Source organism: Schistocerca piceifrons, chromosome 7 (genome assembly GCF_021461385.2).
Source record: "Schistocerca piceifrons isolate TAMUIC-IGC-003096 chromosome 7, iqSchPice1.1, whole genome shotgun sequence".
Taxonomy (NCBI): Eukaryota; Metazoa; Arthropoda; class Insecta; order Orthoptera; family Acrididae; genus Schistocerca; species Schistocerca piceifrons.
In genome coordinates this window covers 521,738,821-521,882,999 of record NC_060144.1, presented here as the reverse complement: position 1 = coordinate 521,882,999, position 144,179 = coordinate 521,738,821, and the positions used below count along the sequence as shown (strand labels likewise).

Below are 144,179 nucleotides of genomic sequence, written 5' to 3'. Positions count from 1 at the left end.
ATTTGGAACTCTTGGTCATCCTGTTGTTCATGTGCCAATTCTGAAAATTTAACAGGGCTCACTATGCTTCTGACAATTGAGACAGTCAGCCACTATATTATCAATGCCGAAAATGTGTCTTAAATACGTACTAAACTGGCTCGTAAACTCCGCATGGTTGAACTGGTGGGGAGAGCAGTTGATGTTATTCCTATGGAATGCAAAGATCACTGGTTTGTGATCCATGTGTGTCGGGCATTTCCTCGCTTCTGTTTGTGGACAGAGGTATTTCACTGCCTCATACATGGCTAGGAGTTTGCATTCGAATGCACTCCACTTACACTGAGATGGCGACGATTTGCGCGAGAAATATGTAAGTGGTTGCCACGAATCTTCTGACCTCTGGTCGCAGTACGATGCTGAAAGCCGTTTGCGTCACATTTACCAATAATGCGTCCAGCGAGCAGTGCTGCATTTCTATGCTGTGTTTCATGGCCTTGAAAGCAGAGCACATTGTTTCGATCCACTGCTCTGGAGCGCCATCTCGAATCTTGGGGCTAGAAAGTGCTGCATTCAATGGCCCTCACAGTTCCACTGTGCAAGATGAATGTCGGTGGTAACAGGCCTGTGTAATTCCTTGACTGTCATTGGTTGTGGCATCTGCAAGGTTGCTTTGATCTCCTCAGTTGGGGGTGGGGAGCCTCTAAATGAAATGCGGTGGCCTAGGAATGTAACCTCATGCTGTCCACACACACACACACTTGGCCACATTCAAGACCATGCCAAATTGCTCTGGACACGTAAATATTTCTTGTAGATGCTAATGATGTTGCTCCCTGTTGGCTGAAAACAACACGTGTGTGTCGCCCAAGCATGTGAAGCAAAATGGCAGTCCTCGTAGAACAGAGTCAACAAACCTCTGTCAGGTCTGTGCAAAAAGTCCTAATGGAGTGATTATCGCTGTCTTGGCAATATCATCTTCTGCTATAGGTATGGGTGTGTTAGTCAGGCCAAAATACTGAATATTGTTGCGCCATTTAGCGCATAATTATTGTCATTAGCGCATAATTATTGTCATCCACTAAAGGTACAGGATATTGATCTGGCATGGTTCTTGCGTTGAGTGCACAGTGGTCATCGTAAGGGTACTATGCTCCTCCTCTCTTCAGAACAAGGTGCAGTGCTGACAACCATGGGGTACTTGATGGCCTGATTATGCCTTCCTTAACCATCACATTTAATTACACTTTAGCAGTGGTTAAACAAACTGGTGCCAATTTCTTCAGTCTGCAGGACACTGCTGTACCATCAGTGGTTTCTATATGGTTTACCGTGTTATGTGCCATGTGCATATATGCACCTGGTCAAGATCGAATATTGCCCCAGCAGTGCAGTGCACTCCTCGTCACACACCTCTATTAGCTTGGCACTATGCACAAATGTGCCATGGTGAAAACCTGCTAAAGTGGGTTTGGTAGTACTGTCCACCAGTTTGATGTTTGCTACATATGGCAAAAGATGGTAATGTGCAAGATCCGCTCCTATTATCCATTCCATAATGTTGGCGACAATAAAGTCCCATGCAAATGGACAGCATAGTCACAAATTTAACTCTACCCACTGCATTCCATACGTAGAGATGGACGAGTTGCCACGTGGGATTAGCCAAGCGGTCTAAGGCGCTGCAGTCATGGACTGTGCGGCTGGTCCCGGTGGAGGTTTGAGTCCTCCCCTTGGGCATGGGTGTGTGTGTTTGTCCTTATGATAATTTAGGTTAAGTAGTGTGTAAGCTTAGGGACTGATGACCTTAGCAGTTAAGTCCCATAAGGTTTCACACACATTTGAACTTTTTTTTTTTTTTTTTTTGATGGACGAGTTGTTTGCAGCAGATAAACGAAATGTAGTCGGCGGTTTATTAAATACTTCTGACTGGATCTCCTGTCACCAACAGGCACCATGACTTTATTGAGCAGTCAGTTGCACCTACTATCAGCTGCTACTAGCATTTGGGTGTGGACACAATGCTGTACATTTATATGTGTGGTCACCAAAAAACAGCGGTGCCAACATATACGGTGTTCCATGTTAACGACACAGCATTGGTTGATGACTGGCTTCTGTATCTCCAGTGATTACATCCTCTACCATTCCAAGTGGACTGATCTGAGTGCACAGTGTGTCTACTTTCGCCGCCAGTGAGGCGAATTTCGTGCACGCGACATTTGGTGCCACTGTGACACTACCGCATGACACTGTTACTGTTCTAACCTGTGTGGGTGGAACAGCCTCTTTACTCTGATCCGCTAGCTCTGCCACTAAGTCCAACAACATTTCTGTCTGTGATGCCATAATCACTTTGACTTGCAGAGGTAATGGGCTGATCCACAGGGTGCATAGCAAGTTGTCAGGGTCGGTAACTCCATCACGTTTTCTCAGCATATAACACAGATACTGTGACAGCTTGCAGTCACCGATGTTTTCTTGCATCAATAACCGTCTGATCCACTCATTGTGCTATCTGGATTAATTTCGATTTGAGCTTTCTACGTGAATTTTCATGCAGCAGGGCAGTGATCATGTATTGTACCCTGCAGCGCAGCGATGGTCAAGTTGGACCACGATGAGGCCGAATATTGTCAGGTCGGCCATAATTCCTGTGTAGCTAAAACTGGCTTCAACTCAAACAAATCATAAGATCGCGTTGTTCGGCCACAACGGAGGTAAACGGACCGCTAGTCTAGACACCGTTAGCATGCCAGTATTTTGCATGATATTTAAATTCCATAGTAGTCACTCAACATTTATCTTCAGTCCGGATCATGTTGTCAGGATTAGCACAATCAAAGCTAACCAACCTTTGCTTCATGTGAACAACCTGAGTCTGGAGGTTCCACATAACGAAGTCCTTTATTTCGACAACAGTGCCTCCTGAACCGATTGGACACGTGGTCAATGTCTAAGTTGGATATGAATCTGAATGTTTAACTATCATGTGAAACGTTCTGAACAACATATAGCTCAGGAAGATGTGAAACAGAAAAATGTTCATTGACACTGTCTGCCTGAGAGACTGGAAGAATATCCAAACACGAAACAAACAAAATCATATGAAAGTTCACACTTCAAAGAATAAACAATACAACGCATTTTATGAAATACAGCGCCCCTAGCTGTTGGCGCGGAAATTGTTAACACGCTCTCTCTCTCTCTCTCTCTCTCTCTCTTTCTCTCTCTCTCTCTCTCTCACACACAACACACACACACACACACACACACACACACACACACACACACACACACACAATAATGCACCACTGAACACAAGAACATCATTGGTTGGCGCGAACTTCGTAGCAGACGCTACGTGAGAATGGTCGCAGATGCATACAAAAGCATGTCTGGCACTGACTTTGACGCAGTGTTTACAGAGGAAGAAGACGAAAACAAGACACTGGTCCAGGGAATGGATTAAAATAAAAGAAAGATGTACGCACCAGAACCTGTTAAAGGAATTTTTACTTGCGGAACCTGATGATTACATCAACTTTTTGCGACTACACAGTCAAACAGGATAAGTTACTAAAAACTTGGCTGGAGTTAGTTCATCCTTACATTGAAACGAAGACAAGTATATTTCCACTTGGTACCCTATGAAAGTTCATTTAAATTCCACAGAGTGGGAACAATACAGTCCACACTGTGCATAGAATAACTGGAGAACTTAGATTTTTTTATATGCACTCCAGTTTGATGTGCATAGAACACTGATTTCTTATTAACTTCTCCCTGCGTAATTCATGGCTGCGAAAGATGCGAAACCGCTACCATTTTGTTTTTAACCTTGATCATAGCTTTGAAAAATCATGATACAATGAGATAAATTGTAATACGACTATTTTTCAGTTAGCAAATGTGGCAAAACATTGACACAAACGACGTCTGCCATCTTATCAGACTCACCGCCTGTCAAATTTTCTCGCAAACACGATCTATGCTCCCCTAGCACGTCAAAAACCACCATACATGATCTAAAGGCCCAATTACACAATGTGCGTAACCCGTACACCTATACACCAGCGCCCCAAGTGTGCCTGTCTGTAATTACAGGCCGGTTCACGTAGACCTATTACGCCATCTACGTGGGATATACCCGGCACACACTCGCAGTAGACAGTGATAACGCGCAAAACGCAAACAGAACTGTCTCACCTCTTGTAAAATCGTTCGTTCTACCACGCGAAACATGAGGAGGATCTTGTGACATATTGGAACGTGATTCACTCAAAATTATTTGTCCGACTCAGGGTTCCTATTTAATAAGAAATTGTTTTTATCATTATTTCTTAAGTAATTGTTATTTTCTTATGTATGTCTGAATTACAGACTCAACAGTTAGTTTTATATTATGTCACTTGGTTACGTACGTATACGCTATATGATCAAAAGTATCCGGACACACCCAAAAACATAAGTTTTTCATATTAGAGGCATTGTGCTGCCAACAACTGCCAGGTACTCCATATCAGCGACCTGAGTAGTCATTAGACATCGTGAGAGGGCAGAATAAGGCACTCCATGGAACTCACGGACTTCGAATGTGGTGACCTGATTGGGTGTCATTTGTGTCATACGCCTGTACGCGATATTTCCCCTCTCCTAAACATCCCTAGGTCCACTGGTTCCGATGTGATAGTGAAGTGGAAAAGTGAAGGGACACGTACAGCACAAAAGCGAACAGGCCAACATTGTCTGTTGGCTGACAGAGACCGCCGGCAGTTGAAGAGGGTCATACTGTGTAATAGGCAGACATCTATCCAGACCATCACACAGGAATTCCAAAGTGCACCAGGATCCATTGCAAGTACTATGACAATTAGGCAGGAGGTGAGAAAACTTGGATTTCGTGGTCGAGTGGCTGCTCATAAGTCACACATCATGCTAGTAAATGCCAAACGACGCCTTGCTTGGTGTAAGGCGCTTAATCATTGGACGATTGAGCAGTGGAAAAATGTTGTGTGGAGTGGCGAATCACAGTACACAATGTGACAATCCGATGGCAGGGTGTGGGTACGGTGAATGCCCGGTGAACGTCATCTGCCAGCGTATGTAGTGCCAACAGTAAAATTCGGAGGTGGTGGTGTTATGGCGTCATCGTGTTTTTCATGAAGGGGGCTTGCATCCTCAGTTGTTTTGCGCGGCACTATCACAGCACAGGCCTACATTGATGTTTTTAGCACCTTCTTCTTTCCCACTGTTGAAGAGCAATTCGCGGATGGCGATTGCATCTTTCAACACGATCGAGCACCTGTTCATAATACACGGCCTGTGTCGGAGTGGCTACACGACAATAACATCCCTGTAATGGACTGGCCTGCACAGAGTCCTGACCTGAATCCTATAGAACACCTTTGGGATGTTTTGGAACGCCGACTTCGTGTCTAGCCTCACCAACCGACATCGATACCTCTCCTAAGTGCAGCGCTCCGTGAAGAATGGGCTGCCATTCCCCAAGAAACTTTCCAGCACCTGATTGAACGCACACCTGCGAGAGTGGAAGCTGTCATCAAGGCTAAGGGTGGGCCAGCACCATATTGAATTCCAGCTTTACAGATGGAGGGCGCCACGAACTTGTAAGTCATTTCAGCCAGGTGTCCAGATACTTTTGATTACCTAGTGTCTGTATTTATACAGCATTTTGCACATGGAGGACCAACTTGTTTTTGGAGCTATTGCCCTGGCAGTGGCAGTATATCTTCGGATTATGGCAGAACGAAGACGAAAACAAAAAGCCACACGTTGTCGAGTTCGACCCTGGCTGAAAAGACGGGATGGAGGCTAGGATTATATTCACTGCTTATGACAGAACTGATGCTCGAAGATACGCACGAATTTCGGAGCTTTGTGAGGATGGACATGGCCTGTTTCGAGAAGCTTCTGTCTATGACAAAGATGGAATTAGCAAGTGTGACACATTCGCGAGGGAGGCAATCTCAAATTCTCGAAAGTAAAAATTAAATCATACATTATAAGTTTTGTGATCATACCAGCCTAGATCACGAATAAAATATCGGTAAATGCCCTGTTATGTTTCAGGCTGGTTGTAACATTACGTTTCCTGGCTACTGGGGAATCTTTTAAGAGCCTGGCTTTTAGCCACAGAATACCACAGCCCACCGTTTCAAAAGTTGTTGTGCACTGCAATTTACAACACTTTAAAGGACCAATACTTAGGGCCAAACTGCATGGACTTTCTCCCCTATCACTGCCAGTTTCTCTTTTCTGGCATGCTGAAATAAAGCAAGAGATGCAATCAAATCAGACATGAACTTTCGTAAGCCAAGATATTACGGGACAAATCGTAAAATCACCGTATAAAGTTATATGCGATAGCTGACGTACCTTTGATACAGCAGGTCATACATACACCTTTCCTCGCTGTACGCCTGAATTAAGGCGCTTAACGCCTCTTTGCTCCATTTCATTTCTAGAATACGAAGCAATCAATAGAAAAAATGCTTTCACAAACAACTGGTATAAAGGAGTGTGCTGAGAGAAAAAAAAAATCTGCATTTATGAAACCTACTTATAGAAAAAAAAATGCGGAAAATACCCAACACGAAAATCTGAAATTAGCCATTAGCCGCGTATCAATACACAAACAACAACCAGAAAGCACTGTGGTACACCCTCTTGCGCATGCGAGACTCATCGCTGCCTACTGTACATGCGCTAATTGATGACAGTTTAGAAATGCTCTCTATTCCGGCGCGCGGATTACGAGTCGGCTAATTTTCGCAGTTTCTTCTGTTCTACCGCTAGATGGCTGCCGCGAAAGACTAGCACTATTCGCGGCGGATCATCGTGTTAGCACCCACTTAATATTTGGCAAGTATAGGAAGTTTGCCAAACCCTTTGATCGTTTACGGGGTCTCCATGGGCCTATTACGCACAAGATAAATCGAGAGTGCGATAAAGAAAGAAAAAAAAATGCAGATCTCCAGTTCTCCCACGGACGATGTAGGATAATATGTTCCCATGTTGTGGTATTTTAATGAACTGTCATTAGGGGTCCAAGCAGACATACTTGTCTTCTTTTCAATACGAGGTGAAGTGACTCAAAACAAGTTTTTAATAACTTGTTCTGTTTGTTTCACTGTCTATCCACAGAAAGCTGATAACATCAGCTTCTTAGTAACAATTCCTTTAGCTGATTTTCATGTGTGTGTTTCTCTCATTTTAAGCCATTCCCTGGACCAACGTCTTTTTTTTCTTCTTCTTTAGTCACGGTGTCAAAGTTAATATTAGAATAATCCACCTGCATTTTTAGTCATTCCCACTAGTGCCAAAATAAAGCATACACTAAAGTGGCTGCTTCAAAAGCAACGTAAAACTGACAAATTTTGCTGATACCTGTACGAGCTTGTATGACATATCCGTGGCTACATAAAAGCTAATTTGACAAACAAGTTAGCTCTTTTACAAGGACCTTGGTGAGTTATTAAAAATTTCATTGTCATTAAAAGAAACTTGGTGTGATAATAAAGTTCTATAAAGTAAAATTTTCTTAGGGGATCTCCGTGGGTAAATCTCTCATTTTAAGCCATTTATGGCCCAGCGTCTTGTTTTCTTCTTCTGCTTTAAACACTGTGCCAAAGTCAATGCAAAAACTGTTTTGTCTTACATTCTCACTACTGTCAAAATACTCACAAAGATGAAGAGCATTAGTTTCAAAGCGACGTCAAACTGACAGACTTTCTTTGTATGTGTATGGGCTTCTTTCGCAGAACTGTAGCTGTAGTGGGCGTAGAATTCTGTGGCCAGTAGTTGCGCAGACAGCAGCGCATGCATGGGGAGAGCGGTTGTGGTGGGGGTTACGGGTAGGCGCTGTAGGGAAATGACGAGTGCTGGAGGGGAAATGCCATTCTAAACTGAAGCCTACAGTCACATTTCCGGTAAATGTGAAGTGGGGAACCTCCAAACCCACACTTGCATGGTGGCCATTCACCTCTGCTTTGGTTGGTATATAAAAAGAAATTTGCCAAAAATGTAGGAAAGTATTTTCGCCTGGCTTGTTAACCATTTGTAACAATCAGAGAAGCATCATGGGTGGCAGAATTCGAGTAAAACCTACATATTTCTCTGACTGCCATGTTAAAATTTTCTTCTTCTGTCAAAACACAGTGGATTTTGCAGTTTCACCTCCGTCACATGTTGTACAGGCGCAGTCGAAAAAGAATTCTGAGACAGTGGTCAGTTAAGTGAGGAACTGAGGGAAATTAAAGTCTGTAGCTTATTAAAAAGCTCATTTTCTGTACAGAATAAACATTTAATGTCTTCACTTATGTTGTTCCAAAACCGATAGCATTTCTGGTTACACCAGCACTCGATATCCCTTAAAAACTACATTCTTGTATCGAAGACGTCTGTAGTTAGTGGAGTAACACGGTACATAATGAATACATAATAACCATATGGCAAAATACTCTCCACTTTGTATGCTATCATTCGCCAAAATCTCATTTCGATATCCCAAGCTGTTTATAAAATATTAATAATGTTGTGGATATTTCACTCTGGCTTTATCACTGGAATGGCGCGATCGCAAATGAGTGTGCTACGGCAGATCAGTTTTCTCGAGACTGGTGACATTTAGAGGCCTCCACATAACTCTAAAGAAAAGTTCAATATGTTAGCTAAATTTCATACGCTGCAGCATGTTATGTAATATGCACCAAACGCAAAATCAGAGCGCCCTCTATTTTTCATTGCAAACTTTTTCGAATTTTGCGCAGTGTCTTACTTCCATATAAATATTACAATAACTATCACCATTAACAACATCATAATGAACGAGACATATAAAGCCACAAGTAAAGCAAAAATGATTTGTTTTACCGAATAGTTTCTGTAAAATCGCTTGAGACAGATTGCAGGGCGTGCGCCTCGATCCTGTCATCACCGACCAGCTGAAAGGTTTCAGACGCTGTCGACCTCCGCTTCCGAACAAACAAATGAACTCGCCCAGTGCTTTGGATGAGAACTGGTCACTATGCATCGGCCACAATATCCCGTGCGGACTGTATAGCTGTGGGCGAGTTCGACAAATAAGTCTGCTTGTTTATAGGGGCCTTTAACTGGCGTCATTGAGGTATTTATTTCTTTCCGTCTTTATTGTGTGTGAACTAGATCAGTAAGAAACAAAATCCGCCGCCATAACATGAGTGAGAGCGTCAAGAACAAGTTAACTTCGGATGTCAGCAGATGATGTCATCGACCTCCGATATCGCCATTGTCAAACCTTTCTTCTCGAGAATCTTTGAAGGTGACAGTCTGTTCTGTTGAACATCTGTGTGAATGCCATTTGAAATATATTTTGAAACGTTTTGCCGTTTCATTCTACCGTTTTGTCTGAATCAGCCTAAGAAGGGGCTCCTACACATTGCACACGAAAACGCTGGCATTTGATGCAATAACAACAAAACATTTTCTTTTATTTTTCCTTCCCAGGCCTGCAATAGTCAACTAGAGAATTGCATTTAGATAAACTGCTGTCTCGAGGCCAAAAAAATTGTCAAAGTTCCTTCCTTGTTGTAATCAACTGAAATTATTTGCGTTAATGTCCACCTGCTTAGCTGGGTGGTAACGTGCTCGCCTCCTGTGCAAGCGGGCCTGTGTTCGGTTCCCAGCCGGGTCGGAGATTTTCTCTTCTCGGGGACTGGGTGTTGTGTTGTCCTCATCATCGTTAAATCCTCATCACTGGTGCGCAAGTCGCCCAATGTGGCGTCGACTGAAATAAGACTTGCACTCGGCGGCCGAACTTCCCAAGATGGGGCCTCCCAGCCAACAATGCCATACGCTCATTTCATTTCATTTGTGTTAATTGAAGATGTGTTTGCACGTACATTTTTCCCAAGCATACACCTCTACCAGACTTGCATTGAGTCACTAAATGTGTGTGGTCTTGCCTGAATAAGCAACATCGTGCTACTCCTACTCAAGTTGCAATGGCACTTTAAGGCTGAGCATCCCATCAAGAGTGACCCCTATGCAATGTGGACTTCTGTTATGCTTCAGTCTTTTCCCTTAGATTTACTGGTATTTCCTTGTTGGCGAGTTGGTTGTTAAGATGGGAACTGGTGACATCTGTTTTGGCAGCACTCAGTTGTAACCTCCAGTTATTTGGCAACAATTTGTAGTTCTCCAGTCAAGGCAGACTCAAGACTGCCCAGGTCTCTGTGACTCACAGCAAGAGCTCAATCGTTAGCTTCTTCAGATTTCCTGGTGCATGTCTACAATAAACAGAAGAGAGACTAGCACTGATCCTTGTGGAAGACCATTATTAAGCTTCATTAGAGGGCTCAGCTTATCCCCCATTAAACTTGGAAAATCCTATTGCTTAAGATAGCACTGATTAGGTTTCAAATTTTAAGACACAAAGTGATGCATGAAAGTATGAATATTACCTCTTGCCTCCACCCTCCATCATACGACACTGACTGTTCTTTTGCTGTTTTGAAATTGAGCTTCAATAAAAACTGTCAGTGAGAGGAGCTGGTTGGTGCATATGAGGTTTGGGCGAAATCCTGCCTGTTCAACAGGTAGGTTTTGAAAAATTTTGTAGTTGATTCTATTATACAGTATTCTTTCCAAAAGTTTATATACTGTGTTATGTAAGGCAATGGGTTAGCAGCTTTGCAGTTTAATTCTTTTAAGATGGCTATGATTTTTGCTCTTTTCATATCATGGGGTTTGTTATCAGTTTGGAGAATATCAGTAAAGAACTTGGCTAGCCAGTTTTCTACATAATTCCCACTGTGAATATGGGATTCTGAATAGATGCTATCAAACCACATGCCTCCCTGCTTTCATTTCTTTGAGAGCTGTCAATATTTCCTTAGTGACAAATGGTCTAGTCTCACACAGACTTACAGGCTAGTTTGAGTGCCTTCCATTTGTTTTTTACCTTAATAGTAGATCACAATTCATCTGTGGGTTTTTGGTGTGTCATCATGAACTTGACTGGTGCATGATTGTATGTATTTTTTTATGCACCATAGCACACTCACTACTCTTAACGTAACTTTGACTAAGATTCTGTGCATAGTCCATTAAGTTTGTCACATGGAAACAGCTTGTTTCTTGCATCAGCATGACTGCTGTCCTCATTCAATCTACATAGGTACAGCCACCAGTGCTATGTCTCTATCATGTCACACCATTTGGTAAAGTACTATAAAATTCCCAAATATGTGACTGTTGTCAAAAACAGATCAATGACTCCCGATGATCAGGCCATAAAAACCTTTCCCCAGATTGTCACTTGTTTGCTGTGCATCGATTTCAATTGAGGTTACTTATGACAATGAGAAACAAATACATACATATATAAATGCAAACCTCTACTGTTTTCAAACACTATAATGTCCCACATAAACCTATTACACACATTCATACCCACAATTTAACCATTATTTGTGAATGTAATAACCAACATGTAACTAAAGTTTTAATTTATTATTTAAATAACCCTATTTATATGAGCAATCCGAGTAATGATCATGCCTCTAGGCACCAGTCTTCACTCCAGATGCCATCGACACACACACACAAATAAAGAAACTTCTTAAGATTAATTGCAACTGACAATTGTATGCAAGATGAACCTATATATTTTCACCCACATAAATGTTTCCTTCCTTGAATAATCACATGTCAACACGGCATCTGATTTGTCGGCCACTTTAGTGAATGATGTGCGGGCTGTCGACCGCATTTTACTTTTTATCTGCCTAAGCAATATGGCAAAGGCCATTTAATTTTTAGTTTTGGACCCCCGTTTCTGTATGGTGTCTTTTTTTTTAACCCTTTTTCCACATGCCTGTTTTTACCTATTTCCTCATCTGTCAAGTGGGACTGACGTATAGTCGTTTAACTCCTCTCTGTGTTTGAGTTCTATAGTTCTGACTTGGGCGTGTATGACCCCAGTTGTTTTTTGCACCCTAAAGGAAAACAAAACAATAAATTCTCATTTCCCATATTCCTATTTCCTTCACACATATATATTCTCACAATTAAATGAACATCCCCCAAAATTCTTACAGCTACGTACATCACAATAGACATGCACATACATGGATTCACACAGAATTATTCATTTCACTCCTACTTTCATTTTCTCTCATACAATCTGAACCACCCACTCCATTCCAGCTGGTCACATAATCACACAACACACATTTATATAATTGCACACAATAAAAAAACCCAAAATACTTAAAACTACACTGGATTGTGGCCAAATAACCATTATTATGTTCATTCTCTGAAAATACCATCACTTCACCACCTATCAATTCCCTTTTTCAAATCTTACACTCTTTCTGTCATCACTGTCAATCAGTCTGCCTTACATAGATGCATACACAAATACCGTAAATGTCCCCAAATTACTTTCAGTTAACAAATGTTAATACTAATAAAACTGAACACACTTGTGTGTACAAACCAAAACCAATCTCCTTCAACTTCTCACTTACACATATGACAACATGGAAAAATTCTATAAGTCTTGTGGTAAAATTAATTCTTATTTCCCATATGCTTCCCCCCCCTATCACCACACCTCATACACACGCACAAATTCTTCATCTGCTATCAACCCACATGTGTGTTCCATTTCCACACATCATTTTCATATGTTGTTGTTGTTGATGTGGTCTTCAGTCTAGAGATTGGTTTGATGCAGCTCTCGATGCTGCTCTATCCTGTGGAAGCTTTTCATCTCCAAGTAACTACTGCAACCTATGTCCTTCTGAATCTGCTTAGTGTGTCCATCTCTTTGTCTCCCTCCATGATTTTCACCCTCCACACTTCCCTCCGATCCGAAATTGGTGATACCTTGATGCCTCAGAATGTGTCCCACCAACCGAAGGGTCTTCTAGAGAAGTTGTGCCACAAATTCCTCTTCTCCCTAATACTACTCCGTACTTCCTGATTAGTTACGTGACTACCCATCTAATCTTCAGCACTGTTCTGTAGCACCACATTTTGAAAGCTTCTATTCCCTTCTTGTCTGAACTATTTATCATACATGTTACACTTCCATACACGGCTACATTCCATACAAATACTTTAAGAAATGACTTCCTGAGAGTTAAATCTATACTCGATGTTAACAGATTTCTCATCTTTAAAAACGCTTTCCTGGCCATTGCCATTTTAGATTTTATATCCTCTCTACTTCGACCATCATCAGTTATTTTGCTGTTCACATAGCAAAACTCTTCTGCTACTTTTAAGTGTCTCATTTCCTAATATAATTCTCTCAGTATCACATGATTTAATTCAACTACATTCCAGTATCCTCATTTGGCTTTTGTTGATATTCATCTTATATCCTTGTTTCAAGATCTTGCCCATTCTGTTTAACTGCTCTTCCAGGTCCTTTGATGTCTCTGACAGAATTACAATGTCATCGACAAACCTCAAAGTTTTTATTTCTTCTCCATGGATTTTAATTCCTACTCCAAATTTTTCTTTTATTTCCTTTGATGCTTGCTCAACATACAGATTGAATAACATTGGGAATAGGCTACAACCCTGTCTCACTCCCATTTCAACCACTGCTCGACTCTTATAACGGTCATCTGGTTTTTGTACAAACTGTAAATACCCTTTCGCTCCCTATATTTCACCCCCGTCACCATTAGAGTTTGAAAGAGAGAATTCCAGTCAACATTGTCAAAAGTTTTTGTTAGTCTACAAATGCCAGATGTGTAGGTTTTCCTTTCCTTAATCTATCTTCTAAGATAAATCGTATGGTCAGTAGTGTCTTGCATGTTCGAAGATTTCTACAGAATCCAAACTGATCTTCTCCGAGGTCAGCTTCTGCCAGTTTTTCCATTCGTCTGTAAAGAATTTATGTTAGTATTTTGCAGCAGTGAATTTTTAAACTGATAATTTGGTAATTTTCACACCCGTCAACACGTTCCTTCTTTGGGATCGAAATTACGGTATTCTTCTTGAAATCTGAGGGCATTTCGCCTGTCTCACGCCTCTTGCGCACCAGATCGTAGAGTTTTGTCATGGCTGGCTCTCCCAAAGCTATCAGTAGTTCTGACAGGATGCTGTTTACTGCCAGGGTCTTGTTTCAACTTAGGTCTTTCAGTGCTCTGTCAAATTGTTCATATAGTATATCTCCCATTTCATATTCTTCTATGTCCTCTTCAATTTCCATAATATTTGCCCTCAAGTACATCGCCCTTGTATAGACCTTCTGTATACTCCTTCCACCTTTCTGCTTTCCCTTCTTTGCTTAGAACTGGGTTTCCATTTGAGCCCTTGATATTCATACAAGTGGTTCTCTTTTCTCAAAAGGTCTCTTTAATTTTCCTGTAGGCAGTATCCATGTTACCCCTAGTGATCTATGCTTCTACATCCTTACATTTGTCCTCTAGCCATTCCTACTTAGCCATTTTGCACTTCCCGTCAGTCTCATTTTTGGATGTTTGTACTCCTTTCCACCCGCTTCATTTACTGCATTTTTATATTTTCTCCTTTTGTCAATTAAATTCAATATCTCTTCTGTTACCCAAGGATTTCTACTAGTCCTTGTCTTTTTACCTACTTGATCCTCTGCTGCCTTTACTATTTCATCTCTCAAAGCTACCCATTCTTCTTCTACTGTCTTTCTTTCCCCCGTTCTTGTCAGTCGTTCCCTAATGCTCTCTCTGAAGCTCTCTACAATCTCTGATTATTTCAGTTTATCCAGGTCTCCCTGAATTCCTACCCTTTTGCTGTTTCTTCAGTTTAAATCTACAGTTCATAGCCAATAAATGTTGGTCAGAGTCCACATCTGCCCCTGGAAATGTCTTACAATTTAAAACCTGTTTCCTAAATCTCTGTATTACCATTATGTAATCAATCTGAAACCTTCTTGTGTTCCAGGTCTCTTCCACGTATACAACCTTCTTTCATGATTCTTAAACCAAGTGTTAGCTATAATTAAGTTTTGCTCTGTGCAAAATTCTACCATGCGGCTTCCTCTTTCATTCCTAACCCCAAGTCTACATTCATGTACTACTTTTCCTACTATCGAATTCCAGTCTCCCATGACTATTAAATTTTCGTCTCCGTTAACTATTTGAATAATTTCTTTTATTTCATCATACATTTCTTCAATTTCTTCATCATCTGCGAAGCTAGTTGGCATATAAACTTGTACTACTGTGGTAGGTGTGCGCTTCGTATCTATCGTGGCTACAATTATGCATTCACTAAGCTGTTTGTAGTAGCTCATCTGCACTCCAGTTTTTTTATTCATTATTAAAACTACTCCTGCATTACCCCTATTTCATTTTGTATTTATAACCCTGTATTCACCTGACCAGAAGTCTTGTTCCTCCTGCCACTGAACTTCACTAATTCCCACTATATCTAACTTTAACCTATCCATTTCCTTTTCAAATTTTGTAACCTACTTGCCCGATTCAGCGTTCTGACATTCTACGCTCCGATCCGTAGAATGCCAGCTTTGTTTCTCATGATAACTACGTCCTCCTGAGTAGTACCTGCCCGGAGATCCGAATGGGGGACTATTTTACCTCCGGAATATTTTCCCAAGAGGCCATCATCATCATTTAACCATACAGTAAAGTTGTACGCCCTTGGTAAAAATTATGGTTGTAGTTTCCCCTTACTTTCAGCCGATCGCAGTACCAGCACAGCAAAGCTGTTTTCGTCAATGTTGCAAGGCCAGCTCAGTCAGTCATTCAGACTGTTGTCCCTGCAACTACTGAAAAGGCTGCTGTCCCTCTTCACGAAGCACACATTTGTCTGGCCTCTCAACAGATACCCCTCCATTGTGGCTGCACCTACGGTATTGCTATCTGTATTGCTGAGCCATGCAAGCCTCCCCACCGACAACAAGGTCTATGTTTCATGGAGGGGGGGGGGGGGGGGGGGGGGGGGGAATTTTCATACTATTTGTGCATATTGTATCATACAATCTCCATAATAACTCAACTACACTGAATGAAAACTCCCCAAAACACATTTACACAGCAAATGACAAACAAATACAGACTTCAACACAACCATTACCTTTCTTTCTTCTGTTGCTTTTCAAACTACTGTGCTTCTGCCATATCTATCTGAAAGACTTGTGCTTCCACTTGTACCTAAGGGAAGATTACATCTGTAGTCATGTCATCACTTTAGTTCTATTCAACCATTCATATTTACTAACAATAATCTCAACATATTCCATTTTAAGGAAATACAACATATCGTTACAATTCACTGCCATTCCATTAGTACACAGGCTAGTTTCATTTATAACTGAAATTGTGTTTTTAGATAACTGTTTTATGCCACAAATCGGAACTGCAGGGACAGAGTAAAGTTCATGGCTTAATTCTTCATGACCCTGCAGTACCCATCTAGTCAGCTGACATTCTTACAACATTATAATGCCAGATTTTCACATTAAATACATATGAATAAATTGGGATAGTAAGGTATATTATTCATGCTATTGTCTTTTAGTGTAGATGTGGAAAACTCATTGCTTTGGTACTCAGGACATATCCTACTCAATGCATTGTTTATAATAATTACTTTGTTTTTTAAAGTACAAAATACATTCTAAGAAGGAAAAAAAAAAAAAAAAAAAAAGAATGCACCACAAATGAAACGTCTAAATGGGAGGAGATCAGTAGATGTGATGTACATGTACAGAGAAACAAATGGTCATAACTTCAAAAAATTCAGTTGATTTATTCAAGAGAAAGAGCTTTGAGCAAGTTAATAACATGTTGGTCCACCTCTGGTGCTTATGCAAACAGATACTCAGCTTTGTATTGATTGATATAGTTGTTGATATCCTCCTGAGAGATATTGTGCAAAATTCTGTACAACGGGAGCATCAGATTGTCAAAATCCTGAGCTGGTTGAAGGGCTTTGGCCATAATGTTCCAAACATTCTCAGTTGGGGAGAGATCCGGAGACTTTGCTGGCCAAGGTAGCATTCAGCAAGCACGAAGACGAGCAGTAGAGACTCTCACCGTGCGCATGCGGACATTATCTTGCTGAAACGTAAGCCCAGGATGGCTTGGTATGAAGGGCAACAAAACAGGGTGTAGCATACCGTTAATGTACCATTGTGATGTAAGGATGCTGTGGATGACAATAAAAGGGGTACTGCTATGAAAATGAAATGAAATGATACCTCAGACCACCACTACTGGTTGTCAGGCTGTGCGGCAGGTTGGTATTCCACTGCTGTCTGGGGCACCTTCAGACAAGTCTTTGCTGGCTGGTCACTGACACATTATTCGAAGCGGGACGCATCAATAAAGACGATTCTATTCCAGTGAATGAGATTCCAGGCCATCATATCAGCATGACCTCAAAGAAATTATTAATCATTCCAAAGGCATTACACGAGAGGCGCTTAGTTAAAGTTTTCAAACCGAATTTAACATGACAGGGAAAAAAAGAAGTACACAGATAGTTGTGTGAAGCACAGGCTACAGTAGGAGGTTAGTGGAAGTTAAAGCATAGAAATAAAACCCTCTCCCCTCAAATAGCTGAAATTCCTGTCATCTATCAATCACATTGCAGTGCTGGCTTACCATGTCTACAATGAATATGCGTGATGTCACTGTACAATGCTCTGCTGCAACTGCTACAGCCGGCTGGTGCAGGGCGCGGGCTGTTGTGGCCATTGTTAGAAGCACTCATCTTCTCAGACATGATTGCAAGAAATTTATCTCAGTCCTAAGATATGATAAATCAAACTCTGGCACCTTGGCATGAAGCTGACATGAAAATCTCTTATCCAACTCGTGACAGTCCTGAGAGTAGTGCCTAAGGCAAATTCTCCACGAGTCTCCCTATTGAAAAAATCCTCACTTCCGTTCAAGTCTCAGTGACTCTGATCGGTGCTTTTTTTTTTCAGCAAATCACCAAAAAGGCCTAATGATGCCTCCAATGAGGGGGACTGGAATTGAGTCCAGTGTCTTCAGGTGACAATTAAAATGACTCAACAAAATTCAGAAATGTGTTTTTGCACCTGGGAAAGGCCTGAAACCACGTTCTCATGGCAGGGCAAATTTTCTGGGATTTTTTGTGAAGTGGAAATTTTCTCAGGTGTAGCTGTGGCAATACACCAGCATTTTGGAGTGTTGTCCAGGAGCAAGACAAAATGGTAGTTTCTGCAAGTGGTCACTCAAACACCCTGGGACAGGTTAGGAACTCAAGAGCCTTCAGCCTCTCCATATTCCTAAGCCTTCTGTCCTGTAATGTCTGAGCTAGACATTCAGTCCACCTGACCAGCAGAATGATTTTGTCCTGCCTGAGCCCCAGATTAGGCTGGCATGGCCAACTTGTGTTTACTTCTGATGGTGAAATCTGTTTCTGGATTGCCATTACTGTGCTTGGCCAATGGGCTGATTCTTACCAAATTTTCAGGTTCCCATGAGCCAAAAGCAACAAGGTACAAAATGTCTTGTAGATTCAAGTAATGGCAGATTTCCCAGAACAGAAATGAAATTGCACTGCTGCCCCCGATCACTCATGTAGCACAAAAAAATTTGATAATGGAGGCAAAATACTGTCTGAATTGAAAGGGAGTATGAAGGTCTTAGGCAAGTCATATGCAAATCATTATTTAAATAGGAATAAAAATGTGAGAGGATGACCTGGCACAGGCCGACATCTCATCACAAGCTTGTTGTGGCCTCATGTGCTGTACGATGGCTTTGGCTTACCTGTGTGGCCTGGCAACTGTTCTCCAACTTGCCAGCCACATATCACATAATTAAACCTTCTGTTCCTTGACCAATATCTGTATATGACCAACTGTTTGTAACATTTTGAAGACCAGCAACAAAAATGATAGAATGAGGGTGTTACCACGCAACACATTGCACAGTTGAGAATTCTGAAGTAAAAGAATATTCTTGAATGGTTTCCAGCAATACCTCACCCAATAACAAGGATGTGTTGCTGACGTGTGCACCTAGCTCTGTAGCAAGCACTGAGCATGTAAAAATGTCATAGAAAAACATAAACAAAGTCACAAATATTTAACAGTTTGGGGCAGTAAAGAACAAGTACTTACGGAAGCTTCACCCTGAGTTTATAAGGAAGCTACTTTATGGCTCAAAACTGCCATACAGGGATGGTGGTGTTATGCAAATCAGATGTTATTTCTCACAAAATATAATTATATTAACTTCCACATATATAATACAATCACAATCATTGTATTTTACTTCCATCAACGTATCCTCCTCCGGATTTAATGACTGCCTCACAAACTTGAGGCATATGGTCAATCAGATTTTGTAGGTATCGTGAATCTATATAATTCCACACATCCTTAACAATATTCCAGAAATGTTCCTTGCTGTATATATTAACTTCCATGATACATCTGTCCACTTCATCCCAGACCATTTCAATGGGTTTACAGTCAGGGCTTTGGGATGGCTATACCATATCATTAAGTACTTTTGTTTTTTCTTTGATGCAATGTAGTTTGTACAGTATGCCGACTGATGTTTTGGGCCATTATCCTGTTGTAAGGTGAACCCTTTCCCTATTAAGCGCAAACCACTTTGTACTGCATGATACTGAAGTATGCGGTGGTACTGCTTCTGATCCATACATTGTTCTATTTTCACAATGTCACCAACTCCATCTCCGGCAAAACATCCCCAAATCATAACAGAACCTCCACCGTGTTTCACACTAGGTAGAACACACTGCTGGGCTACCCTTTCCCCTACAAATATTCTCCTTCTGGTTCCAAAAATCTAGAACTTCAATTCACCAGTGAATAACACTTTCGTCCCTTCTTCCGATATCCAATTACGATGTTTTCTAACCTATTCAAGTCTCTTCTGTTTATTTATGGGCCTTAGAACAGGTATTCTTGCTGTGACACATCCTTTCAAACCAGCTCCAGTCAGTGTCCTTTTTTACTGTTGCAATAGATATTGTTGTCATGTTCATTTCTACCAATTCTGCACGAATTTCTGTTTTGAATCTATTACTCTTACTGATAATTCTGGTATATTTATCATCACTTTTAGTTGTTTTACAAGGTCGTCCTGGTTGGGGCATGTCCTTACTGCTACCTGTTGTCTTCTGGTGGTCAAGGGTGTATTGCACTCCCCCTATAGACAAACTACACTGTTTCGCAATTTGGTGAATAGATAAACCTGCTTGGGTAAATGCTACACTTCAATGCCACGAAGGAACTGACGTGCAGGAGTCACATGTTATGTATCGTAGCAATGCTTGCCGTTTGCTGCGGGCATCACATCACTACAGGGAACAACACAGGTGCACCATATGCGACATCCGTCGGCAAATACGTAAACAAACATATCAGATAGGTACATAACTTTTATGTACGTAACATTGTTGGATACTATTGTATCTGAATGACCACAAACAAAAATCATGACGTGTACAACTGTTGTACTTTTCCTTTGCGTCCTCAATTGTACCCATGATATTAGACCTTATCTACAGAGAACTAGATGACTTTTATTGGGCGAATTGAAATTAATGAGAGGATGTGTAGTTCAGGAGAAAAAGCAAAACAGTACACCAAAGAAACAATACAGCAAAATTTAGTGAAATAAAAATTAGACCCATGTTCCCATCTAAAATTAGGAAAGACCATCATGACTCTGTAAAGCAGAAGTTCATATGAGATGAATAATCTCTCTCCAGCAATACAGTACGAAGTTGTGGCCATATAATATGTAATGTTATTAGTCAATTATGTCATACATTATTAATTCAGGGTGCTTTCACAGACAGATTAAAATATGCCATTGTTAGGTAGCTCTGTATCTATAAGAAGAGAGACTTCACAGGTGTCACTAATATCCTGTGTCACTCCTTGCATCATTATCTAAAATTTTTGAGAAGGTAATGTATTCCATGGTTGCCATTCAACTGTGCACTAACAGTTTGAATTTCAAGAGGGCCACACTGTTGCGTCAGCTATTTATACATTTATTGAGCATGTAATAAAATCTCTAAATGATAAATTGTCACCAGCTGGGATACTTGTGACTAATCAAAGGCATCAGACTGTGTCAAGCATAATATTCTATTAACAATGAAAATTACTGGATGGAATAATATTTGAAATAAACCACACACCTATAATTGACTGATGAGTGGTGCATAGAAACACACAAAAGACAATACTATTTACATTAGTTTTTGAGCTCTTGCTCTGTCTCTAGAAAAACTACACACATACAACCACACAGAAACCCAAACGTTCTCATCCACCATTGTAAAGAGGTGGACTGTTGGTTACCAACTATTTTGAGACCAGTTGCTTGTTTGATGGAGGTGTGGAGGGGGTAGGGAACAATGGACAAGGCAAGAATGGGGCAGCAGGGTAGTGTGAGGCAGGTCTTTCAGCAAATGATTTAGCAGCTGCATGACAAGTTAGAAGGAGTTCAGAGAGTAGGGCATACAAAACGTCAAGAGAGGAAAGGAGGGGAGAAGAGAGGAAAGGAGGTGAAGATGGAGTTAAAGAGGGACACAAGGAGGGAAGAGAGAAATGGGGATGAGTGGAAAATGAGAGGGGGGGAGAGGGAAGGGAAGAGGGAGGGAGGGAAGGAGGGAGGGAGGAAGAGAGAGAGAGAGAGAGAGAGAGAGAGAGAGAGAGAGAGAGGGCATGGTGGTGAAGGTTGAGTGGGGGAGAAGGCTATATGCAATCTGGACAGGGAATGACTAGTATGGACAGAGAGAATGGAAAAGTTAAGGTATTGCAGTGGGAAAAAGGTTAGCAGAGGTTAGCTGTTGAAACTATTAGTGCTGTGTGACTTGTGACGTGCAGCATGTTCGGCAACTGGATGATGAAGTTTACAGTTGGCCCCAGTTTTGCAGTGACCATTCATGCGAGTAGACAGTTGATATTCAAATAACTTACGGGAATGCAGCCGAGTGATGTCATCAACAACTGCCAATATTTCGACAGGAGCAACCCTGCCATTTTCAACACTGCAGCAAGTGTGAATTTGAAACCTCAGTTTTCAGAGAAACTCTATAAAGACCCCCCCCCCCCCCCCACACACACACACTGCAAACACTAGCACCATCAAGCACCATCACAAACCAAATATGACCAATGTCAGAAGTTATCAATAGTGAAATTAAAAATCAACAGGTGAGATAGCATAAACTCTGTCCCTCTGTTTTTTGGCAAGTGAGAGAGCAGGATTCCATGCAGAATTTAAACAGAAACCACCATCTCTATTCATATTGTAACTTTCTAATTTCATTTCAACAGCTTCCTTAATAACACTATCCCAATAGCTGGAAGTGCACATCAGGATCTCAATGTTGTTATATTCCATATGATGACCAGTGCCAAGACAATGTTCTGAATGGCGGATTTGCTCGGCTGTGTGCTGCTTACACTCAGTACACCAGTCCTCCACAGTCCTGATAGTCTGACCAATGTACGAGATGCTGCAACTGCAAAGAATACAATAAACACCCACCTTACAAAAACCAAGATCATTTTTATGGACTAAAAGAACCCTGATCTTAGATGGTGGTCAAAAAACATATTCCACATCATATTTCTGCAAAATACAACAAATCCTGTTCAAAATGCTCCCTGAACCAGGCAAAAAGGCCATAGATTTTGGTGACACCTCAGTATTATCACCACTCATTCGGTGCAACACAGTCTAATCTGTCTTTCACTACAATCATTCTGACAAAAAGTGGCTTTGAGATGGGCTAACTTGGCTGACAGACTCTCTGGGTGTGAGATGACAGGGGTCCTATGAACAAAGGTATGAAGTATCCCTTCATGTTGAGTGGGATGATGACAACTGTCAGCCTGCAGGTACAAGTTAGTGTGAGTAGGCTTCCCATAAACAGCATGTCCCAATGTACTATTCACGTTCCTCCTGACCAACACATCAAGGAAGGGAAGGCAGCCATCTTGTTCCACCTCGATCGTGAAATGAATATTTGAGTGGAATGAATTCAGGTGTTTTAAAAGGTCGTTAACATTCTCACTGCATTAGGCCAAACAACAAAAGTATTGTCTCCATGTCTGAAAAAAAACATGCAGGTTTCAAAGCCACTGACTCCAAGGCACATTCGTTGAAATCATCCATAAACAAATTGGAAATAATAGGTGACAACGGGGATAAGAATAATTTCTGATTTTGGGGATACAGAAGTCAGTAAGCTAACATACTTTATGTATTTTCATTATTCACAAATGAAATTTGTTATCAACTGTTCACTGAGTTTGAGAGTAACAGATATATCACAATATAACACAAAGAAAATTTGCCTTTTACTGAATTTAACTTTGGCAGAGAAAGTAATGAATGTGCAGCTATAAAACTCTTTGAAAATCTACCCATGGAAATAAAATGTCTAAGAGATGACAGAAGTGTTTTCAAATGTAGATTAAAGATATTTCCCCTTAATAACTCCTTCTATAACCTCAAGGAATTAATGAATAGAAAAATGGTTCATTTTCACAGAAAAAATCTTTGGATGGCCAGTATGTAGCCATACAAATATTTTTTCCATTTATATATGTTTGTTCCATTGGCATGTTCCACATCACAACATTTATCATGAATATGATGTCTGGAGGAAGTAAATGCTAACTAATTCCTATTTTTTACTACTGACTTATATACTATTTCATATGGTGCACTTTTCACAGTTACATGTAGAAAACCCTAAGCACAGGCACATACAAGAGACTCAGATAGCAAAGAATAATAACAATGGCATGAGCTGATGAGACAGGTTATTTCCTTGTGTTTTCAAAATCATACTGTCCTCTTTTTTGTTATTTTCACAGGAAATTGCACTGAATGTGATGAAGATGACAAGTGAATCATCACTGGCTATCCTGCAAGACAAAGTGAAACCTACTATCAAGTTTAAATTGCAGTGTCTACATCCGACACTCATCTCACATTTACTGGTTAACTTTCTTCTGTATTACTAGTAAGATTAAGTCCTCTGTACACAGCATACAAGTGCAACACATTATTAAGACTAGTAATTCTATTGTTTTTTGTATATCACGGTACACCCATAACAGTTTCAGATACTTCCAGAAGAGCTCGAGGACCGAGAACGGTCAAATTTAAAGGGAGAAAGGAGAGGGAGGGAGGAGAGACCATTTGAAATGAGGCTTACAGTATACATTAGCAAAAGGTAAATCATATTCTTGGAATTATCTTTCATAACAAAGTGCAACTGTCCACAAAAATGTTAGAAAAAATAACTTTAAAGAATTGTGCAAGATTTTTTTTATAAAGTTTTGGAAAACATTAAGCCACTCTCACCAAAGTGCTCTTTATATGGCCTGATAAAAAGATAGCTTGTACAGCAACTGAGACATCAAAAATTTATTTCCTGGAAAAATATGCACTAAAATATATTCAACAACAGTGGTATGTGACATTGCTATTTGTTGAAAGATAGGTGAAGTGTACTTATATTTAGGCACTGTAACACATGGTACATAAATAACTCAGAACATTACACACAGTCTGCAATGAGGAACTATATGCTACCCCCACTCATTCTATTACCAGCCAAATATTAGTCTTTAATAATACTTCTACCTCCAGATTCAAACTGACTGCCTCTGAGGTGAGCATCTCTACAGAAAAATGCACTAGCAACCTTGCTACAAGGCAAGATTTTCTCATAACTGAAGGGAACCAACAAGGAATGGATAGGGTACTTGATTCAGCTGCTGATAGTGGCAGTCTGTGGTACAGGTAAGGGGGAGATTGAGTCAATAATTAAATCACTGAAGACTAATGACTCTCAAGGATATGATGGAGAGCTTAGCACAATATTAAAGTACAGTGTGTCCCAAGAAGAATGACCCGATTTTAAACAGAATTATTTATAAGGCCGAAGCGCTTAACACCAACAAGTTGCATACTAAATTACTCAGAAAAGACAGAAGTTTATAAAAATCCATCATAAATGTTCAATATGTCCTCCATTGGCTGCACGGATGACATCTGTTTGATAGCCAAATTCATCCCAAACTGAGCTTAAGGTGTCTTCTGTCACTGAAGCTACAGCAGCTGATATTCTGGTTTTTAGTTCATCAATGTCGTGAGGTAAGGGAGGAACGTAAATACATAGTTTAACATATTCCCACAGGAAGAAATCACATGGTGTTAAGTCAGAGGGCCTAGGAGGCCAAGAGTGTAAAGCCTGGTCTCGTGGTCCTGTATGCCCTACCCAACGATGAGGCACGTTGCCATTGAGGAAACTGCGCACGTTGTTGTGCCAGTGCAGTGGTGCTCCATTTGCTGATAGATGAAATTGTCAGGGTCAAGTTGTGAGAATAACCAGTTCCATAGCATTGCAAGACATGATTGTCCTGTTACGGTTTATTTCTCAAAAAAGTAGGTTCCATAAACTTTGCTTTACAAAACAGCACAAAAAAATTCACTTTTGATGAATCACATTCATGTTCAATTGTTTCATGAGGATTTTCGAGTCACCATATCGCACATTATGACAGTAAACCTTACCGCTAATATGGAAAGTTGCCTCATTGCTGAATAACAACCGCAACATAAAAGTGTCATCTTCCATGTCCTCCACAATAGCATTGCTAAAGTCCACTCGCTTCACTTTATCAGTATCTCGAAGAGTTTGTACCAGTTGTAATCAGTATGGTTTGAGGGCTAAATGACTCCGTAACACACGCCACACCATCACATGCAGTAACGCAAGATCTCGGCTAGCACGACGCATAGACTTGCGGAGGCTCCACTGAAATGCTCGTCGGTGGATTTGTTCCACTGTTTGTTCAGGAACATGTGGCTGGCCAGGACTTTTGCCTTTACAGAGGCACCCTGTTTCTTCAAACTGTTTATACCACCATCGAATGTTCTTTGGTGATGGTGGTTTAGCACAAAATTGAATATGAAACGCCCGCTGAACTGCGATCACTGATTGAGTATGACTAAATTCAATAACATAATACACCTTCTGTTGCGTGGAGACCATATTGCACGAGACTGGCTGCACGCTCCAGGTCAGCGCTCTTAGCGAAATCTAGTGGACTTTTTCTGAAACTGTAGACCATGCCGATTACATCTAGCACTGTTTCAATAACCTAATAACATTTAGTGCTGTTTCAATTACCTAATGACATTTGTCTCAATATTATTACAAGTTAAAATTGGGTCACTCGTTTTGGGACACCCTGTATTGTGCTGCACATGTTAGCCCTGTATTTAGCCATATTTGTAATTTTTCCTTTAGGAATGGTCAGTTTCCTGAATGATTAAAGTACTCAGTAGCAAGTCCACTTTATAAAAAGGGAGAATGGGATAAGTAGACAATTTTAGACCTATTTCTATGCCATCAGTGTTTGCTAAAGTTATTGAAAAGGTTGTGTATATAAGGATAATTGATCATTTTATATCACACGATTGCACAGTTCGGCTTTACAAGTTGTTTAATAACTGAAAATGCTATATTCTCTTTTCTCTGTGAGGTACCGGATGGGTTAAACAAAAGGTTTCAAATGCTAGGTATATTTTTTATTTAACTATGGCATTTTATTGTGTTGATCACAAAATATTGGTCCAAAAGTTGGACCCTTACAGAATACGGGGAGTAGCTCACAATTGGTTCACCTCTTACTTTAGCAACAGACAGCATTCACAATGTTGAGAATGGCTGTGATGTGAGGTCTGAGTGGGATACGGTGAAGTGGGGATGCCCCAGGGATCAGTGTTGGGGAAACTCCTGTTTCTTATTTATGTAAATGATATGCCCTCTAGTATTACGGGTAACTCTAAAATATTTCTGTTTGCAGATGATACTAGCTTGGTAGTAAAGGATGTTGAGTGCAACATTGGCTCAGTTTCAATTAGTGTAGATCATGACCTAAGTTCAAGGCTTGTAGAAAAGAAACTAACATTAAATAACAGTAAGATTCAGCTTTTACAGTTTCTAACAAACAACTGAACAAAACCTGACGTTTCAATTTCACAGAATGGGCATATGATCAGTGAGACTGAACAGATCAAACTTCTAGGTGTTTAGATAGATAGTAAACTGTTATGGAAAACCCACATTCAGGATCATGTTCAAAGACTTAATGTTGCCAGTTTTACTATTCAAACGGTATCTGAAGTGAGTGATCATTCAACATGAAAATTAGTCTACTTTGGTTATTTTCAATCGCTTATGTCATATTGTATTATATTTTGGGATAACTGTTCCCATTCTAAAAGGATATTTTTGACTCAGAAACAGGCGGTTCGGGCAATAAATGGTGTAAGTTCTCGAATCTCTTGTCGACCCCTGTTTCACTAGCCTGGGTATTCTGACATTGGCCTCTCTCTCTCTCTCTCTCTTTACATTTGTAAAGGCCTTTACAAATTTCTGCTTGTGTCTGTGTATGTGCAGATGGATATGTGTGTGTGTGTGTGTGTGTGTGTGTGTGTGTGTGTGTGTGCGCGCGCGTGTATACCTGTCCTTTTTTCCCCCTAAGGTAAGTCCTTCCACTCCCGGGATTGGAATGACTCCTTACCCTCTTCCTTAAAACCCACTTCCTTTCGTGATTCCCTCTCCTTCCCTCTTTCCTGACGAAGCAACCGTTGGTTGCGAAAGCTTGAATTTTGTGTGTATGTTTGTGTTTGTTTGTGTGTCTATCGACATGCCAGCGCTTTTGTTTGGTAAGTCACATCATCTTTGTTTATATTACTGTCATTTCTTGCTAACAATATCAGCTTATTCCCAAGAATAAGCAGGTTTCACTTAGTTAATACTCAGCAGAAATCAAACCTGTGGATCAGACTTCCTTTAACTCTTGTGCAGAAAGGTGTTCATCAGTATACTGCTGCATCCATTTTCATAAGCTACCACTTGAATTCAAAAATCTCAGCAGTAATCCAAGCACTTTCAAATCAAAACTGAAGAGTTTCCTCATGGCTAACTCCTCCTATTCTGCTGAGACATTCCTTGAAAAATTTAGCTGATTCTTGTTGCATTGTTGATTGTGTTTACTTAAACTTATAGATTGACTTTTTTGGGTTCATAAACATTTTATTTTTATCTGTTATTACTTTTATGTTGTAATTTCATGTACTGACACATTCCATGACCTCAGAGATTTGCTCCTCAATTTGGTCCTACAGAATGTGACATGTAAACAAATAAATATATAACGACAATGACAATAGTATTAATAATGGCACCAGTAATGAATGGCCTGTGGCATTGAAGCTCTTTTCTTATTTTAAAATGATTGTTATTGTGATAATAATATGAATTTCAGTGAACAATATCTTCAGTTACTGCATTATTCTACTGTTACACAGTAAAGCAATTGTAAGTTTATCTCTCAGTTGTCACTGCCACTATACCTTTGAATCCTTCATACAGCAATCCCTGTGATCAAAAATGAATTATTCAAATACTGCATCACAAGAAATTGAAAACACAGTTGAATTTGTTTTCTGTATTAATCAATAAATGTGCATTTTACAAATGAAAAGTTATCAGGCAGCACACGAATTTAGCAGTCTCAATGTCTTTTCTTGCAAGTCTTAGCCTGGCTGCAAATGAACAGCAATCCAGAGATTGTAAGTGGAATGTTCCAATTATTTTTAATATCACATGTTGTGTTGTGCACAAACATGTCATTTGTTAGGCACATGAATATTAAATTAAGTGTGATTAGTTAAAGGAAGCAACAAAAATTAACAAAACAGCTCATTAATGTAAAAAATATTTACAACAGTGTCTTTAAATGTGCACTGTGCTTCAGCCTTGTTTCAAGCAATCCCACCATTAATAGAATGTTTCCAATATATTACAGTTCTTCATCCAGATCATAATTTTCCTCTGGGAAATCTCCGACTGTAACATGTACTGGTTTCACAAATCCTCCATACTTTGGCTGGCATTCGAAATACCTCTTGCCATTCACACTAGAAAGAAAGGAATCTTACATTAAATTATCCTTTTAAAAATCAGTATAATTACTGTCAGACCTATGTGCTAAACTTATACATCTGTGGAAGTTAATTCAATGTCAAAGGATGCAAATAACACAGTTAATCTAGTAGGAAATGGAAATCAAGTTAGACCACGTGAATTACTGCAATTCTGAAGTAGAAACTTGTGCCTTGGTTATGCAGTATAAGCTATGCAAAGACTGCATCAAACAATGGAAGGAGTAAATACTGTCACTCACTACACAGTATAGCTAAAGCACTCAATGGTAAATAAGTCACATAAACAAGACTGTATCTGTATGTTGACTAAGCGTTTGGACAATGTCCAGCCTTCACACACACAACACATACACACGTGTTACCTCCAAGAAATTATGTAGCTCCATGGAGTTACATTTTCTAAAAGATTAGCTATGAATTCAATTTTGTTTAGGTGCCTGTCTACAGCTCAGCAACAAAGTGAGTGGTTACCTCTAGTTATTCCGTTGAATGTATGTCAACTACAACTTTCCAGCATTGTATTATAGAGTGTATCAACAGTACTGAGCTGTACACATGCTGCTGACAAAAAGGAATGCCACAACACAAAGCAGCAGAAGCTGGACATAAAGTATGTACAATGTGACTGTTATTTCCATGGGCATAGTGCAATAATCACGATTAAAAACTCTGGAAACAGCACTCTGAAGAGAAACAAATGAGTGTAGCTGTCCCAGTATCCAAAATAGAAAACTTTTTTTTGTCTAAATCTAAAACTGCTCACCTGAGGAAAATTCATATATGTACAGAAGACTCTCAACTATTCAGCTAGGGTCTATCCTGCCTTTGTCCTACCCGGCTTGCTTAATTAATATCATGATAATACTTCACTGTGATAAAATGAGAATTAGTTTATTTTATGTACTGTACTTTTCCAAAGCTTTAGCAAGCAGGCACCAGCTACATTTCAAAATCTTTTATACATCTCTTTTGCTTCTACCACATCTGAAATCACAACTATACCTTATTGTTAATAGTGAACAAGTTACCGTAACCACTCTTCAACAAATGATACTTAGAAGCTCTCTTCCACTGATCACAAACACTGATGAAGAGACACTGAGAGGAGCTCTGCTGGCAACCCTGCATTCTTCATCAGATGTCAAAAGTGTGTGCATTGATAAATAATTATTTTGTGCAGTCCTTTGTGTTTTAATTACAGAGTCCAAAGTGGATGATAAAGAAAAACTTGTATTGACTATGGACCAGAAACTACGTGCTGTAATGTGACTGGATTCCGGAGTAGCAGCCAAAACTATTGCTTCGGAGTTAGGGTTGTAAAAGGTTCTGCTGGAGATTGGAAGAAAAATTAAGCAGAAACTGAAAAGTGGCGTGCTCCCCAGGCTAGTGGAAGTGGAATAAAAGTAAGGAAGACAATGCTGAAAGGTAAACATAAAGAACCTGAGAAAGCTACTGACCATACAGCAAAGATGCTGAGTTGCAGATAGGCACAACAAGACTTGTCACAAAATGAGCTTTCAGCCAACAAGGTCTTTGTCGAACACACACACACACACACACACACACACACACACACACACACACACACACACACACACACACAAATGCAACTCACACACACAAATGCATCTCACACATACAGTCTGGCAGTTGAAGCCAGACTAAGAGCAGCAGCACATGATGAGAGAGGCAACCGGAAGGGGGTTATGAGGAGGCTGCAGTGGGGAGGGGAAGGGATATCAGCATAGGGGTGGAGGATGGTAAAGTGCTGCTAGTGGGAGCGTGCAGGGGCGACGTGGAGAGAGGGTAGGGCAGCTTGGTGCACTCAGATGGTTAGATGGATAGCAGGGGGGAGAGGAGGTAGTGGAAAAGGAGATAAGTAAAGAGCTGGGTGTGTTGGTGGAATAGAGGGTATTCTAGTGCTGAAATGGGAACAGGGAACTGACTAGCTGTGTAAGGACAATGACTAAAGAAGATTGAGAGACCAGGAGGGTTATGGGAACATAGGATACATTGCAGAATTCAGAAAAGCCAGTATTGGTGGCAAGGATCCAGACGGCACAGGCTCTGAAGGAGTCATTGAATTGAATACTGATCCCAACGTTATAATACTACCTGCTGATAAAGCCTCCATCACTGTTATTTAGAACTGCAAATACTACCTGGCAGAATGACTCCACCAGCTGTCAGATTCATCCACCTACAAACCCTGCCACAGTGGCCCCATTCCAGAAATTCAGCAGTATCTACAGTCCCTTAGGCCAATCCCTGAACCTCTCCCCAGAGTCCGTCTCTCTCCTCACCCCTACAACTCCCTGCATTCCTACCTTCTACATGCTTCCTAAAGTCAACCACCCACAATTCCCCATTGTGGCCAATTGCTGTGTCCCCACTGAGAAAATCTCTGGTCTCATAGACCAACACCTTCAGCCTATTACCTGCAATCTACCCTCCTACCTAAAAGAGACCAACATTTCCTCCACCAACTCTCCATGGTTCCTGTTCCTTTACCATACGGTGCCCTGCTCATCACTATTGATGTCACCTACCTCTACACTAACATCCCTAATGCCCATGGCCTTACCATTATTGAACACAACCTTTCCCAATGCCCGACAGATTCCAAACCAACAACCTCCTTCCTACTTGCCATGAGCAACTATACGCTCACCCACAATTACATTCCTTTGAAGGCATTACCTACAAACAAATCTGGGGTATGGCTATGGGCACAAGCATGGCACCACCCTATGCCACCCTGTTCATGGACCATTTACAGGAATCCTTATTACACACCTAGAATCCTAAACCACTCACCTGGTTCAGATTAAATGATGACATCTTCGTGATCTGGATCAAGAGTGACGACACCCTATCCACATACCCCCATAACCTCAACACCTTCTCTCCCATTTGCTTCACCTGGTCTTGTATTGTATTGTATTGAACTGGGGACCTAGAAACGACGGAGAGGCTTTGTCCCCGCCATGGCCCTCAGTGGTTCAAAACCCTGCAACAGGCTACAGCAGTCCACTCACCCCACACCAAACCCAGACGAGTGTAACCCTAAATGTTTGCATGGTAGAGTAATTATGGTGTGCGTATACGTGGAGACATATGAGGAATGTTTTTTAAGTAAGTACCGTTTTGAAATTTAAAAAAGACGTGCTAAGATATCTAAATAATTTTATTTTTGCATGAAAGCCTGTACCTTAATCTACTTTTCTACAGAATTTCTGTCAATATTGATGCACTTGTCATAACGTTGTACCAGTTTTTGAATACCCTCATCATAGAAGACTGCTGCCTGACTTGTTAACCACTGCATCACCACTGCTTTGACTTCGTCATCGTCTTGAAGATGCTGACTGCCCAGGTGTTTCTTCAAGTGCAGGAACAGATGGTAGTCATTTGGTGCAAGATCGGGGCTGTACGGAGGATGATCTAGAGTTTCCCATCGAAAAGATGTGATGAGATCTTTGGTCTGATTCGCCACATGCGAATGGGCATTGTCTTGCAGCAAAACGATGTCCTTGCTCAACTTCCATGGACTGTTGCTTTGATTCTGGTGCGACTTAGGCCACCCATGTTTCATCGCGCGTAACAATTTGCCTTAAGAAATCATCACCGTCGTCGTGGTACCGCTCAAGGAAAGTCAATGCACTGTCTAAACAGTTGGTTTTGTGCACATCCATCAACATTTTCAGTACCCAACGTGCACACAATTTTCGGTAATTCAAGTGCTCGGTCACACTGCCATACAAAACACTACAAGAAATATTAGGAAAGTCATCCAGCAAGGAAGAAATTGTGAAGCGTCTGTTTTCTCTCACCTTATCGTGCACTTCCTGCACCAAACTTTCATTAACGACCGAAGGACACCCACTCCGTTGTTCATCATGCACATTTGTGTGGCCATCTTTAAATGCTCTCACCCACTTTCTAACCATTCCATCACTCATAATGTTTTCTCCGTAAACTGCACAGATCTCACGATGAATATCGACCGCTTTTAGGCCTTTAGCACTAGGAAATCTTATAACAGCCCGTACTTCACAGTCGGTGGGACTCTCGATTATCGGAGGCATCTTAAACACTCAGTTCACAACATAAACAAGGAAGAATCAGACTATAATGGCGTCAGTGTGTAGATTAAGGTACAGGTCTTCATGTAAAAATAAAATTATTGAGATATCTTAGCATGTCTTTTTTCAATTTCAAAATGGCACTTACTTAAAAAACACACCTCATGTTGTACTGAGGCAGAATAAGGTGAACCAGCCCACATTCGCCGAGGCAGATGGAAAACCGCCTTAAAAACCATCTACAGACTGGCTGGCACACTGGACCTCGACACTAATCTGCCATTCAGATTAGTGCTAGGAACTGTCACACCTTCCCACCTGCAAAGCAGTGCGTGAGACTGCACAGCTAACCGGGTGGGCACTCACGTCTGGTCTTACTCAATCCAACAAGCCACCTTCCCCAATTTTGACCTCCACCTCAAAGATGGCTACATCAGTATCTCTGTCCATATCAAACCTACCACCACCAACAATTCCTCTACTTCAACAGCTGCCACCCATTCCACACCGAGAAGTTCCTTCGATACAATCTAGCCACCCATGGCCATCGCATCTGCAGTGTCGAGCAGTCCCCTTTCGAAACATACCGAGTGTCTAAATGAGGCCTTTACGGACCATAATTATCCTCCCAACTTTGTATAAAAACAAATCTCCCATACTTGATCACCCACCACCTCCCAAAGTCCCACTTGCCACCTGTGAACTCCTGGCCACTGACGCCATATGATCATTTCCATTTTTTTCCCAAAGTCCCGCTGTCCAGCCACAGAGCAGCATGAATGGCCACTGACAAGCTGTGGTCAAGAAACAACTGGACCACCCTGTTGCTAAGTGCGCTTCCCAACATGACATTCTTCATTTCAATGACTGCTTCACAGCCTGTGCTATCTGGATCCTTCCTTTTCTGAATTGCACAAGTGGGAACTCTCCCTGCAATTTATTGTACATTTCGTAACCCTCCTGGCCTCTCAATCTTCACTGGTCATTGTCCTTACCATCCATCTAGTCCCTTTCCTGTTCCCATTTCAGCACTACACAGCCCTCTATTCCATCAGCACATCCAGTCTCTTTATTTCTTACCTTTTCCACTACCCACCCTCTATCCTCTGCCCTCCATATGACCTCCTGACTGCACCTAGCTGCCCTACTCTCTCTCCACCTCGACCCTGCACGCTCCCACTAGCAGTACTTTACAGTCACCCACCCCTACCCTGCTATCCCTCCCCCTCTCTGACCCAGCCTCCTCCTTACCCCCATCCAATTGCCTCTCCCTTCATGCACTGCAACCCATAGTCTGGCTTCAACTGCTGGAAGCTGTGGTCATCTATGTGTGACGCGTGTGTGTGTGTGTGTGTGTGTGTGTGTGTGTGTTCAACAAAGGCATTGTCGGCGGAAACCTCATTTTGTGACAGTCTTTTTGTTATGCCTATCTGCAACTCAGCATCGCCGCTATATGGTGAGTAGCAACTATCCTTTTTGTAATATTGTTAAATTCCATTCTGGATTTTCCATGGTTTGAAGTTGAGGAAGTTTGAGATGGTGCCAATAGGAAAGTGTAGTGATGCTTCTCTCTCGCTAGAAAGGCAAAAAATGAACAGTTCTTTGTTTAGAGAATGTGAAAAGCGTGTGATGAAGGGTATTCTGTGTAACAAATGAAACTACTGCTTACACGAAAGGTGTGTGAAAGTAAATCTAAAATTCATCAGCGATGATTTTCCGTGGACATGTCACGGTTGTTTATGTGACGAAACGGCCAATCTTGTAAGTGCAGTTGATACAAAAAATGAAACTATAAAGTGACACTGAGGTATTAAAAACCGAACTTTCGACCATCAAGAAAGAAAAAGATACATTAATACAAGAAAAGAAGTCCTGTGTGTGCAAAAACCATCAAACGGAAAAGCAAGAAGATCGCGAAAATATGAGTGAACGATCGGTCTTTAAAAACAACATCATTTCAACTGTTCCCATTGATGTCTCAGTAAACTCTGTAAGCTAAATACTGGAAGATAAATATAAATGGAAGGTGGTGACATACAGCACTAAGAATGTAAACAGTGAAGCTGCTAAATTGCCCATAGCTACAGAAAAAGACCTCCAAGTTACTGGTATAGTGACAGAGGATTTTCAAGTGTTTTGTGTGTACAGATCACCATGTGGCAATATTAGCATCTTTCTGAAAAAAATTGCTAGCTTACCGAGAATGAATATGAAGAGAAACCTTATTATATGTGGAGACTTCAACATTGACTCAACATGTACTCTCCTACATATGTATGCAGTGTTTAAAAACAAGGAGAAGGCTGTAGACGTGGATTTAGAGGCTGATGGAACAAGGCTGGAAGAAGTAGAATCTGCTAGATTCTTAGGTATTCTTGGGGATAATGAACTGAAATGGAAAAAACATATTAATAATGTCTGTAAGAAAATGAGCTCTGTCATATTCTTAATGATGCAGCTATCACAGTATTCAAACAAGAACCTTCTGTGTACAGTGTATCATGGACTTTGAACCATACTTACAGTATGGAGTGACTGTGTGGGGAAACTCAGACAAACAAGAGCAATTAGGACCATTTTAAGAAGAAAGACCTCTGAAACGTGCAGAAGCTGTTTCAAGTACCTTAACTTTTTCATTGTTGTATATATACAAAACAATAATGTACATCACAAAAGGTAGTGACGACTGGATTACAAATGCTAGTGTACACACCCACAATACAAGAAGGAAGAATGAAGTATGGAGCACATCCCACTGAGTGGCAATGCTAGAAAAAGGACCCCAGCACTCTGGTATCAGACTATTAAGAAGTCTGCTTAAAAACCTGCAAGATAGTGTACTTGACAATGACTTTCCAAAGAAACTTAAAGACAATCTCATTGAAAAAGAGTTTTACAATGTTGCAGAATACTTATGCCATTAAATTTGTATATATTGTTATTCATTATCAATTATGTAAAAATGTAAGCTAAAGGGGTAGAAAAATAAGTGATAATGAATGTTACTACTTTGACACGTCCTATATTACAGGTACATTTACTGTACACAATGTAATCTTACAGGATCAAATAAAATTCAATTCAATTCAATTTTTGTGACATGAACATTTAGGAGGAAAACGTTTGTCCATTTACTGAGCTGATGTTGCAGGAAAAAGCATTGTAATTTCTGTGGCAAATAGAAACAGAAGATTTAGAACTTACTGCGAGTGATGGATAGTTGGATCAGTGGAAAAAATGATCTGATATTCACTTGATTGCCATTACTGGAGAGGTTTTATCTGCTGATAAAGAGGCTGTGCCAATGCTTAAAGACTTTCTTTCAAACTTAATTGATGAGGAGGGAATTTTTTGTGAACCGTAATACAATTGCGATGTGAGTGGTTTAAATTACAAGATGCTCCCTACAGAAAAGCTTTGTTCAAAACAGTAAGCTGTGCCACGTGTATACAAGAAAAGTAAAGAACAAGTTACCATATGTACTGCCTTGCAATAATGCAAATGGCTACTTCAAACCTAGACTTTCATTGCAAGCGAGATCATGGAAGCCTACATCTACAGCTACATCCATACTACGCAACCCACCTGACGGTGTGTGGTGGAGGGTACCTTGAGTACCTCTATCGGTTCTCCCTTCTATTCCAGTCTCGCTTATTGTTCGTGGAAAGAAGGATTGTCAGTATGCCTCTGTGTGGGCTCTAATCTCTCTGATTTTATCCTCATGGTCTCTTCATGAGATATACGTAAGGGGGAGCAATATACTGCTTGACTCCTCGGTGAAGGTATCTTCTCGAAACTTCAACAAAAGTCCGTACCGAGCTACTGAGCATCTCTCCTGCAAAGTCTTCCACTGGAGTTTATCTATCATCTCCGTAACGCTTTCGCGACTACTAAATGATCCTGTAACGAAGTGCGCTGCTCTCCATTGGATCTTCTCTATCTCTTCTATCAATCCTATCTTCTTCTCTATCTCTTCTATCAATCCTATCTGGTACCGATCCCACACTGCTGAGCAGTATTCAAGCAGTGGGTGAACAAGCACACTGTAACCTACTTCCTTTGTTTTCGGATTGCATTTCCTTAGGATTCTGCCAATGAATCACAGTCTGGCATCTGCTTTACCGACGATCAACTTTATATGATCATTCCATTTTATATCACTCCTAATGCCTACTCCCAGATAATTATGGAATTAACTGCTTCCAGTTGCTGACCTGCTATATTGTAGCTAAATGATAAGGGATCTTTCTTTCTATGTATTTGCAGCACATTACACTTGTCTACATTGAGATTCAATTCCCATTCCCTGCACCATGCATCAATTCGCTGCAGATCCTCCAGCATTTCAGTACAATTTTCCATTGTTACAACCTCTTGATATACCACAGCATCATCCGCAAAAAGCCTCAGTGAACTTCCGATGTCATCCACAAGGTCATTTATGTATATTGTGAATATCAACGGTCCTACGTCACTCCCCTGCGGCACACCTGAAATCACTCTTACTTCGGAAGACTTCTCTCCATTGAGAATGACATGCTGCGTTCTGCTATCTAGGAACTCTTCAATCCAATCACACAATTAGTCTGATAGTCCATATGCTCTTACTTTGTTCATTAAACAACTGTAGGGAACTGTATCGAACGCCCTGCGGGAGTCAAGAAACATGGCATCTACCTGGGAACCCGTGTCTATGGCTGTCTGAGTCTCGTGGACGAATAGCGCTAGATGGGTTTCACACGATCGTCTTTTTCGAAACCCATGATGATTCCTACAGAGTAGATTTCTAGTCTCCAGAAAAGTCTTTATACTCAAACATAATATGTGTTCCAAAATTCTACAACTGATAGATGTTAGAGATATAGGTCTATAGTTCTGCACATCTGTTTGACGTCCCTTCTTGAAAACGGGTATGATGTGTGCCCTTTTCCAATCCTTTGGAACGCTACGCTCTTCTAGAGACCTACGGTACACCACTGCAACAAGGGGGGCAAGTTCCTTCGCGTACTCTGCGTAAAATCGAAATGGTATCCCATCAGGTCCAGTGGCCTTTCCTCTTTTGAGCGATTTTAGTTGTTTCTCTATCCCTCTGTCGTCTATTTTGATATCTACCATTTCGTCATCTGTGCGACAATCTAGAGAAGGTGGTGGTGGTGGTGGTTAGAGTTTAATGTCCCGTCGACAACGAGGTCATTAGAGACGGAGCGCAAGCTCGGGTTAGGGAAGGATTGGGAAGGAAATCGGCCGTGCCCTTTCAAAGGAACCATCCTGGCATTTGCCTGAAACGATTTAGGGGAATCACGGAAAACCTAAATCAGGGTGGCTGGAGACGGGATTGAACCGTCGTCCTCCCGAATGCGAGTCCAGTGTGCTAACCACTGCGCCACCTCGCTCGGTCTAGAGAAGGAACTACAGTGCAGTCTTCCTCTGTGAAACAGCTTTGGAAAAAGACATTTAGTATTTCGGCCTTCAGTCTGTCATCCTCTGTTTCAATACCATTTTGGTCACAGAGTGTCTGGACATTTTGTTTTGATCCACCTACTGCTTTGACATAAGACAAAAATTTCTTAGGATTTTTTGCCAAGTCAGTACATAGAACTTTACTTTCGAATTCATTGAACGCCTCTCACATAGCCCTCCTCACACTACATTTCGCTTCGCATAATTTTTGTTTGTCTGCAAGGCTTTGGCTATGTTTATGTTTGCTGTGAAGTTCCCTTTGCTTCCGCAGCAGTTTTCTAACTTCGTTGTTGTACCATGGTGGCTCTTTTCCATCTCTTACGATCTTGCTTGGCACATACTCATCTAACGCATATTGTATGATGACTTCAAAAGCCTGAAAATCAGTAACCACTTCCCTTGCATTAAACTCAAAAGAAAGCATCGACAAATTCAGAAAACGTTAAAATCTGGTTCCAAAATAAATTCTTACTAGTTATAGAGAAATATCTGAAAGACAATTTATAGAAGAAAGCTCTGCTGCTTCTTGATAATGCACCTTCACGTACTGCCAGTGATGAACTCACAAATGGAGATACAAGAGCATTACTTTTACCACCAAATGTGACTGTTCTTTGTCAGCCAATGGACCAGGGGATCCTTGAAATGCTAAAGAAGAAATATCACCACCATCTTCTCAGTTTGTTGATAGCAGTGAATGGTGATAATGAAGACTGCGTACTCATTCTCAAGAGGACTAACTTGCGAGATATCTTCAGGTGGTTGGCTGAAGCATGGGAAAAGATTCTAAACATATCAGTTGTAAGGTCTTGGAAAATTCTTTTACACCATGAAAGTGGATACTTTAATTTTGAATCCAAGTGTTAAACTGAAGTCAAAGATGGAAACAATGAGATTGTTTCATTGCTCAAAAATGTACCGGTCTGTCAGGATGTCGATACAGAGGGTGTCACAAAATGGATGGCAAATAATGAAGTTGATGAACTAACAGACAATGATATTGTGAAAATGGTGATGCATTGGGAAGTCACAGAAGAGGAAGATGCAAATTTGTAGATGACAGGAGAAATTTCATCCCACATTCGGAAGGATTCAAGGCAACTGAGGCAATGCTGCAGCAGGTTTGTGAGCAGGAGGAAGCAATGCCAGATGATATCATCTGTTTGTGTAAGCAGAGGGATACTGCAGCACATAAGAGGGCTACAGGAGGAAAACAGTCATCTATCAAAGACTTTTTATAAAATCTCAAATCTGTAAGTTTCATATATTTTTATTAGGCCAGGATTTTCACATGCGTGTAATCACACGTTCATGCATTACAATGCATATGATTTTATGTTTTGTGTAATAATTTTTTTGGGCACAGCATGTACATGACAAACCGTTATAACTAGCATGTAATACATAAGAAGTCAGAAAATAATGATAAAATAGGGTTTTGGTATTAAAAATGGTGCTTTCAATGGTACAGCTGGAGTCACAAGAGAGAATTTATAGGAGTGTGACCTATCCATTTTTTTTATAACCGACTTGACCACGCACTACAATAGGCCAGATAGTCGTGTGTGTGTTTTGAGGCGTAGCGCCGTATACCAATCCTGCCTTGGAGGCGGTGAAGTGGAAGATGTGTCTCAGAGCTGGATAGTGACAAATAGTGATGCGAGACTGGATGCGCACATAGTTTATGTATCAGCCAATAGAGGACAATATTGGATACGGGACTGATTTAGTTTCGACTGTGCCCACTAGAGTGCACTAAAGTAATAGAATGTTTTTCATAAACTGTTCTAGTATTTTCATAAAGTGTTATTATGGCTTTTTGTGTATGTAAAATGTTATAAATGTGCTTTAGCAGTATGAATGATGTGTGAGTGTGGTTTAAGGTTAATATGAAGATAATAGTTTAACGTGTTATGTAGTGGTGTTTAGTGTGGGAACATTTCGAAGAAGTATGGATGTGGACAAAGGAGATTTTTGTAGAATAGATTTGTAAAGTAAGTTTATGGTAAAAAGAAAGTTAATTCAGGTATAAATAACAATAGTAAATAACTTTATGCATGAACAAAACTTCAGCATATTAGATAGTTATGTCGGTAAAAAGTGCAGTCATTAGGTTTATTATTTTGCGATTGGATATTGATGAAAAGCACAGACTGATGTGGGAGAATGTTGTTTTGCTATTGGCTGTTGAGTAAACTGACCAATGGTAAAGCAGTATTCTTCGCGCACCTTTCTCTGCTGGTAGAGAAGACTTCTAGTATTCTCTCTAGTATTCTAGAGAGGAGTCGGAGCCTAGCCATGAAACAGTTCGGACGTGTGTAGTAGTAGTTCCGATGGAAATGATAAGTTGCCGGATCTAGCACTGTTTCATACATCAAAAGTGAGGTAAAGTGATGGCATAATTATTCCGATGGGTGTGTAGAAATTTCGGAATTTTTAAGTGAATTTTGTGATGAGACAAGACATAAATTCTGCGTGGCATATTGAGCAGGTCAGTGGCTAAAAACTGTGACTGCATTAGGTACCGTCAGACTTAATATTTGGCGAACATTCTCAATCAAAAACAATCCGTATTTTTGTAGCTATTACGTTTTCAGGAAATGCAACACCATAAACTTGCTAACGTGAGTGAAAGGGATTGTGAGTGACTTTGTTATGACTAGCACGGGCTTGGCAGTGATACTTGTTCACTTAAGTTTCAGAATATACTAATTAAGGACAAAATTTCCAACCTTTCATTTCATGTGAAAACTTTCTCCCGAAACACAGATTAGTAACTTTAATTGCAGCCTGGTTCACGTCGAAGTACAGTAGGTTTCGCTTGGCTTCCCTACTGATGGTATGCTGAGACAATGTTCACAGGTAGGTGCAGATTCGTCGTAAAGGGACGGAAGGAACCGCATCGCCACAGTTTGTGTGTGTGTGTGTGTGTGTGTGTGTGTGTGTGTGTGTGTGTGTGTGTGTGTCTTATGACCGTTTCAGAGATCACTGTATCATCTGTGTGCTTTTTGATAACAACTCAATGTGCACAAATCAAATATGGAAGGGGACTCTCAACTGAACTCTACAGGCAACCATTCATAATTTTGTTACCTTTAACTATTTTTTTTTATCACAATGCCTAAACTATTTAAATGTAAGTTAAGCTTCTCAACAGAATATGTTCATGTTACATGACAAAATTAAATAAAGTGGAACATCTATACAGGGCATTCAAAAATTCAGTGCCCAAACCAACAGGTCTGATACAGGAGACAAAAACAAATATATGTCATAAAGTAACCATATGCCTGAAAGCCATATTGCTTGAGCACTGAGCAAGCATATATAATACAACAGTGGTTTCAAAAAGGTCTCGGAACAGAACAGAAAAAAAGGACTTACATCACTGAAACTTTTTTTATTTTTAAATGTAGTCTAATTGTAGATTAATGCACTTGATCCAACGATGTTTCAGTGCCTTCATCCCATCTCGAAAATGAGTTTCCTGGAGGCCTGCAAAATAGTTGTCAACTCCGGCTATAAATTCTTCCTTTGAAATGAATCTTCGTCCACCAAGAAAAACTTTCAGTTTTGGGAAGAGATGGAAGTCTGACAGACCCATACCAGGTGAATAAGGCAGGTGTGGCAACAATTCATACCGTAGTTCGTGTAATTTTGCCATGGCGACGGCACAAGTGTTTCTGATCCAGCGTCAGGAGTCGCAGCACCCACCTTGCAGATAATTTTTTCATTTCTAATTCTTCAGTTAAAATGTGATATACCCTTTCAGATGACATCTGTCAAGAATGAGCAATTTCACACACTTTCAATCGACGATCCGCCACAAACATTTTGTGCATTTTTGCAATGATTTCTGGAGTTGTGAAACATCTTGGCTGACCACTGTGCAGATCATCATCTAAGCTCTCATGACCAAATTTACATTCATCTGCCCACTAGGAAACAGTTGAATATGAAGGAACAGAGTCCCCCAGTGCATTCTGGAAATTGGCATGAATGTCATTTACTTTCATACCTTTCTTTACAAAGTACTTAATCATTCCAGAATGAGATTTTCACTCTGCAGCGGAGTGTGCGCTGATATGAAACTTCCTGGCAGATTAAAACTGTGTGCCCGACCGAGACTCGAACTCGGGACCTTTGCCTTTCGCGGGCAAGTGCTCTACCATCTGAGCTACCGAAGCACGACTCACGCCCGGTACTCACAGCTTCACTTCTGCCAGTATCTCGTCTCCTACCTTCCAAACTTTACAGAAGCTCTCCTGCGAACCTTGCAGAACTAGCACTCCTGAAAGAAAGGATATAGCGGAGACATGGCTTAGCCACAGCCTGGGGGATGTTTCCAGAATGAGATTTTCACTCTGCAGCGGAGTGTAAAAGCAGCATCATAAAATTGAATAAACTGGAACATGTACAGAATGGAACACTGACTTTCAATCTGCAGGTTACCAGAAAATAACTGTTTCCAAGGAACTATTCAGTTATAGTTTTGTTAATTCCTGGCATAGCCATGGAGGAGACACGTGATCTAAAAAGTTTTTATGAAGGAAAAAACATTAACAAAATCTTTTAATAGTCAAGGTCGCAGCTGCATAAGTTTAACTGATTACTAGTTTCAGCTGATTATCTAGTCATCTTCAAATAGCGCACATCTAGTGCGTTTGTAACATCAGACAAAGCCACAATATCACATACTAGAGACAGAACACAATCTATGTAGGTAAAATATAAGGTGTCCAAGACCTTTCTTACAAGACCACATTGATACACAATATTACAAATACAATCCTGTCAACAACAAACAGTACGTGGCCCATTCAGGAATGTTTCCAGACTCAATGGGTCACATACTGTATATTGTTGTCAAGCTACAGCTGCAAAGAGATTATATACATATTATTGTATATCAATGTCATCTTCTAAAGAGGGTCTTGCACACCAAATGTTTTACCTACATTATTCTATTGTGTTCCATCTCTTGCATGAGAAATTACTGGACGCAGATGTGGCTTTGTGTTATGTTACAGACAGACATTACATGTGCTTGAGCTGGAGGTGGCCATATAATCAACTGAAATATACACTGAAGAGCCAAAGAAACTGGTACATGTGCCTAATATTGTGTAAGGCCCCTGCAACCACGCAGAAGTACCGCAACACAACGCGGCATGGGCTCAATTGATGTCTGAAGTAGTGTTGGAGGGAATTGACACCATGAATCCTTAAGGGCTGCCCATAAATCGGAGCGAGTACGAAGAGTGGAGATCTCTTCTGAACAGCATGTTGAAAGGCATCCCACATATGCTCAATAACGTTCATGTCTGGGGAGCTTGGTGGCCAGCAGAAGTGTTTAAACTCAGAAGAGTATTCCTGGAGCCACTCTGTACCAATTCTGGATGCGTGAAAAGTCGCATTGTCCTGCTGGAACTGCCGAAGTCTGTCAGAACTCACAATGGACACGAATGAATGCAGGTGGTTGCCATAGAAATTTGAAAGAGGGTGTGTTCAGTGTAGACTGTATGTTATGGTTTCACTGGGGCGAATGTAGCGGTGAGGAAACAAGCGTAGAAAATGAGGCTCTTCCATGACAGTGTAGGTTATGTACAAAGGACAGAAAATACGCTGAACAGGAGGCAAAAATTTGTGCCCTTAAGGCTGAATTAGAAAATGCGAACTTGGAATTATGTAGGTTAAGGGAGGAAAAAGAGACTGGGGACTGGGAAAAGGTAGCAAGCAAAGGGCAAAAAAGGGAAACACTTGAAAAAACTCCAGAAATTAAATTAGTAAATCAGTTTGGCTTGCTATCTGAAGTGGAGGAAGGGCCTCATCAAGATGTTGTTGAAAGTAGGTTGAAGCAGAATATTAGCTTAAAGAAATCAAGACAGGTCAGAATGAGATTTTCACTCTGCAGCGGAGTGTGCGCTGATATGAAACTTCCTGGCAGATTAAAACTGTGTGCCCGACCGAGACTCGAACTCGGGACCTTTGCCTTTCGCGGGCAAGTGCTCTACCATCTGAGCTACCGAAGCACGACTCATGCCCGGTACTCACAGCTTTACTTCTGCCAGTACCTCGTCTCCTACCTTCCAAACTTTACAGAAGCTCAGATGGTAGAGCACTTGCCCGCGAAAGGCAAAGGTCCCGAGTTCGAGTCTCGGTCAGGCACACAGTTTTAATCTGCCAGGAAGTTTCAAGACAGGTCAGTATCAAACCAGAATAGGAAAAGAAGAATTCTGCTTATAGGCAGCAGTCATGGGAGGGGTGTGGGCCTACAGCTTCAGGAGAAATTAGGTGCAGGGCACCAGGTCACAAGTTTTGTGAAACCAAGTGCCAGCCTTAGCCAGGTGACAGAAAATTTAGGTCAGCTATGCAGGGACTTTGAGAAGAAAGATCAGGTAATTATAACTGGGGAGCAGGAAACAGCCTGGCTATGAATCCAAGATACAGTATTAGGAGTGACCTGGATAAAATAGGAGCAGAAACTGAGCACATAAATGTGGGGTTTGAGGAGGTCTCTCAGTGCCATGATCAGCCCTGGATAAACACTGCTGTAAGGCATGTTAACACTGAGCTGAACAGGATGTTCCAGACACCGGCAAAATCTCACATAAATGTTGTTCCAGTAAATACTATTGGTAGGTGGGGATACACTACACATGGCCTGCACCTGAAAAGGATGGGGGAAAATAAAATAGCTTCTCTATTAGCAGAAACTGTAAGGGGGTGCACAGTCACACAAGGCGTGATCCCTGTGGTTAATGGGTCCAGGTAGACAGGTTTTTTAGGTTAAAACCAAAGTCCAGACAGATGACAATCAAGATAAATAGAATAAAAGAAACTTCATGTACAGTAAATAGGGGTAAAGCTAAGGGCAGTATCAACTTATCTCATTAAAATATCAGGGGAATAAAAAATAAAGTAGATGAGCAATTAGTGTGTTTAGATGAGCTCACAAATAAGAATGAGATTGATATACTCTGTCTGTCTGAACACCATGTAACTGTGGGCATGGATAGTGTCAGTATAAGTGGGTATAATTTAGCATCTTACACTTGTAGATCTAGGATGAATAAAGGAGGAGTTGCCATTTTCATAAAACAGCACTTTGAGGTATGTTCATGTGAACTTCAGCTAGATAATGTAGTATTGATATTAGGAACAGTGTACAGGTCCCTATTAGGAAACTGGGAGCTGTTCATAAAAAAGTTTGACTCCCTATTATGCTGTCTGTCAGACAAAAAGAAGAAATTATTAATCTGTGGTGATTTCAATGTAAACTTTCTAAGTAATTCTGGTGTTATTAACAACACATAAATTAGAAGATCTTTTTCCGGCTGCAACGATGTCAGAGATTTGATGCTTATTCACAATACCCTCGTGAAATGGTTGTATGGGACAATCCCCACTTCGTCACTACATCGGAGGTGCTGTGGCCTGTCGCTCATGCGCTGACTATAACACGACATTCAAACACACTCAAGTCTTGAATAACCTGCTATTGTAGTAGCAGTAACCAATGTAACAAAAGCACCAGACACTTGTCTTACATAGGTGTTGGTGACCACAGGGCCATAATCTGCATGTTTATGTATCTCTGTATTTGAATACGCATACATATACCAGTTTATTTGGTACTTCAGCGAGAGAGAGAGAGAGAGCGAGAGAGAGAGAGAGGAAGGGAGGGAGTGTGTATATATATCTTTAACTTCATGTATTGGAATAAGCATAAGGAATTATTTCTAGTGAATATGTTCCATATAATTGTAAATTAAAGCAATTAAGTTTAATTAAAAAGATGAGAAGCAAAATATTTATGAGAAGTTCACATCAAAACTTATCCCAGTATTAACAGAATACAGCATTGTTTTCTTTCCAGATAATGTACCTTTTCATAAAGCGCTGGTAAAGAATGCACGAAATTCTCAGAATGGAGGCATAAAATCTCAGCTAGTAAAAAGTAGCATAGCTTCTTAATCTGGTATGGCTAAATTATCATTACGATAAAGCTAAAATTCTGCATTCTGGCCCGAAACAGTCCAATTGACCTGGCTGCACTCTTTGTCATCCTCTGCCAGTGACATCATTGGATGCAGTATGGAGGGTATATGGTCAGCATACAACTCTCTTGGTCGATGTTTGGTTTCTCGACCTTGGATCGATTATAATCAGTTGAGTAGCTCCTCAGTTGGATCTCAAGGGTGAGTTCACCCCATCCACTCTTCCCATCAAGGAAAAATCCCTGGCAGTACCAGGAATTAAACCTAGGTTCTCCGCATGACAGTAAGTCGTGCTGATCACTCGGACGACTAAATTAGGATTACTACTTGGTAACTTTCTAAGGAGGAAAAGCTTCCTGCGTTGTGACTACCTCCATGTCATGTATGACATGTGATCAAAAAGTAATGGAAATTTTTGTGTTTTTTCAAGGATCTTCATTTATTCATCAACACCAACTTCATTCTTTTCAAAGTAATCCCCCTCTCATACAATACTCTTGTGCCAGCACTTTTTCCAATCTTAGAAGCACTTTTGGAAATCACTTTTCAGTATAGTGTTCAGTTCGTTCAGTGATTTTGTTTTTATCTCTCAGTGGTGGCAAAACAACATACTTTCTTGTTCCCTTCAGACACTGGAATTGAAAGAAGTCACAGGGGCCCATGTCTGGCACATACAGTGGCTGAGGCCACATAACACCTTCTCTCTCTCTCTCTCTCTCTCTCTCTCTCTCTCTCTCTCCCCCTGACACACACACACACACACACACACACACACACACACACACACACACACTCCCCCTCCTTTTTTTTTGGCCAAAAAGTCATGAACAAGTATCGAGGTGTGGGCAGGAGCATTGTCATGATGCAACTTCCAGGAGTGGTTTTGCCACAATTCTGGTTGTTTTCTTCAGACTGCTTCATGCAAATAGTGCGTAACTTCCAGGTAGTACTCCTAACGGACCGTACGACAATATGGGTGGAACTCATGATGCGCTATCCCATTGTGACTTACGAATACTGTGAGAAGAATCTTGACATGTGATCGAACTTGTCGAATTCTTTTTAGTCTTGGCTCTTCAAGCAGTTTCCATTGGAAAATGTAAACTTTCACGACTGGAATTGAGCCAGGATATGAATCGGACGTTTAACAAAGCTACGAGCCCCCTTGAAAATGTCCTCCACAGTGGGGGCGAAACGTCGGGTTTTAAAATGGGATCGTTTCGACCAGGGCATAATAGCCCAGAATATTTTATTAATTGTGAGTTTCCATTAGGACGATTGGGTCTTGGTTTCGACGTCACATCCATATACCCACGTTTTGTCACTGTTATAACCTTCTTTAGAAGTTCTGGATCATTGTTGTCATCATTTTGCAATTCCTAAACGATGTCTACATGATGACATTTTTGGTCGAAATTCAACAATTTTGGGACACACTTTGCTGCTACATGTTTCATGCAAAACATCCAAAAGTTGTTTGGCATGAACCAAAGGATATTCCAACATCAGCAACCTCTCCAATGGTGATTTGGTGATTTTTCAGAAACATTTTCTTTACTTCTTCCACATTTTCGTCAGTAACTGATGTGGTAGGATATCCAAGGCAGTTGTCGTCCTCAACGTCATCTCAGCAGTGTTTGAAACATTTATACCACTTATAAACTCTTGCCTTACTCATAACTGATTTGCCAAAAGCCACAGTCAACGTTTAAAATGTGGTGCTGCACGTTACTCCATTTTTCAAGTGAAATTTAATGCAAATTCTTTGATCCATCTTTCGTAAAAGTAAAAATTCACTGAGCAGTCAAAAACACAAAAAACCCTTTCGACTGTCAACAATGAACTAAATATTCAAAACAGCTGAAAATGCAAACATACATCAGGAACATGTGAACCAACAACATAAAAAATTTTTTTTTGAATATCGGATGTAAAAGTTAGTGAAATTATAAAAGTTCCCATTACCTTCTGATCACATCTCACATATGTGTATCCAACAGAGGTGACGTAAGGAGCAGTGAGGAGCAGCAAACCTATCAAAGATAGCAGGAAATTCCTGAGGAGTGTAATAATTTACTTCTGAGTTATTGTAAACCACACTTTTTTATTAACTGTTTTCTTCTTGGTCTCCAGTATTACACAGTTTTCTTTCTTATTTAGTCTTCTCTTCAGAGGAGAGATAATAAAAGATCCTACATGGTTCTCCAATTTCCATTTGCCTTATCCACCCAGACCCCCTCTGTCCCCCACACAATTTGGCTCATCTGGCTACTATGCAGATGTGAATGGATCAAAGGGGAAACTGGAGTCATGAAAAAATTATCATTGGAAATTACTCACCTGCCATCATTTTTGCCAAGTGGTTCATCATACTTGACACCGATCCACCAGCCATCCTTAAAGTCAACCTGACCTGTCCAAAATAAAAAATATGACAATTACACTTTTCTTCACGACAGCTACTGTTAGAATGCTTGATGAATGGGAAATCTGCTTTACATTCACAGAATGTTTGCTCCAAGTAGCACCTCAAGATGGAGACAGAACATTCACTGCTACATCAGGCATCCACTCCACATTGCATTGACTTATGATTGTGTTAAGCAAAAAATGTCTGCTGTGGTCTTTTTACGAAGAACTGATCCCACAAGTAAAGAGTTTGTTTTGGAAACAGACATTCCACAGCTATCCTTTGTTTTTGTTTTATTTTATTTATTTAATCTATCTTTCTATCGGTCACAGTTTGACTAAGGCTTGGCTGCTGGCAGGAATGACTGCTTGACAATAGAGTTGCAACCCCTAAACAAGTTGCAAATACAGAAAAGTAAATAAATAAATAGAATTATCATCAATGCAATTTAGTTTGGCCGTGCCAACAGATAATGCTGGATTGCAGCCTAACAGCTTGGCTGACTCCAGGAATGACTGCTTGGGGACAGGACTGTGATCCCAAAATCTGGCACAGAGAACCAAATATAAATAAATAAAATAAAAACTGTAACTAACTTTCAGCTCATGTTTGAAAAAGTATGGGAAACTAAAAAGATACCAGAAGACTGGAAAGTGGCATCATCCATCCCTTGCACAAGAAAGGTGACAAGCAAAATGTAAATAACTACAGAGGTATATCTTTGTTGCGAGTGAGTTATAAAATATTGTCAACAATACTGCTAAACAAGGAAGAAGCAACACTAGATAGCCATTTGGGGGAATATCAGAATGGATTTAGAAAGGGCAGATCTCGCTCAGAACAGATTTTCAACCTAAAGTTCATAATTCATTACAGACTTACAAACTCCAAAGATATAGTTGTAACATTTATAGATTTTAAAAAGGCATTTGACTCAGTTGATGGGGAAACATTAGATAAAGTGATCAGAGAATTTGGCATCAAATTTAAATTAGCAAACCTTATTTGTGAAACACTCACAGACACCAAATCAAAAGTAAGGTTTCGGTGTGAAATATCGAAGGCATTCAACATAAAAACAGGTATAAGGCAACTGTGTACTAGAGAAAATAGTAAGAGCATGGAAACAAAAACTAAAAGAACAGAAGCCATCACCAATCAGACTGGGAACTAAAAACAAAGGTATTGATATTCACTGTTTAGCATTTGCGGATGATTTTGCCATTCTTTCTGAAAACCTAACAAGTGCTGGAATACAAATCAATCTCTTAGAAGAAACAGCCAAAGAAGCAGGTTTAAGAATATCTGTAGAAGAAACAAAATTTATGACAAATATAAAAAATGCTCTGGAATCCCACACAGCAAATATTGGCCAGATAAAGAGGGTAAATAAATTTAAATATTTGGGAGAAATTATCCAAGAAAATGGTTTAGAAAAATTTGCTGTAGAAGAAAGAGTACAAAAAATGGAGAGAGCTTATGGAAAACAAGGAGTGTTTGCAACAAAAGATGTATGTCTAAAAATTTGAAGATACAGCACTACAGCACATAGTAAAACCAGAATGTCCTTATGCAAGTGAATGTATAGTACTGAACGATAAACTACACAAACTTGAAGTTCTAGAAAGAAAAATCATTCAAAAAATACTCAGGACACTAAAAAATACCGGGACATGGACATTAAGAAGCAATGAAGAAGTTTATTGCACCACAGAAAACATAAATGAAACATTACGAAAGAGGCGACTGCTCTCTCTCTTTTTTTGTTTTTTGACACTTATACAGAATGAACAGCAACAGGTTAACCAAACAGATTTTTAAATATCTTTTGGACAAGAAGTCAACAATAGCCTGGATTCAAAAAGTTAAGAAAGATCTGGAAAGAAACAACATAAGTGAAAAAGATGCAACAGAAAGAGATTTTCAAGAGGAAAGTTTAAAAAATGGAAGGATTCCAAGGAAAGAGGGAGAAGAAGACATGGTCAAAATGGTCCAAAGAGAGAAAAAGGATACATGGTGAAAAGATGAAAGAATATTGGAAGAAAAAAACAACAACAAAGAAGGAAGCATCGAAATTGGTGTGCGGTTCTTAGATGACCCAAACGAAGAAAGAAAGAAAAAAATTAAAAACAGACTTAGCTGTGGAATGTCTAGTTATGAAATAAATGCTTTATCAACTATGGACCAGCCATAAAAATTTCCCTTGAAAATAATAGAGAAGATCAGGTTCTGATGGACATTGAAGTGCAGTTATTAATATTCAAAATATAATACATAACAGGACATCTGATACATGCAGAATTACTACCATGCACAAGATGGGAGGGGGCACCTCAATTCTGAACAATACACATTATAGTGCATTTCATACAATAATTATGCAATATGGAATACTACAGTCACTGCTTTATAAACTTCCAGCATGCTGGAATAGCTGTGGGTCAGCAACTTTGGTTAATCATCAGTACAACGAAAAACCGCTCCAAAGATGCAAATTTTACTTTTTTTATTCACTTGATGACTAGTTTCAGGGCGAGACACATTTTAAAATCATCTTAACATAGTAAAAAATGGTATTTACAAAGATGTGAAAACCATGTCAAAAATGTATGCGTTGTAACTTCAATGCAAATTTTTGACATGGTTTTCATATCTTTGGAAACATCATTTTTGTCCGCGTTACAATGATTTGAAAATGGGTCTTGGCCAGAAACTAGTCACTAAGTGAACAAAAAAAGTAAAATTTGCAACTTTCGATTGGTTTTTTGTTGTACTAACCATTCATTTGTTGTCAGATCAAATATTACATTCAAATGACAGTATAATGTTTAAATACCAATTATAATTATCTTATTCTCCTTTGACAGTACTATAATATGCAGTTAATTAAATGTGAATGAAGAAATGCGAAACAACAAATCAGGAAATGAGTGTGGAAATCAACAACCAGTGCCTTTATACCAAAGCTCTGGAATCTGACACAGTACAGATTGTGCAGTGCAGTACCTAGTTTTTCTAAGCAACAAATGCAATTTTTTCCATACCTGCATACATCACGGTGCCCCTGCGCTTTGGGTTGCCTGGAACACTGACCTCACAACGGCTACCCACAGTCGCTGCTTTAGCTAAACGTTCATTTTCCTCTTCCTCACGCCGCCTTTCTTCCTCACGTCTTTTCATTTCCTCTTCATTGTACTTACCAAGTTTGTTAGACTCTAGGAAAGCTTTCACCGTGCCTGTAAATGCAGACAAGAAGCAAGATTGTGAATCATTACAATGATCTCTTCCATGCAGCTGCAACAGCACTCTTCTTTTATCAGAACAGTTGCACTTCAGATGGATTTGTTGTATAGATGTGATAAAGATTCAATTGTAATATTATTTTGGCACTTGTCAACTACCATAACAGGTAACTGAGAGTCATATAACATTTATTTAGTCTAAAACATACAGGGTACAGGAAACGAGATTACTCGAGTCTGCAATCACCGAAAAATATACCCCTAGTCATCTATCGTAGATTGTGCTGTAAGACTGTGTATCTGGCCATTATTAACTATCAGCAGGTGAAATTTCAAGTACCTGTTAAATGACACCCTCTGCTTCACACTCACAGCAGGTGGCTCTGTCTCAGCCTGAGGTCTGAGTGAACTATCCCTCCTTTCCAACCCTGCTTCCTCAGACCATCCCTCATTCCTCCCAACTGAAGGAAATAGATATAGTTTTTTCTAGCTTTTAATGCTTCTTTCAGCAAGTACTTGGAACTCTATATCCTGAACGTCAATATGGCCAGTGATCTAAACATCTTTAATATATTTTTACTGGAAAGCACTGTCAATTTCTTGCAGTAGCATGCGAGGTACCTGGAAGATCATGTTGCATCTTGCATTGGTAATAAACTAAATTGCTACAATGATTATATCAAAGGGAAAACTGACTTGAGAAAACTGTGATACTATAAGGAGGCAGCATGGCAGGCCAGTATCGCTCACAGACAGATATAAAAGTACAAAAGAACCATTTGTTTCTTCCTCAAAGGGATGGATTAGAAATGGTTAGAAATTATGGGCAAATCACTCAGATTCAAGGATGAAAGGGATTCAGAACAAAGGATGGGAGGAATTTACCTCTTCTTCTTCTTCTTCTTCTTCTTCTTCTTCTACTTCTTCTTCTTCTCCTCGTAACACAATACATTTTTAAAGACAATCTTATGATTCTGTTGCACAGAAGGTCACTTTTCTATGAATATTAAGAACCAAAGAGTTTTCACCGGAAATTTACAGAAAAAGTTAATTAGATGAAAACACAAATTTTGCTAATTTACAAGGAAACAGCATAACTAGCCAGTACTTACATTGTGTGTCCTTGTACATCTACATCTACAAAACCACAAGCCATCTTACAGGATGTAGCAAAAGGTACTTCTGGTACCTATACCTTTTCCCCCACATACCAGTTCCATTCACAAATGGTGTATGCGAAGAATGATTGGCAGTAAAGCACCATATGAGGTCTAATTTCCCCTATTTCTCAACGTGGTGATTTCGTGAAACATATTTGGGTGGAAGTAATGTACTTCTCGACTATTCTTTGTATGTACATTCCCGAAATTTCAATGGTAAACCTCTCCCTGATGCAGAATACCTCTCTTGAAGCGTCTGCCACTGGAGTTCGTCGAGCATTCCATAATGCTCGTGACAACCAAACAATACCTTGATATGATGCACACCTGTTTTTGGATCTTCTGTATCACTTCTATTAATCCTTCTTGGTAAGGGTCCCAGACAACGCATAATACTCAAGCATATAGCAAACAAGCGTTTAGTAAAGCGTTTCTCTCATGGATAAATAACATTTCCTTAAGATTCTCGTAATGCATCTCAGTCTGGTATCTGCTTTTCTTACTATTTGTTTTATGTGGGCATTCCACTTAAGGTCGCTCCGGGTGGTTACTCCTAGGTATTTTATGGTAGTTACTGTTTTCAGTGGTTTGTCACCATAGTATAAATGAACAGTAGAAGACTTCTTCATCAATTTATGCACAATATGTTCCATTTATTTACACCCAAGGTCAACTGTTAGTCTTTGTATAAAACAGCTGGTCCTCAGCAGGTCATCTACAACTACATCTACATCTATATTCTGCAAGCCACCTAACAGTGTGTGATGGAGGGTACCTTGAGTACCTCTATCGGTTCTCCCTTCTATTCCAGTCTATCGGTTCTCCCTTCTATTCCAGTCTCGTTTTGTTCGTGGAAAGAAAGATTGTTGGTATGCCTCTGTGTGGGCTCTAATCTCTCTGGTTTTACCCTCATGGTCTCTTCATGAGATTTATGTAGGAGGGAGCAATATACTGCTTGACTCGTCAGTGAAGGTATGTTCTCAAAACTTTAACAAAAGCCCGTACCAAGCTACTGAGCATCTCTCTTGCAGAGTCTTCCACTGGAGTCTCTCTATCATCTCTGTAACACTTTCAAGATTACTACATGATCCTGTAATGAAGTGCACTGCTCTCCGTTGGATCTTCTCTATCTCTTCTATCAACTCTATCTGGCACGAATCCCACACCAGTGAGCAGCATTCGAGCAGTGGGCGATCAAGTGTACTGTAACCTACTTCCTTTGTTTTCGGACTGCTTTTCCTTAGGATTCTACCAATGAATCTCAGTCTGGCATCTACTTTATCGGCAATCAATTTTATATGGTAATTCCATTTTAGATCGCTCCTAATGCCTACTCCCAGATAATTTATGGAATTAACTGCTTCCAGTTGCTGATCTACTATATTGTAGCTAAATGATAAAGGATCTTTCTTTCCATGTATTCGCAGCACATTACACTTGTCTACATTGAGATTCAATTGCCATTCCCTGCACCATGCATCAATTTGTGGCAGATCCTCCTGCATTTCAGTACAATTTTCCATTGTTACAACCTTTCGATATACTACAGCATCATCCGCAAAAAGCCTCAGTGAACTTCCGATGTCATCCACAACCACAAGGTCATTTATGTATATTGTGAATAGCAACGGTCCTACGACACTCCCCTGCGGCACACCTGAAATCACTCTTACTTCGGAAGACTTCTCGCCACTGAGAATGACATGCTGCGTTCTGTTATCTAGGAACTCTTCAATCCAATCACACAATTGGTCTGAAAGTCCATATGCTCTTACTTTGTTCATTAAACGACTGTGGGGAACTGTATAAAACGTCTTGTAGAAGTCAAGAAACATGGCATCTACCTGGGAACCCGTGTCTATGGTCCTCCGAGTCTCGTGGACGAATATCGCGAGCTGGGTTTCTCACGATCGTCTTTTTCAAAACCCATGATGATTCCTACAAAGTAGATTTCTAGTCTCCAGGAAAGTCATTATACTCAAACATAATACGTGTTCCAAAATTCTACAACTGATCGACATTAGAGATATAGGTCTATAGTTCTGCACATCTGTTCGACGTCCCTGCTTGAAAACGGGGATGACCTGTGCCCTTTTCCAATCTTTTGGAACGCTACGCTCTTCTAGAGACCTACGGTACACCACTGCAACAAGGGGGGCAAGTTCCTCCGCGTACTCTGTGTAAAATCGAACTGGTATCCCATCAGGTCCAGTGGCCTTTCCTCTTTTGAGCGATTTTAATTGTTTTTCTATCCCTCTGTCATCTATTTCAATATCTACCATTTTGTCATCTGTGCGACAATCTAGAGAAGGAACTACAGTGCAGTCTTCTTATGTGAAACAGCTTTGGAAAAAGACATTTAGTATTTCGGCCTTTAGTCTGTCATCCTCTGTTTCAGTACCATTTTGGTCACAGAGTGTCTGGACATTTTGTTTTGATCCACCTACCTCTTTGACAAAAGACCAAAATTTATTAGGATTTTCTGCCAAGTCTGTACATAGAACTTTACCTTTGAATTCACTGAACGTCTCTCACATAGCCCTCCTCACACGACATTTCGCTTCTTGTAATTTTTGTTTGTCTGCAAGGCTTTGGCTATGTTTACGTTTGCTGTGAAGTTCCCTTTGCTCGGTTGTTGTACCACGGTGGCTCTTTTCCATCTCATACGATCTGCTTGGCACATACTCATCTAGTACATATTGTATGATGGTTATGAACTTTGTCCACTGATCCTCAACACTATCTGTACTTGAGATAAAATTGTTGTGTTGAGCCGTCAAGTGCTCCGAAATCTGCTTTTTGTCACTTTTGCTAAACAGAAAAATCTTCCTACATTTTTTTTATATTTCTATTTACAGCTGAAATCATCAATGCTGTAACCGTTTTGTGATTGCCGATTCCCTGTTCTGCGTTAACTGTTTCAAACAGTTCGGGTCTGTTTGTCACCAGAAGGTCTAGTATGTTATCGCCATGAGTCGGTTCTCTATTTAACTGCTCAAGGTAGTTTTCAGATAATGCACTTAAAAAAATGTCACTGGATTCTTTGTCCCTGCCACTCGTTATAAACCTTTGAGTCTCCCAGTCTATATCTCCATCTTCAGGCCACGAGTGGCCCACCGGTACCAGCCGACCACCGTGTCATCCTTGGTGGAGGATGCGGAGAGGAGGAGCGTGGGGTGAGCACACCGCTCTCCCAGCCGTAAAATGGTATTCTTGACGAAAGCCGCTACTATTCGGTCGAGTAGCTCCTCAATTGGCATCACGAGACTGAGTGCACCCCGAAAAATGGCAACAGCACATGGTGGCCTGGATGGACACCCATCCTATGCCACTAAAGGGCTCTGAGCTGTAATGTGTAACATGGCAGTGTGTAATGTAATTATGTCAGTGTGTGAGAAACAGCGTTCTGCGATCAAGTTATGAATTCGAAGAGTTCATCCACACTTCACCAGTGCTGTGACATCTACAACAATCTGATACCTCGGGTTCATTTACATTGATCCTACACGCAGACCCAATGTGGCCCCATCTGATTTTCATCTGTTTTCAAAACTTAAAGAACTCCACTGAGGACTTCACTTTGATAGTGATGCAGTTGGTGCAAGCAGAGGTGAGGTGGTGGTTCCACCAACAAAGTCAAACATTCTACAGTGACAGTGTCAAGAAACTGGTCTCTCGTTGGGAGAAATGTATTTGTCACTAGGGTGACTACGTTGAAAAATAAATATGTAGACATGTAAAATAAAGATATAGAATTAATAACATTTGTTTTATTTAAAAAGCTTTAACAATTTTCACACAAAATTTGGAACCATTACTTTTCAGCAGGCCCAAGCACTTTTTGTGCAAGAGTTAATTTCTTATAAAAGTTCATCCATGTAATTATAAAACTTTTTTTTTGCCTCCATCTGGCCTTGTGTACACAAAAACAGCAAATGTTTTTAAACTTGGAAGTTCAACGATAGAAAGTTCTGCATTTTTTCACTGGCTAGATTATTATATTCAGTTACACTGTTGCATTCAATCTTTTCTCTTACATAGTCCCAGCTACTTTGATATTTTCCTACAAGACATGCTTTAAGTGTGAGGTGTGTGTTCTCTAACATGTTTTGATTAAGCCAGTGGTTAGTAAAGCGTAGGCCAAAAATGTCATTCAGATCATTTAACATCATTTCCATTTCATCTTAAAATTAGGTACAGGAAACATACGAAGGGTGTTTAATAAACAATGTACACAATTTTTTTCTCAGTGCCTGTTGAAAAAATGCAGAATGTGTTGTGGGACATTGTGGAATATTTCCACTTCAGCCTCTATAGTTTCATGAAATTTCTGTTCCCGGTGGCGCTATATGTCGCCTTCAAAGTGGCGTTTGTAACTGGGGTGTGTTCCAAGCAGACAGCTATCGTGGAGTTTCTTTTGGTGGAAAACCAGAGCATTGCAGATGTTCACAGGCACTTGCACAATGCCTACGGAGGCCTGGCAGTGAGCATTGGATGGGGTGTCTGTCATCACAGCAACAAAGTTGTGCAAACCTGTCCAATTTCCGAAGTGCCCACTGGCAGCACACAGCTGTGACTCCTGCAATGTTGGAACATGTGGACACACTCATTCAAGATGACCAATAGATCACAATCAAACACCTTGCTGCTCAACTGGATTTCTGTGCTGGTAGTGCTGACACACTCGTCCACCAGTTGGGGTATTCAAAGATCTGTTGCCTGCCGGTTTCCTCACCGCCTAACAGAAGACTATAAAGACGAATGAAGGACCATACGTGTACGATTGCTTGTGCATTACGAGGCTGATTGTGACAATCTTTTGTCGCACTTCATCACCAGTGATGGAACACTGGTTCATAATTTTGAACTGGAAACAAAATGGCAATCCAAGGAATGGCATTGCACCACCCCTCATTTGAAGAAAAAGTTCAAAACCTCACTCTCAGCCAGCAAAGACATGGCAGCAGTCTTCTAGGCCTCTGAAGGAGTTATTCAGTTTGATGTCCTGCCACATGGTGCAACAATCAACTCTGAAGTGCTGCCCCCAGGAAAATGAAGAAACGAGTTCAGCACGTTCGTTGCCACAAAAATCCAAACGAACTTCTCCTTCTCCATGAAAACACAAGCCCTTACACAAGTCTGTGCACCCAAAAGGAGCTCAAGAAACTTCACTGGACTATTTCTCCTCATCCACCCCACAGACTGGATCTCGCAGCACCCAACTTCCAACTGTTTGGCCAAATGAAGCATGCGAACAGTACGTGGATGAGGAGGGGGTTACTGATGCAGTAAGGCATTGCCTCCTATGTCGACCAGTAGAGTGGTACCACGCAGGCAAACAGGTCCTCCCAGTAAGGTAGCGTAAGGCTGTCGCACTGAATGGAGATTATATCGAAAAACAAGGTTTTGTAGCTAAAAGAGTGGGTAATAATATGGTGTATTAGAATCTTCGACAAAACCAACCTGCTTTCAGGAAAAAAGTATTACATTACTTACTGAATACCTCTCGTATTATTTCTTACTTGACCATGTGCCTCACTTGTTGCGCTAGTGTCCTTGGTGGAAGAAACTCGTAATTATTTCTAGGGATTCGATTCTTGGTGTCTCATTTTTGGTTTGTTGGTTCACTAGATGTGGGATTCCGTCATTATTCTATTGATATATTTCCAATTTCTTCTTTATTGCAGTTCTTTTCACCCATCTATCTATCAATGACTGCCTTATTTCTGTATTTGTTGGTCTGAAATTAAGATGGGGAGGTGTGTTGCTGTTTATTTTTTTTTTCTTTTTTCCTTGTTCCTGCTCACATACTGGTTGACAACAGTCTGTTTTTGTTCAGCACTTTCACCTCAAGACAATTACCTTTTATCTGTTCTTTCACTTCAAGACAGTCATTTTTAGCAGCTGTTTCACACCAGGACAGGAGGGTTTTTTTTACCAGTTTGTCTGTCTGTGTATGTTTTTTAAATGTATTTGGTTTTCCTATTTTTGTCATGTGTATGAAAGGGGCAAATTATTGCAAATATGAATCTCTCCCTGTATGTTTCAATGTGTAGACCATGAGCTGCATATCTGTTCTTTTTTGTTTGGTTTTTTTTTCCCCTCCAGTCATTCAATTTTGAAATTCACAGACAGTCTTATGTACACCTGTAACAGTCTTGATTTTTTTTGTATCATGTAGTGATTCACAGACTTCACTTTTCCATTCAAGCACTGGACATATTAAGAGGTAATGGATGAATTATTTTGTTCACTTTGTGCAGTAGTTTCAGTATGCATTCTGGAGAAGCCATCATGTTCCTCTGAAATTCTGCCAGAGGTTTTAGTGTCGTTTGAGCCACAATAATGATTAATGTACCGTTTGCTGAGATGTCCTCAGTTAACGTCTCTGCATTTTACACTGCTTTTTTGATTGGTGCACCAGATTTTATGAAATTGTGCACAATGAAATGATTATCTAATTTGTCCTGTAGCAATTTATCATAGTTTCTTCTTGACTACCACCTATGGTAAGAACTTTATCTTGATGATTATTTGATGTCAATGCACTACACTTCTGTTTTCCAATATTCAGCCAACTGTTGGAGTTGATTTGCCCTTGCCTTCCTCCAACCTTCAAAATGTATAAAAAGCAGTATGCTACGTGATACAATCTGATAATATAACTACATCCATTGTTGATAAAAGCTCCCTGAATTAGATGATTTGTATTGCAGTTTGGAACTAGACACTGTACAAGGACACACAGCATACCTGAGCAGCTAATGCATCTGGAATTTAGTATGTGTACAAATCATGGGTTACAATTCTAAAGGTAAAATACATTGCTCATTAATACAACTGCAAAACCATGACTGAATCACAAGAACAGAATAAAATGTGTACTGTACACGATTAATTGTAATACAAATAAAGAACTGAAGTTTCAAACTAATGAAACATAACATTAGCAGAAAAAAATCATAATTATTTACCTGGCCTCTTGGCATACTCTTCTGGAGGTAATTCAAATTTTTCAACTTTCGATAGATCTTCAAATTCAGTCTGCAATTCAAATTTGTCAATAACCTGCAAAATAAACACACTGTTATCAACTATCTGAGAATGAAGATTTAAATTTCTGTTACCAACACATTTTTCTGAAAGCTAATTATAATGAGAAGGTACTGCTTTGATGGCGGAGCTATGTTCTTACAAACAGGGTAAGGCTTAGGCTGTACTACTCTGTTCAGTCAATGGGTTCTAAGTAAATACTCACTTTGTCAGAAAAGTTCCAGGATAGGTTGTTTTATTTCTTAGTTTGCAGTAATAAAAAGGACCAAATGTTTTTATGTGATCTGGTGTGTACGTGTCCTTGAAGTGATGTTGGTCATATTTCCATCCAAACTCACTAAATTGCTTAGCAACGTACTGTTTGGGTTGTTGATGGAATAGTTGTGGGATAAAATGGATGCTGATTGTGAGCAAAGTGTAAACACAGCTCAGGAAACCTGCTAGTGAAACATGGACAATGATTAAGCAAGAATATGTAGATGAGGCACTTTCAAGAAGTCGTGTTTTCAAGTGGCGCAAAAGGTTTTGTGAAGGCAGAGATTCAGAGCAAGGTGCCAGAGCTATACAACACAACACAATATTGTAGTGCCTGTGTTACTCTGAATCACAATGCTATGTTCCTTCAGGCATGCATGCATGTCCAAGGAAATGGCACTGCGACAACTGCAGCCATTATGAAATACATGAAATGCATTTTAATGTACGGAAAGTTCTGGTTGAGAATTATGAATTATTTAGGAATAAAGAAAATGACTCACCGAAAGGCAGAAACACTACATTGTCAATAGGTATGATTATATGATAGCGGAACAAACACTGGTAGCAGTTACTTCTGTAAAATATCTGGGAGTATGCGTGCGGAACGATTTGAAGCGGAATGATCATATAAAATTAATTGTTGGTAAGGCGGGTACCAGGTTGAGATTCATTGGGAGAGTCCTTAGAAAATGTAGTCCATCAACAAAGGAGGTGGCTTACAAAACACTCGTTCGACCTATACTTGAGTATTGCTCATGTGTGTGGGATCCATACCAGATCGGGTTGACGGAGGAGATAGAGAAGATCCGAAGAAGAGCGGCACATTTCGTCGCAGGGTTATCTGGTAACCGTGATAGCGTTACGGAGATGTTTAACAAACTCAAGTGGCAGACTCTGCAAGAGAGGCGCTCTGCATCGCGGTGTAGCTTGCTCGCCAGGTTTCGAGAGGGTGCGTTTCTGGATGAGGTATCGAATATATTGCTTCCCCCTACTTATACCTCCCAAGGAGATCACGAATGTAAAATTTAGAGAGATTAGAGTGCGCACGGAGGCTTTCAGACACGGAGGCTTCCTTCCCACGAACCATACGCGACTGGAACAGGAAAGGGAGGTAATGACAGTGGCCTGTAAAGTGCCCTCTGCCACACACCGTTGGGTGGCTTGCGGAGTATAAATGTAGATGTAGATGTAGAATGGAAAGTACAGAGATTTGCTAGTTTTAGGAATGACCTCCTTTTTTTTCAAGCTTGTAGGAAAAACATGCACACAAACACACACAACTCACTCACATGCACACACCTGTCTCTCTACATTGTGCTCTGTTGACTGCCAGCTCTTTCCTAGACTACAGTGAGTGTACTGTGATCAGGTGGGGGTGCAGCGTGGAGTAGGGTGAGGATGGAGAGGGGTGGGAGGCAGGTAGGGGGTTGGGGGAAGCATCTAGCAGCTCGTGGGAGAGTGAGGAGCCATCTGTGAGCTAGCTAGGGGTGCAGATAGAGGGGGCAGTGGCAAGATGGCTAGGCACGCAATTTCGTACACTAGAGCGTGAGATAGTAACAAACAACTAGCTGACACAAAATGGGCAGGGTACTGGCGCAGGGGATGGTGTGCACACACGCAAGCACTCACAACGCATGAACATGAACACACACACACACACACACACACACACACACACACACAATTGGGTAGGGGTGGAGGACAGCAAATTACTTTAGGTTTAGGGCAGGGAGGTTACGGGAGTGAGGGATTCGCTGTAAGGATAGCTCCCGTCTACGTAGCTCAGGAAAGCTGGTGGTGGTGGGGAGGATGCAGATGGCATGGGTTGCAAAGCATGTTGTGCTCTGCTGCATGTTGTGCCACTGGGTGGTCCACCTCGTCTTTGGCAACAGTTTTGCAGTGGACATTCATTGTAATTGACAGCTGGTTGGTTGTCATACCAACGTAAAATGCTGTACAGTGGTTGCAACAAGATCGACCACCCAGTGGCACAACGTGCAGCAGGGCACAATCTTTTGTTTGTGTACCTATCGACGATGCAGCACTTCTCCCTTTCGGTGAGTCATTTCCGTTATTCCTAAATAATTCGTAGCTTAATAAATCACCTGAACCAAGGGTCATTCCTGTCAAATCTTCACATTAGTGAGAGGTAAAGACTGGGGAAAGGAAGATTCCAAAAATTCAAGGTCCAACCATTTTCGATCTCATGGCCTTTTGATTTCCAGGCATGCACCTTATTTCTTAGACCACCAAACGTACTTGCTGAAAATAGAGTATGTAATGATCCCCTGTAAGCATATCTTTAACACTCTATTTGCAATAAAATTAAGAGGAGAATATGTAGTGAGGTCAGATTTAGAAAAAAGAATAAATACAAATAAAAAAAGAATAAATACAACTCACATGCAAACGCATTCCATCTTCAATGGGGAAAGATCCCAGTATAGCAGTATCATCCTCCAATTTCGACACAAGTGTGTCTTCCTTGTTATATAGTTCTATTTTCATAGTTGCTGCACTTCCACCTGTCAGTAATTCAAGTTTGTCCTGCAACAGAGAAAAACATGGATCTCCTTTAGGAACACGTGTCATTCAAGTTTAGCACTAATGATTAAAAATTAAATTGCCAATGGCACTTAAGTTCTTCTCCAGAGTGTAGAAAAGCCATTCCACAGTTAACAGTCATGACTTCTGTGATAATGGCTGAAGCATTAAGAATTTCTTCGCGGATTTTCTGTGGCTCAATGATCCAAAGGTTTACTGGAAGATTACAAAGGTACAGGTTCAAGGCTCTAACCTTGGTTGGGCCTTTTTTTCTGGTATTTCATGTGATTTCATTTCTGACAAAGAAAGTTCATATTACACTGTGGCAACAACATGCCGCTTCCAGTAACACTGTGACTAGAAAAGCACTGTGTTATTCAAAACAAACTACACATCAAAAATTGATTGTTTTTTGTTCACTATGTTTTACATTCATTAACAGTGTTTTTAACAAAATGAACCTTCATGGTACTTCGTATAAGTCTAAAATTATTTTGAATAAAAAAATTGGTCCATGTAACATTATTGACAAGGTGTAATTTTGCATATGACAACCTATAATAAATTGCTCAAACTCAACCATGCCAGACATAGTAAAGACTAGTTACCTGCAGCTGTGCTCACTTACAGTAATTTTGTTGTTATGAGTGATGGTGAATAAGTAAGATGTTGTACTTGCAATAATATCAGCTGCCCTCAAATGTCTGCCTGTTTTAGTAAGCACAGCAACCGATGTGCACCCTCCGCCCCTCCCCTGCCACTCCACTGCCCCCCCATGCTTGACTAAGTGGCATGCGCAACGTCACTGCCGAGCTGTGAGTGTCAAGGAGCATGGGCAGTAGCACACATGAATGGATTGCACTACTGAAGTAATATACATCATACAATGTGGACATTATGTAACAAATTTAATAATTTTTAATGCAGTTTATGTTCATTTTTAAGTAGTCCTTGTTCTTCCTCAGGAAGTAAGATGTCTTTATACTGAATTTCATCAAAATCAGTTCAACAGTTTAGTCATGAAAACATAAAAGATAGAGTTAAATAATTTTAGTATGTAAGTATGGACTGAACATGCTGAGGATTATATAAGCATTGTATTCATTACGTGTAATTGTATTATAAGGTGTACAACTTTGCTTCGGTCGTTTTTTCCCCCAATATTTGAAGCTTTAATGAAACAATTTGGTTACACATGTATCATTCAAAGTATTTTCCATCGCTGGCCACTACTTTCTCCCATCTTTTGGGTAGGGTACGAATCCCACATCGAAAAAATTCTTTTGAAGCGATCCACGAATTGATCCAATTTGTGACTTCTTCATGAGACCGGAAGTGTTGGCCATTGATCTAAACAGGTGATAGCTAGAGGGAGCAATGTCTGTAGAATACGGCAGGTGGGGTAGGATTTTCCATTTTAAGGTTTCCAAGTACGTTTTGACCTCTTTTGCAACGTGGGGTCAAGCGTTGTCGTGCTGCAAAAGCACTTTATCGTGCCTCTCGCTGTATCGCGGCCTTTTGTCTTTTAATACTCTGCTCAAACGCATTAATTGCATTCGATAATGAGCACCTGTGATTTTTTTCACTTGGTTTTAACACCTCATAGTACACGATGCTGAGCTGGTCCCGCCAAATGCAGAGCATGATCTTGGAGCCATGAATATTCAAGACTGTTGACTTGGAAGCTTGACTGGGATATCCCCATGATTTTTTGTGTTTAGGGGTATCGTAATGAACCCATTTTTCATCCCCGGTCACAATGCGATGCAGAAATCCCTTCCGTTTTTGCCTCTGAAGCAACTGCTCACAAACACACAAATGCCGTTCAATGTCTCTTGGTTTCAGCTCACGTGGGCTCCAAGTTCCTTCTTTCTGAATCATGTCGATAGCCTTGAGACATTTTGAAATGGCTTTCTGTGTCACTTCCACTAATTGTGCCAATTCTTCTTGAGCTTGACGCGGCGAGTCTTCACTCAGCAATGTCTCCATTCTCTCTTCCATCACTATGCCTGTCTGCGACATTAAAATCACCATAACTGAAGCTTTGAAACCACTCACTATACATTCTTTCACTAATAGCGTCCTTACCATACATACTTGAGAGCATTTGGTGAGACTCAGCCACTGTTTTCTTCATATTGAAACAAAACAGTAACACCTCCCACAAATGACGAGAATTAGGTCCGTAAACTGACATTTTCAATCAAGAACAACTTTATGATGCAGACACAAATCGACTAATGTTTAAATGAGGTTATGTGGTCTGACATCCAAGCTAACTGCCTGACGTCTGCAATCTGTTTCTTTCGACCACTACTTACCGTTGTCGCCACCTATCGGCAAACGGTGGAAGCAAAGTGGTACACCTTTTACATAAAATATATCAACCAATAAGAGCATTTTCACAAATATGATATGGTTCCAACATCAAAGAGTAAACAGGTTTTTCAAGGAGTAAATATGTTTCCGTATGTTGCTTTGTATTACGAGATCTTTTTTCTGTGATCCGATTATTATGAAATACAGCCTAAGCAATGACCCACGTTACATTCAAGTTACCTACAAAAACATTCATCTAGCAGTTTTGGACATTTGAGTGTTCAGACAGACATACAGAACAGGTTTTTTTTTTTAGTATAGACAATATCCAAACACTACCTGAATATGTACAGGGTAGATTAACATCAGAGCGTCTAACCCTCAATTCTTTAAAAAAGTCACATAAAAATATACTATTGGACTAATTGCATGAAATTTCATGTACAAACAGAATCAGGTCATATCACACCCCACTAAGAGGTGGACAACAAATTAAAATAGAAAGACATAAAAGCATCTCTCACTGCATAACTTCTGGACAAACTGCTATCATATTTTTCATATATTCACTATTACTATTTCACAAAATAATATTCTGAGCTGATGTACCTTCACTCATGATCCCTGTGATTTCTGAGATCGTGCGTTCAAACAGTTTACAGGCCTGCTAATAGAGGCCACATGGGTCGGACCCCTGGCACGCTCTGGCGAGCCGCCAAAGAAAGTGTTATTTAAGCGATCACAAACAAGTGCTCAGCTTATTCTTACCCTGTATTACTGTTGGCCACTCAAAGTGTTCACCTCATTCTATGCCCTGTATTACTGTTGGCCTGTCAATGTTTTCAGTGCTACATGCAACCTGTATCCTACGAGTTGCTCTATGAAGTACTGTGTTCCGTAAATCATGTTTGTTCTTGCTATAGCAAACTTGGTGACAAGTGAAGGTTACATTTTCTCTGTGTTTCTCATTTCCCAGCAGCAATCTTTCACGAAACAACAGCAGGCTCTCACCACCGCTCTATATCAAGTGGCATCTGCGTCTTCGCGGCACGTTATTCTCCCATCAGTGCAACCGTTGCCCTTCCTGGCATACGACGAATTGACTAAAGAGTGGGGTTACACCAACATTTCCAGGTATTTTGTGTGTATGATGCAAACCTGTGTAGGCTTACAAAGCCTGGGCTGCAGAATTACACAGGCTGGGCCTTCGTTGTAAATTTGTCACAGGTACCCATCATGAATCTACGCTGATCGCATGGTGTGTGACATTATTTGTCTGACCCCAGAAAAAGTATTTCAATGTGAGAATCTGATGCTTATGGATGTGCTCAATATACCACACTCCTTTAAAGTGTTATAGGCTGCAGCCGATCAGATTGCTGTGTGCGGGGAGATATCGGAAGTTGCTCAGTCAACTCCTGTTATTCACGCTGCAAGTGTTCAAGATTACGGAGGAGCCGTTGCAGCAGTACAACCTTCAACTCAGCATCGCATGGGGCAGTGTCTGTTAACAGCCACAGCAGCAACAGGATGCATAACAGCAGTGGTCGCGTGCCCCGTCCGACTTGCCGGTACTGCTTTGTCCAATACGAGCGTTGGGCAGTTTGCAACTAGTGTAACACCTCTTCAAACGTGGCAGACACAGTAGTACTGGTGGACATAAACTGTATCTCTACAACGACTGTTTCCCTAAACTTGTGCGCGTTAAATAAACCACTAAAAATGCAAGTGGGCACAGAAACTGCAGTGGCTTTAGTAAATGCACAAACATATGTGGACTTGGGCTCCCCTCCCCTCACACAGGTTTCCCAGAAGCTGGTTGGTTACAATAACAGTAGATTCCGATCTTAGGTCAGTTCTCCACTCCTGTTGTTCGCCCTCTCACCTTCCTTGTTGCAATTTGTTCCCATACCGCAGACCTGTCTGGGTAAGGTGCATTTAACGCTTTCAGTTCCTCCATTGCCGACAAGGTGGTGGTGGTGATTAGTGTTTGACGTTCCGTCAACAACGAGGTCATTAGAGATGGAGCGCAAGCTCGGGTTACGGAAGGAAATCGGCCGTGCCCTTTCAAAGGAACCATCCCGGCGTTTGCCTGAAACGGTTTAGGGAAATCACGGAAAACCTAAATCAGGATGGCTGGAGACGGGATTGAACTGTCGTCCTCCCGAATGCGAGTCCAGTGTGCTAACCACTGCGCCACCTCGCTCGGTGCCGACAAGGTAAATTTAGTGTCTGATCAAACTCTGTATTAGCAACTGGAGTCCAGTTTTCATCTCTTGTTTTCCTCTGGGTTCAGTTGTAGGTTTCCAGGCCCTCATTACCACTAAATAGTCCGCCTTCCCTCGTATTTTTTGGACGTGACAGGTGCTTGTCGTGTTGCGCGACTTTGTTAAGGTCAAATTAGACTGACTGACATCGCTCGATGTCATTCAGCCTATTTCTCTCAGTGAAACTGCTACACCACTGGTTGTCGTTAAGAAGCTGATGGGTAAGCTTCACCTCGCGGTGACTTTACTATCACGATTAATGCACAGCCTGCGATAGATATATACCTGAAGCCCCACCCTGGCGTATTGCTTGCAAAATTGTCAGGTGACCATTATTTTTCCAAGATTGATTTGCCTGAAGCTTAGCTCCAGCTCCCCTCGGATGAGGCTACTAGGCACCTTCTCGTTGTCAGTACACCTTTTGCCCTATATCAGTATCAACACTTGCCTTTTGGCATCGCTAGCGTGTCTGCAATTTTTCACCATTTCTTAGAACAGCTGACAGCCTCTGTAACCGGCTGCATCAATTACCTCGACGATACCAGTGTTTCGGATTCTCCTACCGAAGACCACATTAGCAATCACCGATTGTTGTTTTCTGTTTTGCAGTTTGGGGGTCTCAAGTGCCATCTTGCCAAATCTCAGTTTTTTTAGCTGTAAATTGGGTACCTAAGTTTTGAGGTTTCTCGCACAGGGGTCAAGCCATTGCATCACCATACTGACGGATTATGGCTTTGCCACAACCAACCACCATTAAGAAACTGCAGGTGTTTCTAGATAAAGTTGCGTACTACCATAAGTTTTTACCAGATGCGTCCACTGTTGCTTATCCCCTGCTCGCACTTTTGCACAGGAATGTGCATTTCTTCTGGTCCCCAGTTTTTGACCAAGCATTCGCTTTGCTTTAATCAAAGCTTCAATCTGGCCTGTGTCTGACTATTTTTCAGCTGTATCAGCATTGTGTGTTGGCTACAGATGCCTCTCAGTGCAATATTGGCCCAAAAATGAGTAGATAGGTCTGAAAGACACACTGCTTACGCATCTAAGACTAATTACCACACAGCAGCGGTATTCTCAGACTGAAAGAGAGGCTTTGGGGATTGTGTTCACCCTCAATAAATTTCATGTCTTCTTGTATGGTTCTAAGTTCCATTTAACCATGGATCACAAGCCGCTGGTTGCTCTTTCTATCCCTTTGACTTCCGTGCCACACAATGCAGCATATTGTTTGCAGCGGTGGGCTCTCCTCCTCTCCCGTTATCATTACCAGATTCACGAGCGGCCAAAGGCACAATACGCCAATGCTGATGCCTTACCTCACCTTCTGATTGAGCTGGATCCGGCATACGATCAGGATGAGTTTCTTTGTTTCTGTTGAGATACTGAGAACAAGAGTGCAGTTGATGGTTTTCCCACCACTAGTGCCACGATAGCTTCAGTCGTTGCGACAGATCTTGTACTTAGTCAGCTCCTCTCTTTTGCACAGCATGGTTGGCCATAAAAACCCCTGGGCCATGTCTCGAATCCCTTACGTAATTACTTCCCCTCCAGCACTGTCCTTCTGTGTTTGATAGGGTTCTTTTGTTAGCTGATTGTGACTCCTCCTTCCGTATTCGATAATGTAATGGTGGCTTCTGCACATTGGTCACTGGAGGATCTCTCACACCAAAGCTTTGGCCTGCCAGCATGTGTATCGGTTGGCTGTAGATGAGGACATTATGTGGCTTATCGCCACTTGGACTCACTGTGTTTGGCAAAAGGCTGCCTCGCGGATGTTTTTTCCTCCTGGCTGACGCTGCAGCGCCTGTGGTAGTGTCTACATGTCGATTTTGCAGGGCCCTTCCTATATCATTACAGGCTCATTGTAGTGGATACCTATCCCAAGTTTCCCAGCATGGCACGTTATCCATCCACATCCACAGTGGCCACTATTTAGGCCCTGTCTAAGACTTTTGCAACTGAAGAACTTCTGTGTACAGTGGTTACTGATAATGACCCCCAGTTTGTTTCTCAAGAATTAGCATCTTTTTGCCATCTCACAGCTCCCCCATTTCATCCTCAATCTAATGGTGTGGCCAAATGCATGGTTCAAATGTTTAAAACTCAGCTGCGGAAATATGTAGCCAGCACATCCCCTGAAGCTGCTTTAGACCATTTTTTTCAGTTCGTACGATTTCACTCTGGTGGGAGACAAGAGCCCAGTGGAACTGCTACATGGAGAGCATCTGCTGTACCCAACATTGCGTCCACCAGCGACACTGGCTCCACGACATTTCCAGCAGCGTGTGCCTGTCTGGGTTCATGGTTCTGGCTGCTGGCCGAATTGGAGTCCTGATATCATCAAGTGTTGCCTGTGCATCTTCTGGCCGCCTAACAGGTTGACATCCCGTCACTTTGACCAGCTGCAGCCCCACATGGCGGGGTCCGTTCTGGATGGACCAAAGGCTTCCCCACCCATGCTCATGCCTGTTCCTGTGTCGCAAACTGTCTAGTTCGTGCCACAGCGGGGGTTGCTGCCTGGCAGATCACTGTCCGAGTTTCCTGCCTCCAACCCTACTCCTGAACTGCCATCGCCAGTGCAGTCCCTGCTGCACATGACACTGCCGCCTCTGTTGCCGGGTCGCGTGTGGCCTTCGTCTCTAGTGCCACAATGATGTCTCTGCCAACAACCGTTGACATCTATGAGGGCGTCGCTGTAGAGACAACATCCCCAGTCCTGTCCTCCAGTCCCTCACAAGAGGGGCAAAAGCACATCAAACCACCTCCTCATCATTTCCACCCCTACTCGCCAGAGCCTGCCTGCCACATGCTGTAGCAGCTGCTATCATTGGGCGATAAAATGGATGTCAGCGCAGTCATTGGTAAAACATAATCTGTGACTTGTGAAATCAGTGCCTCCCCCCCTCCAATGGTACCAATGCCTTTTTTGTGCATCAGAGCTTTTTTTCTGTACCGTGGATTTTTCTGTGCTTGGTGTTTTTATGTATGTGGTTTTCCCAACCCTGCAAGGGAGGAGTGGTGTACTTTCACTCGTGATGCATGGAATTTCAGAGATTGCATGTCCATACAGTTCACAGGCCCACTTATAGAGGCACCAGGGTCGGTCCCCAGGCACACTCTGATGAGTTGCCAAAGAAACAATATTATTTAAGCAATTGCAAACCAGTGCTCAGCCTATTCTTTACCCTCTATTACTACTGTGCAGTCAATGTGTGATACACACAACCTGTGTCTTACATGTATGAAGTACTATGTTCTGTAAATTATGTTTGTTCTTGCTAGAACATGGGCCAATGCCATAGACATTAATAAAGCATTTATTCCCCAAAATGGTGCTGTTTGAGACTTTCCCGACATAATAACTGTTTCAGTCATTCAGAGGTGTGACAATGGATAATGTGAAAGCTGCACATTATCCGACATGGTGCCCGTGAATCAATGAAACAAGTTTGTTGATATTCTCACGTCATACCAGTAACTTTATTATTCAACATTATTCTTGGCAAATAGCAAGTATTTGATAAAATAACAATTTACATAATTTTAAACAGTGATATCACATATTATGCACATGAGGAAATACAAATGATTAGGACTACAGAAAATAAAATCATCTCTGACAATGAGAATTCCGTACAGTGTACAGCCCCCTTTAATTAATTCTGAGGATGATGTTGGATTTCTACACCAGTACTCCGCAAATCACTTGACAGGGGTGGCAGGATGTACTTCTGGTAGCACTGTCTGATCCCATCCTTCCTTCTTCCACTTGCAAATGGCATGAGGGAAGAATGATTGACGGCAAGTGTCTGTATTAGCTCTAATTCCTTGAATTTTCTCGTCATAGTCATATTTCGTCGTATATGTGGGAGGAAGTAATATGTTGTCCACCTCTTTCCAGAAATTATTCTTCCAGGGCAGTCAACAGCATGGTCACCTTACCAGGTGCCAGTATGACAATCACTTTGTGGGGGGGGGGGGGGATTTGCAGTTGTGCCACCTACGGCTGCCCCACAGGCAGGGTTGCTTGTAATACTTTCAAACCCACCTCTCAATTGCAAAAACCGCTGACATGATACACTAAAATATAACATTTATAATCAATTAATAGCAATACTACAGAGTGAGGCCAGAGATTTCATAGAATTTCAAAACTCCTGTTACACTGATGTCTGTGTCAGTGAGGATAGTGGGTAGATCTCGAGCCAAACTGAGGACTGTCCTTCTCTCAGAATATTAAACACACTTAGCTAAAATGTGCTGGACCAAAAGTGGTACACTGCAAAATTCAGAGTGGTGGATTTTCCCACTGGATGAGGAAGCTGTTTGTTAATGGGCAGTGTCCTATTTACAGTCTGGTGCGAAGCTCTTCCTTCCATCGGTGTCATTGGCATGAAGTCTGCCATGCCTTCTTGGTCGATTTGACAAACCACACACAAGTTTGTCATTGGCCACTTCCAACTGCTCAATTTCCCATTGGCGCATGATTCTTCTGTTGGGCAATAAGATAAAGTGTGCTAGGGGACTGCACATCAGAGTATGACACTATTCCTACACACTTCTACGGCTGCTTTGTCAGCTGCATCATTTCCCTGTGTCCCGACACGTCTTGGTACCCAGCGCAAGACCAACTCCTTGTCTTAGCGTTGGGTGTGCTGGAAGGTGTTGTGGATGATCAGAATCATCTTGTCTACTGGATAAATTTGGTGTACCACTCATAGCAGACTGAGCAAGTCAGAACAAATGAGAAACTTTGTATTGTGAAGCTGTATCTGCTCAAGTGTCTTCAGAGCTCCATATAACTCAGCATCATAATTTGTAAATTGTTCTAGAACGAATACTCAGAAAACAGCTGAACAACCAAGCGCATTTCCTTGCTGAGATCCATCCATATATATAATGAAACGTGATGCATACTTAAAACCGGAAAACAGATTTGTAATACTGTAATCTGGAGTACAATTTTTCCAGTAATGTATCAAACTTAAAATCATTTTGGACTTCTCACGATGCCAATCCAGCAGTTTGTTCCATCCTTGGCCACATATTCAGAGGTCTGATACATCCAGATCTGTAAGGCAGTCAATAGTGCACATCCCAAATAGCATGGTTGCATGTGGGCAATTCCTGAACAGCTGCTCAAAGTTGGGGTGGACCTTTGCACTAAATGCCAGTGACTCAGGCAGTACGAAGATTTACAGACCCTGTCGAGCCAGAAGAAGGCACTGCTGAATTTGGAGTGGTACTTCACCAGCCTCTGAACTGGGCCGGTTTGAATGGGCTCTAGACGTTACCCAAATGCCCTCATCGTGGACAGTGTCTAACATCTCGGAGGAGGGGAGGCACGTGCTTATCCATAAAACATGCTGCCACAATCTAATCGTGATCTGACAAATGTCCTACAAAACTGGAGGAGACGGGACCTGTTAGCTCCTCATGCCTTTCTGCTGAGGTATTTCAAAATATTCAATGATTTGATGCTCTTTGTATGCAGTTCTTTCAGGTGCAATAGCCAGATTATCGGTGTCAAATAATAATCTAAAAACTGTATATTGTCCAAATTTAAAATATTGTCTCCCATCGTGAGCTTTGGTTGGTTAAAACCGATACAAGTAGTCTTCACTGCTGGAAACCTAAAAGATGTTTTACTGGCCCTAGTTTCCAGCTTCCTGATAATCAGCTGTTGTTGGCTCATTGTCGTCGTAATGTTAGAGGAAGAGTACAAGATCATGGAGTCACCTACAAACAAAAAGCTTTTAACAGTGCTTCTGACTGCAGAGGAGATGCTATTGATAGCTACTGCAAACAGCATGGCACTGAGTACACTTGGGGGACCCACTCTCCTGAATAAAGCAGTCAGACAACATATAACCAATGTGAAAGTGAACGTAGCTTTCCCCGTGGAAAGACTGAATAAGAAATGGCAGACATCCTCTTGTTCATGGAGCTGGTGAAGGACGTATCTCTATGCACTTTTTTAAGGTAAAGAAACCCACCAACTAAATGGTTTTGTCGTAAGAAAGACTCATATACTGCTGTCTCCAGCAAATAAAGTTGTGAAGTGTGGAATGGTAGCACCTGAAACTGCACAAGGAGTGGCACAGGTTATCTTGGGATACGAGGAGGCAGATGAGGCGGTGGTTGCCCAAGTGCTCGAGAATCTTACCCAGACAGCTGGCAAGAGCTACATTCCAGTAACTACTAGGTTGGTACAACCCTTACTTGGTTTCCATAAGGGAGATAATATTGCCTCCTTTCAAGTGACTGGGAACTGTCCATCAAACAAGATATGATTAAAACACAACAGGAGCTTGTCTTTGGCTCTACAGCATAGGTCATATAGCACAGTATAATGAATCCAGTCTGGTCTTGGAGCAGCATCTCTGTCTGTGGACAGAGCTGATTCCAATTCCCACATGGAGAATGGATGACTGCAGGACTCCTCATTACACTAGAAGAAGAGCAGTATTCTCATCTCTACAGATCCTGGGAGTTTGTCTGTATGATCCACTCATGTTAAAAAAGGTTAGGTTCAGCTAAAAGTTAAGTCATGTCTCTAGAAAATAGTCCACCAAGACTCCATTCCTCAATAAGACTGTATGGGGAGGTGCACTGCCTTTGCCTGAAATCCTCCTCACTGATTTCCAAACTTTTGTAGTGGAAGGTGGCCATTTAATATAAGTCAGGAATTTCTCTTCGGTTTTTTTTTCTTTTTTAATCACTCATTGTGATTTTATTATGGCAATCCTGTAGGCACTAAGACTTTCTGCTGCTGAATGGTGTTTGAACTTCTGCAAAGCTGCACACCTGGCTCCTATGGCTGAGTGGCATTCTTTGTTCCACCAGAGGGCATGTTGTTGTCTGAGGTGGTTGCTACACTGGGGAATGGATTTGGTGCCAGTTCGGTGGATCACACAGGTAACACAGTCCACTATCTCCTGGGGACTTTCCAGTTGTTCAAAGACAGTCTTCTGACTGCACTGCATCCAATTTTCCCTTTGAACCATCCACCTTTCTGGTCTCTTGGTCACTTGTCAATGACCATTTGAGGCAGTATGTGGGTCCACACTGGAATGCAGATCTGTGACTACTTCTCACTAAACTGAGTCTGTAAGAGCTGTAGAACAGAAGCAATGGGCAGTGGTTGAAGATGACCATTTAGCTATAGAAATATATGTCATGTGATCAGAGTTCAAAATGCATATAAGTTACCCTCTAAATGGATATGACGCTCAATGATTCTACCCCTGGGTCATGTGGTAGCTGATCCCCAAAGCACATTACGAGAAACGAGTGGGGGAGTGCCTGGAAAAGTTATGTAAGTACATCGTCATCCAGTGGATTATCTGGTGGAAGGTATAAAGAACACATTGTGATCTCAGCTGTTGTGAGAAATTCCACTGCAAATGTTTGTACATCAATGGTAAGAGGGACTGGAAAGAAGTGGTATCTGTCATTGATAAAAACAGCCCCCCCCCCCGCCCCCCCAACCTTAGACCTGTCTCTGGTAAGATCGTCCTTCCTGTAAGGGTGGCAGCCCCTTAACGTAATTGTGTCAGTGACAATAAAATAAGTTTCCTGTAACCAGGTACAGAAGTCTTTCCTGAAGCAGGAGCTGTAATTCTTCCAAATGCGATTAGACTCCATTAAGTTCTGCTGCAGTACATACGCCCCTGTCAGAGCTACTGATCAGGGATAGTTGTGCTTGCTCTTCTCTCTTGTAGATGGTGTCTCACACCAGACGTCATGGGGAAACTAGACAGAGCCTGGCTCTCTGGTTCCTCCACGTGGATATCAATATCCTCAACATTGAAACCACCAATGGAAAGGGAGAGTGCTTACCGAACCACTTTCTTCAGTTTTGAACATTTTTTGTTTGGCATATTTCCTTACTTATTGGAGTAGTCTGGAAGTGTGGATAAAGGGGATGGCTTAGTGGGCCTCTGAAGGTGTGCATTGGTATCTGGCTGAAGTCTGAAGTCGTTCATTGATAGCTTCCTAATGGTTTTGGGGTCACATGCAGCTCCCCCCGCCCCCTCCCCCGACAGGCAAATTGACAAATGTATCTACTCATATGTGAGTCTGAGGTCTGGTTTGTGATATAACTTTTGGTGACTGCTTCTTAAGAACTGATGCAAAAGAAGCAACAAATGCTGGAGGTTGCATTCCTTTGAAACAGCTTTTCCACAGGGAATGTGTGTAACTCCTGAATTTTTCTTTCCTTGTTATAAAGTCTGTGCTTCCTGCTCCACACTGGGTGGTCACTTGAGCAGTTTAATCATTTTGGAATGATTGTAAAAGAGTCACTTGATTTGTGATCTGAGCCCCCAAAATTCCCACGTAGTGCCATAGTGGTATGATCAAATCTTCTGTGTCTGAAGCATCATATTGTCTTTTGGAGAAATGGTTGAACCTTAAGATGGATATTGCTTACAAGAATACAGGTAGGCTAATTTAGGTATGCTGAAGGCTAAAATAAATACTGTAGTTTTTCCACTGTGCCATCTACTTTCCTCATACAGTACTGCAGTCCCACAACACCTATGTTTTCCGATCTTCATGTAATAATCTGTCCAGTTCTATTGTAATGCAACACGGAACTACATATTTGTTGAAGTTCAGGGTGTTATTCATTTCAGCTACAACAGGGTAGTCACCCAATTGCATGCACCCTAGAAGCTTAGACACTTAGTATGATGTGGCAATTTCAACTAGTAGTGTCCCATTACGAAGTCGTTTAATACTTTTTGAAGAATCCATTAATAACCTCCAACTTCTTGTGAATGTAAAAAGGGCAGACTTTTTCAAAGGTTCCCTCTTCTTGCTCGATGACTATGAAAGTATTACAGCAGACCAGTGCACTGTATAATTCTGAAACCTCTTCTCGGGTAGACTGACCATCCGAGCTCTCACTGTTGTGCAGCTGTAGGTGCTATCTGATGATACAACCTTCCCACTTTCTCGTCAGAGATGTAGTTTCGATTTGAGATTGCTTCATTGGAATCCCACAAGCAGCTACAGAAATAAATGTCAACTCAGGCACAGCAGCACTGTGTACCTGAGCAAGCATTATACAATTGGGGGATAACAGATGCCACAGTTGTTGCCTGCTACCGATTCTTTTATCTCAAAACCCCCCCACCCCATCAGCACCTGGCACACCTAGAGGTTGAAGATTTTCTTATGGAGGTGTGGATGCAGTACAGTGAAGCCAAGACCCCATTTTCCAAAACACATAACATTCCACTACTGTACTTAATGCTGGTCCCTAAAGTATGCTAAGAGTTTACAGTAGAAGAGGTCTGTTGACGTTGGCCAGCCCCCCATTTGGGAAACCTGGGTTAGCCTTGCCTGTACCCAAACCACTGCTGGGAGATACTGCCCAAAAGTTAAAGACGAGAAATAACCTGCTCAACAGACTGGCAGGCACCACTTGGGGTTGTGATGCTGCCACTCTACGAACTGCTGCACTGGCACTGGTGTATAGCACTGCAGAATACTGTGCCCCAGTCTGGAGCACAAGCCCGCATGTCAAAAAAGTGGATGTACAACTAAATTCCACTCTGAGAACTGTCACCGGCACTCTCAGGCCAACCCTCGTTGAGCGGCTTCTGGTGCTGGCAAACATCGCTCCTGCTTCCATACGCAGAGAGAAAGCAACCCAGGACATAGTAGAAAAAATTGAAGCAAACCCATGGCTACCCATACATGCCGACATAGGAGGACCCACAAGACTCAAGTCCAGGAAACCTATCGTCTGGAGCAGAACATTGGGCACAGAGGGTCTCGATGCTGAATGGAAGAATGCATGGCAGGGTCTGAGAAGAGGCATCGTGGAAAACCATCACCTAATCCACGACCCAACCAAAAGGGTTGAAGGCTTCAATCTCAACAGGAAACACTTGTCGGCTCTAAAAAGGTTTCGCACGGGAGTTGGACGATGCAGACAGCAAACAACCAAATGGAGCTATACAGACGATTCGTGTAGTGACTGTGGCGAGGTACAAACAATGAACCATCTTCTGGTTTGTAACATTCATGGTTTCAGAGACGGCTCTCTGATGTCGCACCACAAGTTAACGGACAATGCCAGGAAATGGCTCCATAATCTTAATGTTACTGTGTAATTAATTGTCTTCAATTTATGTGATTTTTGTTCCATTTAATGTAATAATGTAGTTTCCCTGACATAATTGTAATGTAATAACGGATATAATTTGTTTCCACATTGTAAGTTCCAAACGTTTATTGTGATTTATATTAATCTTATCTGTTCTTTGTAAAATGTAGCTGGTAGATCGAACGAGAAATAAATACTGCTGAGAGAGCACCCTGGAAGAGGAGGGGGAGGCGGGAGGATAACAGCCTTCCCTTTCCTAAGTTGTGGAAAACTCTTCGTCAGGCTCATCTGCTGAGGCTGTCCAACTAGGGTGGCACTATCAGTAACTATATTGGCACACAAACACTCGTACCCAGAACCGAAGACATCTGTGAAAAGTTGGCATCCTTCAGGAGGGAAATGATAATGAATCAGAGTCTCTAAACATTAAAGAGTGGAATCAAAGAAGGGCCTTGATATGGACCTGATGAATTTTCCTCTAGGTGTTTTGTATAGTATCCCTGGCAGACATAAATATGGAGAATGCAGTATTGATCTGTGTAACTGCTATGATGAAGATCATGTGAGCTGCATACCACAGGAGTTGGCTGTTGGAGCCTACAAAAGTCTGGCCGCACACTACTTTAAGTCACTTCCGTGTTTACCTGTGCCAGTGTTCCGCAGTGACCTCAGTGTACACTTTATAACAAAGTGTGTGATGCTTAGGACTGTATTTGTTTTACCATTTGTACTTAACCATTAACTGCTGCCACTGGATTTTTGTTTGGACTTTGCGATATGTTTACTTCTCGTGATTTGTTTAGCTTAATCCTCAAATGAATGTGTCCTTTTCCAAGTTTATGAAGAAACATTCATTTCAAATGTTTGTATTCAGTTATATGTAAGAATAAATCATGAGTGCTGTCCACAAAAATGGTGAAGAGAGATGTAAAATTGTACCCTTCTTCAAAGAATGAGTCAAAGCAGAACACAGTCAACATGCTCCTACCAGCACCTTACCCACATGCCATGGCACCTGGCATGGATTCTGTGACTTGTGTGTGGGTGTTTCGATATACGTAGTGTGCTAGGGCAGAGTCATGAAGTACTGCTTGAACTACATCAAGTGATCCAGCATTTGGGAAGAATTGAAGTCATTCAAAAGTTATTGAATCAAGCCCATTGGACAATGACAATCTATTAAACTTCCTGACACATATCGCAAAAAGCCTGGCAGTGGCATCAACACCAGCAATCCTAGCATTTCCACAAAGGAAGATTGGGTTATTTATAACAGGCAATTACAACTCCATTTCTAGGCAAGTCAAATCACCAACCCACAGCAACAATATGGATTTTTGCTGTCAACAAATCAGTATTTGAAATGTTTAGTGCAAAAACCAGAAGAGCCATCTACTCACCAATTGCACAGATTCCGTATTGTGAAAACTGGCTATTTTGCATAATGTTTATGTTAGGTGCTAGACTGGAGTGCTTCCAACATAGAACAACAAAAATAGAGTCTTATGCAACCAGCATTGTGGATCTAAAAGGATGCAGCCAAAAATGTTCATTCGCAGTAATTATGACAGTCAGATTCAACTCAAGCAGCAATGCTTTGAATCGCCAATGCCTTAGCAATTTTACAAATGGCACTGTAAGATTTCTCAATGGACTGTGAAGTTTCTAAACTTACGTATCTACTTTCCAGGACATAAATGTGCTGCACATCAGATTTGGTTGTTCTTCAAAGTAAGTGTATCTAAATCAAACATCAATACAAAAAACTATAGTGACCGCAACTTATGTAAGCCAACTTTAAGCAATTAGACACCCCAGTAGCATCAAACATATCCTCTTTCCACCCCCATCAAATACAACTGTGGAGAGATCTACATATACTTTTAAAACTAAAACCCACTTCAGTGTTTGCCTGTACCAGCATTCTACAGCGATATCAGTATTCCAAAAGAGCTTTAAATAGTTTTCTAGCAACTTACAGAACACCACTCACAAATGCTGGCAGTCCATCTGAATTATTCACAGCTGGTCTCACTGACTGCTCCTCAATCTGCTGTTCCCACCAATGAAGTGAGAGGAGGAACACAGGATGCAGAGTCAAGTCAGCACTTCAGTGTGGAACTCATAAAATTTGGGACGGCACCAGGATAGAGTGAGGGGTTTATTGTGGCTTCTCAGGCTTATTATTAGATGGCGATGGTTGAAATATCCCAGAACCAACTACAACACCAGAATTAACAGCACTTGCACCACCTGGGCCATGATCCACACGCTCTCAACAGCCTATTCCATGGACCACCAAGGCTGGTGTGGCCTCTGAGTCTACAGGACAACCAGCAACAGTACGTCACTGACTTTAAACTGATTCTCCTGATGCCCCAACACGAGACAGCACTTACATCAATAGAAGTGGATAAGATAGCACCTCCATTTTGTTCTTCAAGGAATGAGTCAAAGCAGAACACAGTCAACATGCTCCTACAAGCACCTTACCCGCATGCCATGGCATCTGGCATGGACTCTGTGAGTTGCTTGTTGTGAGTTCTTTGACAGTGAGCCAAATGAGCCGCCACCAGGGGACAATCAGAGTCTCGTCCCAACCTCGCACAACCCACATCAGTGTTCACCTATGCCCGCATTCTTCAGTGATGTCAATATGTCCTTTATAACGAACTGTGAGAGTCTTTGGATATTGAAAGACATCATGTTTACGCCACTGACTGTTAAACTTTTTTTATTTCCACTATTGTAATTTCATCCTTAGGCCATTATCAAATGCAGATGTTTTGGCTTTAAGCAATGTCTACTATATACAAGCTGACACATTTATATGTCATTTGCTGTTATATAAATTCGTAACGCTGCTAACAAGGGAACCTCCCCATCGCACCCCCCTCAGATTTAGTTATAAGTTGGCACAGTGGATAGGCCTTGAAATCTGAACACAGATCAATCGAGAAACCAGGAAGAAGTTGTGTGGGACTATGAAAAAAATAAGCAAAATATACAAACTGAATAGTCCATGCGCAAGATAGACAACATCAAGGATAGTGTGAGCTCAGAAGCGCCGTGGTCCCGTGGTTAGCGTGAGCAGCTGCGGAACAAGAGGTCCTTGGTTCAAGTCTTCCCCCCAAGGGAAAAGTTTATTTTCTTTGTTTTTGCAAAGTTATGATCTGTCCGTTCGTTCATTGATGTGTCTACTCACAGTAATAAGTTTGGTATCTGTGTTTTGCGACCGCACCGCAAAACCGTGCAATTAGTAGACGAAAGGACGTGCCTCTCCAATGGGAACCTCGTTATTGAAGTCGCGAGCTATATTTGCTGGATTCATATTGCCCACGGAATGCATCTCACGTATTTAATGTACTCTCATCCAAAGTAGCGAACAGTCAACTGCCAGCCTGGGAGCCTCGTTAGCAGGAATACTCTCTCTTCCGCGCGCTGTAGTCGACTGACGTCGTGTGTTTCGATGTTTGTTTAGGTGTAGCGTCCCCATACTACGGTGCAGTTACCTTGCATCGGACGGAAGGACAGATAATAATTGTTTGAAAACAAAAAATTAAACTTTTCACTCGAGGGAAGACTTGAACCAAGGACCTCTCGCTCGGCAGCTGCTCACGCTAACCACAGCGCTCCTGAACTCACAGTATCCTTGAGGTTGCCTATCTTGCACATGGACTACTCAGTTTGTATATTTTGCTTATTTTTTTCATAGTTCCACAGAACTACTTCCTGTTTTCTCGATTGATCTGTGTTCAGTTGTTCCAGGCCTATCCACTGTGCCAACTTATAACTAAATCTGAGGGGGGTGCGATGGGGAGGTTCCCTTGTAAGTAGTGCAAGCACACATGTCCATATATCATAAAACAGCACAGTCTGTACAGACATATGTTCGTTCCACCATCACTAGTAACTTTTGCACTAAACTACAGCAGCGAACTACGTTTATGAAAAGTTAATCTTTGGACTGTATTTGTTTCGTATTTGGACTCAGCCCATACCCACTGCGACTGGACTCATACCTTCCAATGAATTTATTTTCTTCCAGGTTTGTGGCGACACATTTATTCATGTGTTTGGACCAAGTTTTATGTGGAGATAAATGTTGAGTGCTTTCTACAAAAAGTACCATTCAACATCAAACACTGCTTTCCCTTATACCTTGCTGAAAGCAAATCTATAATTTTATTTCTCATAAACATGATTATCTACTTTCACACCCACAACTAATCGTCCTTTGGACTGAAGATGTACACATAAAATTTGTGTTATGGTCAAGGGGCGTGAGGGGGAGGGGCAGGTCTTTCCTGGATTTGACTTCCAGTAAACTCACTGCATATATGCAGTCAGATAGAGTGGTCATTACTGGAACTGACTGAAATGAGAGTGCATATCTGGCAGCATCCCTGATGATTTAGAAATGCTCTGCTTTCCCTATTGCGGGGAGGGCCCCAGAAAAGTTGGCCTGAATACTGCCCATCTCAAACATTTTGACCCAGCATCTGAGCACCACCTCTCATATGCTCGAAAAACAAAGAAATGTTGCAAATGTTTTTTAACTTTCTATATACAGACAAGAGCTTATGACCAAACAGAAAAAAACAGCCGTCACCGCTCAATAACTATCCCTCTATAGCATCAATATTGCTTCAATAACTGATACCGGAGAACTGTACATGAGTGAAGGTACGTTTTGATGTCTGATTTATAATGAGGCCATTGGAGACGAGACAGGTGGCCTATATAGGATTTCAATTTGCAGCCTGGCGTCAGTTCTCAGGGGGACTCATCAGCAGAAGCAGCATTCTCCTGAAGATGGCGACCAGTTGGATCGCCAAAATATCGAGTCAAGTTGATTTTAGGTTCCAGCAGCAAACTCAAAGACTTCCAGGACTTATTATGCCGGGAAAGCCTATGAAGTCACACAAAGTAGAGAGAAGTTATGGATGGTGGTAGTTCAACAAAGTGTTCAATCCGTGCACAGCAGATCTTGACTTAGCATATGTTTACCACAATGACATGCCCACAGATTAGAACTGGTTGAGACTCCAAGTTTTCAGGAATTTCATCTAGTGGCATTGCAGACGTAACATAGCAAAATATCTGGCTTCAATGGCATGCCTGCAGCAGTTGACAAATACGAAAGGGTACAGTAATGCACAACAGAGATCATGGAGAATATTATACAGAGAGAGTTGATAACTCAGGACTGCAAAGATGCCTCTATATACAATATGAAGGTGTCTAGTAATGCATGACTGAGATCACAGAGAATATTATACAGAGAAAGCTGATAACTCAGGAATGTGAAGATGCCTCTAAATACAAGTCGTACAAATATGGAGTTGATGGTGGCTCCTATAGAGGTATATATGTATTTTGTGCAGCAGTAAAAGTTCTGTTGCACATCATTAATAGATAGCTGGATACTCTTACAGAGCAAATTCCTTCTCAATGTCAACATGACTTCTGACCAAGCAGAGGCACTGTTGACTGTTTTCGTAATTGTGCACCTACAAGAGAAACGCCTGAACACCGCCATGATCCCTATGTGAGTTTTACTGATTTGTATAAAAAAGGAGTGTAATCTGATATGAAGTTCTGACATAGAAACGAAGGGGTTGCTGATGCAATTACACAGATCTGAAGATGATCCAGAGAGTCATTGTCATGTATTTAAAGATGTGCAACTAAGACTGAAGAATAAATGAGAACTGTTTTAAAAAGCAGAGTGGTAACTGGTGTAATAGTTTCAAAATGGTATTTTTGTCTGCATACACATAACAGCTTCACATACCAGTTCCCTGTCACATGTGGTCTGTGGAGAGGAGGTGTTATGGTTCCCACATTTTTCACTACAAATATCAGTGCCGAGATGAATGGTCAAGAATTGCAATGACCAAAACTCCTATATGAACTAAATTCCTAGATGGGAATGTGTCTTGGTGAAAAGTGTGTCAAAAACCGAGTCTCTCAAGCAACTTGCCAAAAGAGTATCTATGACCGACATCCATTTCGAACTAGGAAAACATCTTACCAGTATCCGCGAAGCATGATTCAAATAACCACTTACAAACCGAAGTTCCTTTTTGAATTGTTAATGCTGTTGCTGTCTCCACTAAACTAGAGGGTATGGTTACTCCATGATTTACATATCAATTCCAAAATTAGCCACATGCAAGGTGATTATCTTGCCAATTTTGTTGAAGACCTCTGACACTTGATGCCATATACAGGTGACATCAAATATCTTGACATCTCCCACATTAAATTCAACTGGGCAATTCTTAAATCAGAATGAAAAGATCATGTATCAAATATCAAAGTTCTGTGAAGATGTAATGATTGGGGTGGAGTACCTTTTGATGCTTTGATGATGCGAGGTACCCAATGCATATGGGTAGGACTATAGTCTACCTTCACACCATTTGGAACTACGCAGTGGCAAGTAAAAGACTGACAGCCAATAACTGCAATAAAAGAAAATTTAAAACAAAACACAGTATTCTGAGGCGTCTCTACTGACACTTGGGAGTGACTTGTTTCTCAAAGACATTAGTAGTAACGCAAAATAAACAAATTTATTGGCGGATTTGTAAGGATGGCCATAGAGGACCTTTAATATTGCAAAAGTACATCAAAGACAGCACATTTCTACAATGTTAATGATAGCAATCAGTTTTTCTGCTCGACATGCAACTGCATCTTGAGAAAAAGCCTGGCTTTTCTAGTCGCACCTATGCTCATTCCAGAAGAATCAGAGAGTTGTCATGGGTGACCATGATGAGGAGAGTCATCATCAAATGAAGAATAGCATTCAACAATGGCTATCCCTACATTGTATTATAATCTAACTGCCAAGGTTGAGAGTGACTTGAGGATAAATATTGTCATCCTTAAGTCTTCTAATTACTACCAAAATCAGGAAAAAGAGTGCAGGCCATATACAGTAATGTTGTTGGCAAATGATGAAAGCCATTCTATGGTCAAAGCGGACAAGCAGAATTACAGCTATGAGTACACTCTGGATATTTCATACCTGAAGAAATATGTAGCACTCTAACTCAATGAACTGAGGTCGTTTGCAAGACTAGAATTTTACAAAATATATGTGTGATGTTTCCTGGGGTGTGGCTAATTTTTTGCTCTGTGTAAAGATGTTTGTCAGCAATAATGTGACAGTACTTCATGCAGGCATAAAACTCAAAGGGGAATGTGAAGGTAAACAACTTCCAATAGGACTCTGCCTAAACTGTGGTGTTCAAACCAGTACATATGTGACGATTAAAGGTTTCGTTATGCCTAATGACTTCTTACATTTCTGGACTGTTATTACATTAAACTTTTCCCCGTCATATGTTGTTTTCTATACATTTCATCGTGGAGGAGAACGTTAGAAAGGCGTTGGGTGTCAGTGGAGAGAAGAAATTATAGAAAACAAATTGTGTGTGTTGCCTTGTTAATTAATTTTCGCAAATCTGGTAAAGGCCACTCTAGATTACGTACCCATGTAATAAATGATAACCAACCACGAGCAAAAATACATTACTTCGAAAACGGCTGTTTCCGAGCCATTATAGCCCTAGTAAATAAGAGGTGTGTATCTAATAACCCTAAATGTAGAATGTTAATTGTACGGGATATAAGTTGCATTTATGATAATGGAATGAAATGATACTTGCGACGAGCGTCGTCGTTTGTCACTTATCACTTTACTAAGAAGGTTTTCAAATGAAAGCCGGGATCTCTTAAATTTTTTTTTAACTCTTATGCAATTATGTATGACTTTCCTGGTTCCCGTTAAAAATATCGAAATAGTTCTACGCAATGGTCTGGAATATCTTTAATATTTTGAGCAGTAGTGTTAAAATTTATTAATTTTATTATGTCTTCAGAGTTCACCTTAACTAACTTACAATTTTTGAAGTGACAAACCTTGAGTTCTCGAACAGGTACATTTTTCTGAAATCGTCGTTCTATGCTGGCTCCGGATTGTTGCTTGGAGGTAGTAATAACAACATTTACATAATGCGGAGTTATCACAGTAAATGTATCGGCCATTGTTATGTATTATGCAGATTTATTGAAAAAGTAAAACCCCACACATAAATTTTATGTACAAACTAGTATCAGATTGTCAAAGATTCTCCGTTGCGTACACAAACCAAAGACACACCTTATCGCGATGATTGACGGCTGATTTCTCATATGGGTTATGACTAATAGAATTAGATAAGGAATTGGACACAGGTGCAAATTGCATTCGGTATTTTACACCCGAAACGAGAGACCCGCCACTGCACGACTGTTCGTAGTTGTCTGCGTGATTCTCATAGGAGATGTAAACACAAAATCTGCAACATCGTTGATGTAAAACATGGCTGGTCTTGAAAGGTATCCAATATTGCCAGACGATAGCCAACGTACATGGGAAAGAATATATGAAAGTGCTGAAGTAAATAATGAGTTTCGAAATTTGGCACATGATATTTCGCAGCCCACGGAAAGGTTTAAGCCGGAGCGTCCTACCTCATTTCCCGATGATGGTGATTTTGCCTAATGATTACCTGCTGCTATTTTTTTCACCTAGTATTAAATGATTCGAATGTTTATATCTAGTTGTTTAAGTGAAAGTAGCTTAACATCGTGTATTCACAGATGTTGCGGTACGGAAATATATTGGTGCTGGAGTGGGGTTAGCCAGTCTTATAACAGAAAATTTACTTAGTCACCCATTTGTTGTCCTGCGTCGTCAATGCCAGGTGAGTTTTATTGAAGGCAGAAAATCTGCTGGAAGACTGTATACTTAACATAGTGAAATCCTAGAAAATGTTGGCCGATGTGAGATTCTTGTAGGTCCACAACAACTCTGTTCGGTATCACCTCCTGCCTGTCACACTGCTGCCTGTGATGGTCCACTTACACCAACGGCAAGGTTTCACAACGCTATGGAAGGGGCTAGGCAGTGCCTTGCTTGTCAGAGGAATGACCTTGGCAGTTGAGGACATTATCAGTAAAGTTACACCGTGGCCTAAGTAAGTACTTCTTTTATGTGTTCTGTGTTACCACTCTAATTTAAAACCCAATTCAGAGCGCCATTTCCAGACTGCCACACCAATTTCAGGAAGTACAGTGTATGCCTGTAATCAACATCCTATTGTTCAGTGCTCATATAGAGGCATATTAACAGTTGCCTTTCTCTTGTTCATTTTGTATATAGAACAGGGAAGGGAAAGATGTAATAGTAGTAGTACAAGTACAAGGTACCCTCGGCCATGCACCATATGGTGGTTTGCTGATTACGTTTTGCAGACTTTTGTAAATGATCATTCACCTCATGTAGTTGTTAACTGAGCATGGACTGAAATCTGAGGAAATTATTTACTTTAAACTACTATAGACAGCATCTTAAAGATGGAGGTGTAGCAGTATTTGTTAGAGAGCAGCTCAAAGTAAATAAATTAAACCATCTAGATCTGTATAATAATGAAGGCTTGACTGAAGTGACAGGCATTGAACTCCATATCAAAGGTTGCGGAAAGGGTGCGCTGAAACAGAAAATTATTGGGATTTATCGCCCACCTAAATCAGAGGTAGGGCATTTCATAGATATCTTTAGTAGGATAGTGGGACACTTTGACCCGGACGAGGTAACAATACTTGGTGACTTGAATATAGAGGCAACATCTTGCAACAACCATAACAGCAGGCTAATAGATACCCTTAACTCTTATAATCTTATGAATGCAGTAAATTCAGATACAAGAGTAACTCAGTCTACTTCTAGTAGAATAGACTACGTAATACTAAGTAAAGAGGTAAAAGATTGTATTAGATGCTGGAATGTGGACTTTCACTATTCAGACCACAAATGTCAATTTGTAGACTATGAACACACAAGCATCCAAGAAAGGACTCAAGTCGTAGAATACAAAAAAGTGTGCTTAAAGAGAAAAACATTAATGCTTTTAAAAGTAAACTAGAATCTGAGGAATGGCAACTAGTTCTTCAGCAAAAAGGGTCCGAATGCAAATGGGTCAAATTTTATCATATTATTTTACAATATCTTAATTTTTCCTGCCCAGTGAAAGGAATTAAGAAAGTAGTAACTCACAACCAAAATGTAAAAAACACCAGACTGACTTTTCCAGCTTACATGATTAAACTCGGGCAAAATATCGAGGATCTAAGTGTGCTACATAAGTCAACTAAATTGCAAATATTTAAGGATAAGTACAAACATGCTAAAAAACAATTTCAGCATCAGCTCTCAAATTTAAGAAAACAGATCCTGGATAAGGAAATAGCTCAGTCATCAAATATAGGGAAGTCTTCATGGAATATAATAAATTGATATCGCAAAGCCAACCCTAAGTTAGATGCTCAGTTTGACAGAATCCAACGCGAAGGTAACCATATTATTGATCCAGATAACATCTGCAATATATTTAATGAATATTTTATATCTTCAGCTGTGAATCCAGTTAATAACACAGGTCTGACTCGGATGGTAAAGCCTTCCCCTAGGCTGGAAACTGCTTTTGAATTTAAGGAAGTGAATGTGGAGGAAATAGGAAAAATAATAAATAACTTAAAGAATAAGACCTCATCTGGCTGGGATGGACTGAGTAGTATTAAAATTAAAAAATGCAATAAGGAATTAGTTAGAATAATTACCCATATGATCAACAGTAGTATCAGGGAGCACACATTTCCAAATATATTGAAGAAAAGTACAGGTAAATCTGTGCATAAAAAAGGATCGAAAGAAGAGCTATCAAACTTCAGGCCCATTTCACTAATACCAATTTTCAGTAAAATATTTGAAATTGTTTTGTTGACACAACAGCATGGCTTCAGAAAGCATCACAGTGCCATTACGACAATTACCAAATTTCTCCATAAGGTGTATGATGCCCTGGATGAGGGAATGCACACAGCAGGGATATTTCTAGAACTTACTAAAGCATTTGACTCGGTGAACCATGAGCTCTAGCAAATCCCAGCTATTACCATTTAAACTTGGTAATTCATACCAAACCTGTATTGATAATATAAGTGGCATCAAAACAGTAGACACTGACAAATGTAAATTTTTGGGGATATACCTAGACAAAAATCTTAACATATCAATGTCGTATGCAATAAAATCATCAGTTCACTGCCCTTAATTAGCAAACTATCAAAATTAGTCTCTGAACAAACATTAAAAACTGCTTATTATGGGACAATATTAATTATGGAATAGAGGTACGGGGATGTGCTGCTGATAGATACATGAACAGAATCCGAACACTGCAGAAAAGAGCAATCAGGACCATTCATCGACTGGGATACAGAGATTCATGTAGGAAAACCTTTGTACAACATAAATATCTAACAGTATACTCCTTGTATCTGTACAGATAAATAACATTCTTTGTGGACCATAAAAGTAATGAAGCTAAGTGTTCTGATGTGCATACCCATAACACAAGACAAAAAGATTGCTTCTTCAGAAACAGAACTAAATTAAAGACAACAGATCATAGTCCTTCGATAAATGGCCAGATGTGGTTTAACAAACTGCCAAGTGCTATAAGATGCCACAGAGGTAAAGTATTCAAAAGGGAATTAAAATCATTCTTAACTCCCAAATGTTTGTACTCACTGAATCAATACTGATATTAAAATGTAGCTATTCTTAAATATAGACCTAACCCTTCTATCTATACGATGTACTATTCTGAGGTGATTGTAATATATATTATTGTTGTAACAACATGCTGTAAATTCAGATACCTATACTATGTAACAACAGTATGTTGCATTATGAAGTACTGTACCATATATTGCCAAGTGTGTCACCCTTAAGTGGCTTCTTGTAATTGTGAATTGCAAATTCCTACTGTCTGTACAAAAATTGTATAAAAATGGTATGACATTTGCAAAAGTCACCAGTTGGTGAATATATGCAAAAAAAGACAATAAATAAATGTAGAAGATGGTATCTGTTGCCAGTACTAAATTGAAATAGAAATACATTAATTATCTTATGAAGGACTTATAGTGGTATGCAAAGATTTTGAGATGCTTGCTTCAGTGGTTGACGGGAATTTTTTTGGATAATATGGTGAAATTGCACAATATTTCAAGGACACATCTTCAGGAAGCACCTGAAGCAGTTATTATATCACAAAAGCCTCAAACTGCACATTTTGAAGTGGTTATCAGTTTGGACAAGAAGAGAATAGAAGCTTTCGAAATGTGGTGCTACAGAAGAATGCTGAAGATAAGGTGGGTAGATCACGTGTAACTAATGAGGAGGTATTGAATAGGATTGGGGAGAAGAGAAGTTTGTGGCACAACTTGACTAGAAGAAGGGATCGGTTGGTAGGACATGTTTTGAGGCATCAAGGGATCACAAATTTAGCATTGGAGGGCAGCGTGGAGGGTAAAAATCATAGAGGGAGACCAAGAGATGAATACACTAAGCAGATTCAGAAGGATGTAGGTTGCAGTAGGTACTGGGAGATGAAGAAGCTTGCTCAGGATAGAGTAGTATGGAGAGCTGCATCAAACCAGTCTCAGGACTGAAGACCACAACAACAACAACAATCAGAAAAAGTGCCAGAACCACCAGTGTTACTGGCTAATGCTTGAGCAGCTCCAAAAAATCATTTTGCCCCCAGGGGCTCAGCATTCATTTTCTGGGTACGGGCTTGGTGATCCCGGGGTTCCTGAGCTGGGGACTGGTAAGTGCCGCCAGTCCCTTGTCACCATAAGCTCTGGGCATACTTCAGCAACCACCGTGATGTGCGGCGGTGGAACGTTGTGTGTCTCAGGGAATGGGGATCTTGGCTTGATCGCCCGGATCATGAGGATGGAATAAACCTCTATAAACAACCCCTCAGTCTCAAGGTGTGCTGCGCACTGATGAGATGCATGGCTGTTGAGGTCGAGCAGTCGTTAGCTGGCAACCTCTGGGGAACCTGCCGCATCTCAGTTGTATAAGGCTTACCTAGGCGCGTGGGGCTCTGTCTAGGTGGACTTCTAGTTCCCTAGCTGTTTGTGGGACCGAGATGGAACCCTCGAACTTTTATTCTTCTCTTCCCAATGGAAAGGGTTGGCCGCTGGTAGGTTCTAACACCCAATCCAGCAAGAGGGCTCGCGTAGCCAGTCCTCCTGATTCAGTTACTGGTAACAGAATGCAAACTGCTTCGCAGAATGTGTTTCTTATAATTAAAAGAAAAGAGGGGAGTTTCAATAAAGTTTCACCATTTTATATACAGAAAGGCTTAGAAGGCATTGCTGGCACCTTAAAATCTGTCAAGCGCTTGCAAAATGGAACCTTGTTGGTTGAAACATCTAGCTTCCAACAAGTCAAGAACCTTCAGAAGGCACTATTTCTTGGGGAGTTTGCGATAGACTGAATTTCACAACACCTTGAACTACAGCAAAGGTGTTGTGACTTGCAGAGATCTCATTGAAATTCCCCAAGATGAACTGAAGGCTGAATGGTCCCGGGAAGGAATTGTTGACATGCAACACGTTATGAAACTGGTAGATGGTGGTCTCATGAAGTCCAACTCATTTATCCTTACTTTTAACAGCACCAAATTGCCGGAGCATGTGAAGGCAGGTTTCCTATGTCTCAATGTACGACCTTATTACCCCAATCCCATGCAGTGTTTTAAATGCCAACACTTTGGGCATACTACTCTCGGCTGTAGAGGGGAAGCCACTTGCGGGAAATGTGTGGTTAAGCCACCCATGAGGGAGTTGGTTGCACCTCTCCTCCCATGTGTGTCAACTGCACTGGGGATCACCCTGTGTGCAGTAGGGAATGCAGAGTTTTCCTTGAGGAACGGAAGATCCAGGAACTTAAAACCACAAAATGCATCCCATATGGTGAGACAAAGAAAATATACAAGTCCATGCAGCCGTCCACATTCGTTGCCTCCTTTTCTTCCGTTGTGAAACGGAAAAACTGATGCCGCTACACAAGCGGAGGTTGCTACTGTCAGCACTAGCACCTGCATTTGTCACTGTACGTGTGCTGCTGCAGTTCCTGTGAAGCCTGCTGCTCCCCCCGGCCTTCTGACCGGGCTGTGGTAGCTGACATTATGGACCTTCCTGCCCCTCCCCGGGTTCAGTCTTGTGCACTGCCTAGTGCTGCTACACCCCCTACCGCTTCTGAGGTTTTGGCACCAATGCCACCTCAGACCAAAAAATCTAAGCCAAAGCCAAAGGTAAAGACTCGCCGCTGAAGGAGATTGACGGTATACAGTCTGCTGATGTTGATGTCATTCTCTCTGACGTCTCTCTCGACTCCTCTTCAGAGGTGATGGAGATTGATGTCAGACTGGGGCAATCATCTCGCCCCAAACCTTAGCCTCCACCTGCTGTGGGCTCTCCTCCCCGACAGAAAGTGAGGATGAAGGTACTCCCACCCTGATAGATGGCTCCCATTACACAATGGAACATGAATGGATTCCAGACACATGTGGAGGAACTGAAACTCCTAGCACAGCAATGCCCCCTGTGCTTGTGTTTACAGGAAACACATTTAAAACTATCTGATGCTCCTGTACTAAGGGCCTATATGTTATATCGCAAGGATGACCTGACTGGGGAAAGGGCCAAAGGAGGAGTCACCGTGTTTGTCAATAATGGCCACCACTCCTCTGCTCTCCCCCTGGATACTGACCTGCAAGCAGTTACAGTTGAAATTCATTCACGTCGGAGGCTTACCGTTTGCTCCCTTTATTTACCTCATCTGGATGCAGTGAACTTAGAGGCTCTCACAGATATTATCGAACAACTCTCCTGCCCATTTCTCCTCCTGGGTGACTTCAATGCCCATCATGTCCTGTGGGGCTCCACTTCTCTTTGCCCTCGAGTTTGAGTTTTGGAGAGCCGCCTGACATCTCAAGTGTTGTGCATCCTCAACACAGGTACTCCGACACATTTCTCTGGTGCTACTGGGTCATTCTCAGCCATTGACGTATCTTTCTGTTCTCCAACCCTCACTGACTCTGTTCACTGGGAGGTCATTGATGACCTTCATTCCAGTGATCACTTGTCCATCCGCATTCATCTCCTGGATGGTGTATAGCTGGAGCAGAGGCCGCCATCGTGGATGATTGACAGGGCTAACTTGCCACTGTTCAGTCGGTTGGCTGTCTTTGAACGCCGCAACAACGTACAGGAATGGGTGGATCACATCACACTTATGGTCCATCATGCTGCTGACCTGTTCATACCCAAGTCTTTTGGCCCTCTTAAGCACCGCCTTGTGCCTTGGTGGACAGAAGAGTGCCATTCAGCCATCCGGGACAGGCGTGCGGCTCTTCGACAATTTAAATGCTGCCCAACAGCGGTCAATCTTATCACCTTTCGAATCGCGAGAGCCAGGGCACGCCATGTCATTAAAGAGAGCAAAAAAAGGTCATGGCAGGAGTTCCTGGACTCCATCAACCGTTCCACTTGTTCCACAAAAGTATGGGAAGCAATCCGGAGGATTTCCGGTAGACGCAGCCGTTTACCAATAGCTGCGGTCCTGAACCAGGGATGCCTCCAAACGACACCCAGAGCCATTATTCAGACACTGGCAGAGCATTTTGCACAAAGTACTGCCACTGCAAACCAGGATCCAGCATTTCGTCACTACCGTGCAACTGTCGGGAGAGCAAACTTGGACTTTCGGTCGAACAGTTCTGAGGCCTACAACTCCCCTTTCTCCATGTGGGAACTCTAATCAGCACTTACTGAGACTTCTGACACTGCACCAGGTCACGACCGCATCTGGTACTCCATGCTTTGACATCTGCAAGCAGCGTCAAAGGAAATCCTCCTCGAATGTTTTAAACTCATATGGCAGACAGGAGTGTTCCCCACCTCGTGGAGGGAGGCAATTCTCACCCCTCTCCTCAAACCAGGAAAGGACCGCACATGTCCCAGTAGTTTTTGGAGCATCACCTTGACGAGCTGTGTTGGAAAGACCCTGGAACAGATGGTTAACCATCGTCTGGTCTGGCTGTTAGAAACCAGACAGCTCCTTAGCCGCTCTCAGTGTGGATTCCAAAAATTTCGGTCCACGGTCGACAACCTGACCCTCCTAGAGGCAGCTATTCAGCAGGCTTTCCTCCGTCAGCGTCACTGTATCGGTATCTTCTTTGATATCAGTAAGGCATATGATATTACTTGGAGACACTATTCTTGCACAACTGCATCAATGGGGCTTTCGTGGCTGCCTCCCCATTTTCATTCGGTCTTTCCTGTCTCAGCAGTTTTTTCGGACCCACATTGGTAACACACTGTCTTATCGTTTTGAGTAAGAGAACGGTGTCCTCCAGGACAGTGTTTTAAGCATTACCCTCTTTGCCATAGCCATCAACAGTATAACTTCTACAGTGAGGAGTCCAGTACAGTGCTCCTTATTTGTGGACGACTTTGCTGTTTTCTGTTCCTCGTCCAATGTTGCAACCGTGAGCCGTCAGTTGTAGCTAACAGTGCGGCGGTTAGAGGAGTGGGCTGCAAAGATGGGTTTTCGGTTTTCTGCCGATAAGTGTGTTTGTGTTCATTTTAATCGTTCTTGTCGTCTTTTTACTTTGCCTGCCTTGCATATGGGGGATACTGTCCTACATTTTAGAGACACAGTGCGGTTTCTGGGCCTAATTTTTGACTCCAGGTTGTCATGGCTGCCACACCTACGAGACTTGAAACCCAGAACCCTGAAGGCACTGAACATCCTCAAGTACCTCAGCCACAGGTCTTGGGGAGCGGACAGGGCACGTCTCCTTCAGTTTTATCGGGCTTTTGTGCATTCACGGCTGGACTACGGGTGCATGTATGGATCAGCGAAGCCATCTTAATTGCGGATCCTTGACGCTGTCCACCATGCTGGGATTGGACTGGCCACAGGTGCTTATCGGACCAGTCCCATACCCAGCCTCTATACTGAGGCTGGGGAACTGCCACTTACCATCCGGCGGCAGCTCCTGCTGGTGCGCCAGGCTTGTAAGTTTCTTGCAGCTCCAACCTCGCCTGCTCACCATATTGTTGCTCATCCACCTCTGGACTGCCTTTTTTCCCACTGTCCCTGGGCTACGTTGCCGTTTGGGATCCGTGTGCAACATGTGCTAGAGTCCCTCGGTGTGGTGTCTGTACAACCCCAAATCCTGGGTTTTAACTGCCTGCCACCCTGGTTACTGAAGAGGCCCAGAGTGATTTTAGATTTATTGCAGTACAAGAGAGATTGCACTCCTGCCACCGTTTTTAATGTAGCATTTTCTGCCATTTTTATCTGAGCACCACGACTATGTAGCTGTTTTTATGGATGGTTCGAAACAAGAGGATTCCGTTGGTTGCTCTGTCGTTTTTCTGGATCATGTCCTCAAGGTTCGACTGCCTCAGACTTTTACTGTCTTTGATGCAGAATTATCTGCGATCTTGTGGGCACTGGAGCAGATGAGACATTCTTCCTCTCCTAAATTTCTTGTCTGTTCAGATTCACTAAGTGCCCTTCACTCATTGCAACGTTTGTATCCAGTAGATAAAATAGTCCAGAGCATCCAGGATGCCCTCCTCCAACTACAGCAACAGGAGAAGGTGGTGGCTTTCTGCTGGGTTCCGGAGCATGTCGGCATTGCTGGGAATGAAAGGGCAGATCTCGCAGCCAAGGAGGCGTGTCTCGATCAACAAGTATTTCAGTGTGCTATCCCCCTGCACGCACTCACCTCACTGTTGAGCTCACGAGTCATGCATCAGTGGGAGGATGAGTGGCTGGAAGTGACTGACAATAAGCTCCGTATAGTCAAGCCCACAACGCGTGTATGGTGTACTTCCTTTCAGCCCCGTCGACAGGATGAGGTACTCCTTACTCGGCGTCAGATAGGAAACAGCCTTATGACGCATGGCTTCCTGCTCTGGTGAGAGGACCCTCCAATTTGTGGTGCTTGTGGCGTCCAGGTCACTGTGCGCCATGTTTTACTCGATTGCGTTTTATTTTCTAACCAGCGGGCCGCGGCTGACTTGCCAGCGGACCTGCCATCTCTTTTAGGTAACTGTCTGATGAATGTGGTTAAAGTTTTAAAGTTCTGTGCCAAGTCAAATGTTTGTAAGATTTTAGGGAGAGAATCTCAATTTGCTCACTGTGTGACATGCTCGCCCATATTTTATGTAAGTGGCCAGCCAATGACAATTTCCTGTGGCATTCTTGCTGCTACGTTTTCCCTTGCTTACGTTTTACTTTCTTATGTAGCATTTTCCTTCTTTTCCTGCTTTCTTTGCGTGTGTGCTTCAGTTTTATTACGTCTGTCCACATTTTTCCTTTTAGTGTGTGTCAGGGCACTGATGACCTCGATGTTGAGAGCCCATAAGCCCCAACACACACACAAAAATCATTTGTTGTAAAATACATTGCCATGGATAGTATGGGTTAAGTATAAAATCACTGCTAGACAGTTGGCAGTGCATGCTTGACAGATGTTGCTGTTCGTAGTTCATCTCTAATGATGGACTACTGTTTGCCAGACCATTTGGCAGGTTATTTAGTTTTGAAAAGAGAAAGCATAGAAGATTATAGTTTAGCATTCCTTCGACCAGAATGTGAAGGCAGAGGACAAGCTTGGATTAAGTGAAGGATGGGCCATGTCCTCATCATAGGATACATCTTGGCATTTGCTTTAGCAATTTAGGGAACCTATAGAAAACGTAAGTCTGGAGGGCTGACTCTAAATTGTTCTCTCAAATGAAAGCACAATGTACTGACCACTGTGTAACCTTGCTTGGTTATTCAGTTTTGGTCAATAACAAAACTGAATAACTGGGCAAGGTTAACAGTGGTCAGTACAGTGCACTTTCATTTGAGATAGGCTAAATGAAAGAGAATAATGTTCTTTCCTCTTTGCCTTGAGAAGTCTTAAAAATATTCATTATCATCCACATAATTGAAGCAGTGTGAGACTTCATTGATATTATTGTACTAATTGGTGTTGTAAACATTTTGTCCGAACAAGATTTAAATGGTCCGACAAAAAAAAGTGGAACACCCAAAAGACATGATCAGTTGTCAGCGTAACTTCATACTTGTACACACCATTAGTAGATTTGTAAATGATTGTCCTTGCAATTCTCTGAAAGAGAGAGAATGGCCATTAAAGTGCATTAGTGGTGTTCGTGTTTCATGTTGTTACCAGGCCTGGTGGTGTTTGTAAGGGGTGTGAATAGTGTCAAATGTTGAGTGACCACTGTGGAGGACACAGAGATGCCATGTACTCATGTGAAACAGTATTATTAGCACCAGATAGAGTTTGAAAGGTGCCTCATTGTAGTCTGTATTTGGCCACCTGGTTGAATTACACAATATCCATATACGTAAAGCAATTTGGTATGACAATGGCCCAATGTTGGACTGCATTGGCACACAAGGGCAGGGATATTCACCGTCGAGGTCTGGTTGACCACATCTGACAGCTTCAAGCAAGGATTGTCATATTGTGCCCCAGGCACATTGTAACCTCTTCACATCTACACCTGCCAGTCGAGGACAAGTAATGGACTCCTGCAACATTTTGTGTCATCCTGTGCCATTGAACAGAGGCACAGCAGCTGAACCATGGAATTATCCTACCACGTGTAGGCTGTCATTAATACCATAACACATAGGGCTGCATTTGGAGTAATGCTGTGACTGGTAAGCCTGGACTGCTGATGAATGGCATTCCGTTAGCTCTGGATAACCATCGCTGGTGAGCATGGCAGTGACCAGGATAGATTTCCTACTCTTCCAATGTTTTTGAGAGGCACAGTGGTGCTACGCACGGCAACATAGTGTGGGGGAATGGGGGAACCCTCAGGTATGATTTCAGGTCACAGCTCGTAGCGTCAGAACGGTACATCGAGGGCATCCTGTGTCCTCACGTATTACCCCCTGTGGTGCATTTTTCAACAGGACAATGCTCATCCCCACATGGCAAATGTCTTTACTAACTGTCTGCATGCTGAAGAGGTATTCCTGTGGCCAACAAGTATGAGAGATTTGTTCCAAATAGAAAGTAAGTGGGACCAGTTCAGATGAGAACTGCATCCCAATGCCAGTATACAGCATATCAAGAACAGTTTCGTGCCAGCTTGTGTCAGAAGAAGATGCAACAACTTTGACACCCTTCCCTGCTGAGTCAGTGCTTGTGACTAGGCCAGAGGGGGTGCAGCATCATACTGATAAATTGGCTTATACTGCCAAGTTATGTGTAAATTTGATTCATTTTTGTAATCACTGAATTTATGTCTCATTCCTTCTCAACCCATTCTGGGTTATTCACTTTTTTTGTTGGGAAATATATTTCCTGCTTTTCAATGGTTGTGAAGTTTTCAGAAAAGGGTCAGTGACATTACTTTCACCTGTAAAACAATGTTAATTGCTCTTAGCTGCTACACTTGATTTGACCCTTGCAGTTACCTGATTGCATTCAAAGAAACTTTTCTCGAACCACTGGATAAGTAAGTATATCTGAGAACGCTCTCCACTTAAACTTGCATGAACATCATTTTGACCTTTAGGAATTTGCTGTGTTTGCTTTCAGAACTTCCTCAAATGATCCTCTGAAAGTAGCTATGGGAAAAGTAAATGCATTTGTTTTATGCAATGAATATACAGTACCTTTTGAAACTTCTGGCAGATTAAAACTGTGTGCTAGACTGAGGACTGACCATAAAACGTTGTCTTTTGTGGAAAATGCTCTTAGCAATTGAGCTAGCCAGTCACAATTCCTGACTTTTCCACATAGCTTTACTTTCAGGAGTGCTGGTATCTCAAGGTGTGCAGCAGAACTTCTGTGAAGTGTGGGAGAAAGGAGAGAGGTACTGGCAGAAGCAAAGTGTGAGGTAGTCCTGAGGCAAGGCTGGAAATCATGGTCTGTAAAGGCTTGGCCATGAATGGCAAGGTTCCATATTCAAGACCCAGTAAGGAACACAATTTTAATCATCCTGATAGTTTCAAATGGTGACATATTCATTCTGGATTTACAGAAACACTCTGGCTCATATTGCTGGATTAGCTGTCCTCAAACAAAGGATATAGTGAAGAAATAAAATGGCTTAGTGACAGCCTAAAGGTGTTTCCAGATTGAATCTTTCACTCTGAAGCAGAGCGTGCACTATTTTGAAACTTCATGACAGAGTAGAGCTGTTCCTCTTTTTTTTTTTTCTCCATTTGTAGTGTCAGTATAATATGAGCAATTATGGCCAATAAAACTTTCTTTATGTTAGGGAAAAACAGACAAACTGCAGTACCACCTGTCAGCATAGATCCATATCATTAACATGGCAGAATTGAACGAGGTGGTGCAGTGGTTAGCACACTGGACACGCATTCAGGAGGACATTAGTTCAAATCAACATCTGACCATCCTGGTTTAGGTTTTCCATGATTTTCCTAAATCATTTCAGGCAAATGCTGGGATGGCTCCTTTAAAAGGGGATGGCCGATTTCCTTACCTAAACCGATGGAACCAGTGACCTTGCTGTTGGGTCCCCTCTCCCCAAATCAATCAATCAACCAATCAGCAGTTCTTTCCACCACATAATTCAGTTACAACAAAGAAAGAAGATGGACACCCCATGGGGACCATTATGTTACTCATTACATGTGCAAACAAACACAGGTGATAAAAGACATGTTTAATTGCACAACTACAAAGAAACTAATGTGATAGCAGTGAAAACTAGGGGTTCAGAGCAGGGATAAACTAAATGTATGACAGTCTTAATAATGAAAATACACCAAAATAAATACTAATGCAAAAATCAAACTAACTACATCCTCAGCAATCAACAAAAAAGTCCTTGGTACCAGAAACTTGCACATGGCTCCAATACCTGGTACAGGATATTTCAGTTGATCTACATAGATAAAATGAAGTCCACTGTACCAAAAAAGCAAAAAATCTATCGTATGACTAATACTGAAAACATAACCTCACCAATGTAGGTAAAGCAAAATCCATGCTACCTACCAACCCCAGTCCAGTGTAATTATTAACAACTAACAACGCAGCCAAAAAATTCATAAAAAATTCCATTAACACTAATTTGGATATACGAGAAGCACATAATCATGCACATAAAAACACGTACCATACAATAAGGCTATAAAAATGTACATACAAACCAGAGTCAGATGACATATAAATCTAGCAGTCTAGTGATAGCAAAAATATTATGTCTTCAACATAATCTCTCAAATGGCTAGCCTGGATTTCTCAAACCAAGAACCACTCCAAATATGATACTATACAGTGTCCCACCAACAGTGCCAGATATCCTGGTCCAAGATACAGCAACTTTTGTCACACTCATACTTCTCCACAAATGCAACACTTCACGTACTCAGGAATTAAGCCGAGTAATTGAAAGAATTAAATTGTGATCAACATGTCATCCTCCATTGTGACATACAGAAACCTAGTCTTTAACTTCATTGTCATATCCATAACTTTAAAAAATGAAACGAAAATATTTAATAATTCTATATCCGAAAACAGCTCATAACTGCCAACATCAAAATCACTCACTAACAAACTGCCACAAACTCTTCCAACATTATTCTCACAAACAGCACTCACAAAGTACAATGAATCACTAAAATCACTCAAAAACAGTTTGTAAACATAAAAATCCCACACTAAAGAGCTCCACTGCATAGTCCAACATATCCTATGCAAACGTGGTCCATTTCAAATATGCCACACCACCATGACTTATCGCACCACAGTTATGTTACAGATCAAAGCATATGGGTTGTACTGCAAACTTCAGTTGATTTTCCTTATGCATTTGGTAAAACCAGTCCCAATAGTTGAGATTGGATATCTCTGCTTGATGCTTTCATCATAAAATTATATTTGTTTCAGGGAAATAACATGGAATAGTTCACTGAAATCTATTGGCCAACACATCTTACTGAAATGGTGAGAACATACTTCAGTACTTTTATGCAGTAATAATTAAGTGGAGTGAATTTTTTTCTTAGCAGTTATTTCTTTTTATTGTTGATTTAATTGCTTATAAAACGTAGTGTATTGAATCTATTGATACTGTACGTCAGATTTGACCTGTGACATAATGATGTTGTGGCATCTGTCATTCATTGTGTGCACACAGAAGTAGAATAGAACTTTGACAATATTTATTTTACTTCTATATTACTTTTTTGGCTTATGGTTTACTGTGGCAGACTTATCTGTATTGTAGCCTGAGATCTTACTTATGTTAGAAAGTAACAGTTCAGTCAGGCAAAGTCGGCAAATATGAATACATAATGTTAGTTGTGGGCTATCTCCTTAAGCATAACCCGAGTCCTGTGTTAAGCTGGAAGGTGACAGTTTTGTTGCAAGTGAGGAAACCAGTGAATGTGATGTCATGAAAGTAAATAAGGAAATGAGCATATGGCATTGTGGGCCTGGAGTCCCCCATTCGGGGAAGTTCGGCAGCCAAGTGCAAGTACTTATTGCGTTCGATGCCACATTGGGCGACTTGCGTGTCAGAGATGGGGACAAAATGATGATAACACAACACAGTGTCCCTGAACAGAGAAAATCTCCTGCAGCCGGCCGGTGTGGCCGAGTGGTTCTAGGCGCTTCAGTCTGGAACCGCGCGACCGCTACGGTCGCAGGTTCGAATCCTGCCTCAGGCATGGATGTGTGTGATGCCCTTAGGTTAGTTAGGTTTAAGTAGTTCTAAGTTCTAGGGGACTAATGACCTCAGATGTTGAGTCCCATAGTGCTCAGAGCCATTTTGAAAATCTCCTGCCCCAGCCGGGAATCGAACTTGGGCCCATTGGCATGGCATTCTGCCACACTGACCACTCAGTTAAGGGGGCGGACACGAAAGTAAATATAATTGTTATGATGGGTATTTTCTGCATACTGGATTGCAGTGAGTGGTTTATACATGGCATTTTGTTGACATCACAGGTCAAAGTGGACGGCACTATTGGCAGATTCAGTATTTCCATAAAATTCAACACAAGAAAAAAAATTGTGTGAATTAATGATGATGTGTGTAAATTATTGTGTGCTTGTTATAACAAGAATAAGAGTGCAGTATTCACATACTTAACAGTGTCAGCCTAGCTGTGGTGACACCATTCTACTCTGCGAGCCTCGTGGAGACTGTCCAGAGCGATATCGCCAGTGAAAAGCCTGGTGTGCTTGATGTCTTCCGTGAAGGCTTTTGCCGTCTGTTGAGTTGGAGTGCCCCTCAGAAAGGTCAGTTTAGGCTGATTTGTTCTTTGCATACAAGGCTTTTAGGTAATCTGCACTAGCGTGCAGTTTTTATTGTTCAAGTATTCCCTCTTTCTTGTGAAGAAGGGATATAATATTACTATTATTCGTTGCACAGCAATGTTTGTGGCATTTGTAGGCTAATCTTAAAACAAGGCATGGGAATTGTAACATGTTTGGCCTCTCAGCAGTCATGCTGTTGTAAAAGACTGGGAACTAGATCGCATACTCATACCTTACAAATAAATGGTGACAATCGTTATAGGCGATCCACCACAACATTGGACTCTTATTTGGAATGATGCCACTTCAAATTCCCACCTAGGCATCTAGATTTAAGTTTTTGTGAATTGTTGGACACTTTCACTTCTAGAGACATGCTCTTTGTGTTCAATGCTGAAGGTGGCTTTTATTATGTCTGTACTGCACACCAGTGTTGGTGCTTGTGCTGAGAGATGGTGTTCTGGCCAATATGAAATACTTATCATCCAATTTTAATAAAACTATTAGATAAAAAAATGATATTATGAAAAGGAAAGTTGCCACTCACCATATAGCAGAGATGCTGATTCGCAGATAGGCACAACAAATAGACTCTCAAAATTATAGCTCTTGGCTGTTACGGTCTTTGTCAACAAAACGCGCGCGTACACACACACACACACACACACACACACACACACACTAAACTGCAGTCTCGGGCAACTGAAACCACAGTGCGAGCAGCACCAGTGAATCATGCAGTGAGGTGTGTGTGTGTGTGTGTGTGTGTGTGTGTGTGTGTGTGTGTGTGTGTGTGTGTGTGGGCGCATGCTTGAATATGTGTGTCTCTTGTTGATGAAGGCTTTGAAGGCCAAAAGCTGTAATTGGGAGAGTCTCTTTGTTCTGCCTATCTGCAAATCAGCATCTCCGGTATATTGTGGCAACTTTCCTTCTCATAATATTGTTATATTTCATCCTGAATTTTCCATTGTTTGATTTTTGCCTTTAAGTGAAAAAAGTTTTATTTTTGAACATCATACAGTCAATATCTTCTCTTGATAAAGGACTGAATTTCTTTTCATATGGAGGAATTTTATAAGGGGGCTATGCTCCAGACTGAACGCTGAAAGGCATAATCAGTCTTAAATGATGATGATGATGATGATGATGATATATACCATAGGTACTGCACTGGATCAAATTAAGTAGAACATTGTGCAAAATTTTAAAGACCTTGCAGAGGTAAAAATGCACTGTATGAACTTCGTGAGAGATTGATTTTAGCCGATACATTTCAGTAAATGAAAGTAGAGTAGATATTGAAATTTTATTTAAATTTGAGAGCAGAACAATATTTCAATCCATTCTCGAGTTATTGGGATTTATATCTGAATGACAGTCATGCACGATCTGCCCATTCAGACCCTTGCACATCATGAATCGTGTGGTTATAACTAGTGCCTGATTTGTTAAAAAAAGAAAGTTCTGGTACTGTCAGCTTCCAGGGAGATGTTTTTGAAATTTAAACTGCCTGAAACTTTATTTTAAAAGTACAAATACAACATTTTTACTGGTAAAAAAATAAAGTCCCATCTTACTGCAGCTCAAAATTTGTGGTTATGATTTTTTTTGTCAGAAGTACTGGTATGGCATACTGATGCCTAATGTCACAAATCGAGCACTGGTTATAACAAGTGTCACATTTCATAAATGATTCAAGGTACTGAAATGAGGTTTCTTGCAAATGATAGCACACAGTGAGGTATGTATGTTGTATGATAAATACTCAAAACTCTTTTTATCACTGAGATATGGAAGTAACTCATCCACAGCAGTGAGAGGTCAGTGGGTCAGGACGCATACAGACACCTGTATAACTGTAGGAAGACCCAAGCGGCACATGTATTCACTTCCATGTCACCTGGGAAATGGAATAACAGGACATGTGTACACTTCGACAGCAATGGAAGGGTTAATATAGAGCAGGGCTTCCCAACATGTGGTCCGCGGGCCCCTTAGGGGTCTGCCGGCTCTTTGTAGGGGGTCCAAGGCCACCTTTCACCAAATCGTGTAAAATAATGAGTAAAATTATTGAATAAAAATGTGAAAATCAAATACATCACTATTCTTTGTTTCGTGTGAAAAACATGTGTACTTTTACTTCAGGTCGTATTCCCAAGCAGCCTTTGCCGTTTCTAAGTGAGAATGCATACACAGTTTAGTGCCGGAGAATGCAGCTTCTCTGATCGACTGTTTCGCAACAATACGGGGGTTGTTTGTGCGCCGGCTCACTGCGCTAGATGGGCTGAAACCTTTTACACATGCGCGGAGCGAGCTTTGTCGACCAGGCGCTCGCTGGCACGTATGCGGCCCCAGGCATAATTAAATATTAAACTTGCTTTGTCAGTGCACTACCTATTTCATAAGTCGATTTTTGACCAGTTTATTACTTCTAACATCGATCGGTGGCTGAAGTCAGGATCATTGAAGAAGGGTGCAGTTTCTCCATCGCCTTCACAACAAGGGAAGTTCCCAGTTGAAATGAATGAGGAGGTAGGACGGCCAAAGGAAAAACAATCACAAGAAGCTCCATAGCTGGATTTATTATGTGAAAACGCTGGAAGGACTCCATTGGTTGCAATATCCTGTGGAAGTGGTATAACCAAGAAGCGTAAGTACAACGAAAGCTATTTAGAAACGGGCTTTATGGAGACAAAGGAGGGTAAAGCTCAGTGTGTAATTTGTGCGCGAGTCCTTCCGAACAGTTCAATGGTTCCAGTTAAATTGGGCCTTCATTTTGAAGGTACTCTTCAAAACCAAGAGTGCTGAACTAGCTGCTTCTCAGCATTGCGTGAAAACTCATACAAAAACAATTAATGAAAATTCGTTGAAAGCTTCTTTCTTGGTTAATTATCGAGTGGCAAAAACAGGAAAAGCTCATACCATTGCAGAAAATCTCATAAAGCCGTGTGTTAATGATATTGTTTCTTGCATGCTAGACAAAAAGGCAGTAAAGCTTATATCTTCGGTGCCATTATCAAACAATACTGTCAAGAGACGCATTGTTGACATGTAAAATGAAAGACACTCTTGTTTCTCGCATCCAACACAATTCATTTTCTCTGCAGATAGATGAGTCTACTGATGTTGCAGGATTAGCGATTTTATTGGCTTTTGTCCGTTATGAATATTCTGGATGTTTTGAGGAGGATCTCTTATTGTGCAGACCACTACATGCCAACATAACAGGTGCTGAAATATTCCGTCTATTGGACGATTTTTTAAGGACTAACAAAGTTTCATGGTCTAATTGCATAGATGTGTGAACAGATGGTGCAAAAGCTATGACGGGTCCTGCAGTCGGAGCAATAATGAAAATAAAAGAAAATGCCAAGAATTGCAGCAGTAGTCATTGCACTCTCCACAGATACACTTTAGCTACGAAACAAATGCCTGTTTCGTTCAAGACAGTTTTAGACGAATCCATTCAAATCATTAACTACATAAAATCGAGGCTGTTGAAGTCAAGACTTCTCACAGTACTGTGTGAAGATATGGGAAGCCTTCATTGTTCTCTGCTTCTCCACACAAAACTGAGGTGGCTCTCACGTGGGAGTGCACTTTCTCGGTTGTACGAATTAAGATTGGAAGTCTTAGCTTTTCTCTTGGAGCATAACACCAAATTAGCAGACCTTATTAATGACGAAAATTGGCAGTGTATACTTGCCTATTTATCAGATATTTTCTCCAAAATGAACGAAATGAATATTTCACTCCAAGGGCAAAGTGAAACAAAGGTCACTGCTATCGACAAAGTTCGAGCATTCCAGAGGAAAATCAATTTTTGGGCAGAGAGTGTCAAGGAGGGGGAGGTCGAGTGTTTTCCTGTTCTCAAGGAGTTTTTGAAAAACAGAACATTGGCGCTTGGGAAGAATTTGTTTCATCAAATCCTGGAACATCTTCAAAGCTTGATGTCATTGTTGGAGCATTATTTCCCAACAGCTGAAGTTGAGAAGCTGCATAAATACGAAAGTGTGGTCAACCCATTCACTGTATCGAAAAAGTCGAACATTCTGTCATCAAATGAACATGAGTTGTTGATAAAAATTGCCACAGACACTACCTTGAAATCAAGTTTTGACAATGACAGTTACTCACGCTTTTGGATCTGTTTGGATATTAAGAAATACTACCCCCTTGTTGAAAAGGCAAAACGTGTACTTCTTCCGTTTGCCACAACATACATGCGTGAATCTGGATTCTCGATCTATGGTGCCCACAAAACTAAGTACCGAAGCTATCTAGATGTGGAACCAGACATCCGTCGCCAGTTGTCAAGAACTGAACCCAACTTTTCAAAATTGTGTCAGCAGAAGCACCCTCAACCATCACATTAGGATTCCATTATTATTCCTAAAGACTCATCTCTATTAAAGAAGAAAGCATTTTTCTTCGTAGATGCTCAGTGAACGTACCTGAACTATAACTCTGTAGGAATTTTGTTTCTGTCATCATTTACAAAATAATTATTAATTGAATTCTTTTGGCATTGATATTTTTGTTACAAAAATTAAAATGATCTCTAAAGCTAATTTCTTTTCTTTATAATATATTCCGTCCTCTCAGTTAAAAATATGGCCTGCCTATATTACAATTACTTGCTATTACTCTGACACTATATTGTGGCAACTGGCTGCGAGCGTAAACAAATGAGGACTTTTCACGTGCCACCTTGTAAAAGGTAAACCTCCTCTGCCAGAATTGTTTCCTTTGAGAAAAAAAGTCTTACATTTTTTGAAATGCTTTATTTTCTTATATAAAAATAAGAGTGTCAGTTTGTTTGTTTTCCTAATTTGTTTACAATCGAGGCTGACTGCCATGATATAGTGTCCAAGTTGTAGTTGAAGTTGTCAGCTGTGGCTAAACTTTTGCCACGCCGCCTCCCCGTTGCCGGCTACTAACTGACAGTACACTGCTGCAACACCGCCTGCTAGCTGCCGGCTATGGACTGACAGCTGCCGTTCAGTAGATACGCAAAGGCGTAACAATAACTAGAGTTTCCGAGCTGTTTACACGTGCGCGAAAATCTATTGTGGAACTGGAAAACGGCTTTATAAAAGCAGATTTCCATAATCGATTTTGAAGTGTTTATCTGACCAACCAAAAGTGGACCTGGGACATCGGCTTACGAAATCCGGTTTTGAAAACGCATGTAAACTGGGTGAATGTATTCCCATACATTGCACAACAGATGTCACAATAGTCCTTTAAAGGCAATTCCTTGGCCTCTTTTCTTCACAGCCGCCCAGTCTAAGGCGCCATATCGTCGTGGATTGCGCAGCCGCTCCTGCCGGAGGTTCAAGTCCTCCCTCGTGTGTGTGTGTGTGTGTGTGTGTGTGTCTTCCTTAGTGGAAGTTAAACTTAGGTTAATAGTGTGTAAGACTAGGGACTGATGACCTCAACAGTTAAGTCCCATAGACTTTACATACATTTGAACATTTTTCTTCGGATTTCACGAAAAACCACACACACACACACACACACACACACACACACACACGACTTTTACAAAACATGCATGCTCCTTACGCAATAGTAGCCAAACAGTGGAAGTGAACAGACCACAAGCGGCAGCTTGTCAACAGCGAACAGTTTTGACATGACGTTGATTGCTATTGGAGGAAGGCGGCTCCAACGTGTAATTTTAATCATGCTATAGTGTGGGGAGTAAATCCACTAGTAAGTGTCTGGATACAGTGAGAATTAAAATTGGATCGTTAATTTCAAGATGTTTTCATTCATCTCTAAACCAAAGACTGCTGATACTTCTGGGTGGGGAGGGGGGGGGGGGGGCGTCATTGGGAACATGGCAACATGGCACTTGCATTAAGAAGCTTTTTTGAGTTCCCATGGGTTTCACTCTGAAATTTAATGTTATTGTGCTGTTGACTGACTAGGGGTCCGCCATGGATTTTCGACTGAAGAAGGGGTCCATCAGCTGAAAAGTTTGGGAAGCCCTGAGATAGAGGATGGGATGGTTACTTGAACTAAAATATCAATGTTACAAAAGAAGAATAAAGTGCTAGCTATCGTAGGGAATCATTGAAGACATTGTAACTTGCGTGTTACATTCTTTACCTCCAACAGTCTTAATTTCTGTGCAGTGCATGATTCCTTTAATTTGATGGGTGACCCATTGTTTTAAATATGGAGTGATGATATAAACATGGAGCTTGTGCACATGATGAAGTAAACAGATGTATAAGTGACTATTATGTAAATATATTAGTGGCGTTCAATAAGTAATGCAATTTCAGTTGAAAAACTGGTGGAATTTGCTGTCGGAAATCGTGGAATATTCCTGCTTCAGCTCCTATAGTTTCATGAAGTTCTGATAAGTGGCAGCACTAAATATAGCCTTCAAAATGGTGTCTGTTGTGGAAGTGCGTTCCAAGCAAAGAGCTGTCATTGAGTTTCTTCAGGTGGAAAACCAGAGCATCGCAGATATTCATAGGCACTTGTAGAGTGCCTACGAAGATCTGGCACGAGGCACCTGTCACGATTGCAACAAGGTTTGGCAGACCTGTCCAATCTCCTGCTTGCCGGCTGACCACACGCAGCCGAGACTCCTGCAGTATTCGAAAATGTGGACACTCTTTCAAGGTGATCAACCTATCGCAGCTAAACACTTCGGTGCTCCACGACAGTGCAAGGCCTCGTACGAGTTCGCACACCTTAGAGCAGCTCACAGAACTCCATTGGAATGTTCTTCGCCATCTACCTTACAACCTGGATTTGACTTCCATCTGTTTGGTCCAATGAAGGATGTATTCTGTGAGAAGCAGTATGTGGATGATGTGGAAGTTATAGATGCAGCAGGATTTTGGCTCCAGCATTGACCAGTAGTGTGGTGCCGTGCAGGTATACAGGGCTTCCCAATATGGTGGCATAAGGATGTTGCATTGAGAAATAGGCTTTTGTAATGAACCGTGTAGGGAATAATATGGTATATTGGAATACTGAATATAACCAACTTGATTTCAGAGAAAAATGGTTGCATTACATATTGAATGCCCTTCGTATTTGCTTTCACATACTTAGGAAGTGCAGTTCTCATGTGGACTTTAATATTAGCTATAGACATTTATTATTCTGTTTCCATACACAGGTCGCATGCTGCCAGTGTGGGCCCTTGTTGTTCCTACAGTTGCATACGGTCTATTCCGATATTTTTTCACCTTGATTGTACGGGGAACTACTAGCAGGCTGCTGCATATCTCCCACAAATACGAACAGAGAAAACAGGTATGTTGAGTGATTGTGACATTGGAAGTTACGTATTTATTTGTGCAGGTGTGTATTTCTTTGTGGTGTGAGGAAAGGCACCTACTTACCCTATACAATGGGTGGAAGAGAAAAAACTACTAGTTTTGAAATAGCAATTCTTGCAGTTCAGCTTCTTCACAGAGTTTGCTTGTGATATCGCTCACCTGTAGCAATAAAGGTTTGACATCAAGATTGCTGTGTATCACATTGCATAGCAGTCACTTATTTTTGAGCAGTAATCATGAAAATGAGCCTGTCTGTAAATTCCATACTGGAAAGTTGCTACTCACCATATAGCGGAGATGCTGAGCCGCAAATAGGCACAACAAAAAACTGTCACAAATAAAGCTTTTGGCCTTCTCTCTCTCTCTCTCACTCTCTCTCTCTCACACACACACACACACACACACACACACACACACACATGACTGCAGCCTCAGGCAAAATATTGTTACATTCTATCCTGGATTTTCCATTGTTTGAATTCCACACTGGAGTTGGAAAAAAATGTGAATGTAAATTTGGCAAAATGTATGGAGAAAGTTTACAGAAGAAATGTAAGTGCTTAAAAAAGTGTATAGTGTGTGGATTGCCCCATAGAGGGGAGATGGGCACTACAGTCATGTGCTCAGAGGATAGGCTGTGGTCTTAAATTATCCAAAGAAAGGGTATCAGTACAAGTAAAATTAGTTTCAAATACTGAAGATATGCTAGAAACAGCTCTGTTTTATTTGAACTGAAGGAAGTACTGAAACAGCACAGTTTTACAATTTTGCCTCATAAAAAGTATCCATGACATTTTGTGGTTCCTCAGTTCCATATAAGGTCATTTGTTAATAATAAATCCATTAAGTATGTCAGCTAATTCATTTTCCATGGTTGCCCACTCTCATCTTTTGAAGAACTTTATACTGCAAAGAAAATTGAAAAATTTAACTGAATGTATGGTACCATAAGTAGAATGTTAACTAAGAAAGATAGGAAACAATGCTGAAGTTCTTCAGTGGCAGAACCAGCAGATTTACACTGTGCTGACATGGAGGTCCTCAATAGCAATGACAAAAGTAGAATCCGAGCTTCCAAAATGACTCCTTAAATTAGTTGTGGGGATGATAAAGACAGACAGGAAGAGAAATGCAAGCATATGACAGGCAATCAACATTTACAGCTTAAATGACAAATTTCTTAGAATGTTGTCAGAATCGGAAATTTCTTATAGAACACATGAGCAAAGAATGTTTGTCAGAATTGGCCTGTGGCTAAAGGCCTACAGGGTTCCATACAATGTGCATAACGAATAGAATTCGGAAGTTCTGTCCCCTTGAAGAAGAAGGTGAAGAAGAAGAAGAAACTATGATGATGATCAGTAATACCAATTATATCTTATAAATTTATGTGAACCCTTTAATGTGATTTTCCTGCCATAATATACAAAACTTTGCTTTTCATTCCATTTCTCTCTCCTTTTGTATCCCCCCCCCCCTTCCTCCTGAGGTTTTCTTCTCCATTTGGAAATTGATCAACACAATTAATCATCATAAGTTTGTTTCTAAATAACTTTCTTGTGAATTAAATTTGATAACTTAACATTATGCACATATTTTGTAGGGAGCATTGTCACGGGAAGTGACTACTCAAGCTGCCTCTCAAGACATTGAACTGCATGCTGCACTTTTTGCAGTATTTGCAGCAGATGTTGTCTTCTTCCCTCTGGAAACAATACTACACAGGTTGGTAATTGTAATGAGTATGACATATTGCATACCAGTATAATGTAATTGGATAGATAAAAAAATCTACTCACCAAGTGGTGGCAGGAGAACACACACACAGAAGGAGAAGGAGAAAATCTGATGATAATGATGGTGCATAGGGCAAGTCTTGCAGCAGGGATGATCACAAGGGTAGGAGCCATAGCCTACATTTGTTCGGATGCAGACTCTTTACAGCAATACCCCACCATTCTCACATCAGCCTTTGCTGGACGTAATTACCCCACCGGCCTAGCTCCAAAAAGAGGTTTCCCATGCCGTCACATCCATTGCTGGTACTGCTGATCCCTCCAAAAAACAGTTTCGGAGCACACCACTTGACACTCAGTATTATCCCGATCTTGAATGTATTAATTAGCTCTTCGACAGTGCCAGGACTTTGTGCAATCATGTCCTGAAGTGAGATCCATTCTGTCTGAGATTTTGCCCATCACACCTAAAAAAAAAAACTCCTTGTCAAACCCAATGCTCCTTCTGCACCCATCTCCCTACCTGTGGCTCCTACCCCCTACCCCTGTGACTATCCCCGCCATGCTGCGAGAATTGCCCTATGCACCCTCCTACAGCCATCTATACCAGCCCTAAACTGATAAAACATATACTACCATAGGGAGAGCCACCTGTGAAATGGTACATCATTTACCAGCAGTTATGTAAACATTGTTCAGCCCATTACATTGGCATGGCTCCCCCCCTCCCCCCCCCCCCCCCCCCAGTTATTGGTCAGGATGAATGGGCATAAGATAAGCAGAGGGTGTATACCAGCAACACACAATATCCTGTAGCAGAGTATGACCTTGGTGCCTGTTTCACCACACATACCATCTGGATTCTTTTCCCAGACACCAGTTTCTAAGAACTCCACAGGTGGGAACAAATGCTACAACATGTCCTTGGTTCTCGCCACCCACCTGGCCTTAATTTACAGGAATTCCTTCTATCTCAGCATTTCTTCGTGGTAACTACTCCTTTCTTCACTCCAGTTTAGTTTTCTACATTTTTCATTTTCTGACCTGTCAATTTTTCGCCGTCCCCCTCCCACCTCTGTTACATACAATGCACCTATTTTTTCACTCTTATTAACTTGTGCACAATGTTTTAGTAGTAATTTCTGTCTTTCATATTACCATGTCTTCCACCTTTAAGTTCTCATGTTTTCAAATCTCATCCAGTGCAGTCCCCAACAATCAATCTTTCCTTCTCATACTGTCCTGTATGTCTCCCCTGACCCAGGGTTCTGTGTGACTTTTCTGAACTTTACACCTTTTCCTAAACCTCTCCAGTCCTTTTCCGCCACTCCTCTTCCTTCCCCTTCAACTCTTCTGCCGGAAGGAGGAGCCACTGGCTCTGAAAGCCTGCACAAGTTACACTTGTGTGTGTGTGTGTGTGTGTGTGTGTGTGTGTGTGTGTGTGTGTGTGTGTGGTTTCCCCCCCCCCCCCCCCTCCTGTTGCCCCTTTGCGAGTAGATTTATCTATCCAATTACATTATATTGTCAAAAAATGATTATTTGCATTGTTATTTTACTTACCATTATATTTGCTAGTGTAGAACCTAAGTTTCCAGAATTAGTAATGTGCATTTCTTTGTTCTCTCATGAAAAATATTCACAGTGCAGTCCCAGTGCTCATGTGTCTCCCAGTAAGCAGTCACTCCCACATTTTATTAGTAATTAAAGTATTCCGTTATGGGTGACACACACACACAAGAAGAGAAAGGTGCGTAGGTAGCCAAGTACAATAGAACTTTTATTAGTGCTGAGAAAGTACACAATAACATGAACAGAAACAGATTCCTAGTATAGACGACTTAAAGATTGTCCTGATTCTCTGAAGGATGGTCACTAACAAAATGTGGTTCTGGAAGGTGCAAGTGAGCACTCACTCAGTCTTTCACAGTCGAGAATCATTGCCGTAGGCACAGTCATTATAGGCTGCACTGTGATGGCCTGATTCTGATATAAAGCATTGCACTCTGAGGAAGAGACTTGGGGCACTTCTGAAGTATTGGGTGGTTATAACAAAAGTGGAGCTACTCACAGAGGGCCAGTGTGGGATGTGATTTATCGTATTATAGTGAAACTTGGTAGATACTCTTAGGCATTAATGTGGAACCAATTTACAGTGAAAAAAATTGTTCCAATTTTGGCCACTAGTTGCAAATCTGGCACTGTGAATGCAAGAAAGTTGTATAAAAGTGTTTTCATATGTAATGGATTAGGAACGAGGTGTGGGTGGAAAGGCCAAACAAGTGAAAAGGCATAATAGTGGTTTTATTATTAACCATGGGTTACGCAGTTAGGGCAATACGAGCTTCAGAGATGTTAACAAGATGTTGCACCCATAAAACAACATGATTAACTGTTGCTCACAGTAGTTCTGGTGGAATCGTAGCAATGTGTACCTATATACTGGTCTTCAAATCAGGTAGAGACTGAATGTGTCCCTGGTAAACGCGCTCTTTTAGATATCGCATGAGCTAAAAGCCCCGTGGATTCAAATCAGGTGATCTTGCAGGCCAGGCATCTATCAAAGCTCTGAAGGTAAAACATTTGTGGAAGGTTGCATTAAGCAGATTTTTTACTGGGCAAGTGTCAAGAGGAGTTGACCAATCTTTCATGAAAAGCAGGAATCACATGCTGTACAAGGAGGTCTTGGTAACATGCAGATATCACGGTATACCGAACAGTCTCTCTGGGTGTGTTCTCTTTAAGAAAGAACAGACCAAGAATAAAGGTGCTTGTGAATCCACACCACACATTCGTACGGTGAGTGGAATAGTTCTTTGTACACAACACACAGTTTAACAGTATCTCAAATTCTGCAGTGTTGTTCACTGCACCTTGTAGTGTGAAGCGTGCCTCATCACTCCACAGAATATTGCCTGGCCATATGTCATCAACTTCATTCTGTGCGAGAAACTGAAGAGCAAATTCAGAACATTGCTGCATTACAATAAGGTTTCAGTTGTTGCACTGTCTGGGTCTTGTACAGGTACCGTTGTAAAGTAGACTGCAAAACTTTATGTACCGTTGACCATGGTATGGACAATTCTTGTGACACTGCATAAGCGGTAACACTACCTGAGGCACATTCTGCATGGTCAGTTACAGCAACAGTAACCTTATAAGCAACTTCTAGTGGGATAAGATGCCTTCCTCTTCCAAGTGCTGCACAAAGCTCACCCATATTTTTGAATTTCATTATCATCAGTTAATGACATTGGGCCTTTCCTTAGACCTTTCAGGTTTCTGGGCCTCACTTTCGACTCCAAATTGTCATGGTTGCCACATCTGCACTATCTGAAAGCCAGAACCCAGAAGGCACTGAATATCATAAAGTGCCTTACCCCACAGGTTTTGGGGGATTGGACAGGGTGCATCTGATCCAGTTTTATAGGGCTTTTGTATGTTCACAGCTAGACTACAGGTGCACAGTGTGTGGATTGGTGAGGCCTGCTTACCTGAAGATCATTGACACTGTCCACCATGAGGGGCCTAAGCTGGCCATGGGTGCTAGCAGGACGATCCCCATCCTCAGTCTCTGTGCTGAGGCTGGTAACCACCACTGACAATCCAATGGCAACTCCTCATGATACATCAGACATGTACGTTCCTCACAGGTCTGAATTTATCTGGATAGGAGAAGAAAGCCAATGTGATCTCTGTGTGCTTACCACGTGGCGTCATTCCAGACATGGAACGTGTCCTTCCAGATGCCATGAAGAGCACAGGGTGCAGCCAACTGCAGGTAGTGGCTCATGTCAATACCAGTGATGTGTGTCGCTTTGGATTAGAAGAGATTCTCTCTGGTTTGAGCAGCTATCAGAAGGAGGCCTCGACTTGGGCCATATGGTGGTGGGGTTTCGGGCTCGGCTAAATAGGTCCGAAGTCCATTAAACGCAGGAGGTGACTAACGGGTAGCAGGGGCTGTGTGGCATGGACTAGGTGGTTTTTTGGGTTAGTCTCTGGGAAACACAAAAAGGGCTTTAGTCTCAAAGAATGGGGATTGAACACAGGAAGAATGTAGATCTAAGAACCATCGGTATAACAGTCGTAAAATGTCATAGCTGTGTTGGGAAAGAACCAGAGCTCCAAGCGCTAATAGAAAGCAGTGATGCTCAAATCGTTACAGGAACTGAAAGCTGGCTAAAGCCAGAGATAAGTTCAGCCGAAATTTTTGCGAAGGACCTAATGGCGTTCAGAAAGGATTGTCTGATCACAGTTGGTGATGGTGCGTTTGTTGCTGTTAGTAGTAGTAGTTAATATCATAGCGAAATTGAAGTAGATAGTTCCTTAGTTCCTGTGAGTTAGTATAGGTAGCAATCATTCTTTGCAACTGGAATAGAATAATAATTGGATCCTTTTACCGACCTCCAGATGATAAAATTGCTGAATGGTTCAAAGAAATTTCAAACATGTACCCAACTTGTACAATTATAGTTGGTGGTGAGTTAAAGTTACCCTCGATATATTGGTGAAAATACTTCTTTAAATCTGGAGGTACGCGTAAAACAACATCCGAAATTGTGCTAAATGCATTCTCTGAAAATTATTCCAAGCAATTAGTTAATGAGCCCACTCAAATAGTAAATGTTTGCAAAAACACACTTGACTTCTTAGCAACAATTAACCCTGATCTAATAATGAGCATAAAAATAAAAATTACAGGAATTAACAAAAATATGCCTATTAAAAAAGAACAAATAAAAGTTTGCTTGACGCCTTCCTGAGAGACAATCTTCACTCCTTCCACATTAATAATGCAAGTGTAGACCAGATGTGGCTTGAATTCAAAGAAATAGTACCAACAGCAGTTGAGAGATTTATACCAAATAAATTAACAAATGACGTAGCTGATCCCCCTGACGTAGCTTTCTCTTCCAAATCCGAAAATATTTTGTTGAGGCCAACCTACGTAGGGAGAAATGATCATCATACTAAAATAAGGAAAGTCAGAGTTTTCATGGAAAGATATGGGTGTCTGCTTTCTCCACACGCTGCTTGAAAGTGGAATAATAGAGAATTATTGTGAAGGTGATTCGACAAACTCTCTGATAGCCATTTAAGTGTGATTTGTAGAGTATCGATATAGATGCATGTAGATGTAGATACAGATATCATATTGGTGCTCATCTGCCTCTGGAATGCCTTTTCTTCAATTGTTCATGAGCAACAAGGCTTTTTTGGATCCATGTACAGCATGTGCTGTAATCACTTGTTGTGAGACAAGTCCAACTGCAAATCCAGGGTTTTAACAATCTGTCGCCCTGGTTACTGCAGAGGCTCAGGGTAATTTTGGATTTAGTGCAGTAGCAGGAGAGGTTGCACTCCTGCATATTTTTTAATACGTTATTTAAGGACATTTTAACTGAGCACCACAACTCTACAGCTGTCTTTACGAGTGAGCCAAAACAGGACGACTCTGTTGGTTCCTCTTTTGTTTTCCCTGATTGTGTCCTAAAGGTCACACTTTTACTGTCTTTGATGCAGAATTATGTGCAAAACTAAATGCGATCTTCTAGGCACAGGAGCAGGTGACACATGATTTGAGTGCTAAATTTCTTGTATGTTCCAATTCTCTGAGTGCCGATAACTCTCTACAATGCTTGTATGCAGCAGATGAAGTAATGCAGAATATCTAGGGTGCCCTCCTCCAACTACGACGACTGGGAAAGGAGGTGTCTCTTCTGGGTACCAGGGCAGATTTAGCAGCCATGGAGCAGTGTCATTGTCCTCAGTTGTTTCAGTGTGCCATCCCCCTGCGGGCTGTCACCTCACTGTTGAGATATGGCCGTGTCTTGATGGGAGGACGAGTGGTTGGAAATGACAAACAATAAGCTCTGTGTAGTAAAGCCCACAACACAGCCATGATGTACCTCTTTCTAGCGATGTCTATAGGTCGAGGCCCTCCTTACTCTTCCTTGCATAGGCCACAGCCCTATAATGCATAACTTCTTGCTCCAGCAAGAGAACTCTCCAGTGTATGGTGCTTGTGACATACTGATCACTGTGTGCCTCATTTTACTACACTATGTTTTATTTTCTACCCAGAGGGCAGCAGCAGGATTGCCTTGTATTTCAGTAATGTTCAAATGAGTTGGTGAGAGTTTTGATGTTATTTGATTTGTCCAACTTGTTTCCTAAAATTTTAGGGCAATGTTCTTAATATGTTAGCAGGGTGACTGGAAATTTTTTGTGAGTGGTCAGCCACGGACATTTCCCTGTGACTTTCTTTCAGATCTGCTGTGGTTTTACTTCTGTTTTAATCCCATGTACAGCACCTTTCTCCCTTTCTCTGTTGTCTTAAGGTGCGTGTGACAGTGATTATGTGGGTCAATACGAGTGAGGTGAGAGTGAGTAAAGTTTGAAATCTGACACCCACTGTGCCCTTTGATGCTTTTTTTTCTGTGCTTGCAATAATATTCTGTGTAACACACATTCTCTCAGCATTTTCCTGCTCTTGGAGGATGTGATGGCCAGCAAGATTGTAATAAATTGAGTGCCAAACCCAAAGCTTTGTTTAAAATGAAACCTCCATTCCTACTGATTAGGTTTTCAAACATCAGAGGAAAAATGGTCATTGGGAGTCGAACTCACAATCATTCATATATAGAGGTGTGATACCAACAATAGTTGGCAGTCTGGCTGGACACCAGGTAGCAATTGCACACAACACCTTAACTTGCAGCACATAAAGGCGACTGAGTTGTTCAACAAAATATTTTGTGAAAATAGAAATACAAGCTCAGTTCAAATCTTTTTCCTTTCTGTGCTGTATGTCTATCTTCTTGCTATTCTCCCCCCCCCCCCCCCCCCCCTCTTTGGGAACATGTCCGGGATGTTGTTGGAAATGTGTTCCAATATCGGTGACTGAATATGCAGAACAGTCTCTCCACTGTCTGTCTGTCTGTCTTTCTTTCTTTCTTCCCCCTCCCCCCACCCCCCCTTCTCCAATCCTTCCTCGGCTTCAATGTTTGAGGTTCCTCTTTTTCTTCTTCCACCCTGTGCACTCCTGAAGGCCAGCCCATGCATGTGACATGTAACAGGTCACTGGGTAATGCATCATTCCCAGGCCCGGGTTGACAGGTAGCGCTCTCATGTCCCCGCTGGTAAATGCCAGGCCCAGGGAGGGGTGATTGCCTGAGGTGCTACCTTCCTAAATTGCCAATTGGTCACTTTGTCAGGTGTTTGGGAGGTGTGAACAAACACCTAAGATGGGTGCACCCCTTCTGAGGCCCCCCCCCCCCCCCCCCAGTTGGAAAGAGCACACCATCAGATATGCTGGCAATCGTGGGGGATTTTCTCGTAATGAGCCAATCATCTTTTTCACCGTCAATGTCTACCAAACATAAACGGAATGAGGCTAACGATTGAAAGACCCTGCCAGCTGTGCCACGGTTCCTTGTGGTTTCACATACAGAAGACGGTCAGTCCTTTATTATTATCATATCCATTTATTATTCAGAAAGGTGATGAAGCCAATGCTGGCCCTGTGAAATCCTGCTCTCCTTTACAAAATGGCGCAGTACAGCAGTACATTCCGAGCCCGACGTGCTGATACCAGTGTCACTGTTACAACCACACTCAGAGTCCTGTCGACACCTGGCCAAATATGTAATTTGTGATAGGGATGCTAACAAGGGCGATTGTCCGCCTCCTCCCCTCTGTATCAACTGCAATGGCAACCATGCCGCCGCCTCCTGAGATTGCCCCTTCTATCTCGATGAGCGGGCTGTCCAGGAGATCCGGGTGAAGGAAAAGGTGCCTTACTCGGTCTCTCACAAGTTGTTGGCTGGTTGGAAACCCTGTGTTCTACTGTATGGCACCTACAGTAGTGTTCTTGCTACATCTTGCTCCACGAAGGACGTGGCCGTGCAGACGTGTTATCTCAAATTTAGCACTGCGGTTGTGAAATCGGCCAGCATCATGGTAGTGACCCCATCTCCTCCTCCAGATGAGCAACAAGCCATCAGACTTTCACCTCACGGGGCGAAGTCACTTGCTACACAACCGGCAGGCCGAAAAGATCAGAAGAAATACTCCCGCGAAACCGTTCTACGTCCCTCCAGCCAAAAAAAATCTGTCTTCCTCTGCCAACTGGAAAGGCTCCAAGAAGTCAAACAAAGGTAAACGGTCTTCTCCTTCGCCAACTCAGAGATCCTCTTCGATGGTGTCGCTACGTGATACCCTCGCCTGCCCAACCTGTGTGTTGCTGGTGCACACCACCGACCATTTTTCTGCCGTGTAGTATGCGGACCGATAGAAGGAGAATGCCGATACCTCTGTAGAATTCGTGGACCAGGATCCACCAGCCTCTGTGCCCGGTACCAGTGAGTTTTTAAGGCTGGCACACACCAGCCGCCCCCGAGGTGATGCCCCTACATTTTTTCCTCGGCATGACTGTCCTTCAGTAAAACATTTGTGGCCTTCAATCTGACAAAGAGGACTTACAGCTGCTCGTAGACTCACAGCGTCCACTTGTACTCTGCCTCCAGGAAATAAAATTGTGTCCTCACAATGGCTTTGAATTCTTACATTCTTCCCTGTTTGCTTTGCCATGCCCCTGAGAACAGCATTCCATCTCGTGGGGGAATCGTGCTCCTATCTGGGATGATGTTCATAGTCAACCTATCTCCCTAACTACATGGCTCCAAGCTGTTGCAGTCCGGTTTTTCCTTCCTCACTTGACCTTTTCCCTTTGTACATCCCTCTGTCATTTGGTGTCACCAGGGCAGACTTCCTCCAGCATGTTGGGAAATTCCCTCACTCCTTTAATGTGCACCATCCCTTTTGGGCCTCACCCAGAACCTGTCAGAGAGGTACCTTCTTGGCTGACTTCCTCAGTCACCTTAACCTCATCTGCCTTAATATGGGAATACCCATGTTCCTTTCAGACTTCACTCACACCTGTTCCCACTTGGACCTCTCCTTCTGCACTGCCCAGCTTGCCCATCATCTCAAGTGGTTTGTTCTCTCTAACATGTCCTCAAGCAACCATTTCCCATGTGCTATCTGATTTCTGACTCGCGCCCCATCTATATGCACACCCAAGGCTGACTGGAGGCTTTACTCCTTCCTGGTGGCCAGGCTTTACTCCTCCTTGGTGATCTTCACTTAACAACATTTCCCCAGTTGTGTTGGTTAGGTAGAATATCATACAAACGTTATCCTTACCACTGCAGAATGTCCCATTCTCACCTTCCTCTATCCCACGCCGTGTCCAGTCCCTTGGTGGACTGAGGCGTGCCACAACACAGTTCGCGTGCGGAGACGTGCTCTCCACATACTTAACCGTCATCCTATGATTGCAAACTACATTCTTTACAAACAGTTGAATGTACAGTGTCACCACATTCTTCGAGATAGCAGAAAAGCAAGCTGGATTTCCTTTACTGGTTCTTTTAACAGTCCCACTCCCTCTTCCATCGGCTGGCCAAGTTCTGACAACTGTTTGAGACCAAGGTCCATTCCCCAATTTCCAGCCTGACAGCAGCAGGTGATGTAACGGACCCTCCTACCATCTCCAACACCTTGGGCCCCTATTTTGCAGAGATTTTGAGCTCCAACCACTATCACTGTGCCTTCCTCCATCGGAAGCAAGTGGGGAAGGCTCAGGCGATACCCTTCTCTTCTCAGAATCGTGGGTGCTACAGTGCTGCCGTGCTACCTTTACCACGAGGGAGCTAGCTCACACTCTCACTTCATCCCAATCCTCCACCCCAAGGGCCAGACGGTGTTCACATTCAGATGTTGCAGAACCTTTCTCTTTTCGGCAAGCACTTTCTCCTTCATACATACAGTCACATCCGGGCAGAGGGCACATTTCCCCGACACTGGTGTGAAGCTGCTCTCATACCCATACCCAAGCCTGGCAAGGACAAACACCTTCCTTCTGGCCACTGTCCCATTCCTCTCATCAACTGTACTTGCAAGGAAATGGAACATGATTCATGCCCGGCTGGTGTAGTGGCTCAAGTCTTGCAATTTACTAACCACTGCATAGGATGAATTTCGAGCATGCCATTCTGCAGTTTACCATCTTGTCACCTTGTCGACCCATGTCATGAATGTATTTCTGTGGAAATCTCAAACTGTGACTGTGTTTTTTTATTTGGAGAAAGCCTACGACATCTGCTGGAGGACTGGCATCCTCTGTACTCTCAACATGTGGGGCTTCTGAGGCCGATGCCCCATTTCTTTCAGGAGTTTTTAAAAGACTGAGTTTTCAACGTATGTGCGGGTCCTCCCTTGTTGGACACCTTTATCCATGAAAACGATGTGCATCAAGGTTCTGTCCTGAGCGTCATCCTCTTTGCTGTCACCATTAAACTTATAATGGCCTGTCTCCGTTGGGCATCTCCAACTCCCTTTTCATTGATGGTTTTGCGATCTATTGCAGCTCTCTACTGACTTGTTTCCTTGAGCAGCGTCTTCAGCAATGTCTCGATCGTCTTTACTCGTGGTGTATCGACAATGGCTTTCACTTGTCCACTGACAAAACCATTTGTATGAATTTCTGGCAGCACACTTGTTTTTTTCCACCATCTTTACATCCTGGGCCTGTTGCTCTTCCATTTGTTAAAACTATGATTTTCGTGGGGCTAATAGTCAATAGGAAACTTTCTTGGTTCTTCCGTGTGTCTTACCTGGCCACCCACTGTATGCAGTCCCTCACTGTCCTGTGTGTCCTCAGCAGCACTTCCTAGGAAGCGAATCGGACCACCCTCCTCTGTTTGTATCAGTCTCTTGTCCATTCAAAACTAGACTATGGGTGTTTCGTTTATGCATCTACACGTCTGTATCTCTTACGCAGTTTCAATATTATCCACCATTGTGGCATCCGTTTGGCCACTGGCACCTTTTACACTAGCCCACTTGAGAGTCTGTATGTCAAAGCAGCCAAACTATTACGGTCACACTGCTGTGACTTCCTGCTCGACAGATACAAATGCCTGGCCACCCATGCTATGCCTCCTCCTTCGATTACTCCTTTGACCACCAGTATGGGGTGTGTTCCTCTCCTCTGTTACCTTCTGGAGCTTGCTTTCGGCTCTTGCTCCAGCAGCTTAACTTCGCGCCACAAGCCACTTTTCCTTCACCACCTTACTTCATCCAGTGGCCTGCATTCACTTTGGCCTTCATTCGCTTCCTAAAGGCACTACTTCTAGTACCTCCCCCCGTGGAAGTCGAACACGCGCCAGAACAAATGGACGTGGCCAGCCCATAGAGGGATCCGCGTCCGCGGCGGCTCTTCGGCGCAGCAGCTCTTGGGCAGCGAGGGCGCCACCGCTACACTACGTGCAGACCGCGGCCAATAGCCACTCCCTCCAGTTTTGTATATAGGGACCCGCTCTGCCGTAGTCCAGTCAGTCTGGTACTCGCTCTGGATTGCGTCTCTATCTTGGCAGTACTGCATTCTGGTCGTTGCTCGTTGTTGACATTCGCCTGGCTCTGGTTCCGAGTGGATTAACTGTTGGTGTTTGGTGTTGTGGTTTCTACAAGCCTCCGTTGTTTATCTCTTCCTTGTTGTGTCGGTCATAGTAGGTTGTTGTCGGTTGTTGTCAGTTGTCGTCCTACTCGTCCTTGTGTTTACCCGGTGGTGCATGCTCCACCGCCGGCGGCTTCACTGCCTGGCGGCTCCGATCCGCAGCCCAAGGTGTTCCCGTGGTTGGTTTGGTTACTACCCTACCCCAGCCTCACTCTATCGCTGTGAGTTCCATGACCTTCACGTGGAACTTCGTGATAGTATGTTTGTGTACACTGATGGCTCTCAGTGATGGTGTCACATGTGCCTTTATTGTTGGCACCAACATTTTTTGGTATCGGCTTCGGGACCATTGCTCAGTATTTGCAGTAGAGCTCTTCTCCCTGTATCAGCCCACGCAGTACATCCGGCGACACAGGCTTTTCAATTGCGTCATCTGCTCAGAATCTCTCAGTGCTCTTCAGTGCCTCAGTGTGCTGTGCACCATCCACCCCTTAGTGCAACGCATCCAGAAGAGCTGTCACTTGCTCACTGTTGATGAAGTCACTGTGATGTTTATATGCATTCCTGGTCACGTCGGTCTGACAGGAACTGAAGCCACTGACGCTGCTGCCAGGGCTGCAGTCCTCGTACCTTGGCCTGCTAGTTCTTCCATACCCTCTGATGATCTCTGTGTTGCTGGCTGTCACTTTGGCACCACCACTGGTCCTCCCTGCATGGGAACAAGCTCAGGGGGATTAAGCCTCTCCGATCGTCTTGGACGACCTCCTCTCGGCCCTCTCGCCACGAGGAGATCATTTTAGCTAGAATGCGTAATCCTTTGGCTGTGCTCCTGTTTCCTTTGCTCTGTCCCCCAGGGGCTCAGCATTCATTTGCTGGGTACGGGCTTGGCGACCCCGGGGTTCCTGAGCTGGGGACCGGTAAGCGCCGCCAGTCCCCTGTCACCGTAAGCTCTGAGCATACTTCAGCGACCACCGTGCGGCGCGGCGGTGGAACGTTGTGTGTCTCAGGGAATGGGGATCTTGGCTTGATCGCCCGGATCATGAGGATGGAATAAACCTCTATAAACAACCCCTCAGTCTCAAGGTGTGCTGCGCACTGATGAGATGCATGGCTGTTGAGGTGGAGCAGTCATTAGCTGGCAACCTCTGGGGAACCTGCCGCATCTCAGTTGTATAAGGCTTACCTAGGCACGCGGGGCTCTGTCTAGGTGGACTCCTAGTTCCCTAGCTGCTCGTGGGACCGAGATGGAACCCTCGAACTTTTCTTCTTCTCCCCCCAGCGGAAAGGGTGGGCCGCTGTTAGGTTCTAACACCCAATCTCACAAGAGGGCTCGTGTAGCCAGTCCTCCTGATTCAGGTAGTAGTAGTAACAGAACGCATGCTGCTTCGCAGAATGTGTTTCTTATAATTAAAAGAAAAGATGGGAGTTTCGACAAAGTTTCACCATTTTACATCCAGAAAGGCTTAGAAGGTATTGCTGGTACATTAAAATCTGTAAAGCGCTTGCAAAATGGAACCTTGTTGGTTGAAACATCTAGCTTCCAGCAAGTCCAGAACCTTCAGAAGGCACAATTTCTTGGGGAGTTTGCGATTGAGACTGAATTTCACACCACCTTGAACTACAGCAAGGGTGTTGTGACTTGCCGAGATCTCGTTGATATTCCCCTAGACGAACTGAAGGCTGAATGGTCCCGGGAAGGAATTGTCGACGTGCAACACGTTATGAAACGGGTGGATGGTGCTCTCCTGAAATCTGACTCGTTCATCCTTACGTTTAACAGCACCAAATTGCCCGAGCATGTGAAGGCAGGTTTCCTACGTCTCAGTGTACGGCCTTATTACCCCAACCCCATGCGGTGTTTTAAGTGCCAACGCTTTGGACACACTACTCTCGGCTGTAAAGGGGAAGCCACTTGCGGGAACTGTGGTAAAGCCGCCCATGAGGGAGTTGGTTGCTCCTCTCCTCCCAAGTGTGTCAACTGCTCTGGGGATCACCCTGTGTGGAGTAGGGAATGTAGAGTTTTCCTTGAGGAACGGAAGATCCAGGAACTTAAAACCACCAAACGCATCCCGTACGGTGAGGCAAAGAAAATTTACAAGTCCCTGCAGCCGCCCACGTTCGCTGCTTCCTTTTCTTCCGTTCTGAAACAGTCAGTCTTGAAAACTGATGCCGCTACACAAACGGAGGTTGCTACTGTCAGCACTAGCACCTGCGTTTGTCAATGTACGTGTGCTGCTGCTGTTCCTGTGAAGCCTGCTGCTCCTCCCCGGCCTTCTGACCAGGCCGTGGTAGCTGACATTATGGACCTTCCTGCCCCTTCCCAGGTCCAGTCTTGTGCAATGCCCAGCGCTGCTACACCCCCTACTGCTTCTGAGGTTTTGGCTCCACTGCCACCTCTGGCCAGAAAATCGAAGCCCAACCAAAGGTGAAGACTCGACCGCTCAAGGAGACTGAAGTTCTACAGTCTGCTGATGTTGATGTCATTCTTTCTGACGTCTCTCTCGACTCCTCTTCAGAGGCGATGGAGGTTGATGTCAGACTGGGGCAATCATCTCGCCCCAAAACTGAGCCTCCACCTGTTGTGGGCTCTCCTCCCCGACAGAAAGTGAGACTGAAGGTCCTCCCACCCTGATCGATGGCTCCCATTATACAGTGGAACATGAATGGATTCCGGGCACATGTGGAGGAACTGCACCTCCTAGCACGGCAACGCCCCCTGTGCTTGTGTTTACAGGAAACACATCTAAAACCCTCTGATGCTCCTGTACTCAGGGGCTATACGTTGTATCGCAAAGATGACCTGACTGGAGACAGAGCCAAAGGCGGAGTCGCCGTGTTTGTCAATAATGACCACCACTCCTCTGCTCTCCCCCTGGATACTGACCTGCAAGCAGTTGCAGTTGCAATTCATTCCTGTCGAAGGCTTACTGTTTGCTCCCTTTATTTACCCCCTCTGGATGCAATGACCTTAGACGCTCTCACAGATCTTATCGACCAACTCCCCCGCCCCTTTCTCCTCCTGGGAGACTTCAATACCCATCATGTCCTGTGGGGCTCCACTTCTCTTTGCACTCGAGGTCGAATTTTGGAGAGCCTCCTCACATCTCAAGTGTTGTGCATCCTTAACACAGGTACTCCAACTCATTTCTCTGCCGCTACTGGGTCATTCTCAGCCATTGACCTATCTTTCTGCTCTCCCGCCCTCACCGACTCTGTTCACTGGGAGGTCATTGACGACCTTCATTCCAGCGATCACTTCCCCATCCTCATTCATCTCCTGGATGGTGTATTGCTGGAGCAGAGGCCGCCATCGTGGATGGTTGGCAGGGCTAACTGGCCTCTGTTCACTCGATTGGCTGTCTTTGAACGCCACAACAGCGTACAGGAATGGGTGGATCACATCACACTTGTGATCCATCATGCTGCTGACCTGTCCATGCCACAGTCTTCTGGCCCTCCTAAGCGGCGCCTTGTGCCTTGGTGGACGGATGAGTGCCGTTCAGCCATCCGGGACAGGCGTGCGGCTCTTCGCCGATTTAAATGCCGCCCAACAGCAGTCAATCTTACCGCCTTTCGCATCGCGAGAGCCAGGGCACGCCGTGTCATTAAAGAGAGCAAGAAAAGGTCATGGCAGGAGTTCCTGGACTCCATCAACCGTTCCACTTGTTCCACAAAAGTATGGGAAGCCATCCGGAGGATTTCCGGTAAACGCAGCCGTCTACCAATAGCTGCAGTCCTGAACCAGGGATGCCTCCAAACAACACCCAGAGCCATTGCTCAGACGCTGGCAGAGCATTTTGCCCAAAGTACTGCCACTGCAACCCAGGATCCAGCATTTCGTCGCTACCGTGCGACTGTCGAACGAGCGAAGCTGGACTTTCGGTCGAACAATTCTGAGGCCTACAACTCCCCTTTCTCCATGTGGGAACTTGAATCGGCACTTACTGCGGCTTCTGACACCGCACCAGGTTACGACCGCATCCGGTACTCCATGCTTCGCCATCTGCCAGCGGCGTCAAAGGAAATCCTCCTCGAATGTTTTAATCTCATATGGCGGACGGGAGTTTTCCCCACCTCGTGGAGGGAGGCAATCCTCATCCCTCTCCTCAAACCAGGAAAGGACCGCACATGCCCCAGTAGTTATCGTAGTATTGCCTTGACAAGCTGTGTCGGAAAGACCCTGGAACGAATGGTTAACCGTCGTTTGGTCTGGCTGCTAGAGACCAGGCAGCTCCTTAGCCGCTTTCAGTGTGGATTCCGAAAATTTCGGTCCACAGTCGACAACCTGACACTCCTCGAGGCGGCTATTCAGCAGGCTTTCCTCCGTCAGCATCACTGTATCGGTACCTTCTTTGATATCAGCAAGGCATATGATACTACTTGGAGACACTGTATTCTTGCACAACTGCATCAATGGGGCTTTCGTGGCCGCCTCCCCATTTTCATTCGGTCTTTCCTGTCTCAGCGGTTTTTTCGGACCCGTGTTGGTAACACACTGTCTGATCGCTTTGAGCAGGAGAACGGTGTCCCCCAGGGCAATGTTTTAAGCGTTACCCTCTTTGCCATAGCCATCAACAGTATAACGTCTACAGTGAGGAGTCCAGTACAGTGCTCCTTGTTTGTGGACGACTTTGCTGTTTTCTGTTCCTCCTCCAGTGTTGCAACCGTGAGCCGTCAGTTGCAGCTAACAGTGCGGCGGTTAGAGGAGTGGGCTGCAAAGACAGGTTTTCGGTTTTCTGCCGATAAGTGTGTTTGTGTTCATTTTAATCGTTCTCGTCGTCTTTTTACTTTGCCTGCCTTGCATATGGGGGATGCTGTCCTACATTTTAGAGACACAGTGCGGTTTCTGGGACTACTTTTTGACTCCAGGTTGTCATGGCTGCCACACCTACGTGACTTGAAAGCCAGATCCCTGAAGGCACTGGACATCCTCAAGTGCCTCAGCCACAGGTCTTGGGGAGCGGACAGGGCGCGTCTCATTCAGTTTTATCGGGCTTTTGTGCGTTCACGGCTGGACTATGGGTGCACAGTATATGGGTCAGCGAGGCCGTCTTATTTGCGGATCCTTGACGCTGTCCACCATGCTGGGATTCGACTGGCCACGGGTGCTTATCGGACCAGTCCCATACCAAGTCTCTGTGCTGAGGCTGGCGAACCGCCACTTACCATCCGGCGGCAGCTCCTTCTGGTGCGCCAGGCTTGTAAGTTTCTTGCGGCTCCCAGCTCGCCTGCTCACCGCCTTGTTGCCCATCCACCTCTGGACCGCCTTTTTTCCCACCGTCCCCGGGCTACGTTGCCATTTGGGATCCGTGTGCAACGTGTTCTAGAGTCGCTCGGTGTGGAGTCTGTACAACCCCAAATCCAGGGTTTTAACCGCCTGCCACCCTGGTTACTGAAGAGGCCCAGAGTGATTTTAGATTTATTGCAGTACAAGAGGGGTTGCACTCCTGCCACCGTTTTTCATGCAGCATTTTCTGCTGTTTTATCTGAGCACCACGACTATGTAGCGGTTTTTACGGATGGGTCGAAACAAGGGGATTCCGTTGGCTGCTCCGTTGTTTTTCCGGATCGTGTCCTTACGGTCCGACTGCCTCCGCCTTTCACGGTCTTTGATGCAGAATTGTCTGCGATCTTGCGGGCACTGGAGCAGATGAGACATTCTTCCTCTCCTAAATTTCTTGTCTGTTCCGATTCCCTCAGTGCCCTTCAATCATTGCACCATTTGTATCCGGCAGTTAAAGTAGTCCAGACCATCCAGGATGCCCTCCTCCGACTACAGCGACTGGGGAAGGTTGTAGCTTTCTGCTGGGTTCCGGGGCATGTTGGCATTGCTGGGAATGAAGGGGCAGATCTCGCAGCCAAGGAAGCGCGTCTTGATCCACACGTATCTCAGTGTGCTATCCCCTTGCACGCACTCACCTCGCTGTTGAGCTCCCGAGTCATGTGTCGGTGGGAGGACGAGTGGCTGGACGTGACTGACAATAAGCTCCGTCTAGTCAAGCCCACAACGCGTGTGTGGTGTACTTCCTTTCAGCCCCATCGACGGGACGAGGTTCTCCTCACTCGGCTTCGAATAGGCCACAGCCCTATGACGCATGGCTTCCTGCTCCGGCAAGAGGACCCTCCAATGTGTGGTGCTTGCGGCGTCCAGGTCACTGTGCGCCACGTTTTATTGGATTGCGTTTTATTTTCTGACCAGCGGGCCGCGGCTGCCTTGCCAGCGGACCTGCCAACTCTCTTAGGCAACACTCGGACGAATGTGGTTAAAGTTTTAAAGTTCTGTGCCATGTCGAATGTTTTTACAAAGAATTTAGGGAGGGGATTTTAACTTGTTTCCTGTGTGACAAGCTCGCCCATATTTTATGTAAGTGGCCAGACAATGACGATTTCCTGTGTCATTCTTGTCGCTATGTTATCCCTTACCTTAGGTTTTACCTTCTCAGGTCGTATTTTCCCTCTTTTCCTGCTTTGAGTGTGTTTTTCAGTTTTATTAGGTCTCTCCACATTCGTTCCTTTTACTGTGTGTCAGGGCGCTGATGACCTCGATGTTGAGCGCCCATAAACCCCAACACACACACACTCCTTTGCTCTGTCCACAATGTTCCTTTCTTCTTTCTCTCCTTTACAATAAATTTTGCACTCCTAACTTTGTTTCTGAAGTATTTCCTGTCTCCTATCATTTGCCTGTTGATCCCTATCTGCCTTAAGTCTTCGTCTATTTCATGATACCAATTTGTTTTCTTGCTTGAGCTGTTTACTACATCAAAAATTTTCTTTGTAAGTCGGTTGTTGTCCATTCTCTGTATGTGCCCATAGAAAGTTAATCTGCGTTTTCTGATCGCGTCTGTTAGTCTGTCAGTGTGCTGGTACAGCTCTTTGGTAGGTCGCTTCATCCATACGCCATCTCTGTGAATTGGTCCAAATATTTTTCTGAGAATTTTGCGTTCTATTTTTTCTGTGTCTATGATGCCTGATGCTCCAATTGTGGTTGTTTCTGATGCGTACAATGCTTCTGGTAATACAACTGTTTTGTAGTGCCTAAGTTTGGCCTGCCTCGATATGCTTTTCTTATTATAATGTGACCATGTGAGTTTGTATGCCTTCTGGAGTTTCTTCGTTCGTTCCATGTTAGCCGCCTTGTTTGATCCTCCCATTTGTATGTACTCCCCTAAATACTTAAATTTTTCGACTCTTTCTACGGATCCATATACCGTATGCATGGTGTGTACATTGTTGGTCTGTCGTTCCATATATTGTGTCTTCTCGTAAGATACCTGCAGACCTGTTTTGGCAGCTATTTCATGCAAGCATTCCAGTGCTTCCTTTGCCTCCTGTGTATTATTGCTGAGTATGGCTATATCATCTGCAAATGCCATTTCTCACGTATGTTTGCCGTATGAGTTATCGGCCATTTTAGCGAAGGACGCGCGGGCTGTCAACCGCATTTTACTTTTTGTCCATTGTAGCAATATGGTGAAAGAAATTTAATCTTTAGTTAGGACCTCCATTTGTCGATGGCATGTTTTAAGGACGTTTCTCAAAGTCCTTGTTTTTAGTTGTCTTTCCTTCCGTCTTTTTTAAGTCGTTTTTTTTTCTTAGCATTCTATGGTTCTGACATGGGCTTAGTTGTTTTTTTGCCCTGGGGGCCAAACTGTACAATAACCCTGGGTTCGGTGTGGGGTGGTGGTGGGGTGGGTGGACTGATGTGGCCTGTTGTGGCCTGTTGTGGGCTTGGGAACCACTGAGGACTACGGCAGGTTCAGATTGTGAAGAAAAATCTGTTATATCTCTTAGGAAGGTCTGGTCACTTGTAAAATCAATGAGTTGCGCCAAAGCTTTCATAGGTCTACCTGGTGTTGAGACTGAAGCTAGTAGACAGAAAGCAGAAATTCATATTTAAAAAGGTATTTATGCATGATACTACTGTATCAATATTTGACCAACACGTAGACTCACAAATAAAGAGATATTGACAATAAGCACCTCCAGGATTGGGGGAAAAAAGAAACTGTTTAAAGTGAACTAGGCACCAATCCTTGATGGAATTCCAATTAAATCTCACATTGAATACGCTGCAGAATCAGTCTCTTCCACAGCTCACATTTAACAAGAATCTCTTACACAGCAAACGGTCTCACATCAAAAGGGGGATGGGGAGGGATTATAAAAGATCAGATGCACAGAATTATAGATATCAATCAGTAGCAGAATCCTAGAGCATACACTGAGTGAAGGTTACGTACCAGGAGGGAGACAAACTTGTCTCAAAGAATCAACAAAGATTCAAGAACAACACACATTTGAAACACAGCTTGCTTTATTCATACACAACGTTTTACAAAAAATTGATTCTGGTAAATACATAAATTCCATCTATGCATATTTCTGAAAGGCATTCAACACTTATCCTATCATCAGATATTAATCAAGATACAATCATATGGAGTATCCTCAGACATACAGTTGGCTTGTTGAATTTTTTTGCTAGTGGAACACAGTGTGTTCTACTGTATGGAAAACGCTCAGCAGAAACGAAGGAAAGGTCAAGTGTACACCAAAGAATTGTAACAGGATCTCTAACGTTCTCAATATACAAAAATGATATATCATATAGGATCAGTGGTGCTGTAAGTTAGTTCACCGGTGATGCTATTGTCCGCAGGAAAGTATTGGCATGGGTTGATCATAAGGAAGTACAGAAAGAATTGGACCTCTCTTGATATGTTGTAAATGCAATTTAATGCTCTCTTTAGTGTGGACAAATGTATGATGATGCCTATAACAAAGAGAAGGAACATGGTAGTATCTGATTCCAAGATCAGTGTTGTACATGTTGAGCACATCAGATTGTGTAAGTATTTACGGATGATACCAAGAAGCGATACAAAATGAGTCAATCTGGTAAAATCGGTATTAGGGAAGGTGAGTGGAAGATTTTGCAAGATTTCTATATGAAAACGCAATAGAAATGTTTTGCAAACTTAAATGGGAATTCTTTTAAGAAAGTCTATCTAGTCCTCACAAAATCTTGTTAGATAAATTTAGAGAACCTGTATTTGAAGGAGGTCAGATCCTGAATTATCTTTGGATAAGTCAGTTGGTTGAGCACTTTTGTGAACATATGAATTGCTTGCGAAAGGCAAAGGTTCCAGATTCAAGGCCTAGTCAGGCATGCAGTTTTGTTTTGCTGGGAAGTTCCAAACCAGCAAACACTCTGCTGCAGAATGAAACCTCATCCTGGAAATAATGATATTAGCATGCTTAAAGTTTGTCAGGTATTAGTCTTAGAGTCTTTCACTTTATAGACATGTTTTTCCCACTTTTCTTCAAGCTTATTTGTTATCTAGTTGATTTTTAAACAGTAATTTGCGTCACACTGCAAATCTTGCCACTGCAACAATCATCAGCCTCTCCTGGTGCCTTGCTAACATCTTTTGTGACTATCACCCTTCCACAGCCCTTCCATTCATAGGAGTGTAAAATGTGTAACTAATGTCAGACTCAGCTCTCTTTGACATGCAGACTTAACAGTTCCTTTCAGTTTGATGCTAATTACTGTGAAACTTGTAGAATTCCTAATTATGGTGTATATCATCTGCATATTGTCAAGATCTTTTTATGTAGTTCCACCCTGTATTAAGTGACTAACGGATTTTCTCCACACTGTTAATTTACCTTTCTCTTTAGTCATATTTAGCTATTGAGTTGTTATTTGTCTTGTTGTTGTGATGCCATTTATTCTTACAATGAATGAATAAATTTTGCACTCCATTTGTATGTCCTCACTTGTTAACTTGGAAGCTACTTTATACAAGAATCACACATTTATTGCACCTTTAAAGTTTAATGAAATTTAATTGGCAATTAGGACTAGCAGCAAGTAGAGTGTAACATAAAAGTTAGTAGTATACGTGATACTGAGACTCATTTATAAGGCATAATACACTTTTACTGAATGAGTCACTACATTTACATGTTTATGTAAGAAGAGGATGGACTCTGTGGCAGATTCTGTACCAGGAACTGCACTCTGGAAATGGAATATGGAATAGGCTTTGTTTTTCTTTCTTTTTCATTCGCAGGTTGCACCTACAAGGCACTCGAACTATTATTGACAATCTAGATACGGGCTTGGAGGTGATGCCAATACTAACAAATTATGAAGGAGCTGCTGACTGCTATCGTGCAACCCTGGAACAAGAAGGCACAATCGGTCTTTACAAGGGCTTTGGTGCCTTGTTACTGCAGTATGCTGCACACCTTGCCGTTGTGCGTCTGACTAAGATCACACTCACGAGGCTCTCTGTTTTATTCCCTCGTCAGCCCCCAAGACAGTCCGCACCTCCAGAAAATCCTGTCACAACGGGACGAGGTTCATCTCACAGTTATGCGGGGTCCTTCAGACAATGATTAATAAAAGAAATAGTTAAAGATTTTGTACTGCAGCAAGTTGTACTGTTTGTACTTTGATTATTGTACATACAAAAGTATTTTGTAAATAGCTGTTACAACAATCATTGTATTTGTTGCACATTTCAATATTATTTACAGGATTCCTCACCAAGTTTTGGTATCCTTAGAACATGGCCCTCCCATGTTGATTAAGATAACACTTGTATGTGACCATTGTGTGCAGCAGAAAAATGATGATCATGTAAAAATGCAGTCTTGCACTGATGAAATTTAATATAATATTGTTGGGCTTCCAGTCACATGTAGTTGATAAACCTGCATAATCTTACAGCATCATTCTCATCAATTACTGTAAAATAGTTTTGATTGACTGTCGTGTCATTGACAGCAATGTCTTTGTGTAAAGTTGCTACCAGCATATCACAACCTATAGCAATATCTGTATAAGGAAATACCAAAAACTACACGAGAGCTGGTTGCTATCACGTTGACAATAGTTAGTGTGTATGGCCATAAAGAAAGAATTTAATGCAACTGGAAGCCCAAGATAATTATATGAAAATGATTTGGGAAAAAAAAAACACATACAATGCTGGGAGAGAGAGAGAGAGAGAGAGAGAGAGAGAGAGAGGAGATATTATGCCAGGAACTTTTTTACTGTTTCAGAATTCTCATATTATTGAATTGTCTGATTGATCTAATAACTGAATATGTACACAGTTTGTAAATACATACAGAAAAGATTTTTTTTTTAATTATATAGTTGGAATGTTAGCTGGCATGAACATGATATGTACATTTGTCTTGTACCAATTCATGAAAGGAGAGGAATTTATTTCAGTTTGTTATGGTCTGTGTATGTTTTCAGAGTCACATTTTACAGCTCCTCATATTGTAAGATAATGGTGAATTCTGTTGTTATTTTTAATACTAGCAGACTTTTCACAAGGGTGTTGTTTTTTTAGTGTTAAAATAGTCATTGTCAGGCAAGTATATAAAGGTTCATTTGTTTGCTCCAGGAGCATTTTTACTGCAGTATTTGAATTACATTCAACTTGTCATTGTTATCTGTCACAAATTCTGTTTGGTCCATTATAAAGGATTATAATTAAAATATTAAGATGGTTATTTTGATAAAAATTAATTTTCAGATACAATGTAGCAATAATTTCTAATTTATTTGGTTAATTTTATTCATGTGAACCATAGATTGTGGAAGGATGTTATTGTATGCAATACTGTCAAAGTAACATCAGTTAGTCTAGTCAAGCTATGTAACTCCATATTAAAGCAGTTGCATTCCAATCATGTCTATGAAAAAACTAAATTGAAAAGCTTACTTGTGATATTTAAGTAACGCTACTAGTCGTAAATGAAGTGGTATTCTGTATGGAACTGTACTTGTTGAAGTTTGACATGTTATTTAATAAAATTCTTATTTTGTTGTAAAATATTTTATTGAAAAAACATTGCAAAACACAAACACACACACACACACACACACACACACACACACACACACAGAGAGAGAGAGAGAGAGAGAGAGAGAGAGAGAACTTCCTCCCAGAGCTGTGTGTAATATTGCCATGGATAGTTATTGTAGATCATTTTATTTATTTTTATTCTTGCTGATTAATGTTATAAATAGATAAATCTGCAGCATTACCTGAAGTTCTGCTGCACATATTGAAGCTGTATAATAATTTATATGTAACCATTCAGTGAGTCAGATTGGAATGAAATATTTCTGCAATATTTTTTTCTTTTCCAAGGCAGAGAGAGAGCTTTCAGTTCTGCTTCTTGCTTGATGAATACTGGTGGTCAGATAATCTAGTGATCTTGAGGAAAGTGACCATAATATACATTCTATGTATCTGAAAGAACAAACATGCTCGCAGGTTCAGGGCTCTAATTTTCGGGCTATCTGATGGGTGACAGTCAAGTTGGTATCCCACCCTAGTCCGGGGCATCTCGAGGCACGTCTTCAAAGGTCATCGGAGCCCAGTACGAAGCAGGGCTCATCACTGCCAGTTACTTAGATTCAATGTTGAAGATGTGTCTGGAGACAATCTGGACAGCAGATAGCTACCTACCTCACTGTTGTCAGGCAGTATGGCTGACAACTGGGAGGGATGATCTGGGGTACCATTTCTTTTCATAGCAGGACCCCTTTGGTTGTCATCCACGGCACCCTTACAGCGCAGCAGTATGCCAACAGTATTCTATGTCCCGTTTTGTTGCCTTACATGGCAAGCCATTCTGGGCTTACATTTCAGTAAGATAATGACCGTCTCCACATTGTGAGAGTTTCTACTGCTTGTCTTCGTGCTTGCCAAACCATACCTTGGCCAGCAAGGTCACTGTATCTCTCCCCAGTTGAGAACATTTGGAGCATTATGGGCAGTGCCCTTCAACCATCCCAGGATTTTGATGTTCTAATGTGCTAATTGGAGAGAGATTGTGTCTGAGAGTGTATTACTTACACATGTGTAAGCCTCCAGAGAATCACGCAAAGCATCTATTGAATGTGAGATTATCTAAGGTGCCACACTTTTTTATCTTCTCAGCTTGACCTCTTGGTACACTTTTCAGTTGAGTACTTTGTGGTTGAATGTTTGTCTTGTCTGTCTGAGTCTATTATGCAGCATCTTCAGGGCTCTTCTGACTATGGCGATGCATTTTATGTTCTTAATGTATTGTGTGTTCTCCAAAATCTGTTTCATTCGTCAAGAGTCTGGCATTTTCTTGATATGCCCATATAATTTCTTCATGTCGTGTACTATTTTAAATATGTTCAGTCTCTTGTCTACTCTGCAGTCTGTATACTACTACTACTATCGTATTGGGCCCTAGCATTTTTTGACAAGTCTTCTCTCTAATTTCTTGATCTTTCTAGTACACCTTTGCAATCAATGACCTATGTTTCTGATGTATTGTAATGTCTCACTTTTGTTGCGTGATAGACATGTTTTATTTTAGATGTTTCCAGAATGCTCTACTCATATTCTTATTTCCCTAGTCGTGAGCTTCTTTCTCTATCCCATTCACCTGTACAGTCTCCCCAAAATGCTTGAATTTGTGAAGTCTCTTGATCTTGCCACATTTTATCGTGATCTTTCTTGGTGCATCTTTTTTAGGTGTGGCATGTAGTCTCTTTTCCTGAGGGAGATCTGCAGTCTGACCTTATCAGCCTTCACTTTCAGGACATTGATCTGCTTTCCTACAGCTTTTATGTTATCTATACATATTGCCAGATCATCAGTGAATGCCAGACAGCCAATACCTAGTCCTCTTGATTTTCCTCCCTACCATGATTGGTTTATATAGTCCCTGTGTCTTTAATTCTTTCTTCCATTCCCTGACAATTCTGTGTAGTAGTACTGTATTTTATGGATTATAAGACACTACAGACTGTAAGACGCGCCTTAATTTTTAAGTAATTTTTTAAAAAGTAATGACATTGTTATTATTTTTATAATTAGATTGCAAAGCCAGACTAACAAAAGTGTTGGTTTATAAAACTGAACTGACCTTTAAAATCCCTGGAAATCATCATCTGAACTTTCTTCTTCTTCCTCTTCATCATTATTGTCCTCTCCATATGTAAGATAGTCTTCACTGCATCAACCAGCTCCACCCTTCAATTCTTCTAAGTTCCACTGTAGCAGTAGTTTATGAGCATGTATTTGAATGTTTTTCTATAGATTCCAATGCTATTTTGACAGCATCCTTGAATCCATGTAAATAAGACATCTTTTGCATTTAGTCCTATATTTGCACATTTAGTCGTCCTCATTTTGTTCAGTTCTTCTGTACTAGCCTGCCAGTCATCTTTTTTTTTGTGTGTGTGTGGGGGGGGGGGGGGAGGAGCAGTGGCGAAATGTCACTCAGTCACTCAGCTCTGTTTCCGTGTTCTTCTGCATCATATGAATACCTTTTATTTATTTATTTTTTTCCATCGCAAAACTAGCTACTAACAAAAATATTCTAATTACCAATAACATAAGTCACTTTCAGTTAAAGTTCACTGACATCATAGGCTGCAGTGACACATCACAAGGCTAAACAGTGTTCTGTGTTTGTGATGGCAGGGTGTGAGGGAGACTGTGTTAGGAAGCTTGTGAATCCCCACAACTCATGTTTGTTGGTCAGTGCAATGCTGCCGCCAGTTGAATCCAGTATTGCCAGAGAGAGAGAGAGAGAGAGAGAGAGAGAGAGAGAGAGAGAGAGGGGGGGGGGGGGGGGGTCCTGCGGCATTGAATATATGGCCATTTTTAAGACTGGCAGGAATCTTAAATCAAACAGTGGTGAAATACCATCTCCTTGTTTTACTCATGTTTAATCTCGGAGGACTCTGATAAATCTCCCATGAATTTAGTTTTGGGTTTGGTGTTTGTTAGTGTCTGTCTGATAACATTCACTGTCTTCTTGTCGAGGCAAATCTCTTCCAGCTCTGGGCTTAGTGATGACCTATCTGTAGAGTTGATTCATATGCCTATTTGAACTCTACAAAGGTGGACATGGTCCCTCTGGTTCTCACTGCTAGGTATCTAAGGACTGTCTTTAAATAGAGTACCTATTCAGCACACAATCTTCCCGGCCTGAAACCTGCTTGGTATTTTTCTTACCTTGTTTTCCATTTGGCACTGTGTCCTGCATAGTGGGCATGGTGATAGAATGTTCTATGTGCCAGGCTAAAAGATATCCCTCTGTAATTTTTAACGCTGATTCTATTCCCTTTCCTGTGTACAATGTGTATAACAGTGCACTTCCAGTCTTCTGGTATTACTTCAGCCTCTCATATGTTTTGTGTGATATGTATTTCACTGATGATGATTGGCCCAGCTTCCTATAGCAGTTCAACTACAAAGCTGCCATCACCTGCTCTTCTATTGTTTCTCAATTACAGGATTTGTTTCTTGATCTCCAGTTTGTCTGGTGCTTTCTACATCATTTCTATTGGCTCCTTGGGAAGCTTTAAGCCAGTTCAGGACAAATGAGTAGTTCACTGAAGTACTTCGTCAATGTCTCGCAGTTCTCTTTGTTGTTCAGTACCAGTTCTCCACCCTTCTTTCTGAAATACAGATTTTGTGAGTTCTATTCTATGATTCTGGTTTTAAATGTTTTGTAGAAGTCTCTCATGTTATAGTTTCAGAAATCCTCTTCTATTCCTTTTAACTGACCCTTTTCATATTAACTTTTGATTCTCCTGATGTCTCTTGCTATTTTCTTTTTCACATTTATGTACATTGCTAGATTAACTTCTGTTTTGTTGCTGTTCCATTTTTTGCATGGTATTTTCCTGTTTTCAGTTACATTATCACTTGGCATTCCACCATGAATGTCTCTTCTTTTTATTAAAGAAATTTTCTCCTTCACTCTACTGATTATGTTCTCCTAGAGTTCTTCCCATGTTGTAGCTAACTCTTCCTCCCATTCATCTTCGATGTTAGGTGCTACATATCATAAAGCGAAGTATCACTGTCCCTGACACTTACAATCCACCAGTTATGTCCTGGCCAGCCCAAGTTATGCACATACATCCTCATTCTACTAGGTACATGGTTGATCATAACAACCATCAAGAGCAATGGAAATATAAAGATTGCAAAGACAACAGGTACACAGTAGTAAAGTGGACAGGAGTGGAACACCTTAGACGTGTGTCTGATGCTAACCCTTACTTTTTTATCAGCAGTGTGGAAGCAGGAATAGAATCCCAATCTACAATTTATTTTGGCTGACAACAGTGGCCGGACCCTATTAATCTCACAGAAAGTCCGCAAGAGCTTTCCGTACAGCCAACACTGACCGGTAATAATAGAGGTAGAAACATTAATCCTTTTAATCACATCTAAATCTCGTCCAAGATGGAAACTAAAGAAAGCCAAATGGACCAAGTTCTCTACGGAACTAAACAAATGCTTAGGCTCGACACTCCCTGCTAGTAGAAACTGCAAAAGATTTGCTGGTGTCATAATCCAGACTGTCAAAAAATTTATATCCAGAAGCTACCAAAAGGAACACATCCGTGGCTGGTACCAAAACAGTGAAGACTTGTACCTCAACTTCCTCAAAAATGGTGATGCAGAAATAGCAGATGAACTACTCCACAGTTTAGATGCGATGCGATGAGATGGTAAAGCTGGACGGAAACAGAAGCAAGATTGAATTTTAGGCATTGAATAGACTAACATGGATGTTGTTAAGGAAACAAGGAAGAGGGGCCCGACACACACAATAATGAAAATATCAGTTGCTTCAACCTAGTAGTGACAACCAGAGTGTATAAAATTAAGGTGAAATGAACTCTGAACCTGGAAAGTCACAAAAACCAAATAATCCCATCCCTTCATTTCCAAAGATATCGCAACAGCTTAAATGTGTCAGGCCGTGAAAAGTTCCAGGGCTTGAAATTATCCACCCTGAATTCCCAATAAACTGTGGTAAATATAGAAAAGTATGACTGGCTCATTTCTTCACAGACATGCTTGCTTGCTATATACCACAAGAATTAAAATGTTTGAAGATAATTACTATATTAAAACCTAGAAAACCAGCTGATAGCCCTGCTATCTTTAACTTAAAAGCTATTAGAAGTTTGATTATACTGATGACTGGGTACTGGCAACAAGATGTAGCTCAATTAGAAGGTGAGAAGAACCCCTAACTGAAGATCTAAACATAATGGAAAAGTCTAACCAAACACCACCTGACAGAGGTTTCTTTATCTCTCAGAGAGAATCTAACAAAAACAGCTGAAATCAAACAATTGAAACTCCAGATAGGAATATCAACAATGTTAAAAAAGAATTGCTACCTACTGTAAAGAAGACACATCAAGTTGCAGACAGGCACAATTAAGACACTAACATGTACCTTTAGGATAAAGTTCGTAAGGTGTATGAGGTAGTGGGTTTAAAGTCTGAAGGACGTTGAGAAAGGTAGTGTTCAATAGCGGTAAGACCATGGGCGTGAGGGATGTTGGTGTATAGGGAGGTGGCATCAACAATGGTGAAGGAAGTTGTTGGTGTCTTGGACATGGGAGGCTTAATTATGGGCAATTGATTGGAGGTGTTGGATAATGAGTGCCAAAATTCTTTTAGTGGGGGCACAGTAACCAGATACAGTGGGGCATCCAGGATTGTTGGGTTTGTGGATTTTGGGGAGCATGTAGAAGGTGGGCGTGTGGGGTGTCATAGGGGTGAGGAGGGAAATGGATTTGAGGAGATGTTAGATGTTCTGGGAAGGCCTTAAGCAGAGATTGGAGGTTCTGTTAGACTTCTGGGATGGGATCACTCTGGAGGAGTCAGACAATTGGCTGAGGACTTCTGCCAGGTAGTCACTGCGATTCATCAAAAGAGTGGTGAAACCTTTGTCTGCAGGTTGGATGACTAGATCAAGATTTTTTTTTTTTTGAGGCTGTGTGTGGCTGTTCTTTCGTCTACTGAAAGGTTGGTGTTCTGAGGAAGGGACCTGCGAAAGGATAATGAGGCTAAATTGAAGGTAACGAATTCACGAATTCCTTGAAGGTGACCAGTGGATGGTTTGGTGGGAGGGGGGGGGGGGGGGGGTAGGATCATGGTTGGATGGCAGTACGAACTGGAAGAGGTTGGAATTAGGGTGGTTTTGGTTGGAGGGATTAGTGGCAAAGAAGTACTTCCATTGCAGGCAATTGCAGAAGGAGAATAGGTCTTTGACAAGTCCAGCAAGGTTAAATTTGGGTGTAGGGCTAAAGGTGAGGCCTTTGGATAGGACTGAAACTTCTGTGGAGCTGAGAGTTTGGATGGAAAGGTTAACAACAGTGTTAAAGGAATGTTTGGCTCTGGATTTGGTGGAGTGTTGGTATGGAGTTTTGGGGTATGTTGCAAGTTGAAAAGGTCATCTAGGCAGGGTTTAGCCGCTATGAGGAGGAACGTGTTGATTATAATACGGGATGGATAGTGGTGCTCCACGGGGCAGTAGGATGTCAGCAAGTTGGATAATTTATGGAGGTTGTGTCTGGAATGCTCCTTGAGGCACTGGAGAGCAAGGGATTCAATTTTGGAGTTGTGATATGTGGAGTAGGGATTGTACAGTAGTAGTATCTAGCAGAAGAAGCAAAGTTGGTTCTGGGATGCCCATGCCATGGGGTTGTGCTTTTGCAGTGCCAGGTTTGTGAGGGCCAGTGATTGGCGGAATCTGAAAAGATGTAAGCCATTGTGAAAGGAGGGGTGGGATCCAGAGAAAAGAATCTTTACTGTTAGGTCATTTGGGGGGATTCCATAGTTTAGACAGCATTTGAGAAATTGGATGTGGGGCTGGGTTTTAACCATGGAAAGGGATACTTTTCTAAACTGGTGCAGAAAGATGGAGCAAGTGTCCACTGTAGCAGGAACAGTGCAAAGGAAAAGGGAATGATGCAGAAATGATGGTTGTGAGAGGAGCTGGAAACACGAAAAGACGCATAAAAGTGTGTAAAGACATGCAAAAACATGCACAGATATGTAAAAATACATGAAACCTTGTGAACCATATAAAACTACACACAAATACATCAAAAACCTACAGGAACATGGGTGAAAAGTTATGATGAGGGGTGTGTGTGTGTGTGGGGGGGGGGGGTTTGCGATAAGTGGAGAGAGAGGGAGGCTGGTTGGTTGGTTTAAAAGAGGGGGGGGGGGAAGGAACCAAACTATGAGGTCATCAGTCCCTTGTTCCTAATAAAACAATGTCACAAGTGTGAGAATAAAACAGACGAGACATATAACACAAAATGGAAAGAATTCCACAAGAATGAAGGAAAGGCAACGGACACTAAAAGGAACAAAAGAGGACAAGAAAACAACAGAGAGATGCTAGAAACAGAAGAGAGTAAAACAAGAAAGCAGATTAACTGGCTGGCTGACCACGAGAATAAAAAGTAAAAGCCAGCCACTCTGAAACACATTAAAATCTCCACCCTAAAAGAGCTAGAGTGGAGGACACAGAGGGAAAAAGGACATGTGCTAAAACTCAGATCAAATGATAAAACCCACCCTCATGAATAAAATGTAAAACTAACTCAGCCAATGAGGCGTTGTCAGATAAAATGAGTGGCAACAAGTCCGGTAACCCAAGATTTCGCCACTGGGCAAAGTGGAACAGTGCACCAGAATATGGGTCACCGTCAACCAGTTGCTGCACTGGAACTGAGGTGGGTCTTCACAGCGCAAGAGGTAATGGTGGGTCGCCCAAGTGTGGCTAATGCGGAGTCGGCAGAGGACAACTGATTCCCTGTGAGAGGCCCACTCCGAGGACTGTCACACATTCGTAGTCTCCTTAATTACACAAAGTTTGTTGTGTATACTGTTGTGCCATTCTGTCTCCCAAAGCCGAAAAATCCTGCAGCGTAAGTCAGAACGCAATTCAGGTTCAGAGAGTCTCATCTCCAGAAGCGGTTTCTTCATAGTCTGTTTGGCCAACCTGTCGGCAAATTCGTTGCCTGGGATTCTGACATGTCCTGGGGTCCACACAAACACCACTGAACAACAGGACCGGTCCAGGGCATAGATGGACTCCTGGATGGACGCCACCTAAGGATGGCGAGGGTAGCACTGGTCGATAGCGTGTAGGCTGCTCAAGCAGTCAGTAGACAGAAGATATGACTCCTCGGGGCATGAACGGATATACTGAAGTGCACGAGATACGGCCACCAGCTCTGCAGTGAATACACTGCAGCCATCAGGCAAGGAATGCGGTTCAGTATGGCCTCTGTGGACAAAGGCGAAGCCAACATGACCATCAGCCATCGGTGTAAACCACTTCAGAGCCCTGGAACACTTCAAGAAACGAGAGAAAGTCGTAGTGGAGAGCCACATGGTTAACTGAGTCCTTAGGGCCGTGCGAAAGGTCCAGGCGAAGCTTCGGCCTACAGCTACACCACAGAGTTGTACGTGAATGGACCTCGAGGAGAGGTGGTGAAGGGAATGACTCCAGTTCAGACAGAAGATCGCACACAAACCGCAATCATTAGTCCTGACCTGGGCTGCTTATGCGGGAGGTGAACCGCCTTGTTTGGGAAAAGAAGATAGTGATTAGGATGTTCAGGAGAGCTATGAATGTGCGCAACGTAACTGGCGAGCAGTTGTGCACATCTGATCTTCAATGGAGGGTCTCTAGCCTCCACCAGTACACTTGTCACTGGACTCGTCCTAAAAGCTGCTGTCGCTAGTCTAACTCTGCAGTGGTGCAACGGGTTGAGCAAACGCAGTGCTGAGGGCGCCGCTGAACCATAAATCACACTCCCATAGTCAAGTCGGGATTGAACAAAGGCTCTGTAGAACTGCAGCAGCGTGGAGCGATCTGCACCCTAGTTGGTGTTGCTCAGGGAGCAGAGGGCATTGAGTTGTTGCCAACACTTCCATTTAAGTTGATGAAGATGAGGAAGCCAAGTCAAACGAGGGTCGAAAACCAGACCTAAGAATCGATATGTCTCCATTACAGTGAGTGAGTCATTATTAAGGTAAAGTGCTGGTTCTGGATGAACAGTATGATGCCGACAGATGGCTCCCTGTAGGCGACTCTCAGTAACACCAATACTGGAGCAGCAGTACGAAATGCAGGAGTCGTCTGCATACAGAGAGGGTGAGACAGATGGCCCTACAGCTGCTGCTAGACCATTAATGGCCAATAAAAATAGAGAGACACTCAATACAGAGCCCTGCGGGACTCCATTCTCCTGGATATGGCTGGAACTATGGGAGGCACCAACTTGGACACGGAAAGTACAGAGTGAGAGGAAGTTTTGGATAAAAATAGGGAGTCGGCCCCAGATAACCCACTCATACACTGTGGCAAGGATATGATGTTGCCAGGTCATGTCATGTGCTTTACATAAGTCAAAAAAGATGGCAACCAGGTGTTGGCGTCTGGAAAAGGCTGTTCAGATGGCAGACTCGAGGGACACAAGATTATCAGTGGTAGAGCAACCCTGGAGGAAGCCACCCTAACATGGAGCCAGTAGGCCACGTGACTCCAGG

The 144,179-nt window shown here is 42.0% G+C and overlaps 2 protein-coding genes across 2 annotated transcripts; one reads left to right on the top strand and one right to left on the bottom strand.

Annotated features, from left to right (window-relative positions):
• Positions 1 to 28,501: 28,501 nt before the first annotated feature.
• On the bottom strand, positions 28,502 to 86,099 carry LOC124804762 (tubulin-folding cofactor B). The gene is made up of 6 exons (XM_047265072.1): positions 85,869 to 86,099; positions 63,087 to 63,230; positions 60,347 to 60,440; positions 52,015 to 52,206; positions 48,901 to 48,973; positions 28,502 to 28,988 (listed from the first exon to the last, which is right to left on the bottom strand). Exons 1-6 carry the CDS (start codon positions 85,992 to 85,994, stop codon positions 28,871 to 28,873), a joined length of 747 nt encoding a protein of 248 aa, XP_047121028.1. The 5' UTR covers positions 85,995 to 86,099; the 3' UTR covers positions 28,502 to 28,870.
• A 71-nt stretch (positions 86,100 to 86,170) lies between these two features.
• On the top strand, positions 86,171 to 133,809 carry LOC124804761 (mitochondrial outer membrane protein SLC25A46-like). Its single transcript, XM_047265071.1, has 8 exons — positions 86,171 to 86,479; positions 86,592 to 86,695; positions 86,790 to 86,968; positions 100,829 to 100,885; positions 102,039 to 102,184; positions 109,350 to 109,486; positions 111,116 to 111,237; positions 132,849 to 133,809. Exons 1-8 carry the CDS (start codon positions 86,311 to 86,313, stop codon positions 133,174 to 133,176), a joined length of 1,242 nt encoding a protein of 413 aa, XP_047121027.1. The 5' UTR covers positions 86,171 to 86,310; the 3' UTR covers positions 133,177 to 133,809.
• The last annotated feature ends 10,370 nt before the right edge of the window (positions 133,810 to 144,179 follow it).

Excerpts from the sequence above, each read along its gene's own strand:
- LOC124804762 (XM_047265072.1), bottom strand. The coding sequence starts at position 85,994 with ATGGCCGATACATTTACTGTGATAACTCCGCATTATGTAAATGTTGTT. Across the intron at positions 48,974-52,014 it reads GGGCACCGTGATGTATGCAG|GTCAGGTTGACTTTAAGGAT; the intron begins GTATGGAAAAAA and ends TATTTTGGACAG. Across the intron at positions 28,989-48,900 it reads CTTGGCAAAAATGATGGCAG|TGTGAATGGCAAGAGGTATT; the intron begins GTGAGTAATTTC and ends CTTTCTTTCTAG.
- LOC124804761 (XM_047265071.1), top strand. The coding sequence starts at position 86,311 with ATGGCTGGTCTTGAAAGGTATCCAATATTGCCAGACGATAGCCAACGT. Across the intron at positions 86,969-100,828 it reads AAAGTTACACCGTGGCCTAA|GGAAATAACATGGAATAGTT; the intron begins GTAAGTACTTCT and ends TATTTGTTTCAG. Across the intron at positions 100,886-102,038 it reads CAACACATCTTACTGAAATG|TGTCAGCCTAGCTGTGGTGA; the intron begins GTGAGAACATAC and ends CATACTTAACAG.